The sequence below is a fragment of the Camellia sinensis genome, chromosome 7, assembly GCF_055761805.1.
Source record: "Camellia sinensis isolate YWXY chromosome 7, ASM5576180v1, whole genome shotgun sequence".
NCBI lineage: Eukaryota > Viridiplantae > Streptophyta > Magnoliopsida > Ericales > Theaceae > Camellia > Camellia sinensis.
The window spans coordinates 129422651-129566829 of record NC_138967.1 but is presented as its reverse complement, the minus strand read 5'-3'; the positions used below and the strand labels follow the sequence as shown (position 1 = coordinate 129566829).

Genomic DNA, 144179 nt, shown 5'->3' with positions numbered 1-144179 from the left:
TCTACACTGAAATCATAACCAAACACATGAAACAAAACTTAATTAATTTTTAATTTTAATTTTATTTTAATTTTAATTTTAATTTTATTTTAAATATTTAAATAATGTAAATAATCTAAAAAATTTACGTTGGCAAAAATTTAAAATAAATATTCAAAAAATTTAAATCAAAAAAATTTAAATAATTTAAATATTCAAAAAATAATTTTAACAAAAAAATTTAAATAATTTAAAATGTTAATATTTTCAATTTGAAAACAACTCTACACTCAAATCGTAACCAAACGCATAAAACAAAACTTAATTAATTTTTAATTTTAATTTTAATTTTATTTTAAATATTTAAATAATATAAATAATCTAAAAAAATTTCCTTGGCAAAAATTTAAAATAAATATTCAAAAAATTTAAATAATTTAAATATTCAAAAAATTTAAATAATTTAAAATGTTAATATTTTCAATTTGAAAATAACTCTACACTCAAATCGTAACCAAACACATAAAATAAAACTCAATTAATAAATTATTTTTAAAATTCATAACCAAACACATAACTCGAAACTCCATACTACTTTCACAACTCTACACTCAAATCATAACCAAATACATAACAAAAAAATTAAAATATTTAAAAATATTTTTATAAATAGAGTTTGAATTTATTTTTAGAAAATATTTTAACAAAAAACAAGAAAATGTTTTTTAATTTTTTTTTCAACTTTCTTTGTTTTTTCCTGAGAAAAGGATTTTTTTGGGAAAAAGTTTTTTTTTTTACTTTTCATGTGCTGAGGCGTTGCCCATAATTCATGTGGAGTAATTTCGTAAATTTACGTTGCCCTTGATAGTTGCCCAGCACCAAAACAACTTTTTGTCCTTGGCTAATTAGCCTGTTTTGTCCTCACTTGGCTAAAATAACCCAACATTTCCTTCCCAAATGGTGCCAAAAATTTGTTTCATCAGACAATTATAAACATAGGAACAAATCACATTTTATTTATAAAATAGATATTTTGAATTTAATTACATTTACCATTCATTTTATAAAATAAAATTCGATTTATTTTTATATTTATAATTTTCTGATGAAGTTAAATTTTTCATGGATGACCTTTGTTGCGGGACTTACAAAATAGACAGTTCGTATAGCGATCCCGGTTTTCCCTTTCGTGTTTAACTATAATCCGGATTCGAGTTCGTAAGGGTGCGGTTGTCTTATCCTCTTTCTGTCCCTTACTCTTTGTGTTCGAGTTTTGGGTTGTGTTGGGCAAGTTGGGAATAAGTTGGTTGTGTTTTAAAACATAAAATCTTTGCCCAGTTTTTGGTCTCTTCGCTCGAGCAGCGCTTTTGACGCTCGAGCGGGCCTTTGTTGTTGCTTATCCGCTCGAGCGGGGGTGTTGGCGCTCGAGCGGGGAAATCACCCATCCAGTATTTCGTCTGCAGCAGTAGACGCTCAAGCGGAGGATTGGCCGCTCGAGCGGGAGTTTGTGTCTGACGCTCGAGCGGGGAGTTTGACGCTCGAGCGAGAACCTTGTCTGTAAAAGTTCTGGGAGCATGCATCTGCCGCTCGAGCCGGGAATTGGACGCTCGAGCGGGGATCTGTGAGTGACGCTCGAGCAGGGAGTTTGGCGCTCAAGCGGGGAGACTTTTATATAAAGCCGAGATCCGACTTTTTTGTTCACTTTTCAACATCCTTTCTCTCTCCTACTTTTCCAAAAAGCTATTTTGAGAGTTCCTCTCACTAAAACCCTAACTTCTCTCTTAGGATTGATCTAGTAGGAGTTGTTTTCTCACCTTGGGCCTTTACAAAAGTTGTGTTGATCGTCGAGGGCTATCTTTTAATCTAAAAATTTCAAGATTTGGAGCATTTTCGTTTTCTTCATCTCCTTCGTTGGGTCTCATCATTCGAGGTAGGGATATCCTACTCATCTTTACGAGCTTTGTCTTTAAATTTTAGTATTTTGAGATGTTGGAGTTGGTTTAGTAATTTGTGAAAGTTTGGGGGCTTTTGTGTAAATTTACAAGAGTTGGGGTTTTAACTATATCAAACCTAGATGCATGTTTGGCATGGAAAATGTGAAATTAATGTTAAGACATTAATGAAAATGGAACCTAAGGGTTGTAATGTAAATTATGGAAAATGCCCTAATTACATTGGTTAATTAATTTGCATAATTAATTATGAGAAATGAGGAATTGATTTGGGAAGTCATGGGATAAAAGGGTGTAGTTGGGTTATTTATCACTCACCGAGTTGGAATGTTGATTGTATATCCATTGTTGCATTTATTTTCTGTATAGAAATAACTGCTTTGGGCTATCGGTGGAGGGTAGTCTTGATTGTTGTAGACAATGCATGATGATTAGGCAAACTAAACCTAATCGATTGAATGTGTCATAGAGTATGACGGTGGATTGAATACATTAATTTTATGTATTGATTGATTATGTATACTACCGATGTGTATATATATATATATATGTTGTTTTTGTGCAAACGGTTTATTGGAATAAAGGGGTTGGACCTCTAAACCAAACGGTTTATTGGAAGAAAGGGGTTGGACCTCTAAACCAAACGGTTTATTGGAAGAAAGGGGCTGGACCTCTAAACCGAAAATTGATATAGCTCATATGCTTATCTTTTGAAGTGTTGATATAGCTCACATGCTTATCTTTTGAAGTGTTGATATAGCTCATATGCTTATCTTTTGAAGTATTGATATAGCTCATATGCTTATCTTTTGAAGTGTTGATATAGCTCATATGCTTATTTTTTGGAGTATTGATATAGCTCATATGCTTATCCTTTGAAGTGTGGATGCAGCTTGTGTATTTATCTGTTGAAGTATTGATATAGCTAGTAATGGAAAAATGTTAAAGATGAGTTATTGTCTCATATAAGTTGTTTGGCTGGGTTCTGAACTATGGTATGAATTGAGAATTTGATAAGAAACGAAAAGTGAAATGTAACTTGGACATGATTGTCATGAACTGTAACACGGTATAAGTGGGAATATAAGTGTGGACCATCCGTTGAATGCTATTATTTTAGTCGTTGTTTATAATTGGTTTAGTGTATTTCTACTGGGCTGTGGCTCACCCTATATGGGAACATCATTTCAGGTACAGGTAGCATGCCACCTCCAAGGACGTAGCTTGGGAGGCTAGAGGCGGACAGAATTTTTTTGTTGTCTATTTTCTTGATGTAATACATGTAATTCAGGCCAAGGGCTTAATATGTATTTGAGTTAGCACTCTATTTTCTTGTAACCAAGTGTTGACTTGGAAAGCTGTAAGCCCGTTGGGCATTTGCCTTGTTAATAACATGTAATACTGTTGTAAGAACTATTTTGATGAATAGAAGAATGTTGGTCTTTTGTATATCAATACATTTCAATATAGATGGGTTTGTTGTATTTTTTTTGAGGGCATTACAACTTGGTATCAGAGCGTAGCGGGTTCGAATACTTTGGGTACGTGGGAAGTGATTAGTATCACAATGGGTTTGTCTCGCTTGTTAGAGACTTAGATGTAATGTTATGTGCTTATGTGATAACATGCTTATGTGACTATGTGGGTATGGAATGTAGTTTCTTGGATGTTGATTGGATCCTTGGGTTTCTGGCAGTCCTGTTGGAAAGGCACCTGATCAATGCTGTTTCTAACCGGAACTCTAGTGACGCCTCGGGACTATCATTATCCGGAAATGAAATTCGTAAGTGCTTAAGTGTTTATGTGCTTGCGTGGAATAAAATACAGCTGTCCATCGTGTTAGGACGCTAGCGAAATAGTTTCGACACCTTTGTTGTTGTACTAATACCTTTGTTACTTCCACTAGAATGCCTAGACGAGGAAGTTGTGATTTCCCTCCTTCCGCTCGGGAAGAGTTGCGGAAACAGTTTGTGGAGTTACGCCAAGGTACTACTCCCTTGATGCAGTTTGAGACATGGTTTGCTAATCTGTCAAGGTTTGCCCCAGAATTGGTGGAGACGGAGGAATTGCGTTGTTCAGAGTTTGAGGGTAGGCTGCGCGATAGCATCCGGGAAAGGGTTGCTAGGTCTTGGCATAGGAGCTATAGTGCGCTTATCGGGGCTGCGACCCATGTGGAGGCAGCAGTGCTGGCTATGAGCCACAATAGGGGAGAGGCCATGGTTGGGAATGTTGGTTGGAGTAGAGAGGAGGCCATCTCGGTAACTCCTACGACTTATAGGTACTCTAGGCCCGGTAAGAGGTGGAGGCGAAAGTGTGTTCAGTCCCAGGCTGTGTCCTTTTCTTCGTATGGGGTTTCGGACTCTTCTGTTGGGGGGTCCAGAGAGGTTCAGGTTTCAGGCCAGCCTCAGAGAAGGGGAACGGCTAGCTGTTTCAGATGTGGTCAACTAGGCCACAAGGCTTCGGTGTGTTCCCAGAAAAAGAGAGCAGGGTTGGCAGTTCTACCAGTGGTTGTACCATCAGAATCATCTAATCAGCCGAGTTTTGGACCGATTGAATGTTCAGTGGGGAAACAGTTGTTGGGGCCTTCATCAGCTCAGACTTTGAACCAGCCTCGTGCTTGGGAGTCGTTTACTTGTTGGGTATGTAATCAGCCAGGTCATATCAGACGTTTCTGTACTCAGCCAGGAGCTTCTTTGGAAGTCTCGCAACCTAGTTGAGTCCAGCCTTATTTGACTGGACAGGGGCAATACCATTTTGGGGGATAAACAGGCCAGACTTCGAGGGCCTCAGGAGAGACGGGTTCCCAAGTCCCACTTGGGGAAGTCCGCAGTTATTCCAGGTGTGGCCAGTTGGGGCACAACAGCAGTTCTTGTCCGTGACTTGTAAGCTCGTAGGTTATCTTATGTTTGGGGGATGATCAACTTTGGCGGTCCAGTGAGGGACAGTAGTGGTGGTAATACCGAGGGGATGGTTTTGTTTTGACTAATCCATTTTGTAATCGGTGAATTATCGTTTTGTAATCATTGGGTTCTGTTGTGTAACCAATGTGTTTTGGGATTGTTGAAACATCTAAACTATTTGCTTATCTATATATATATGCTTTGTTTGTTAACTTCCTTGGATCGGGTGGATTGGAGCATGTAGTAGCTCTAAAGTTTTATTGATGCAATAAGTTGTTGTAAGACCATAAATTTTTTTTTTTTTTTGGTAATAATGCATTTATATGCATGTGATTTGGTTTGGGAGAGAATTGAGGGACACGTATCCTAATTAGGACTATTGTGGGGCTATTTTGGGGCTTGAATAGTTGTACTCGCCGGATATGCGGAACTTCATGTGTGTAACACATTTGACCTTTTGTTTATGGTAGAGATTTTGGTCTCTTGTCGGGAGAACTCCTCGAGAGGATGTGAAGTGTGCGAGTAATACTAGGTGTAGTATGTATTTAACATGGTGCTTTACGAGGGCATAGTGCATAATCTTATTAGGAATAGACTTGTACCTTCGTGGTAAGTATCGTTGCCGAATTGGCATATGTACTGGTTGGTTGTTTTGATTGAGGGAGTGTTAGCCCCTACATGGGGGTATTGTTGTTGGCATCGGGGAGTGATGTGTTGTAAGCAGTTGGTGCTATATCTCGGGTAGTAGTATGTGGGTGTTTCCTAAGTTTTTGGGCTCCTTTATTATGATCAAATGTGATAGGTTTGACCTTAATACTAGTTAGGTCGGGAGATGCTATCGTAAGGGTTGATTGGGTGTACAGCCCGTAGTTAGGGTGTGACCCGTGGATAGAGTCACAGTGGTATGGTGGTTGCGGATAGAGGTGTGGGTTAATAGTGAGGAAGGTGAGGGCCTTTACTCTGCTGGATAGTTAGGGTGGTGAGTCTTTGAGAGCCTGGTCGGCATCATGCTTTGGTGTCGGGGTTTGGTGCAAGACAGTTGTTCAATTGTAGTAATGGCGGATGGTTGGGCACGTAGACCTAGTGTCTTGGTTGTACTCTCAGAATGAGTGACAAATAGAATGAGGAATAAAGTATGAACCCTATAGGTCAATGTTGGATGAAGATACTATGATTAATTGTGTTCGGTACGAAAGGTTGATGGGTAATGTTAAATGTTGTGTTGTAGCAAACCCTGTCAGTTAACTCAGTACGAGGGAAGGGGTAAGCAAATTCTGTTACTTCGAATTCAGTTGAGGTAGTAGGTGAAATCTCTAAGTGAAGAAGTTTTGCGTAGTACGATGCGTATTAATGTGTGGTTCGTATGTTGTTAGTAGATGATGTGTAGGAGGGGATTGATCTTAGGGAATCCCTGGCGGATACCTTGGTAAGGCTATAATATAGTTACTGATGGAAGTGTGGTTTAAAGTGTGAAGTTTGGTAAAGCTAGGTCACTTTGGCATGAGTGCCCGTCGTTCAGTTTGGATAGTGGTAAAACGAGTAAGGGAGTGAAAGTGTGTGGAGTAAGTGTGGCACACTGTTAGAGTCGTTTCGACTTATTCAGTCCTGTCTGTGCGGTGGAAGTCGTGGGGGTGTATAAAGTTATCCTTCATGTTGCTGCGTTGTTGGGAACTTCAAACGTTTAGGAGTCCCTAGTGTGATAGAACTATTTTTGGGAATTGCGTCATTACTGTGAGTATAGGTTGGTCAAAGTGGTCCTTCGTATTTGGGTTATTATGATTGAGGTTGACCATGTTGGTCTTCAGTCAAGGAAGTAGGCAGGCTTGCTAGATAGCCATGGCGGGGGATGGTGATTCCCTTAGACGCAGTGTTGATACGGTTCAATTTTTAGGAGATCCGGTGAGATTCCAAAAATTGTGGTTTGTGTAGGGAACTCCGTGTTTGGGGTTAGTGGTTTGAGTGGCACATCAGGGTGTGGATTACTGAGTGTAGGGTTTATTGAGTTGATTAGTCAGCTTGTCGGTATCGGGTTTTGGGTTGGCATTGGTCACCTTGAGTTTAGTCTCGTTTGTTGTAGACTTTGTATGTTGATTAGGGAAAACTGAAACTAATCGAACATGTTTTGTCGTTGAATTTGACGGTTGGAATAATACATCTAATACGTGTATTGATTGATCATTGTGAATGATTGGCTTTTTATACATTATGTATGTATGATGTTTGATTTGTTATTGATACAGCACTAAAACGTGTATCATTTGTGTATTCAAGGGGGTATTGTTGAGATGAGATGTGCTCTCATTTGGTTGTTGGCCAGGTCCTGAGCCGTATTTATAATTTTTTTTGTAAAGGGAGGCGGAATGAAATTGCAAAACCATGAATCTCTTATACCTTATGTGCTGTTAGTACTGTTGTTATTTCTATTAACTATCATTATAGAAATGTTATATTCTGTGTCGGTTGTGGCATCACTGTGTGAGTGATGATTGTGGATAGTGCTGTTGTGGAAAGAAATGGAAAACAAAATTTTTCCAATGATTGGGCCATCTAATGGCATTGTTGAAAAGTCGATCTAATTCAAGGACTTTAAAGAATTCCAGATTAATCTTCTTGGCAAATAAACTGTGGATGACTCTGCGTTTTGAGTAACACTGTATTTGTGAAAAATGTTTACAAAGCTTTTGAGTTTTCGTATGGAAAATGCAAGATTTATTCCAGAACGTTAACGTTGAAAATTTAAACACCTTTGAGAAATGCCTCTTGAACAAGAAAATGTTTTCATATTATCTACTCTAAAGATTTTCTTTGGTCGTGTTGTTGAGTAGTGACTTAGCTTGAAGCACTAGTCGGTTATTGGTGAATTGTTTCGGGGGAGGTTCGGTTTGTTGAGGCTTGCGCACCTAAGGTGGTATTGTTTAGAATGTGTTCCCTTGGTTAGTCTCTTCCTTGGTAGAGTGAGTCGGAGGTTTGTTTTGAAAGTAATTCCTTTCCTTGGGGCTCGGCTGTTGAATGCTCTGTGATCATCTGGCCTAATGTTTTGCCGTATCCTTAATTTCGGGGACGAAATTCTTTAAGGGGGGGAGGTTATAGCGATCCCGGTTTTCCCTTTCGTGTTTAACTATAATCCGGATTCGAGTTCGTAAGGGTGCGGTTGTCTTATCCTCTTTCTATCCCTTACTCTTTGTGTTCGAGTTTTGGGTTGTGTTGGGCAAGTTGGGAATAAGTTGGTTGTGTTTTAAAACGTAAAATCTTTGCCCAGTTTTTGGTCTCTTCGCTCGAGCAGCGCTTTTGACGCTCGAGCGGGCCTTTGTTGTTGCTTATCCGCTCGAGCGGGGGTGTTGGCACTTGAGCGGGGAAATCACCCATCCAGTATTTCGTCTGCAGCGGTAGACGCTCGAGCGGAGGATTGGCCGCTCGAACGGGAGTTTGTGTCTGACGCTCGAGCGGGGAGTTTGACGCTCGAGCGAGAACCTTGTCTGTAAAAGTTCTGGGAGCATGCATCTGCCGCTCGAGCCGGGAATTGGACGCTCGAGCGGGGATCTGTGAGTGACGCTCGAGCAGGGAGTTTGGCGCTCGAGCGGAGAGACTTTTATATAAAGCCGAGATCCGACTTTTTTGTTCACTTTTCAACATCCTTTCTCTCTCCTACTTTTCCAAAAAGCTATTTTGAGAGTTCCTCTCACTAAAACCCTAACTTCTCTCTTAGGATTGATCTAGTAGGAGTTGTTTTCTCACCTTGGGCCTTTACAAAAGTTGTGTTGATCGTCGAGGGCTATCTTTTAATCTGAAAATTTCAGGATTTGGAGCATTTTCGTTTTCTTCATCTCCTTCGTTGGGTCTCATCATTCGAGGTAGGGATATCCTACTCATCTTTATGAGCTTTGTCTTTAAATTTTAGTATTTTGAGATGTTGGAGTTGGTTTAGTAATTTGTGAAAGTTTGGGGGCTTTTGTGTAAATTTACAAGAGTTGGGGTTTTAACTATATCAAACCTAGATGCATGTTTGGCATGGAAAATGTGAAATTAATGTTAAGACATTAATGAAAATGGAACCTAAGGGTTGTAATGTAAATTATGGAAAATGTCCTAATTACATTGGTTAATTAATTTGCATAATTAATTATGAGAAATGAGGAATTGATTTGGGAAGTCATGGGATAAAAGGGTGTAGTTGGGTTATTTATCACTCACCGAGTTGGAATGTTGATTGTATATCCATTGTTGCATTTATTTTCTGTATAGAAATAACTGCTTTGGGCTATCGGTGGAGGGTAGTCTTGATTGTTGTAGACAATGCATGATGATTAGGCAAACTAAACCTAATCGATTGAATGTGTCATAGAGTATGACAGTGGATTGAATACATTAATTTTATGTATTGATTGATTATGTATACTACCGATGTGTATATATATATGTTGTTTTTGTGCAAACGGTTTATTGGAAGAAAGGGGTTGAACCTCTAAACCAAACGGTTTATTGGAAGAAAGGGGCTGGACCTCTAAACCAAACGGTTTATTGGAAGAAAGGGGATGGACCTCTAAACCGGAAATTGATATAGCTCATATGCTTATCTTTTGAAGTGTTGATATAGCTCATATGCTTATCTTTTGAAGTATTGATATAGCTCATATGCTTATCTTTTGAAGTGTTGATATAGCTCATATGCTTATCTTTTGAAGTATTGATATAGCTCATATGCTTATCTTTTGAAGTGTTGATATAGCTCATATGCTTATTTTTTGGAGTATTGATATAGCTCATATGCTTATCCTTTGAAGTGTGGATGCAGCTTGTGTATTTATCTGTTGAAGTATTGATATAGCTAGTAATGGAAAAATGTTAAAGATGAGTTATTGTCTCATATAAGTTGTTTGGCTGGGTTCTGAACTATGGTATGAATTGAGAATTTGATAAGAAACGGAAAGTGAAATGTAACTTGGACATGATTGTCATGAACTGTAACACGGTATAAGTGGGAATATAAGTGTGGACCATCCGTTGAATGCTATTATTTTAGTCATTGTTTATAATTGGTTTAGTGTATTTCTACTGGGCTATGGCTCACCCTATATGGGAACATCATTTCAGGTACAGGTAGGATGCCACCTCCAATGACGTAGCTTGGGAGGCTAGAGGCGGACAGACTTTTTTTGTTGTCTATTTTCTTGATGTAATACATGTAATTCAGGCCAAGGGCTTAATATGTATTTGAGTTAGCACTCTATTTTCCTGTAACCAAGTGTTGACTTGGAAAGCTGTAAGCCCGTAGGGCATTTGCCTTGTTAATAACATGTAATACCGTTGTAAGAACTATTTTGATGAATAGAAGAATGTTGGTCTTTTGTATATCAATACATTTCAATATAGATGGGTTTGTTGTATTTTTTTTGAGGGCGTTACAGTTCGGATCATCAGTACGGGTCCGAATTAAAAACCATATAAGGAGTATGGAGAGGTATAGAGAGATGAGATATGGAGAGGTATAGAGAGATGAGATATGGAGAGGAGTTAATCCCTATCCTCTTACATTCTACACATCAATTAATCATTTTTTTTCTCACATCACATTCATCTATTCAACTACAAAAAAATTACAAATCATCTCAAATTATAAAACTACAAAACTCCAACTATAAAATAATTTTCAAAATATATAACTAAATAAATTTTCAAATTTTGAATTTTTTTTTTAAGAAAATTATCTTTGAAAATTAATTCTAAAACTTAACCATACGTAGCGCTATGTAGCATTTGATTTGATTTTAGAATCATGAGTTTGATTAAAAAATTTCAAAATACATACCCAAACAAAGTTTTCAAAATTCAATTAAAAAATTCTTTTCAAAACGCATACCTAAACTGTTTCCAAAACTCTATTTTTTTTTTAAAATTCAAAAAAATTATTTTTTATTTTTTTATTTAAAATTATTTTTATTTTTTTATATTTATTTTTGAAGAAAAATATATATTTTTTCTTTTTTCAAAAAAATATTTTGTTATTTTTGTAAGTATTGACCAAATAATTTGTTGTGATTTAGAAATATAGGTGCGATCCAAAAATTTTAAAAAAAAATTAAAAAAAATAAATATTTAGAAAAATAGAAAAATTTAAAACAATATTTAAAATATTACATATTTAAAATAGAAAAATGAAAAAAATATTAAAAATAAAAATTATATATTTAAAATGAAATTTTTTTAAATATTTAAAAAAAAACACAGCGCCCAAATTAAAAATAGTAAATAAATATTTATAATAAAACATATTTATCCTAAAAAAATACAATTAAGAACTTTTTAAAAATATTTTATAAAAATAAACTCAAAACAAATTCAAAATACAAGTTGAAACTCAGAACTCTTTTCAAATTTTTTTTCAAAATTCATAACCAACAAATTTTCTTTTTCAGAACTCATTTCAAATTTTCTTTTCAAATCTTTTAAAAGACAACTCTATACTCAAAAAAACTAAATCAAATCGAGCCATTTGAGTTTTGAACTCTCAAAAATTATTTTCACAGTTACGGGTTTATTTTTTAATATTTTTGATTATTATTTTTTTTTTACATTTGATCATTGCTATTTCTATGTAGTGTAGTGGTTTCTTCTAACTCAGCAAAAAATAACTTTTAATTTTGCTTACGTCATAATTCTGATCCCACAAGATTATCCCAATTGCGTGAAACACGTGGAGGCCTACCATGCCTTTTGGGCTTACGCCTCACTTTGCATGTTATAATTTTAGTCTAAAATTAAAAATTTATTAAAAAAGCAAAAAGTTTATAATTTATATTAAAAAATTTTAAAAAAAATTTCTCACTATTTTTTAGATATTTTTTCGTAAAAAATTAAAAAGTCATTTTAAATATACTAATTTTTTTACCTCATATTTTAGCAAAAAAGTCAAAAAATTACTGAAATAATCTATTCCCAAACGAAGCCTTAGTCTAGGACTAAAAATATTTTAATCAAAAAATTGAAATTTTATTATAAATAATCATATCGTTTTTTTCTATAATTTTTATAAAAAATTAAAAAAATATTAAAATAATTTGTTTTAAACGAAGCCTTAGTTCGCTCAATAATTGAGGACTTTCCAATAATTGAAGACTTTGGGGATTATTTGGCATACATATTTTTTTATTTTTTTTAATCATATCACATTTCTATTTTTTTATACATCTTTTCATAAAAGTCAAAAATATACTTATTTAAATTATTCCAAATATCCTCTTAATTTTCAAAATTAAAAATTGAAATCTTATTTTTAAAAATTGAGGACTTTAATTTTTTAAATTAAAAATTGAAAACTTTAAAAATTGAGGACTTTTGACTAATTAAGGACTTTTTAAAAGTTTAAACTTTTAATTCATATTTTTTAATTTTTGATAATTTTTTATATTTAAAGAGAAAATCGATGATAAATTCAATCTAAGGAATGTATAAGTAAGGCACTAGTATATGACCGTGACTAAAGGTATGATGCAATTAATGATGAGATCAAAATATAATTAAATATTAAATTATTTTGTTAAAATGTAATTTATCAAATTTATTGTTAAAAATTTGAAATCAAAATATAATTACAAGTCCTATTAGTGTCGACTTTTAAATAAATTTTGTAAAATTATCCGAACATAAATACACATTGTTTATGTATCGTGGATTTTGTCACAGAGGTAAAGTGAATAACAAAATTCTGTTGAAAAAAACAAAAAAAAACTCTTCTTTTTAATTTTTAAATAAATCACAATCTCCCGTCTTTCTTTCTCACTTGCTTTTTTTAAAAAGATTCCGTAGTGGTAAAATAAACATAAATCACTTTTATCACTTTTTTTTTAAAACAAAACTCAATTTAAATTCAATTTAAATTTTAAGTTCAAATTTGTTCAAAAAATAAAAAAAAAAACAACGACAAGAACATTTTCGAGAAAAAGTGGATTTAAAAAAAAAACATTTAAACCAACTTTTTTTTAATGATGCTACATTTGTTAATAAACAACATTTTTTTATATATTTTTTTAAATTTTGAGTTCAATATTGTCAATCAAAAAATATATATATTTTCCACAAATATTTTTTAACATAACCACATTCACAATTCCATTCTCCCCAACATAAAACATTGGACACCGTCTATCAGACTATTTGATAGTATTTTTTAAAAAAAAATTCTTTTCTCTTGTTTTTTTTTTTTTGTTTTCAGAAAATATTTTTTCAGTAAGATAGATGAACTTAAAAAATTATCTAATATCGTGTGATATTATGTGAGTGTTTGGAAAGTAGTTATTTTAAAGATTTTTAACTATTTTAGTATATTATTTTAATTTTTACGTTTGAAAAAATGAGATAGATTTTTGTTTGAGTGAATGTATTAAAAAATATGTTGACTGTGATTTTTTTTTTTTAAACCATTGATTTAGGAGCTTTTTGACTTTTTTTATTTTTTATTTTTTATTTGAGGCTTTTTTTTTTTAAATCATTTATTTGTGAAGTATATGTATATATATAAAATAAAAGTATATATATTAAATAAAATATTTTTTTTATGTGACGTTGTGCCGACAGAACCCAGATGGGCTTTCCATCAATTTTCCAATTGACTCATTTTGTCTAGTTTCATCATTATTTTCCGTCTTTTCTGTCACTATCTCCTGCACCCCCCCCCCCCCCCCCCCCCCTCTAACTTCCAGAGAGTCTCCCAATCCCTTAACATTTTTGAAAAATATTTGCTTGGTTTTTAGTTTTTCAAAACAATTTACAGAAAATTTTATTTTTTTATTTTTCGTATTTTTTTGTTTTGATTGATTTTTTTTTATATTTTAAGTAATTTTTTTACTTTTTAGACACACCTAACATAAATATACTTAAAAAAATAAAAAAAAAATCTTGTAAAAATTCACTAAATACCAAAAATACAAAAAAATACAAGAATTCAGTACATTTTTTATATTTTTATGTATTTATTAATTTTTTAAAATATTTTTTCACAAATTTTTTACTTTTTAGATACATCTAAGTAAGGTGCATCTAAAAAAGTAAAAAAAAATGTTTAAAATTTTAAAAATATTCACTAAAAACAAAAAATCACAAAAACCAAAAAAGTCAATTTTCAAAAAATTTAATCCAGACAACTTAAACCAAACACAGTGATTATGAGTTGTTTGGAATTATTATTTTTTCACTTTTTACGAAAAAAAAAATGTGGAATATAGATTAAGTTTGAAGTGATGTGATAAATAGATAATCTGATTTAAATGAGATAATGTGACTTAAATATAATAGTGACTTCTTGACTTTTTTAGATTATGCAAAACTAGGCCTAAGTCTCAAATTTTTTATTAAATAAATAATTAAATGTTAGATTCTATACTTAATATTTTTTTATTAAAAATTTGATAACCTTAATAGTACTCAATATTTTTTAATACAATAAATTTGTGAATTTTTTATTTTATTTATGAAATTAGAAAATAAAATCCAGTCTCTACATTTTTTTAGTTTTCTTTTAATCTAATTTCTTCTCTCTTTATTGCTGTGTTAGCTAGAAAATTTGAGAATTTTTTATTTTTAAAAAAGATAAATGAAATATAAATAAAATATATATATTTTTTATTTATTTTTACATTTTTTTACTAAGGGTTGGTTTGGGAAGTGGGTTAGTTTTTTGACTTTTTTGGCTATTTTAACCTGGGTTAAAAAGCTTAGTTTGGGAAGGATTCTTTGGGTTTTTAACTTTTTTTTTAAAGAAAAATGTAATGATTATGGATTGGATGTAATATTTTATTTTTTGTGGCTCAAATAACTTATTTTATCTTTTGTGATTAAAATAGCAAAAAAAACCCCATATTCTTCTCCTCAAATGGTAACTAATCCTCTAACAAATCACCGCGTAAAACTTATCACAAATTACAATAAAACATAAATACATAAAATAAATGCATCACAAAAATCAAAAGTTGAGAAATCAAAGAACGGTTTTGCTTCATACACCCAGTGGGGGTCGCGCCCCCAGTGACGTGGCGCGCCCCCACTGGTCGAAAATCAAAAAAAAAAAAAAAAAAAACTGTTTTTTCTGGACCAACCCCCAGCTGACACCTCACTGGGTGTCACTCCCAACTGGGGGTAAAATGCATTTTCCCTTACACATGAGGGAGGGAGGGAGAGAGAGAGAGAGAGAGAGAGAGAGAGAGAGAGAGAGAGAGAGAGAGAGAGAGAGATTGGAGAGATGAGAGAGAATGAGAGGTGAAAGATGAAGAGAGAATGAGTGGTAGACAAAGACACTAAAGTCAAGTTTAGCATATACAAAATAATTTATCTTTTTATTTTTTTTATCACATTATTTCTTTATTTTTCTTCACATTTTTTTATGAAAAGATAAAAAGTATATTTATTTAGATCATTCCAAATAATCTCTAAAGAGAGGCGGATAAAGAAAAAAAAAAAAAAAGGTAAGAACCGTGATCAGACCATTTCTTTGATGGAAAATGCATTTGACCCCAGCTGGGGGTGACACCCAGTGAGGTGTCAGCTGGGGGTTGGTCCGGAAAAAACAGTTCTTCTTTTTATTTTTATTTTTTGATTTTCGACCAGTGAAGACGCGCCACGTCATTGGGGGCCGCGACCCACTAGGTGTATGAAGCAAAACCGCATGTGTAAGGGGTGTGCATTGCACCCGAAAAATTTTCCGCTTAATCTGCATATACGCAACAAAACAGTCCAAAGTACTGTCTTGTATTGTCACAACCCCAAATGCGCAAGACCAGTTGACAGGTCAAACCTGAAGTACTATAATAATTATATGTATAATTTTCATATTTACATCACGAATAATATTAAAAATTATAAAATACATTATGAAAATTTTTTAGTCTGTATAATATTTTATTGCATGTATAATTCAAAAATAAAAAATCTTTCATGATAATTTTCATAATAGTTTTTTTATAATCTCTAAGATTACTCTTACATCACCAACAGTGTTTAAAACCTTTCATTCAATCATCCTATATTAATTGATTCATTGAATTACAAAATACGGTAGATTACATTCACACCCCATGAGATTTATGTTTATTACAATTCTCTCTTCACCTTTTGGAAATTACACTCACTCCCTGAAATTTAAAGTTTTATTATAGATTGCTCCCTCAGTTAGTTAGTCAACTAACAGATTTTGCTAATGTCAGCAATTTAATTTTTTTAAAATATCAATTTTGCTCTCACTGGGTAAATTACATTGACACCCTTCACATTTTAGAAATTATAATCCTCTCCCCAAGGTTTAAAGTAGTTATACTAATTGCCTCTCGGTTAGTATTAGTTGAAAAAAAAAATAATTGAAAAAAAATTTTTGTTATTCAAAATTTTAAATTTCTGTTTAAAAACCAACATAAACTTATTTTCTGAATTTACGTTTTTTCCTCAAATTTGCAAACTGAGGTAACCATTTATAAACTAAAAAAATTATCAAATAATTTTTTATGACAGTTTTTAAAATTTTTGTAAATATAAATTGAAATCTGAAAACGAAATGGTTATCAAACATGCCTCAGATAGTAAAAATGTAGTAAAATTAACAAATAATTAAATAAGTTGTCAACGTAAGAAATGACTTATCAAAAGATTCTTAGGCTATGACCCTGTTTGGTAGGACTTATTTTCAGCTTATTTCAGCTTTTAGCTTTAATTTAAGCTATTTTGATGTGTTTGGTTCAGCTTAACAATACAACTTATAGCTTTTTGTAAGTAAAAAATCAACTTATTCTTTGAGTGGGGGAGGAGAAACTTAATTTATAAGTAAAAAATCAGCTTATGTTCACAGCTATAAGCTATAAGCTGTTCGGCTATAAGTTATAATCACTTTCCCACAGCTCTACCAAACGGGACCTTTGATTTTTAGAATTTTTTTTTAATTTAAAATTAATTTGGTTAAATATATTTCTTCATATTTATTTTTATAAAATTAGTTTTTTTCTTTTTAAATGTCGGCAGGGATCCGCATTAAATTGAAATTTCAGGGGGTGTCAATGTAATTTACCCTTTAAAGTATATGTAAAGGTTAATGGTAAATATGTCATTTTAACTTAAAAGTTAACACCGTCAAATAATTACACTGACAAAAGGGGTCAGTGTAATTTCTCAAATGTTAGGGAAAACTGTAATAACATAAATCTCAGGGGGTGTCAGTGTAATTTACCCTACAAAATATTATCATGTCACTACGTTAGTTCTGTTGCACCTGTAAGAATTTATTCTTAGTTAGATTGTCATGGATTATATTTTGTTTAGTTTGTGAAAAACGGGTTGAAAGTGATTCAGACAGTTTGACTGGTATGAGTCCAAAATTATTATTATGATTCATAAAGTTTTGGGCCATGAGTTTATTATTTTATATGTAGATATGTGATATGGAGGTATGAGGCTCGTTTTAAGTTATTTGGGTTCTTTAATGAGAGGTCCAAGTAATTGTTTTGTTTAGGCTCAGCCCCCTCTCCCATCCTTATTAGGGTTTACATATATTTATATATATGTAGATCAAAGGGTTGTTAGCTCTATTGAAAAAGACAACATAAAGATTAGGAGAATGAGGGGAAGAGCTGGTGTTAAGGTTTTCCAATTGTGAATATCATATTCTTTCAAAGAAACAAAACTCAAGACAATAACGGAATCACACGGTATGTATCTAAGTTTATATTTTAGTAATTAATTATATTCATAGAGTTTTGATTTCTAGTATATAGATCCTATAATCTTACATGTGGATTATTTCAATAAAATTAATCTTACATGTGGATTATTTCAGCAAGTTTATACTAGAATCAAAATCATGATAGATTATTTCAATAAAATTATTATATATAATGATAAGGAATAAATTAATATTTCTTTTACTGAATGATGCTTTTGTATCTCAAAATTGTGCTTTAATAATTTCAAGCAAACTTTTTCAATGTAACGAGTACATAATGTTTGAATATTGATAGTTTTCCGATTGTGTTTTATAAAATAAAAAATAATAATAATTTGGATCTCGTAGTTTTATGAAAATTATAAAATATGGACGTGTGTATATTGAATCTGTATTGATATATATATATATTTCAAATCTCACCTAATCAAATATTTGCAAAAGATATGAAGCATCTTTGTTTTTATGACTTTTACATAGGCAGTGGCTTTGGTCCAGTCCAAGATTGGACTGGCTGTTGGGCACGTAGAGGTCCACCACGGATCCCGTTTTGATAATCCGAACCGTTTCAATGTGTAAAACTCGTCGAGTACTATATGCCTGCAAAAAATCACATTGATCGGATATCGATAGCTATGTGATCAAAGCAGTTTTTTTTATCAACCGTTAATTTTTTCATCGTCCATTTTTTTTATACAAAATTGATTTGATCACATAGGTATTGATATCCGATCAACGTGTTTTTGTACAGGCGTATAGTACTCGACGAGTTCTACATATTGAACGGTTCGGATTATCAAAACGGGCCCAAAAAATGAGGGTCCAGTCTTGATCTCAACTTGAGACAAGCTGGACCCTTTTACATAAACATTAAGATTGTTTAAGAGTTCTATATCATGTATATCACTTTGGTATAATTTTGTAAATTCGTATGCGAGATATTATTCTTGAGTAACTGTTTAGTGGTTATTCGTAATATGATATTATATATGATTTGATGGGCACTTGAATATGTTGAAAATTTAATGAAAATCATATGACCTAACTGTTGTGTCTCTCACTTTACATGTTAAAATTAATTTGTCTAATTTAAAAAATTATGGGTTTGATTTCTTTAAAAAAAATGTTATTGTTTTTATTTTTATAATTAAAAGTATAGTTTGCATGATGGGTTACATATTGTATTATTATTAATAAATAAATAAAGTTTTAAAGGCGGATAAATATTTATTTTTTGTAGTCCTAGTTGGAGAATTTTTTTTTATTAATGTGGGTGGTACTGTCAAAGTGGTTAACTCATTGAGATTTAAAGTGATTTTTCAATAAAGATTCTGGAAGCTTTTCTAATATTATATCACTCAATTACCTACTCAAAGGGGGTTAATTGTGTGTGTTAATTTTAGAGGTAGTGTGAGTCATTAGGAAGGGAAACTTTATTGATTTTAAAAGAATTTATCTACCCAAAGAAGATAATTTTTTTTATAAATCATTCTTTCTAGTTGACTTGTTTATAAGTGTTAGAATGTGTCTAATATATTTAGCCCAAAGCTATTTATATGATGATACATTTTGAAACATCTGACAATATTGTTAAAGTTTTATTTGCAGCCTATTGTTGTGAGATTGTAATTATTGTCCATGTATAATTAATTAAGATTATATTGAAGTTTAAAGATGTTGATTGTGTCCTATATATTTAGCCCAAAGGTGTCCATATAGTGATACATTCTGGTACATCTGGGAATATTGCTAAAGTTTATTCGCAGCATAATTTTGTGGGATTGTAAAAATTACCTATGTATCATTGAAAGTTTAAGATATTAAAGTACTTTCTATATATTCAGTCTAAAAGTGATACATTTCAAAATTTGAGAACATTAATTGTGGTGATGAGATTATTGTTGTCTATATATAATTGATTGATATTATATTGAATTTAAGGCAACGAAAGGAGATATTTTTATGATAATCACATTTACTCCATTAAAGTTTTGATTGTGAATCCGTAAATGGATATTGACTTAGTTTTAAATTGAACTAATTTAGATATTGATATATTCAAGAATGCGTCTTCTTAACCATTTATATTAACACCTCAATATAGTGTGAAAGATTGAAATTATATTCAATGTTAACTATTTAAGAAAGTAGAGTTTTAGAATATCCACTAGGTGATTCTTATAAGAAAATCTAAATTATACTCTACAATGCTCTATATAATACCTTTGACTTTTACAAAACGTTATCCTCTCTTCAGTGTTTTATGTTTTTTTTTTTTTTAGAATATTCTGCAAATCTCTTTATGTATTATTAACTCAAGTAAGAAATTTTTTTTAGAATTTTTGTGAGTTATGACGCTTTTTCCACCTTTGGAATCTCCTTATTTGTTTCTTAAACTACTTAAAAAAATGCTTGTGTTAATCAAAATTTTGTTTTCTGGTCAAGTTATTTAAGTTGTAGTCTAGTACTGATCTTATTTAAATAATGTTATTTTTATATTGTCCATGAGATAAAATTTTTAATGTCAAAACAAAATAAGCATGGTTATTATTTTTAATTTTGGTAATGAATAAAATAAAAATAATAATAATTGAAATAGATTTTCATTTATCATAAAGTGAGTGTGAGAAATTATTTTATTAATTTCATAAATGAGTATTGATGTTATGCATTTGTTTGATCTCATTTATGTTGAAAAACACACTGATAAGGATTTTAAAATTATTAATTGAAGAGGGATATTATAGTAAACATGATAATTTTGGTTAATGTACGTAACCTCTTATTAATTTTTTTATAAAATTATGGAATCAATTTAAATATATCATGTTTGTAACTTTGAAAGAAAGTTGAATACTTGAGTGTCGTAATTGAACTCTAATAAAATGATGAGGTGTATGTTAACATGTTTAAATTATACAAGTTTTGTGATAAAATATTTTTAATTGCTATATATAGTTGTATATATTTTACATATGGTATTAAGTTAAAAATGTTTTTAAAATACTTTTGAATTGTGAACTAGTAGAAAATTTAGTTAAACTAACTATTGAGTTTGGAATTGTACAGAAGTAGAAATTTTGTGGTGCTTTTGAAATTAAAATGAGACTTATTTGCTATTTGTTGTTACTTTGTAAGTTGTCAATAGTTCTATTATCTTAGTTCTAACATAAGAATCTTTTAAGCTTAAAATATGAAATTTTTAGATTGGTGAACAATTTAAAACTCAAATATATAAATCTTTTTGTTTACTTGTGCCTATTGTAATAAACTGGTCCATTCATTCTCACATGAGAAAGTGAGAGTGCAAGTAGAACCTGAAGTGTCTATTTAGTCTATTGATATAAGTTAAACATGTATAACACATGTAACCTCCTAGACATTCTCATACAGTTAAAAGATCCTTGTGATTATATTATTTTTCTAAACGGGCAATATCAAGAGATTGAATAGATGATTGTTACGTATGATGAAAATATTGACGATTTGTAATATGGTAAATGAATTGGTACAAATTATTAATTAGATGTGAGATCGTGTTATATTTTTTAAAAAGTTTGAAATCTAATAAGTATTTTTAAAGATAAATAAATGAATACAAAGTTATTGCAAGAGGCTGTGATTTGAAAAAGGTATTGTCCTTACCAATGTCATAAAGATAGATTTATAATGATTATAGTGAGATTGTGACATTTTTATCTATTACTTCGCCAAAGAAAATAAATTTGATTTGTTAGTTAAACATTTTTATCTATGGTCTCAAACAAATTTCTGAGCAATGGTATTTAAAGGTTCACCAAAGACTATTACTTGGCTTCATGTATAATGCTGTTAATTTATACATATATCTCAAGGTCAGTGGGAGCAATTTATTTTTCTTGATTCTTTATACCAATGGAATTTTACTTACTAGTAATAATTTCAAATTAACACTTGATGTGAATATATTGTTGTTAATAAATTTTGATATAAAATATTTTGGTAAAGTATTTTAGGTGTTTGGCATTAAGATACCTAAAAATAGTTTAGAAGATTATTTGTCTCATCTTAAAGAGCATACCTAGATCACATTCTTACTAAATTTAATATGCAGAATTGAAAGCTTTACATTGCTTTTCTTAGTGATCAAGACTAATTAAGTAACATTCGGTATTCATAAAATGATTTTGAGAAAGAGTACATGAGAAATGTCTCGTATGCTACTGTTGTAAGAGTTTAATGAATATATGAAGTTTGAATTAAACTTGGTGCATATACAATTAGTTTATTTGACAATTATTATTTTAATTTAAGCCTTGATCATTGGGTTGGAACATATAAAGTGTTATGATAGTTATAGAGAATTAAAGATTATACGATTGTCTATAAAAGAATTAATCATGTTAATATTATTGGTTGTACTATGTCACTTTGGTAGTTGCTCAAATGATATAGTATCTATTATTGGTTATATTTTTATGTTTGCATGAGGTGTTGTTTCATGAAAAAGTTTCATAAAATCTCTTATAATTTTTCACTATGCAACATGTTTTAGAGCTCGACTTGAGTTATGTAATTAAAGAATTTTATTTCAGAGCTTGGAATTGTTAATTTTATTTACAAACCTATAAAGATGTATTATGATATATGATTTTAATTTTTCTCTATGAAGAATAATAAAAGCTCTGATAAATATATAAATTTAAAGTACTTCAGAATTAGAAAGTTGTTAAAGATGATATTCTTTATGAGCGCATTTTACAAAATACATACTAGTTGATCCTCTAAATAAAGGGCGTAGGCCAAATTTTAATTTGCCAAATATATTAGGCATACAAATACTTTACAGTTTTTTATGTGCTTGGATAAAGAAATTTTTTATCCATGAATAGCCTTGATTTAGAGGTATAAAGGCTTCTTTTGGAAGTGTAAAATAGAATAAAATTCCTTACAGGGTCTTGTCAAGACCATACAGAGGACTGAATGTGGAATTAACATGTATAATTTTTGGATCAATTATGTTGAAATTCCACACTACACTTTACCACATATAGGAATCCATGTTGGTGAGATATTAGTATTTGTAATTGTGGAAGGTGTTATGTTATTCAATAGCTTAATCACCGCTACAGTTAGATATTAATATTTCTTATTGAATGGAATTCTGTGTTGAGATGTTTCTATTATGAATCATGTTTATGTGGCTACTAAAGTTGTTTAACCCGAGAGTCATTTTATTAAATAAACTATTTTCTTAAAGTAGTAGTCAATGTTGCCTAAGTGGGATAATGTAAGAATTTATTCTTAATTAGGCTACCATTGACTATATTTTGTTTGGTTTGTGAAAAATGGGTTGAAAGTGATTCAGACAAATTGACTGGTACGAGCCTAAAATTATTATTGTGATCCATAAAGTTTTGGGCGATGGTCCATCTTGGTGTGTTTATTATTTTATATGTAAATATGTGATATAGAGGTGTAAGGCCTGTTTTAAGTTATTTGGGTTCCTTAATAGGAGGTCCCAGTAATTGTTTTGTTTAGGCCTAGTCCCCTCTCCTATCCTTATTAGGATTTACATATATCTATATATATGTAGATCAAAGGGTTGTCAGCTCCATTGAAAAAGAAAACATAAAGATGAGGAGCAGGAGGGGAAGAGCTGGTGCTAGTGGCGGAACCAGGAAATCAAGTTAGAGTGGGCATTATTAATTATAATTTTTTATTTAAAAAAGAAATTATGATCAACATTAAGATAATAATAATTTTATGAGCTAAATTTAAGCATAAAAAATTACAAATTCATTATTACTAGGAACAAATTAAAATTCTATAATAGTGTAGAATAGCTCATTGCGGGATGGTGATTAAGTTTGTAATTTTAGCACAAAAAATTATGGATCAAAATTCCTAATTTTAGAAAGTAAAAACACATCCTTTATAGTACAAATTATCATAAAATCTATTTAATTTTTATTTGTCAAAAAAATATTAAAGAGATGACATTACTTATAAATGATGTGTTTTGAATAAAAATTATTAAACAGTCTTACAATACCATATAACATTGCCTACGTGATACTCAAAGCATGGGAAATTACAAATCACACTAAGCAGTCTGTCAACTGCCTGAAAATAATGAGTTCATTATATCCAATCTATAAGATTTTTCGTTATACTATTAGTTTAAACTATTATATAAATAACACCATATAGTGCTTTTAAAGTATCAAATAACTACTTGTTGTGAACAATACAATAAATCCTTAGCCAAAAAATATGTTAAGAAAAAAAAAATACATTTTGCATATGACAACAACACACACACACACACAAATCAAAATTGAGGGGGGCCACGTGTCCCTAGGCCTGCCTTCCCTCCGCCACTGGCTGGTGCTAAGGTTTTTCAATTGTGAATACCATATTATTTCAAGGAAGTAAAACTTAAGACAATAACGGAATCAAACGGGTATGTATCTAAGTTTATATTTTAGTAGTTAATTATATTCATAGAGTTTTGATTTCTAGTATATAGATCCTATAATCTTACAGCACCATTATCCAAAAACATTACTCACTCCGTTCCAAAATAATGGTCCATTTTGGGGAATTTAATTTTTTTTGATAGTACAATTATTGCACTTTAAAGAAATTAATTTTTGAAAATTACCCTTTGATAGTACATTTTTTTGGAAATATCAATATCATAATTGTACTTTTTATGTTGTTAATGACTTTAAAAGAAGGGCAAAATAGGAAATTTATATTAATTTTGTACTTGATTTTTGAAAAGTGACTAATATTTAGGGACAATAAAAAATGAAATAAGGGACTAATATTTTGAGACGGAAGGAGTAACATTCATCTATTTTTACATCTAGCTTCATAATAAAAATATATATATATTTACAATCAACATTCTTTACAAATACAAAAGATAAAATTAAATTTTAAAGTGATTCTATACAAAACCTCAACTATAAAACGCTCACTTTGATCTTCCAAAAAATTTAAACTTCCAAATTAAGGCAAGCCACCAATAGCTTAGGAATCTAAAAAAAAAAAAATAATTTAAAAATCGGCAGTGCTAGAGGCCTTGAATTTGGCTCGAATTCTTTGTTGTTGTCGTTGTTTTTTTTTTGGGCTGTGTTAATTAGTTTCTTTTTTTTTTTTCTTTTTTTGTGGTTTTTTTTTAAGGGTGGTTATGTGTTGTGCCAAAAAATTAGACATCTTGCACCAACTCATCGTACAAAATTATATGAAATTAACAAAATTTAATCAACAGTTTAACTGATCAGTCAATTTTATCACTCAACAAGTCCAACCTAATTGACTGATCAGTTAGGTTGTTGGTTAAAATTTGCTAATTCAATATAATTTTGTACAATGAGTTGGTGCGGGATGTTTAATTTTTTGGCACATCCCTACACATAACCACCTTTAAAAAGAAAAAAAAAAAAAAAAAAAAAACCAAATCAACACAGCCTAACAAACAGAAGAAGAAGAAGAAGAAAAAAAAAAAAAAAAACTCAACCTATATGGTTTGATAAGGTGAGTGAGTTGGATTGGACTGGTTGTCCAACCCAACTCACTCACCTTATCAAACCATACAGGCTGAGTTAGTACGTGATGTCTAGTTTTTTAGCACACTTCTACACATAACCACTTTTGCAAAAAGAAAAGAAAAGAAAAGAGAAGGAAAAAAAAAATTGGAATTCGAGGCAAATTCGAGGCCATAAGCATTATTGTTTAAAAATATTAAGCTAGAGCCCAATAAGTATACCAATTTCATGGGGTTATAAAACTTGTTCCTTTGTCAATAATAAGGATAATATGGCATCGTTTGCCAATTATACATTTTAGTTAAAATGTCAAAAAGTTATTATAAGTTGTCACATCACTCTCTTTACTTTTCTGCATATTTTTTCATAAGAAGCAAAAAAGTTACTAAAATAGCATGTTCCTAAATGAAGCCTTGATTGAACTGAAATTAATACATAGTGAAAAATTTCATAAACCATTATCAAGATTTTTCAAAAAATATAATAATGAGAAAAAATACGTTTGAACAAGAAAATCAAAGCAAAAATATTAAATTTTCAACACACTACATAGCCTTAGGGTCACTTACCTCGCGACTTAGATGGTGACAATACCATTATCCAAAATATATCTATAAGAACATAACTCATCTTATCAAAGTATTTCAATTCTTATTTTAATATTTCGGTCTCCATGACTCTTTATGTATAACGACCCTTATGATTCTTAAAACATTTCGATTCCAGGACCACAAAACATTTTGACCTTAGTGGCCCCATAGTATGATCAACGAAAAGAAGTATTTTCGTATAATGTTTCATTGTCGTTCCATCATCATCATAATCATAAAATTTGAAAAACTCAACTTAAATAAATTTTCATAGAAAAATTGATGCTTCATTATACAAATGAAATATTTTATTTAAACCCGATTTTGACCTCATTAAATTTATAGATTTTTCCATACATACTAATATCATGATCACACATGTAATTTAATTCATTCTCAAACTTTGTATTTCAAATAGAGGTAATGTTTTCCATGGTAAGATATATTCACCTTCAAAATAGCAAAAAAATATCATTCCCAAGAGATGCAGAGACGCCTTCTTCCAATCCTAACAATTAGTAAATAAGATCTAAAATGAGGGAAATACTTTCAATGAAAATTATAACATCCATCAAATTAATATTTTTTATACATGCAAAAACATCCATAAAAACTACGAGCATGTTTGTTACGATGGAATGAAATGAAATAGGAATGAAATAAGAGTGAGAATGAATTACAAGGTTAAATGGAATGGAATGTCTATTCTCATTCCATTGTTTGGTTGCCAACATGGAATGATATAGAAATATGGTAATAATTCTCATTCTTATATTTGGTTATGCCTATTATCTCATGGAATGGAATAAGTTTTTATTATTTATTTATTTTAACAAGCTAGTAACAAATAAATTAAAAATTTGTATAAATCATGATAATGTTGATAGTTGTGGAAGCGATGGTGTGAGTCGCAATAGTGGTGGTGGTGGTGGTGGTGGTGGCAGCGACATGAATGGTGGTGATAGCAATGATAGTATAATGGTGGTAGTAGGTTGTTGTGGTCTTAGTGGTGGTGGTATTATGGCTGCGATGGTGGTGTCAGTAGCGGTGGCCTATGATAGTAGAGTGGTGGTTCTCTGATGGCGATGGTGGTGGTGTGATGTTTATGAAGGTGGTAGTAGTAGTGGTAAGGTAGTTGTCACGACCCAAACCCGCCTCTATGGGTTTAGCATTGTAACCGGCCAGTAATCCGTGATTACCAAAGGCCTGCTTAACAGTAAAACAGTAATACAGAGTACAGGGGCATGGCGGAAGCTAAATCAGTAAATAAATAATGTCCAATGAGCTGTGACAGTCTGTATGCAAAAAGACTTTTCATTCATATGCACATTCATAACGAAACAGTCTATACATATGTACAATCATTCAGAACAGGGACCTAATCCCTATTATAACAGTACAGTAAAGTGCTACAGTTTATACAGTATTACAAAACAGACACAGAGACAGATGGGGGGGAAAATTAAAACACCCCAAAGCCATAGCTTGAACGAACTCGGAACCTCGCAGTGAGGCACATAGGTTGGCTTGAAGAAACAGTGCTAGCCTGACGCCCCTAGCTGCGGTCCGATGCCTGAACACCTATATATATATATATATAAGAGCAGTGAGCTAAAGCCCAGTGAATAACACAATGCGTAAAGAGGTTAAGAATGAATGTCCTTTCAGTATTGAAACAGTCAATTGATTCAGTATATCAGTCATAGCAGTCATATGTGGTACATCCATTATCAGAACAGTACAGTAAACAGTAGGTTTTGAAAGACCGAGCAGTTAATGATGGCCATCATAACAGTAAACAGAAGTTCCAAGATAGGAACTGACAGAGATCTCTGTAACAGTAGTAGTAACAGTAACAGTAGTTGCTATGGATGACACAATACAGTTCAGAATAGAGGACATACATTCATTCAGTTAACAGTATCAATTCAGAAACAGTACAGTTTAACCATTCAGAAGATATTCATATTTGAACATATCTTTACACAGTTGTTACTCACAGAGTTTTGGGCTACAGTTAAGCTAGAGCGCGTCTCCGGATGCCAACCTTACACAGTTACAAAGTGAACACACACTAAGCTATACAGTTGGGAAAATAGTAACTTAATCCCTAATTTGCCTCGGTGTGGTTCTACATCACTATCCTCATTAAGATGCTTTATACTAGGCCTAAGAATGTCTAGGATGAAATGAGAATGCAAAGATGCACTTTAAAAGCATTTTCAGAATTTTCAGAAAACAGGGGTCACGCTCGAGCGTAGGTTACTTCGCTCGAGCGGACATGCAGACAAAGGTTTCTGCTCGAGCGTATAATTATCTGCTCGAGCGTACTGTAAAACAGTCAAAAGTGTTGGATATGTGAAAATCATGCTCGATTGGGCGTTCGACACCCGCTCAAGCGTAAGACACAAGGTCCCACTCGAGCGTCAATTCTTCCGCTCGAGCGGACTTCAAAACAGCGCAAAGTGCTGGGAGCACGAATTTCACGCTCGAGCGCCAGTCACCCTGCTCGAGCGTGAGTTCAAAATCTGGAATTCCTAGATTTGAACCTTAAGCTCAAATTCAACTTCAAATGAATCAAATTCAATTCTTTTGGGCCCATTTCCTGGAAAACACTTGTAAATACATAGTATGACATGATTTAAAGCTCAATTTGTAAAATCAAGACCCAAAGGTGAGAGAATTAAATCCAATTTCAAACAACATTTCACGAACAATATGAACATGGAACATGCATGAATTTAAACAACTTTCAAGCTTCAAATAATTGCTCTAATGAGCCAATTGTTTTAAAAACAAGATGAATTCATGGTCCATTGTAAAAATATGAACATACATGAGTAATTCCATGAACAAACACCTCAAAACTCATGAATGGCAACATGCATGCATAGAATGAGCTTCAATTTAACATTATAAGCCATATCTTGGCTCTAATCTTCAACAACCCTCTAAATCATGCTAGAGTAACTCAAATTAAACACAAGAAGGTAAAAGCTCTACCTTATGTCCTCAATTTCAAGTTGAGAAGCTCAAACTTGCTATCAATCTCCAATTCATCCACAATTCAAGCCAATCTCCTAGTTGATTCCATAATTCTCCTATTTCTTTCACTCTAGCCGGTTCTTACTTCTCAAAATGGCTGATGAAAATGTTTTGGTCAAGTGTGTATGAAGCTCAAAGTGTTTAGTTAGTGGGCCACTAGGCATGGCAAAGTGTTAATTAGTCCAACCCATGCAATTTAGCTTATTTAATCTAATTTAACCATACCAAATCAATTTTCAATAAATTTTACCATAAAATCACATAAATTCTAATGATCATAAAACATCAATCGATTTCAGATTCGGCCGCTGATAAGGCCTTCAATTCGCAATTTAAAACATAAAACATGGACAGATAAGTTTAATAGTCAACAGATAGATATGCATTTAAACTAGCGCATTCAATCAGTCAGTTCAGTACTTCAATCAATTCAATTACTAATCATGTTCAGTCTCAGTTTAGCAGTAATCAGTAGCGTTATCAGTGATCAGTGGTAAGGGTTATTACAGTAGTGGTTGTGGCGGCTGATGCAGTAGTAGTAATAATGGAAGCGGTGGTCGTATGGTGGTGTGGTGGTTGAGGTGGTGACGGTGGGGACAGTGGTAATGGTGTTGTAATCGTAATAGGGTAACAGTGATAGTGGCAGTGGTAGGAGCTAAATAATAATATATTTTTTTAGTGTCAATAACAAAAAAATAATAATTAGTGTGTTTAGTTTCATTTTTTCTGAATTTAGTTTTACGAAAACCCAGTTTTTTATTTTTTCGTGTTTTTTTGTTTTTAGTGAATATTTTTAAAATTTTAAGTAATTTTTTTTACTTTTTTAGATGCACCTTACTTAGATGTATATAAAACAGTAAAATATTTGTGAACAAATATTTTAAAAAATTAATAAATACACAAAAATATGAAAATGTATTGAATTTTCGTATTTTTTGGTATTTAGTGTATTTTTTAAAGATTTTTTTTCACAAATATTATATTTTTTAAGTGTATTTGTGTTAGGTGTGTCTAAAAATTTTTAAAAAATGCTTAAAATATTAAAAAAATTCATTGAAAACATTAAAATACGAAAAATAAAAAAGTAGAAGTTTTTGAAAACTGGAATCAAACAAGCTGATTATAATTTTTTTTTTAATTAATTTCATGACGGAATGGAATGGTCATTTCTTAAGTTGAAAGAATGAATAGGCATTTTCACATTTCATTGGAATAGTCATTCTAATGGAATAACTATTCTCACTTAGATAAGGCTTACTGACATCCCTTAAATAAGTTTATCTTTTTATTTTTTTTTGGGTCACATCAATCAACATATTCTCTCTACTTTTCTACCCATCTTTTTATAAAAATTCAAAAAGTACACTTATTTAAAACATTCCAAACAATTGCAAAGTTGTAATGGGCATTCCATTGCACCCCATTCCATCTAGGAATGGCAACGGGCCGGGGCGGGGTCAGGGATCACACTCCCCGTCCTCAATCCCCGATGGTAGAAATTTCCCCGTCCCCGATCCCCAATGGGGAGCCTATCACCGCCCCCGCTCCGGCCCCTTAACGGGGGTCGGGTTTCCCCGACCCTGAAAATTCCCTGGCCAAAATTAAAAAAAAAAAAAAACAACAACAACAATAACAACAACATCATCTATATTTAATAACAAATCAAATATGTAAAACAGATTAAAAAAACAGATCAAGTTTAATGATCAGATCAACAACAACAACATCTATTTTTTCAATCTGTCGAACCAATAATCATATCAGATCAGTTCAAGAAACAACATCTATTTTTTTTTTTTTCATCATCATCATCATCAACAACAATCAACTTAAAAACAAAAAAAAAAAAAGATCTGAAATTGTTATGTCCTTGCATACACGGATCAGATCAGAGAGAGAGAGATGAGGTAGGAATGTGGGGATGGTGGATCTGGATCTGGATCTGGATCTGGATCTTGCACACACGGAACAGATCATATTAGATTAGATCTCACGGCCGGTGGTGGTGGTGGTGGTGGATCTGGATCTTGCGGTTGAGCTCCGGCGGCTGAGCGTGTTCGAAGTAGAGATGAGGTCGCAGAAGAGAAGAGGATGTTGCGGCTACGGAGGGGAGTGGTGGTCGAATACGAGAGTGGTGGTCGGCGACGGTGAGAACAAAGATAAAGGGCATAAAGAGAGAGAGAGAGAGAGAGCTTACTAAGAGAGACTTGAGTGTGATGGTTCATTTATATATATATATATATATATATGGGGTATTATAGTAATTTCACTTCGGGAACGGGGACAAACGGGGACGGACCGGGGCTGGGACACTTACCCCCGACCCCGGCCCGAAACTGATTGGGGATTAATTTTTGAATACCATCTCCCCCTGTTGGGATATTTTTTGGGAAAAAACTGCTCAAATTGGGGTCGAGGGGTCGGGTTCTATCGGACCGGGTTTAAATTGTCATCCCTAATTCCATCGTACCAAATGTGCTCTAAGGATTTGTTAGGCATTAACTAAATAAGTGCACTTATTTAGGTCACATCACTTCCATATTTTTCTGGACATTTTTTCATAAAAATTCAAACAGTATACTTATTTAGATTATTCCAAATAACTCTTAAGACCTCATTTGACAACACAATTTTTTAACTTAAAAATTAAAAAATTACTGAAAAAATTAAAAAGTCTACTATTTTATCCTATAATCCTGTCTATAAAAATCAAATCCCGTGATGTCTACAATAGGTTAGGTAAAATGACCTTTGTACCCCCCTCAATTATGTCAAAAATCTACAATTGATGGATTGATTTAAGTAGAGTTCAGCTGCCGCACTTCAGTAGACTTGTTACATCAAACAAGATGAATAAAGAGAGGGAAAGACTTCATTTAACCAAGGCAACGCAACAGCAATAGAGAAACTCCTTATTTATTTATTTTTATTTTTATTTTTTTTATGTCAAAAGTAATAGAGAGGAATACAAAAATAATAATTGAAGTGAACAAATTACTTTTTTTTTTGGGGACTCTTTTGGTTTTTGAATTGAAAATTTGAGTGTAGAGTTATATTTTAAAAAATAAATTTTCAAATGATTTTTCAGGAGAAAACTTGTTTGGTTATAGGTTTTCTCAAGAGTTTTAAAAAAAGTTTTGAATTATATTTTCCAATAATTTTTTTTAAATATTTACAAATTTTCTCAATTTTATTCAAGAGTTGGGTACATATTTTTTTGGCCAATACAAAAATCATAACAAATTTTGGCAAAAATATGAATTTTTTTTTTGAGTAAAATTAAATAAAACGATTTTTCTTCATAAATAGTAGACCAAAAAAATATTTCCTGCAAAAAACAAGATTCCACAAAAGTAGAAAAAATATAATTTGAAAGAACAAAATTAAAAATAGAGAGTTTTTTTTACTTATTATTTTTTTTTGTTGAGAAAATAGAGTATTGCAGAGAGTTTGGTTATGAGTTTTAAAAAGAGTTTTGGAATGGAGTTTTGAAATGTTTATTTTGAATGAAATTTTGAAAAAAAAAAATAGTTATAAATTAAAAAAAAATAAAAAAAAATTATTACATTCCAAAAATTACAACCTGAATAAAATTGTAACACATAACTGATGAGAATTTTTTGAAAATAAAAAAATGGTAAAGTCCAATCTTTATGATTTCTCAACAACCCCATTTTACGAAGACCCACTTGATGCATCCCATTTCACTGTCTACCGCGTCCATCCATTCACCTCCAATCGATTGACCTTCAATTTACCTATTTTTTGATTTTATAAATTGTTTTATTTCACGTTTTTATAAAATAAAAATAATTAAAAGATTATTCCCAATCATACTAGCCTTTTTTTTATTTTATATTTTAATTAAAAATTCAAAAACTATTAAAAAAATGAGACCTAAATACAAGTATGAAACTCCATAACTAAAACTAAATCACCATAAATCTAGAAATCACCATTTCAAACTCTAAAAATATAAAACATTAAATTAAACCTTTTAGAGAGATGTTCTTACCAATTAAAGGGGTACTAGCCTGGAATAAAGTAATATATTATTTATTAAAAATACAATAATTATACTTAATTTTTTTATATTTTGTCTCTCGTAAATAAAATTTTACATATAAGTTTAAGAGTTTTGTTTCAAATGTTTCTTTACTATAACATATAATATAGATATATTAAAATTGTTGTATTGACAATTAATAATTAAAATTATGCTTTGTTATAAAAAAAAATGACATAATTCTAATATTTCAATATTTTAGAATAAAAATATATGAATTTTAAAAAATTGTCATATTAATTTTTGAAAGAAAAATAATTAAATACATTTTAAAAACTTAAATGAGCAAGAAAGAATCATCGTAACATGTAAAACCGCTAAAATCACAGTTAAACCAACAAATCATTCAAACAAAAAATGATTTAGCTTAGCCTCTGTTTGGGAAGGTGGATTTTTAGTCTATTTTAGTCACAAAAAAATAAAATAGGTTTTTTAGCCTAATAAGACAAAACATCACATCCAACACATAATCATTACATTCTTTCTCTCACAAAAAGTCAAAAAAGTCAAAAAGTCATTCTCAAATGAGGCTTTTTAGCCCCAGGCGAAAATAATCAAAAAGTTAAAAAACCAAACCACTTCCCAAACCAACCCTTAATCAGTTAAGTCAAAAGACCAACCAGCTTACACAAAAATTAATTAATTAAAACTTTTAAATTTTATTTTATTAAAATTTAAATTGTTACTAAATATGAAAAGCAATCTATTAATTTAAATTTAAAATTATAATAATTTATCCCATAATTTATAAGTTTTAAATACAAATTTAAAATTATTATAATTATCTCATAATTTATATATTAAGGAGCAGTAAGAGTGACACTAAGATTATCAATATATCTATATATTTTACAAAAGAATATTCTTATGGAGAGATATTATGAGAGTTTCAAAATCTAATACAAAATTATTTTTAAAATAAAAAACTATACGTGGGATTGTAAAATAAAAATTAAATGGAAACTAATACAAAAGAATATTCTTATGGAGAGATATTATGAGAGTTTCAAAATCTAATACAAAATTATTTTTAAAATAAAAAACTATACATGGGATTGTAAAATAAAAATTAAATGGAAACTAACTAATTGGGATTTTCTTACTTGTTTAAAATTAAGAAAATCAAAAAAATTAGTATGAGATATTGATCATAAAACTTCTCACTAAAAATCTCTAGGAGTATAAGATTCACTTTATGTAAGTGAATTAATTCATTTTTTTCTTCTTTTCTCGATATGAGATTGTAAAATAAAAATTAAATGGAAGCTAGTCAATAGAAATTTTCTTAATTATTTAAAATTAAGAAAATTCAATAATTTATATAAACGGGAGCATAAGATTCACTTTATATAAGTGAAACAATTCACTTTTTTCCGATGTGATATTATAAAATAAAATTAAATAGAAACTAACCAACGGAAATTTTCTTAATTGTTTAAAATTAATAAAATTTATTAATAATTTTAGAATGAGGGTTTGGAATTCATAAAAATCTTCTATCTAAAAGCCCCCTTTTCCTATATAATATATAGATGAGTAAAATAACTCACTTTTTGCTTTTTTTTCCCGCAGTGGGATTGTGTAAAATAAAAATTAACAATTGTTTGAGCGAGAAGTTTATTTCAAATCAAGCAATCTCAACCGTTTAATCTTCAATTAGGTCAATCTTTAATTTATTTCGAATCAAACAACTAATATATTTTGATAAAATTGCTAAAATCGCAGTTAAACCAACGAATCAGTCAAATCAAAAAAGATTCACCCTATCGGTTAGGTCAAAGGACCAATCAACTTATACAATAATTAATCAATTAAAACTTTAAATTTTATTTTAATTTTAAAATTTAAACTGTCTTGAACTGAAACATACACAATTATAACGCCCTGAAATAATTCGACATGAACTATCCACATAACTATCACGTCAACCCACTTCCAAATAAGATATTAACCATATCCCTTTACATAATATCAAATGTTTTACAAAAATAATCTCACATGCGGTTATACGTTCATTGATAAACTAGTACATGAATCTATAGCATGTAAAATCATCAAATCAAAATGAATAAGGCCCTCAAGGGCTTACAAGTTCCAAGGCAATAGCCCGGCTATACAAAATGGTCTCTCGGACCCATACACATTAGCCCTTGGCTTTACAAAAAATTACACAAAAATATAAGAGCAAACACTCTTCACAATCACGTCCAGGCCATCAACTCGGCGGAATCACCGCATCGTTACCTGCACCAAATCCCATAGAGGTGAGCATAAAGCCCAGTAGAGAATTTTCACAAAGTATATATAGTTATGCTTTTTCCTCAACATAAAAATAAACGTAATTGCAATGCTATGACAAGGTTAAGAAATGAGGAAAATATTTATTTCAATGCACTATTTCAAAATGACCATGTTCTCAATATTATCTGGTAATCTCATCAATTTCAAACTTCCATTATTAATTCAATAGGGGCGGTAAATACGACACTGGTAATCCATAGGCTGGTGTCTGCAAGTAGACTCTGCAAGTACTACCAAATTGTCATTTTTACCGGTATTAACTGGAAGGCTCGACACCTATCTGCGCGGTTTTCTGGTCTTTCACCATGGACACTCAGGCCAACTTATCAAGGTCATCTACACCCCATATTTGGACTTACCAACGTATTTAGCCCTTTTATAATTCCACAGCTCTTTTACAATGAAACCTTTCTCAATGTAAACATTTAACACTCATGCCAAGATGTACAATAATGAATAAAGATTTAAATGAGCATATGATGCAATAGGTAATAACTCATAACAATTCCACATCTTTCCTTCTTTCAATGCCATCATCGCGAAATAAGCACATATTCACCTTATGTTATCAACACATAATCATAACTTCCCAACATACTCTTTTCTTAACATTATAGTCCTTTCAAAAATCCATATTAAATTTTCAAACATCAACTATCAAGACTTCAATTCTCATAATCCATGGAACTCATTACTTATCATCTCACAACATCACAAGTTCAAGTGTTAATAACAATACTAAAATAACATCTCATTCTCATACATCAATTACATAGCTATCTTGTTGAACATTTGATAAAACTCGCTCTTATTCATCCTCTTAATCATAAGCAAATAAAGAATTTCAAGGACATTTCCCATTTTACCAAAATCCCCAAATTTCTAGGGTTTTCATTAAAAACAAATCTCCATCATTTTTTTTTTCAAGAAAACTCCATCAAAATCATCTGTCATGTGTCAAATAGAGGAAAACTCTCAAGAAGTAGAAACTAGGTTTGAGATACAAAATCCATAGTCAAAATTCCTACATTTTGAATCAAAAATTAAAATTTAACACAAAACTTCAAGAATACTTTTAAATCAAAACCATATAGCAAAACTTGTATATATAACTCAAGAAATCCCTACCTCAAAGATAAATGAAGACGGATATGAAACCCTAGCCCCAAGGATGATCCTTCAACTTCCACTACACCAAGAAGAGCCCCCCCTCCAAGCTTGATCTTCAAGATTAGAGGATAAGGATGATGATCTAAACATAAGGGATTACAAGAATCAAAGTGTTTTTAATGTTTGGGAGATGATTTCTAGAGAGAAGGAGGAGAGAAATTAGGTTTTCGAGTGAGAAAAATAAGCCCCAAATGATATACACTTCGGCTAAAAAGGGAATTAAAAAACAGAGATCTGAATTGCCCGTCTACTGCACGTGCGGCGCCCCCTCCCCGCACGTGCGGAGCGCCCCTCTCGCACGTGCGGCCTTCATCCCCGCACGTGCGGGGCTCCTCTCCCGTACCTCTCTCTGCTCGTGCTTATTAGATAGAATGCACTCCACTAAGCTTTCCCTCTTCCTGTACGTGCGGCTTGGCCTCCCGCACGTACGGCCCTCTTTCTGCACGTGCGGCCTAGGGCCTCGCACATGCGGCCCTAGCCCAGCAACCCAGAAAATTTCTACTTCGCTTCGGGGCACTCTGGACTTGACCTTACGCTCCCCGGAAATGAAGAAACCTCAGCACCGAATAAAACAAGAACAAGGATTTAGTTCGGGAACAACTTCTGAACGTCTCGAGCTCAATGAGAGCGAGAAGGGAACGCAAATAAAAAAAAAAAAACGTAAAAGAAAGGGGAAACAAGACTCAGTCATCATAACAATACTGCAATATTAAATGGTAACATAAGATTTATATAGTGAAACAACTCATTTTTTCTCCTTTTTCTGATGTGGGATTGTAAAATAAAAGTTAACAGTTGTTTGGATTGGAGCAATCTTAATCGTTCAATTTTTAATAAGGCCAATTTTAGTTTATTTCAAATTAAACAAATCTAGGCAATATATTTGGATAAAACAGTTAAAACCGCGGTTAAATTAGTGAATTAGACAAGCTGAAAATGATACAACCTAATCGGTTAAGTCAAAAGACCAACCAATTTACAACAAAATTAATTAATTAAAATTTTTAAATTTTATTTTAAAATTTAAACCATCTTGAACCGAAGCATGCACAATACTACTATATTAAATGGAAGTATAAGATTCACTTTATATAGTAAGTGAAACAATTCACTTTTTCTTTCTTTTATCGATGTGAGATTGTAATTATTTTAATTATGCGAGTTTCAAAATCTCATACAAAATTATTTTAAAAATCAAAACCTCTATGTGAGATTGTAAAATAAAAATTAAATGGAAGCTAGCCAATGGAGATTTTCTTAATTTTAAAAATCTCATTTTGTTTATATAAATGAGAGTATAAGATTTACTTTATGTAAGTAAAACAATTCAATTTTTTTCTTCTTTTCCCGGTGTGAGATTGTAAAATAAAAGTTAAATGAAAACTAGCCAATGGGGATTTTTTAAATTGTTTAAAATTAAAAAAATTCAATAATTTATATAAATGGCAGCATAAGATTCACTTTATGTAAACGAAACAATTCACTTTTTTCTCTTTTTCCTGATGTAGGATTGTAAAATAAAAGATAAATTGAAACTAGTCAATGAGAATTTTTTTAATTGTTTAAAATTAAGAAAATTCAATAATTTTGGAATGAGGGTTTGAAACTTTTAGAAGGCTTTTTTTTTCTCAAAACCCCTTTTATAAGATTAAATCTAAATAAGTAAAGTAACTCACTTTTTATTTCTTTTCTTGATATGAGATTGTAAAATAAAAATTAACAATTTTTTGTGCAAGAAGTTTATCTCTAATAAAGCAATCTCAGTTCTTCGGTTTATTTCAAATCAAATAAATCTAACCAATATATTTTGATAAAATCGCTAAAATCACGGTTAAATTAGCAAATCATTCAAATCAAAAGCAATTTAGCTTAATCAATTAGGTCAAAAGACTAACCAGTGTATACAAAAATTAATTAATTAAAATTTTTAAATTTTATTTTATTCAAATTTAAACTGTCACTAAATATGGAAAACATTCTATTAATTTACATTTAAAATTAACACATAAATTTAAAATTATAATAATCTATCCCATGATTTATAAGTTTTATATACAAATTTAAAATTATCATAATTATCTCATAATTTTTGTATTAAGGAGCAGCAAGAGTGGCGTTTACAAAAGAATACTTTAAATGAGAGATATTATGAGAGTTTCAAAACCTCATACTAAATTATTTTTAAAATCAAAACATCTATGTGGGATTTTAAAATAAAAGTTAAATGAAATCTAGCCAATGAGAATTTTCTTAATTGTTTAAAATTAAGAAAATCAAAAAAATTTGTATGAGATATGGATCATATAGCGACCCCGGTCTTCTCCCATTTGATTATTGTATCCGGACTTAGGTTCCGTAGATTCTGTCATTGTATTGTTGTTGTTGTTGTTCCTTATTTGCTCATTTGGACCTATAGGATGTGTTGGGCAGGTTTGTTTCAGGTTGGTTGGGTTTAGAAACCAAGTGTTGCTGTCCAGAATTTTGGGTCTTCGCTCGAGCGAGGAGTTTGTCGCTCGAGCGAGCTGTTATTTTTGGTTATTCGCTTGAGCCGGGGTTTGGTAGCTCGAGCGAGAGGTTGCGTCTGATTTGGACCTGTAACTGTGCATTCTTGGCTCGAGTGAGCTTTTCTTCGCTCGAGCGAGTTAGTTCGTTCTTCGCTCGAGCAATAGTTCCTTCGCTCGAGCGTGAGTCTGGTTACAGACCTGAGGGTTTGAGTTCTTCGCTCGATCGAGTTTTCTTTCGCTCGAGCGAGCTTTTGGGTTGTTGGCTCGAGCAAGGTTTTCTTGGCTCGAGCGTATCTTTTCTGTGTCTGGTCGCTCGAGCGACCAAGTCTTCGCTCGAGCGAGCCTGTCAGGTTTAAATAGGCAGCAGCGTGTTTCAGATCTGTTTTTCATACACTTTCATATTCCAAAACCCTAGTTACGAGTTTTCTCTCCCTATACATACCTTCTCTCTTAGATTTGATCCACTTAGGGTGTGTTTCTACCATAGATCCTTCATTAAAAAGATAGAGTGAGTCGAGGGCTTCCATCTAATCTGAACATTTGGCGATTTGGAGCACTTTGGTATTTGGGTATTCATCTCTGTCTTCTCCATTTGGGTTGTTCTCTTCGAGGTAGGGATTTCCTACTCCATTTTATAGGTTTTGTTCTAAGCCTTGGTCTTTGGATATGTTGGGGATACTTTGGTAAATTTTGGGAAAAACCCTAGTTGTATTATTAAATTAATTTGTATAATTAATTCATGGAACTGGGAAAAGATGGTTAAATTCATGGAATTGGGGAATTCATTGATTAAATGGCGTAGTTGGATAATTTGAATCATTTATCTATTGAATTGTTGACAATAGTTATTTTCAGTTTAGAAATAACTGTTTTGGGCTATCGGTGGAGGATAGTCGTGATTGTTGTAGACATTGCATGTGGATTAGGAATAACTGAAACTAATCACAATTGGTTGAGTCATTAATTTTGACTATTGCATTGATACAGAAAATACGTGTATTGATTGAGCATTGCATTTGCATACATTGTTTTGTGTGGGAGGAGATAGGGGATGTACTCCACGGTTTAGGGGAAGATAGGGGATGGACCTCTAAACCGGATTTTGTTTGGGAGGAGATAGGGGATGGACTCCATTAGCATCGCTTTTATGTGTGCTTATCTATATTGAAGTGTTTTATTGATACAGCACTAAAATGTGTATCAATCTGGAAGTATGAAGTGTTTTGATTTGAGCTTGAGTCTCATATGTTTGTTGATATTCGAAGGACGTGAATATGATATATGTAATTCACTGTTGTAAGTTTGGCCAGGTTCTGAGCCATGTTGATAAAATTGGAAAGTAAAACATGTGTTAGACAATAGTGTCATGAGACTGTAAAATGAAGTAATTGATTATCTTGGTTAACCATCTGTTGAATGCTATTGCTTTATTCATTGCTTATATGTGGTTTAGTATATTTCTATTGGGCTGTGGCTCACCCTATATGGGAACATCATTTTCAGGTTCAGGTGATAAAATACCTCCAAGGACTTAGCTTGGGAGGGTTTGGCTTCTGGATTATGAAGAAGACTATCTTAGTTAATTGTCTTTATTTATTAGTACATGTAAACATTCAAGCCTAGGGCTTTTCTTGTATTGAGTTAGAACTCATATTTTTGTATCCAAGTGTTGGCTTGGAAAGATGTAAGCCTGTAGGGCATTTAATTTGATGTTATCTGTAATGTTTTCGTTTAGTAATCCTCTGATGAATGAATTAATAAATTGTTTTCTTTGAATAATGCATGTCAATGAAATGTATATGATGGGTTTATTTTGAGGGCGTTACAGATCATAAGGCTTTTCACTAAAAATCTCATTTTACTTATATAAATGGGAATATAAGATTCACTTTATGTAAGTGAAACAATTCACTTTTTCTTTATTTTTTTGATGTGGGATTGTAAACTAAAAGATAAATGGAAGCTAGCCAATAGGAATTTTCTTAATTTTTTAAAATTAATAAAATTCAATAATTTTAGAATGAATGTTTGAAACTCCTAGAAGACTTCTCCCTAAAAATCCCATTTTTCTTATATAATATATAGATTTTGAATGATCTAAATAAGTATACTTTTTGACTTTTTACAAAAATATGTACAAAAAAAAAAGGTGATGTGACTCAAATAAGTGCAATTATCTAAATAAGTGCACTTATATAGTGTATGCCAAGAGGTTAAGAAAAATTTAGAATTGAAACTTCTTTTGTGTTATTTTCGAAAAAAGAGGAGTGTGTGGTCGAAGCTTTTCTCGATGAGATAAGTTGGCCGGTGGTGGTGGAGACAGGCAGTGATTATAACTTATTTTAATTAGAGAATCAATGCTAGACTGTTTGGCGTAGCTTCTGCTTATAGCTTTTTAGGCAAAAATAACTTAAATAAGCTTAGAAAAATTGATTATTTAGAAATTGGGGAAGGAGTGCTTTCGGCTTTTACTTTCTGATTATCAACTTTTAACTTACAATAAGTTGCACCAAACAATACCATAGTGGGTTGAGGTGGTGGTGTAAGGGTGGAGCAAAGTGGGGTGTTTGGCCAACAAAAAAGTATTGAAACAAACATAATTTCTTTTACAACAATGCTAGAGGGCCACAATTTTTGTGGCCATAATGGCTCAAAACTGTCAAAACGACGTCGTTTTGACATATTTTGCACCCAAAACGACGTCGTTTTGACAATTTTGAGCCATTGTAACCACAAAAATTGTGACCCTCAAACATTTTCCTTTCTTTTAATCGCTTTACGGACAATAGCAGTCAACCTACTTGTGAAAACTAACCTGCCGTATATATATTTCCTCTTCTATTCATTATTACAATTTGCAAGATCTGCAGATGTAGGTGAGCAAAAAGCTAAGATGTAGGTGAGCTATTCTTTGCCTAAACTATTGTTGTTTGATCTCATCCTTCCGTTTAAACAAACCACTATAAACTTTTACATCAAAACTTTGATTGATTAGTTATTGTTTCATTTCTCATTCTTTATGGGTTGATCATGTTCTGTTTCAATTTGATAAATATACTATGCAAAAGCTAATAGTTTTCATTTTTTTATTGTTAAGGTTTGGTAAGGCATTAAGCTATGCAAAGCTGAAGACAATTGATTTGGAAATTCTAGTGAATCTTGCTGGTGACAAGGAAAGATATTTAAACTCTCACATGGTGCTAAAATCTTGGGATCTTAGAGGTATCTCTTTTTATTTTGCGAACTTATTTATTTAAATTATGTGCTCTTTAAGTTTCTGTGAATATTTTTGTAGATCTTCTTGGCATCAAGACAGGATTAAAGCAAAGTGTTGCCTCCTTCATGATTTTTTCGTATTTCTGCAAAATTTTCTTTTCTGTACACCCTTCATTCAAAGTTGAATATCTCTATTTTACCAGGACTTCGGATTGAGTAAGATTGATGGTGTTGGAATTTTATCCTTCATATCTAGATGGGTTATTCCTGACATCGTTTGAGAGGTAAAAATCTACCTAAGTTCCTTTTCTTTTTCAAATCAAGCTCTTTGAATCATAAATTTAGGTATGAATTTAAAAAAAGAAAAAAGGAAAAAAAAAAAGAAGGGAAATAGTGAGAACATTGTTAATAAAAATATAATTTTTTTTTTTTCATTTCTCTTTTATTTTCAAATATCTATTGAAATCTATATCCAAATACAATGTTATTTCCTTGTTTCAAATTTGCATTAATTTGACGAAAGCTATGTTAGTATATGTTACATTGACGGTATGAATATGAGCGTAGTTGTGTGTCCTGGACCGAATAATAATATATACTTAATATTTTATTAAGAAATTTATTAGGAAATCTTATTAAGTATTTGTATCTGAATTAATATATAATATATTCTTGTATTTTAAGTCTAATTATTTGGACATTTGATTCACTCAATTCTAATTCTCATATTTAAGGTATTTTTTTGAGCAATTGTATACTCACAAATATTTTTTGAATCCTTAATAATTTAGTGATGTGAACATTTATATTTGATAGTATGAATGTTCACGTCACGGTAAATTCATACTGTTAACATTAATGCGCTTTACCCTATTATTGTTAGGGATATCTTAGTAAGGATGTCACCCATACACATATTGGAATATAAAAAAATAATTTAGACTAAATATAAATAGATAAAAAAAGAATTTATGAATAAATACCTCAATTTTATTCAATATTATTTAAATTTATTTTATGCATGGACCTAAAAAACACCTCTTGGATCTCCATTACAGGTTTGAAATATGGACAAATTTCTTATTATTTTTTTGGACAGTAGCTTTAGTGGTTCTGGACCTCCTTAAACTTATCTTAAGATATACAAGTACTAGTGTATGCCTTATTAATGATGAGATTAAAATATAATTAAAAATAAAATTATTAAATTAAAATGTAATTTATTAAATTCATTGCTAAAAATTTGAGGTCAAAATATAAATACAGATCTAGTTTTGGCTTTTAAATTAATTTTGTAAAATTATTCGGATAAAAGTGCACCCAATAAAATTAAAGTAAAAACTGTAAAAAGTAATTTATTGTAAGAATATGTCTTGTGGCCTTTGTCACTAAGGTGGGTAAAAAAGTTCTGTTAAAAAAAAAAAAAAAACTCTTTTTTTATTCTTTAAACAAATCACACCACTCTCATTATCTTTCTTTTCTCTCTCATTGCCTTGTGAGAAGATTACATTTTAACAGAATTCAATTTAAATTTGTCAAACCAAAAAAAAAAAAAAAAATCCAAAAAAACTGCATTTTCCACCTAACCACTTTTTTTTTTTTTTTTGAAAATGAGTTAAACATAAAATTATTATGATTTACGGTGAGATAACATTATTATTTATGTTACAAAATTTTAGATGTTATTATAAATTTGGGTGAATTACACTAATAGTTTCTATAATTTGGGACTTGTGTCACTTTGGTCATTGATTTTTCAATTGTGACATATTTTACCATGAATTTTGAATTTCCTTCCAAGTAAGGACAATTGAAGATATCTTTGCTCAATTTTAAGGGCAAAGTCGTCAATTTGATAAAATATAAACTAATTTGACAAAAATAAATATTAAAAAAATATTTTTAAATTTTTAAAAATAATTTCTATCCACTAAAGATAAAATTATGTAAAATTGATAAAAATAAAAACAACTACCCATTACATGATCATCATCTAAACGCATGATAAAAATTAATTTGGTAAAAAAAATAATAAATGTCTAAATATCAATTTTACATAATTTTATTTTTGGTGGGTAGAAGTAATTTTTAAAAATTTGAAAATACTTTTAACATTTATTTTTGTCAAATTAATTTATATTTTATCAAATTAACAACTTAGTCCTCGAAATTGAGCAATAGTATATTCAATTGTTCTTATTTGGAACAAGATTCAAAATTCATGATTAAATATATCACAATTGAAAAGTCAGATATCAAAGTGACAGACCCAAACTATAAGACCGTTAGTGTAATTCATCTTAGTCCTCGTTCGACTTTCTTATTGGGGTTAAAAAAGCATAAAAAGGCAAAAAAATCATATAAGTTAATAAGACAAAATATTACTTTTTATTCATAATTATTGTACTTTTTCTCTCACAAAAATTAAAAAAACCCCAAAACAAAAATCAAACTAAATTAAAAAAATTTCAACACAAAAAAACTAACTATATTAACAATGTCAAACGATCTCTTATTAATTTTATTGTAGTAATGGGTGAATATTGAAAGATTAATGCGTGGGAGTACTAAAAAGAGAGCACTATAGATGGAGCACTAATGAGGTGACTCTCTCTTGATGTAATGATTGTTTGTTTGTTTTTGTTTTTGTTTTTTTTTTTTTTCACTCATTAGTATTTTTAGTGGTGTGTTTTTTAATAGTGGTGTGTTTTTTAATAGGCTCAATCTTTAAAATACAAAATAAAAAATTTTGGGAAAAACAAATCCATTTGGAATCTGCCGCCACACATTGCCTCACACATTGATCGAAGCCATGCTTGCATTCTTGTTTTGGGTTTTGTGAAGCTTCAACTACTTTCCACAAGTTGTGGGGGGCAAAAGTAGGTGGACATTGCCATCAGAAAAAAATAATTAAATAAATAAAAATGATAAGGTAATTGAGTTACATAATATATATATATATATATATATATATTTGAGTGGGAATGGCCCGGGTTATAGTAATGAAATAAAATAAAATAAAATAAAAATAATGACAGTGAGAGACATGCCAGGTGGGTTGAAGAAAAAAAAAAAAAGGGGTGAAATATTAAAAAAGTGTTGTGGATAAGGTTGAAATATTAAAAAGTGTTGTGGATTTAAAAGTGGTAGAGCATCTATTGGTGCTTGGCTCTTCAATTTGGATGGATAGAAAAAACAAATGACCTGAAAACAAATGACAGAGAGAGAGAGAATGAGGAGCATGATTAAAAAAAAAATTAATGATGGGTTTAAAAAATTAGTTTGATTAATGACCCGAGAGAGAGAGAGAGAGAGAGCGAGATGAGATGAGATGAGATGAGATGAGATGAGATGAGATGGGTTTAAAAAATTAATTGTGGAGGATGGGTTTTGATTAAAAAAAATTGAGAGTTTGGGATGATGGGTTTAATTAATCAATTGTGGAGGATGGATTGTGGGATTGGGTTGTGATTAAAAAAAAAATTGTGGGTCTTGGATGATGGGTTTAATTAATCAATTGTGAATGATGGGTTGTGATTAAAAAAAAAATTGTGGTTTGTAGAGAATGAAAATCTAAGAGAGAGTAAATGAGATGGGGAGCAATCAAGATGGGTTTAATAAAAAATAAAAAAAATTGGAAAGTGTGGTGATATATACGAAGAGATATTAGATTTTAGAGAGAGAGAGAGAGAGAGAATGGGGACGGGCCATTCTAATTTGGCTGGACAAACAGCCATTGAAAAAGAGAGACAATAAATGAGGGCGAGAGTAGATGAGAGGTGATGGTGCTAGGGTGGTTGGTGGTCGTGGCAGTCGGTGGGAGCGTCGTTAGAGGAGAGGTGGAGGACAAAGAGAGAAGAGGTAGAGGAGAAAGAGGTTTGGACTTAGATTTTTAGGTGAGAGATAGAGCAGAGAGGTTTAGCTGATGATTTAAGAGGAGAGAGAGAGTATTTGGGCAGGAGATTAACCATTGAATTTTGGATGACAATGTGAATTATTGAAACAAAATGTACTATTTCTGATATATTTTGGACATTTTTAAAAACCTTCTTCAATATGTAGATTTGAAGATTAGATTATCAAGTATTGGAAGGCCACCATAAGCTCTATGTTTAGTATTTGAATACTTCACTTTTTAAGTATTTGTGTGTGGATAATTTTTAGAAAATAAAATAAATTTATTGATAAAATGTTGTCACATAATTCTTGTATATTTATTTAAAGATGGATACATTAAAATTATGTGATTATATTTATTGAATCAATATATTTTTTTCAAGAATAATCTAAACACAAGTACCTAAAAATAAATTAACCAAACAGTACATGAGGTGGACTCACAAACCAAAAATTCCACGGTCTAATCCTATAATCGTTTACGCTGTGTTTGGTTGGGGGATTTGGGAAGGGAAATGAAAAGGGAAATGGAAATGAAAGGAAAAGGAGAAAGAATTAATAGAATTCCAAATCCCAACTATGTTTGGTTGTGTTGGTTATAAAATAGAATTGATGTCCTAAAAGGTATCCTATTTCTTTATTTATTTCTCACCCCCTTTCTTTTCTTATATATTTTTTATTATAACCAAACATAAATAGGATTACATTTCTCATTCCTTTTCCAAATCCCACCTCAAAAACTCCAACCAAACACAGCATTAGAGACATGCCAAGGGATATGTACAGAAGCATATTTTGAACATTTATTTATATCTTATATTGTAATAGTCTAACATAAAATGTTATTAATATTAGGAATTTAATTCAAATTGAATAAATTTTAAGGTTAAACTGCACTCTCTTTTTGAAAAAAATTATCTTCTTTGGTTCCAATTTTTTAAAAATTGAGTTTTTTATTTTTCATATTTTTTTTTATCTTTAATAATTTTTTTAATATTATAAAAATATATATATATATATATATATTAGTTTTTAGATACATTTAACATAAATACAATTGAAAAATATGATATTTATGAAAAAAATCTTTAAAAAATTCATTCAATACCAAAAATAAAAAATCAATATATTTTCATATTCTTGTGTATTTATTAATTTTTTAAATATTTTCTTACAAATATTTTATTTTTTTATGTTCATCTAATTGTTTAAAATATTAAAAAAAGTCATTAAAAAAATACAAAAATAAAAAACTCAATTTAAAAAAAATTAAATTTAGAAAATTAGAACCAAACAAGTTTGTTAGAATAAATTCATATTAGATCAAGTCTATATAAAAAGATTTTCAAAATTTAAGTGCCTCGGTTATCAAATTGGGAGGTAGCTTCCTTTCGGTCCATAATTTGGATTGGAAATCATTGTTCGTGACTATGGATCCTACCATGGGTCCCATTCAGAGTCGAATTATTCATTTTGTCAGGTACTTCATATACATCATCCACACAAAAAAATTAGATCGATTCGATAATTATTTTTTCGCTTTGTAATAAATAAATAAAAAGAAAAACAAATGATCTATTTTAAAAACATAATTGTTGTCCATTTTTTTGTTGACAAATACGATAAATTAAATAAGTTATAATTATCAGATCAACTTAATTATTATTTTTTAAATGATATATACGAAATACCCGAGTTAAATCCGAATTGCCCGAGTTGCCCGAATTGCCTGAATTGTAAATGAATTTTAGTTTTTTTTTTCCCAGTTACATTATTAAATTATTAAAATTTGACTCTATTTACAATTTTTTTTTTAAAAAAAAATAGAAAATCATTAATACCATCAAAACAAATAATTTATATAATGTAAGAGAGATACCACTATAGTAGTCCTTACAATTTATGAGTGAAAATAAAAGAAAAAAAATAAGATTTTATGTTATTTATATATATATATATATATAATATATTCAATATGATTTAATAATATAAATTACTTTAATATCATGTAATAGCTAATAATTTATATATATATATATATATATTTAATATTTATATATATCTCTATATGTATAATTCGGGTTTCGAGTTACTCAGGTTGCTTGACATTTTTGCCCAAGCTCGCCCAAATTTAATTCGAGCTTCTGAAGTTTTCTCCATGCTCGTACCGAATTTGAAAATATTTTGTCCAAGTCTTAAAAAAATTCGGACTAGGCTCGAATTGCTCGGATTAAGTCCACTCAAATTACACCCCTAAAATAAACCATTCGACTAATTAAACCAATACACTTGATGCACTTCACAATCACCAAGGACAATTCATCTCCTTTAAATTTTGAGAGGTGACATACTTTATACGTTTTTTTCTCACTCCTCAAACTTATCCCAAATCTTTCCATGAGCCGTCTTGCTTGTCCTTATTAATCCACCAACTTGATCAATGCTCATACACCTGATACTCTATATCCAAATTAAAAATGTTAGAAACACTAGTATTTTACTAAATTTTTTACCACTTGGTCTCTCGAGTAGATTGTACTATTTGCAAAAATACTGTATGAGTCAGATATGCACTCGAGCCAACCCTTGATCGCTCGAGCAACTGGCAAACATAGTGTAAGTTTGCTCGAGCCACTAATTGGTCACTTGAACAGTCTGTAGAGATTGTAAAAGTTTTAAAAGCTCGCAAAGTTCGCTCGATCAACCACTTTGTTGTTCAAGCGATCTGTGAAAAATCTGGATTTCAAAACTGAAAATTTGAACTCCCAAATACCATTTCAAAATTTGGAGTCATGCATGGCTTATTTAAAAGTATGAAAATGCTTTGGAAAATTCCGATACATGACCATTTATAAACCATTTGCTTAAAATCTTATCAATTTACCAAAACTTAAATTAAATCTTCATGACTGCAAAGAATTTCCAATTCTTTTCTCTTGATTTTAAAGTATGAAATTAATCACGTAGTCCATGAACTTTTCTGAAATCATGTGCAACTTAAAAACTTTCATGCATGCAAGAATTCAAAATCGAAACCCAGAATGATGAAATCAAAAATTAACTTTCATGAATATGCATGTAGCTCATTTTCCTACTCAAAACCCAATTTCTTCATCATATTGTTAAAACCTTGCAATTTCATGAATATGATTCCAAAACTCTCTTAATCTCAAGTATAGTATGGTTATTCCACATAAATTGAATATAAATTTCATACCTTAAGTTTTAAGTCATAAAGTAGAAGTGATTTCTCTCTATTTCCTCCTGTTCTTCCTTCAATTCCCAACACAATGTGGGTTTCTCTCTCTACACTCTTGAGCTTTCCAATTCACTCTCTTTCTAAACTTTTTCCAGCATAAATGAAGGACTGAAGAATGAGCTCCCCCTTTTTCTTTTCTTTTTATTTTTTATATTTTTTTTAGCAACCCTCTCTTCTTCTTGACTCACATATGTAACACGCACACCTCACTTCTTAATAATGTTCCATGTGTGTGCACACACTTGCACATCTTCTTTGAGCTCCAGCACAACAATGACATGCACATACACACTAAAAATACTTCCAGCACATCACACTTAATTGGGATTAGATTTGCACTAATTATGTATTATCTTAATTGAATCACACTTAATTAATTTTGACTAGCACGCAACTTAATTAATAAAAATTTCCAGATAACTAAATTAGTCTTATTAACCTCAATTAAGGCCCAATTAATTATATTTAGTTTTACCAACTTGAATTAGATTTTCAATCAAACTCCCAAAAGGCTCCAAATATCAAATTAAATTTATTGACATTATCAATTTTAGTTTCTTAATTCATTAAAGCTTTCAATTTCAGATCAGACTCAAAATTTCTCTTAAGAAATTATATATACAAATTAGATATCTCACAGGTAAATTCAATTCAAAATAATCACAATTTTCAATTTTCATAACTTAATTAATTTAAGGGGCTGGATTCCCTCTAATCCATGATCGGACGGAAGGATATTGTTGGACCCATGGGGGGCCTACCACAAGTCCCGTTTTTTGATAATCTGAACCGTTAATGTGTAGAAATCGTCGAGTATTATATGCTTGTAAAAAATCACATTAATTGGATATCGATAGTTATGTGATAAAATCAGTTTTGCATAAAAACAAATGGACAGTGAAAAAATAAACAGTTGACAGAAATCTGATCCGATGAGATAGCTATTGATATCTGATCAACGTGATTGTTTATAAGCATATAATACTTGACGAGTTCTACACATTGAACGGTTCAGCTTATCGAAACAGGATCCGTAATGGGTCTCCACGGGCCTAACAGTACCCTCCAGTTTGTGATTGGAGGGAAGCCTAGCCCTTAATTTAATTAACTCGAATTAGGACTCAATTAATTACATCTTAATTTTATTAAACTGAATCGAATATTTAATTAAACTCCCATATGGTTCAATAATTAAAATTAAACTGATTCAACTGACTAATTATACCTTCTTACGTCATTTAGGCCTTCAATTTCTAACTCCGAAATAAATCTTTCACAAAATCATATAAGAACCAGACTCAATAATGCTCATCAATTTCACAATTAAATCAAAATAATAGGGAATTAAAATTCAAATCTCTTTAATTAATTAAATGTAAAATATTATACGTGGTGGGATTGTCATATTATTGTCCAAGCCCGTAGCGCCCATCACAAATTACGTTTCAATAATTTAAATTGTTCATTTTATAAGGCCATTCGTGTATATTATTCATAATAAAAATTATGTCAATTCAATAGTTGTAGCCACCGATTTCGTTTCGATAATCCAAACCGTTCATAGCGTAGGATTCTTCATGTATATCATCCATAAAAACAATTAAGTCGATCTGATAATCGTAGTCGAAGATCCCATTTTTATAATCTAAACTGTTTATTTTGTAAAGTCCTTTATGGATATCATCTATATTAAAAAAAAAAAAAAAAAAAAAGAGGTTGATTCTATAATTTGACCCTATTCAATTTGCCATATTTGTCTTTCAAAAAAATTGACGAAGTGTGTTTTTTAAAACAAACTATTTATTTTTTTAGTAGCAAACACAATAAATTGGATGTGCTATAATTATTTAATCGACCAAGTTTTCTGTTATATAGATAATATGCACAAAATATTCTACAAAATGAACCGTTCATATCATTGAAATAGGATTCATGATGAGTCGCATGAACTCAAACACCACTTTTCAATCTAGATCTAAATTGAAGGGAAGTATATCCCTAATTTTATAGTAATGTCATGACTCCAAAAAAATGATCAATATTGTATACGACACTCATATGGGTGCAGGGACATGCTAATGTGAATATTGTTTAAAATATTTGATAATTGATTTGGAATCTCTAACATTTTTATAACTATATTATTTAAATCCTCAGTAATTTTGATTCATGAAATCTATTATTAGATAAATTTTTCCTTTTCATTTTTTAAAATCCCTTTAGTTCCCTGTTTGAAAGTTGCAGTCATTCAACTAAAGTTATGTCACATTACATCACAAACAATAGGATAGAATGACCATTCCTTAATTTTTCTCATGAAATAATTATTTTCCAAAAATGATAAAAGATTATTTTATTTGTAATCATTATTTTTTTAGTCTAACAAAACATAAGAATAAATAATTTGATAAAATGATTATTTAATTACACTTTATTTTAGTGAACCAAATATAATTTAGGTCTCGTTTGACAATTTTCAATTTTAGTCAAAAAATTAAAAAGTGACTATAAATTATTACATTATTTTTTTTACTTTTTTACATATTTTTTTTATAAATAAAATAATCTATTCCTAAACGAGACTTAAATAGAAGTATTTGAAGACTAGATGGTCAAGTTTTGGACTCATACGTCCATCATAATAAACTCCACATCCAGGATTCAAGTCGTTGATCCTTTAGACATTTATGTGCAAATCATATCATATTTGAAAAAAAAAATGTTACTGAATCGATAAGTGCGTAACTATATAATTCTCAGTGTATTCTCTCTTAAAGTAGATAATTAATATGATTTTGAAAATATACGTTCATTTTTTTAAAGAAAAATCTATTAAAATTATATGACTATATATGTTTATTTGATCAACATGATTTTTTCAATGATGATCCCCACATTTACCTAAAATTAAATGATTTGGATCATCCAAATAGAATTCGTAGTGGGTTTACAAATCCAAAATTAGACGAGTATAAAAGACTACAGACAAGTCAACTTTACAAGGATATGCATGTAAGTATATTTTGAACATTTATTTTATCTTATAATGTAATATTCTATCATAAAATGTTCTTAACATTTAGGAATGTTTTTCAAATTAAATAAATTTCAAGGTCAAACTGGATTTTTTTAATTACTCATTCACCTGGGAGATTAAAAATTTTCATTATTATAAAATATAATTTTTTTTTTTTATCGTGTATCTCACGTTCTTACACATTCGTGTTATTTCATAGACGAAGCTAAAATGCCATTTGTTATTTTCTCCATAGGTAGCATTTTTATTTTTATTTTTTAATATATGCGGGAGATAACCTTTCATTAACTAAATTGAAATGAAAAAAATGTAATTATATATAATTTTTTTTAAAGTATGACACATTTTGCAAATCATGTGGCTTATTTGATCAACCAAGTTAGTTGATGGTGAGATATTAAACTCTTTGAACAAATTTGATGTAACACCACGGCTAGTTAGCCAAGTGATTATATAATACCACTTTATGGTGTGAAGATCTTAATTTCCTCTGTTATTTCTTCCTCCACTTAACTCCACCAACTCCAGCTAATAACTTCTGATACATGCGCGTGCGAAAAAAAAAAAAAAAAACTAAGTTGATGGCATTCCTTATTTAAATTTCATTGTATTTCAATGGAACATAGTTTGGAACTTTCTGTTTTGTCTATTTTCTTTATGATTATACAGTTAATTGTAAATTTATAACAGGAGAAATTAAACAAAAGAGTTTATTCAAAGTTCGCGTTTGGTCATGGTGTAACATTAAGCCTTTTAATTTTTTATTTTTATGAAGTTTTGTTAACACGAAACAAATATTTAAAACACATGTTAAGAATATTTATAAAAAAAAATACGTTCTTTAATATATATGCTTTTTTTTGGCATAATAGACAATTTTTTTATACTTCTAAACATAGCAAAATCCTTTATTATATTATGCATATATTAGGAAATTGTAGTATTTTAACTTATGTGTCATCATTTTAAAACATTAAACAAATGCAAACTTCAGTGTGTATATTCTCCTAGGATAGTAGTCCTTATATTTTTATTCTTGTATTTAGTGTTTGTAATTTCAATTGATTCAATTTTAATCCTAAATTTATGAGGTTGCCTCAATTTTTTTAATTAATGCATTTCAATGCGTTTCAATTGATTTGATTTTAATTATGAATTTATGCATATATTAGGAAATTTTTGCATTTTTTAATTAAAAATATGTGTTATGATTTTAAGTGCAAAATTATAAATTTTCTCAACTTAGTGAGTTAATCTCAACAAATTCAGTGGTATTTTTTAGTCAAAAACACTAACGGTATTATCAATTGGATCAAATTAAAAGTGTAGAAACTAATAAAACCAAAAAAAATAAGGGTAGAGATTACCGGTATAATTTTTCATAATATTCGTCAAATGAATCATTCATAAACCAACTTAGTTGGTCACCATGATTTTTCTAAGGGCTTAGTCTCTAGGAGGAGCCATTTGGTGCCTTACAAAGGGTGAGAAGGCTAATTTCTATAGGTATTAATCAAACAATTAATAACTCACTTTTGCTGATAAAAACAAAATAAATAAATAAATTATACATAAGTGTGTGAGTGATTTTCTGACCACACTGCCCGCTTAGTAACTAACTGGAGAGTACCGACAGAATAGATGGCACCTGACTGACCTGCAACAGAAATATAAGAATCCCGTGGTGGTTCGTCCATCCGGGGGCACTCCGACGATCAAGTTAGTATATCTCTCAAAGATAATCAATTATTCAACTCACAAGCTTGAGTATTAAAAGCATACCTTAGACCCATGGGGGTGCCTCTCTTTTATAGTCAATACAATCCTAGTCCCAATAGGAGCCTGACCCTAATGGACTTAGGATTACTGCTAATCTGGGACTCCCAGTGGGATTAGGATAAACTCTCTAAGAGTCTTATCTTTACCCAAACTAAAGTCTTCTCCCAATCTGGGACTCTTGTCCATATCCAAGTTGAGTTCCCTCTTCATTCTAGGACTCTTGTTCCTTATCTGCTTATCTCGGATTCCGATATCTTCAGAGGCAACCTCGGCCTAGCCGAGATGACCTCGGCACAACGACCAAGACACGTGGCACCTCGGCTGACACGTCGACGTCACCTTGCCACGTGTTGGTACTCAGAAAATATATCCCCACAACTGCCCCCTAGGTTCTATTACCTCGGCATTCTGAGGTAATGGAACCTACACTGTTCGTTCATCTGTGCCCCTCTGTCCGAGATAGAACTCGCTGACCTCAAAGTTTCCTGGACCTTATGTCCACTTGTGTCAAGTATCAAGATTCATGCCTTCCAGGCTACTTGAGATCGCACCTCCTAGCTGAGGTTTATGGTTCCATCAATTCGTAAACTCCAGAAGCTTTGCGATTGCGCATGAGCTACCATGTATACGCTCCTCAATCGTTTTGTTCATGCGTTGATCCCTTACTGGCTTGTACGAGCTATCAGGTTTGCGTCATTTCTGCGTACGTCGCCTGATAGGTACGTCACCCAAGGTACAATTCAATACTCCTTTGTCGTCTTTTCGAGTTTTCAACAAAGCTTTCTCTCTTTCCCTTTGTCTTCTCATTTTGCATTCTTCCATGTGCTTCATGTGCTCAAACTTTTCTCTTTTCAAAAAATATCCCCAATCCTTAATCAATCTCTTTTCAAGTTTTCTGCAACTGCTCCGTTCACACTCTCCGGTGAGTTTCCTGATTTCCAGTCACTTATTTGACTCCGGCGATCCTTATATCGGCGTTCATTTGGTAGGTTCATAAATTCTCACTTTTTATTAAGCTCAATCTTTCATAACTCTTCTGATTTACTTTGAATCTGTTTTTTTGCCATCTGTGGTCTTCTGTTCTCGTCTGTCTTTAAGTTTTTGATTTTTTATTGCTGAAATGCCTGGAACTGTTCTCGCCATATCCGCTTTCTGTTGCTAGCATCATGTCTGGTTCATTACTTTCTTGTTCTTCACATACTTAGTGCCTGTGTACTTGGCTTTATTCTTTGAACTCTGTCATCTTCTTGACTTTGATTTTTCTCTTCTTGTTTTCTTGTTGTATTTCTAGATTCTTGCCTTCGTTTTTGTTTTCTGCATAGTCTTAGAACCACGTCCCTTCTTGAAATTGTTGCCGAGATAATGGTAGAGAAGCTCTCCTAGCTGACTGCCAATGCTTTCTTGTTTCTGAAAAATGTCTGTTGTTGGCCGATGTCAACATTCCTTGCTCTTTGATTATCATTCCTTCTTTCACTGTATTTAATGGCCATGTCGGGTAATTGACTTCTCGGATGGCCCTGGGCTCCAGAAGTCTGTCTACTTCTTGCTCTACTGCTTCGACGTGCATCAACGTCGGTCCTCTTGCTTGTTGGATCACAGGTTTGGCCGACCTGTCGACGTTCAGTTGGTGGCAAGTGACCTCGAGGTCAACGCCAGGCATTTCGTAAGGTGTCCAAGCAAATATCTCAATGTTTGCTCTAAAAAAAGCTTCCAATTCTCTTTCTTCTTCTTCGGCTAAGCCTGAGCCGAGAAGAAAGAAACATTTTTCATCCCCCTCCTGGACGAGGATTTTCTTCAGTGTCTCTTCACTCTTCTCGGCTGGCACTTTGCCGACATCATCTAGGACCTCTATGTCCTCGTTCTCAATCTCTGCCTTCTCTGGTTCTCGAATGCTACAGGTGGATTTCATTGCTGCCATGGAGCAATTCTCCGCCTACAGTTGATCCCCTCTGACTTCTTCATTCCCATGTCCTGTTGGGAACCGCAATAATTGATGCAATGTTGAAGGAACTGCCCCCATTGCATGCAACCATGATCTTCCCAAGATTTGTAAGGAGATGGAGTGTCGATGATGGTGAATTCTGTTGTGATCTTTCTGGTGCCAGTTTGCACCTCCAAGCTTACTGCTCTCAGTGGCCATGTCGGCGTTCCATTGAACCCAACCATTGGGCCATTGGGTTACTCCATATCGTCTGGATGAAGGCCGAGCTCCTTGTAACATCGGACATACATGATGTCACAAGAGCTTCCTTGGTCAATCAGGATGCGTTTCACTTGGCACTCCCCAACCTGGAGGGATACTACCAAAGCATCATTATGCGGGTGCTGGACCATCTCGAGGTCGGCTTCGGTAAAAGACACTACTGGTCCCAAGTACTCATCTGCTCGATGTCTCTTGTCCCCAACTTGGTTGACATGTTGCAGGTGCTTCACCTTCTGAGTCTCCCCCCTAATTTCGTTCTCGTTGACCCTCGAGTGAATTACATTAATTACCCGAGGTCCTCCTGCCTGAGGTTGTTGTGCTGGAGGAGGCGGAGCTGCTGGCGCTTGAGACAGTTTTGCCTGTTCTTCCCTTGTTCTGGTCTCATCGACGAGGTCCCTTCAGATGGCCTTGCCTCATCAGATCTTCTAAGTGTGCTTTTAGTACTCTGCAGACTTGAGTCATATGCCCGCCTTCAACATACACCTTTAACTGTGCAATCTCCTCGGGGTGTAACACCTCGGTTGTACCCATTAGTCAGTTTATCTCGGTTTTGACCTGATACTTGAAAATATTTATCATAATATTTCCACAAGTGTTATTTACAACTTGATACTTCACTTTTAGCAAGACTTCTGTCTTCAAATTCCTTCCAAGTCTTGGCAATATGGTAATCTCGGCAAGTATGTAGATACTTCTTTCAACATAACCTTGGTTTAACTTGTAAATTTTTGCTCAAAAAATTTCAATAAGTATTTAACCATAGTCTTCAACTTGTAAACTCTTCTCAAGTTTCAACAAGTGTTTGAGCATTTTCTCGGTTTAACCTAACTTGTAAACCTTTCTCAAGTTTTAACATCATCTCAGCTTAACTTCGGTTAAGCATTATCTCAATTTAACTTCGGTTAAACATCATCTTCGGCTTAACTTCGGTTGGGCATCATCTCGGTTTAACTTCGGTTAAACATCATCTGGGCTTAACTTCGGTTAAGTATCATCTCGGCTTAACTTCGGTTAAGCATCATCTCGGTTTAACTTCGGTTAAACATCATCTTGGCTTAACTTCGGTTGAGCATCATCTCGGTTTAACTTCGGTTAAACATCATCTGGGCTTAACTTCGGTTAAGTATTATCTCAGCTTAACTTCGGTTAAGCATCATCTCGGTTTAACTTCGGTTAAACATCATCTCGGCTTAACTTGTAAATTGCTACAAATTTCAACAAGCGTTAAGCATAACTTCGGTTTAACTTCAACTTGTAAATTGCTACAAATTTCAACAAGTGAAGATAAACAATAATCTCTGCTTAACTTCAACTTGTAAATTGTTACAAATTTCAACAAGTGAAGATAAACAATAATCTCGGCTTAACTTCAACTTGTAAATTGCTACAAATTTCAACAAGCGTTAAGCATTACTTCGGTTTAACTTCAACTTGTAAATTGCTACAAATTTCAACAAGTGAAGATAAACAATAATCTCGGCTTAACTTCAACTTGTAAATTGCTACAAATTTCAACAAGCGTTAAGCATTACTTCTTCTCTCTGCCCTCCCAGTGTGAACTTAAAATCCACTTGGGTTCTCATCATACATGTAGCTTCGACCTTGTCGCCGAGGTTGTCGGCCTTGATTTCTCTATTGATCTTACTTGGCTCCAACCTGAGTTTGATTTTCGGCCTCGCATCGGCGAGCCGTTTCTCTTTTCTTGTTCCGACGCCTTTGTTCCTAGCATGTCCTCCTCGGCCCTAGCATACTTCTCAATTCTGGCTAACTTTAGTCTGATCTTGTGTGTTTCCTTTTTATCTTCTAGGATCTGAGATCTACTCATTGTGCTCTTCTATTCTCGGACTCATTTGCCGAGATCTTGTCTTCTGGAATCTTGGATCTGCTCACTCAGGTTGAGCTCTTCTTTTCTCGGACCTACTCATCTAGGCCGAGATCATGTCTTCTGGGATCTGGGATCCGGGATTTGCTCACTCAGGTTGAGCTTTTCTATACTTGAATGTTACCTCCTTGGGAGTGCTCATGCCCCCTGTCTTTGCATCCCTTCTGGAAGGGTCTTCGTTCCTCCGCAAGTATCTATCCTTCCATACCTGGATGTCATCTTCGTTGTAGTATCCGCTTCGATCTGTTGTCTTTAGTGTGTCACCTTCCTGGCCGGCGTCTTTCACTTCGTGACTCTGGTCACGAGTTTCTGTGTTGCGGCCGTCCCCTTTAGCGTCGAGATCGATAGGTCTCCCACTCCCAGCAGGAGCGTTGTCTCTAATTTGATCCTTCTGTCTGTCATTGGCCATCTATTCTTCTTTCTTTCCCACAGACAGCGCCAAATTGTGTGAGTGATTTTCTGACCACACTGCCCACTTAGTAACCAGCTGGAGAGCACCGACAGAATAGATGGCACCTGACTGACCTGCAACAGAAATATAAGAATCCCGCGGTGGTTCGTCCACCCGAGGGCACTCCGACGATCAAGTCAGTATATCTCTCAAAGATAATCAATTATTCAACTCACAAGCTTGAGTATTAAAAGCATACCTTAGACCCATGGGGTGCCTCTCTTTTATAGTCAATACAATCCTAGTCCTAATAGGAGCCTGGCCCTAATGGACTTAGGATTACTGCTAATCTGGGACTCCCAGTGAGATTAGGATAAACTCTCTAAGAGTCTTATCTTTACCCAAACTAAAGTCTTCTCCCAATCTGGGACTCTTGTCTATATCCAGGTTGAGTTCCCTCTTCATTTTAGGACTCTTGTCCCTTATCTGCTTATCTCGGATTCCGATATCTTCAGAGGCAACCTCGGCCTAGCCGAGATGACCTCGGCACAACGACCAAGACATGTGGCACCTCGGCTGACACGTCGGCGTCACCTTGCCACGTGTTGGTACTCAGAAAATATATCCCCACAATAATATCCTAATTTTATAACCAAAAAATTGTATGAAATTGTTAAATGAATATCAAGAAATGATTGATACAAATTTAAAAGCGGGCCATAACTCCAATTTCGATATTTTTAAGTCCATCAATCCTAAATGTTGGTCTGGAAAGAACTTTTTTAACTTAATTTTTTGATTTTTTAGTTAATTTTGGAATTACTTTTTTGGTTCTTTTTTTTATGAGAAAAAAAATGAAATAATTATAATTTGAACGTGAAATTTTATTTCATTTATTTATTTAACTTTTTTTTTTTATTTTGTGTGTGTGCATTTTTTTAATCTCAACTCACTTCCAATTTGCGTGCCAAACGGCAGCTAATAAACACGCCTTCACGTTGACAAAAATATTTTTAGTTCACCAAGCGTTCATGATCCTACTAATCATCTCCTTATAACAACAAACCTTCTAGAAGCTTTTTATGTGTGTGTTTTGCAAATTTTAAGTTCTCATAACTTGAATTTTGTTATCCAGTTATGAATAACATTTATATTTTTGGATTTGCTTTTATGAAATCTTTAAAACAAGCTCCATGTTGAATATGGAAATAAAAAAATATAAAATATAAAAGGATAGATGGGCATATCTCAAGTTTATCTGTGCACTTTCAAATTAAAAATAAGGACAGATAGATCTATTTGGAGTCTATTTGTGCATATTAAGCCTATATGGGGTCATTTGTGCACATTTAAATTTAACAAAAAAAAAAAAAAAAAATCAAAAACAAATAGTTCTAACTGGAGTCTATCTATGCACTTTTAAATTAAAGAAGGGGGATAGATAGGTCTATTTGGGATTTATTTGTCCATTTTAAATGTTTCTGTATATTTTCCACATTAAATTAAAATTCGGGAAATTTTTTTTATGTATGCACTTTAAATTTAAAAAATTGGGACAGGGTCTATCGAACTTTTAAATTAAAAATGGGAATAAATAGGTCCATTTAGATATATCTATGCACTTTTAAAGTGAAAAATGTGAACAAATAGGTTTGTCTGCTAGCTATTATGCTATTTGTGCATTATATATGTCTATCTATGCATTACCTACGCTATCTGGGCACTTTGAAATATTTTTTAAATTTAAAAAATTGTAGACAAACATATATATGTTTGCTTTACAAATTAAGAAATGGAGTTTGATTTTTACATGTTGTAGAAACTTCAATAGGCCATAATTTTGTGCTCATTAGTCCCTTTTTGAGTTTTTTGTTTTTTGATTTTATGTATTTTTTTGTGAAATCTATCCCTTTGAAACGAATAGAGGTGGTTTCGCTTACTTATTTTTTTCCAATATATATATATATATATATACTTTTTGACTCTCAATTTATACTTTTTTCGCATAAACCATCTAACATTAGACCAAAAAATCATGTCATTTAGTCCATGGTGAGGAAAATTGCAATTCTATTGTATTGATGTATAGTTTTTATGATACTATACATAGTTGCATTGTCATGAATTTCCTTGGCCTTGACATGCTTCGAAATAGATCTATTCGTTATTTTTCTATAGGTCTATTTGTTGAGTTTTTTTTTTCTTTTCATTGTTAATATTGATCTTTATTTAAAGATCTTGACAAGATGAACACAAAAAAATTAATTTTATTAAAAATTGATATATGTAGCTAAAGTTATAACATTTTAAATTTTTTTTAACACTACACATAAAAAGGCAAATATGTCAAAAAATTTCTTTGCCACAAAATGTTTAGAATTGCCAACCAGAAAGTGTTGTGCATGTCACCTTCTAATTAAGAAAAACCAAAATTTGGGTCTCTGCCACAAAACAATCAATGCGCGGGACTGTTGACCAATGTTTCCTACATTTATTCATTTTTCTTGTGATTGTTTAATAACTAATGTAAGTACATTTCTCTTTTATAAAAATTTAATTTATTTTGTTTGATACACCATTTTCTAATCTCGTTTTGCTACACTTAATAGTCTAATCTATAATATTTTTGACTTCTTCCTTGCATCTTATATATGGACATGAGTACAATAGGGGATTGAGAATCTATGTAACGTTGAGCAAAAGTTATAAAATTATGGCTCGTCTTTTTTGACATCAAAGATCAAATAACTCAATTTTTTGATTAGTAAAATAAAATCTATAATAATAATAGAAAATACTCATTCGCTCAAGAAATAACAAAAACTCTCTTATTGTGATTGTTAACATAATAACTCTTAATTTTGTTGGCTTCTACTGCAACGATATTCATGTAGTGAGATTCTATTTCTGCATTATTTCAAGCTCATTTTTCTAGCTTTGTATAATAGATTCGTGAGCATTTTGGGTTTGCTCAATTCTAATGATATTGAACCATATATGTATTTTTAGGTGATATCTAGATAGTATGTGGAAATAGATTTTACGAAATGCTTCCCCATATGTTTTTGGCTCGAGATAGATTGCAAGCTTATCTCACAAAAATGCATCATCTCATTAATTTTTATTGTTGTGGACAAACAGATCTCTTGCAAGCTTATCTCAATTCATGATTTGGTGAATGTATTCTACAATTTCTTTAAATAAAGGTAACTTCTGTCTACTGTAATCTTCAATTCTTGTTCTCAAACTCAAATGCACAAGTTCTAAACTATGTTTGATCAACTAATTGGATTAAAGACAAAATTCATTTATATAGTTAGAAAGGTTCTATGTGATTTTGGATTAAAATACAATTGTTAATTTTTTCATCCACAGTAACGGAAGGTGTATTATGCACATTATTTTTTAAAATGACTTGATTCTAAAAAAATAAATTGAAATTAACACAATAAAGAGACAATTTTATCTTGATCTTCTCCAAACCTAAAATTAAATTAAGATGTAATTAAAATAAAATAAATATATAATTATGGATTGACCTAAACTATAATGAAAGAGTGATTTAAAATATAATTAAATTAACATATAAAATAAATAATTATTAAGGATTGATCTAAAATATAATTAAATTAAAATTAGATTAAGATGTTAAGAATTACAATAAATAATTAAGGATGTATGATTAATTGTGATGTAAACTATAATTAAATTAAAATTAGATAAAAATAGGAATTATAATAAATAATTAAGGATTTTACTATTAATTTTGATTTAAAATATAATTAAATTAAAACTAGAGTAAAAAATTAGGAATTATTATAAATAATTAACAATTTATGATTGATTATGATTGAATTGAATTGATTTTAGAAATTATAAATTATGTGTATGAGAGAGGAAAAAAAGAAAAAAAGAATATATATATATATATATATATATATATATATATATATATATAAGACATAAGATTTAAGATTATTACAATCATTTCATATTTATAATTAATGAAATTAACGGTTGTATCTTGGTCCAAGATTAGATGGGGCCTTTCTAACTATATTTAAACAGTAGGAGAGCTAAAATGTTCCAATCTCAAATCACGAAGAAGAAAATATAATGTTAATTTGGTAATGACCATAGAATACATAATTATGAAATATTAGCGTCAATAGACTTTCGGCCAAGAGGGTGAACAAACCAATTTTAATTTCAAATTGTTCTTTTTTATTTTTTTGGATAAATAATTCCAAATTATTCTATTTTCAATCTGCCAATTAAAAGTTTGTCTTATTTTGTTAGGATTAATAGTGAGAATCACAAAAAATCATGAATAAATTACACTTTACATCCCCATACTTTGCACTAAATTTCACTTTGATCCCTGTATATGAAATTATGACAGTTAACTCCCTGTACTTTTGGTCAAATTCCACTTTGGCCCCTACACATGAAATTGTGTCAATCAACTCCCTGCATTTGGTCAAGTGTCAATGTTCCATTCTGTTACTATATTGTTTAAGTCTTTAATAGGAATTCAGTCTTATGATAAATATGTGACTACAAAATGAGAATAAGAGAAGAAAATGTGACTACAAAATGAGAACAAACCAATACATACTTTGTCTCACGTGATAAACATGTAAGAAAATTAGGACAAAAAGTAAAGAAAACAGAACTCTTTTCAAATAAATAAAGGTAATAGAGAAATCAAAAAAAAAGGAAGAGGAATATTCTATCGTTACTATGAAAAACAGAATTTTGTGATTTCTATTTTCACAAAAAAATCTTAATTTGTCTCTTTAATTGTTCATAATTTGTGTTTTGATTTAATCGAATATAGACAAAATATGATGTAAATTTTGGGATGTGTATAAGCGGGAAATGTGCATGATTTTCCTCCTTTGCTCTTATTTTGTAGTCATATGTTTGTCGCATAACTGACCTCTATTAAAGATTTATATGGTAGAGTAACAAAAGGGAGACATTGATACTTGACCAGAAATGTAAGGATTGATTGTCACGATTTCATGTGCAGGGACCAAAAGATTTGACTAGAAGTGTAATGGCTTGATTGTCATAATTTCATACATAAGGGCCAAAGTGAATCTGGTGCAAACTGCAGGGATGCAAATTATAATTTACCTACGAATTTTTTAAAAATACAACTATTCACACATTCAATAAATTAGAAAAATATAAAATTTTAAGAAGTGTGAATATTTTTAAATGCATTCATACTAACTTTCATACTTTCTAAATAATATCTTAATAATTAAAAGTATAAATGTTCAGATTTACAACTTTCACACTTATTACAAAATTCACACTATTATAATGCAAGGAAGATGAGTCTCATGACAAAATATTTCTCAAAAGTATGAAATTTTATGAGTGAATTTTTTTTCACAATTTCAAATTCTAAAAAAGTGTATTTTTTTTTTCATTTTACATAATTTTGTATTTAATGAAGAACGATCTCGCTGAGTAGTTATAAAAAAGGGATTAAATTCATTTTACATCTTATGATTTAAATATAGTCAGAAAATTTCCAAGTGATTTTGGAGGATTAAAGTGTCGTTAATTTTTTCATTCAAATTGACGGAAGGTGTATTACACACAATATTTTAAAATGGGTTTAGTTTTTTGAAAAAATAACATGAAATTAATACAACAAAAAGATTAATATGTTAATTAAATTAAAATAAAATAAAATAAAATTAACAATTAATTTAAAATATAAAATATAACTAAATATTTTAAGTAAGAATATAAAATACGTAATAATTAGAAATTGATCTAAAATATGATTAAATTAAAGTTAGATTTAAAGTTTAGCAATTACAATAACTAATTAAATATTTAAGATTAATTGTGATTTAAAATATAATTAAATTAAAATTAGAATAAAAAGTTAAGAATTACAATAAATGATTAAGAATATATAATCAATTGTGTTTCAATTGAATTAATGTTTAAACATTATAAACTATGTATATTAAAGGGTATTATAGTAATTTTACATCTTTAGTTAACTACGTTAATGGTTACACTTTAGTTCAAAATCATATGATGAGATCTTTCTGACTATTTTTGAATTATAAGGGTAAAGTGCTTTAACCTTAAATCACAAGGGGATAAAATAAATTTTGCCTTATAAAAAATCTAAATTATATGAAAAAAAAACAGTTGTACGTTTTAAAAGTTGTAAAATTTTCAAGTTTTGAAACATTAGAAAAAGAAAAAACAAAAAAAGAAGTCTTTCATATAAGCATGTTAATCAACTAAGCCTAACCCATTTGGCTACTATGACTTTCCTAAGGGTTTAGTCCGTAGGGGAAGTCGGTTTAAATCTCCTTAAGGGAGTTGAATTAAAGAGGTAAGCACTTGACTTTATAAAGAATGTAGAGGCTAACTCTCACAGGTATTAATTTAACAATTAACGATAGACTTTCGCTGATCAAAAAATATATATAAATATAAGCATGTTGACCAAAACAAGGATAAAATTGTCATAAAAAAACGTCTAATTTGCATAAAAGGATTTCTAATATACAATTTCATACATATGTAGAATTTATTGGATCACATTTTATTTCCATAATATTTATGGCTAAACAAATTCTTGAAAAGAGGCTTTTCACTGATTTTTCCTACACTTAAATGGATTCTATTTTGTTATGATTATGAAAGTACAAATATTTGTGAATGCTTTATGTAGTATCTATAATTTCCCATCTCTCCTCAAGTGTTTCTCTCGTGTTTATCATATTTTCAGAATTTAAAAAAAGAAAAGAAAAGAAATTTTTGGTAGAGAGAGCCTCAAGGTACGTGATAATCACTGTTTGGTTCATAAATTTAGAGAGGGATTTAGAAAGGGAATAAAAAAAGGTAAAATATAAATTAAAAAGAAAAAATTAAATTTTTTTTTAAAATTGAAAAATTAAATTAATTTTTTGGATAAAACTAAAAATTTTGTGTCTATAAAGAAGCATGATGATGGAACATTGACGTGCAAAAAATAAAAATAAAAATAAAAAAATTGATAATATTCTCGATTTTTTTAGATAGTTGAATCAAATCAATAAGTAGAAGGGCAAAAACGTTTAATTCCATGTTCTGTTTTTTTTTCCCCCATCAATTAGTAAAACAATTATGTGGAACATTACTATATAAAATTGATAATGTTGTTAGTTTTATAAATTGGAAAACACTGATAATATTCTCAATTTTACTAAATAGAATTTATATGTTTAAAAAATCTTGGATAAGACCTGAGTAAGCATAACATTTGTAAATAGGACATTTAAGTAATTAACTCTTTCCACTTAGTTAATGTTAATTTTTTTTTTCGTTTTTTATTTTCCTAATCAGCAAAAGAGAGAATTTTATCTTCACTTTTTATTTCTCTTCTTTGATATCTCTCTTTTTGTTTTACCTGCAGATACAGATTGAGAGAGCTTTATCCTCTAAAATTCGAATCTCAAACTAGTTTCTTCTACAATATTTGTTTCAAAAAAAAAAGAAGAGAAAAAGTGGATTGAAAATGAGTGCCCTGCAAGGTGAATTTTCAATTGTAAGGGCAATTGCAGGGAGATTAGTTGAGCCAGTGATGCTCCACGTTGGTTTTGTTTCTCAGTACAAGAAGAAGCAGGAGAATCTGGAAGTTGAAATTAAAAACCTTGAAGAGCTGATAGAACATATCAAAGAAAAAGTTGATGAAGCCATTACTCGTGGTGAAGAAGTTGATGGACCTGTTTCAAACTGGCTAGCGGAGGTGGAAGAAAGAGTTCCGGAATTTAAGGATGAAAATACTGTTAACGAAAACATGCAGTGCTCTGTATTCTTATGTCCGGACTACATCTCGCGTTACAGAATGAGCAAGGAAGCCGAAAACAAGATCGCAGAAGTAAAAAAGTTCACTCAGAGTGGCAATTTTAGCACAGTTGCACTTCCTAAGCCATTTGCTCAAGAACCTCAATTCACATCGTCAAGTACAAACTATGAGAATTTTGAGTCACGAGAATTGGTTTTCAATAACATCATGGCAGCATTACAAGATTCCAATGTTAAAATGATTGGAGTACATGGAACAGGAGGAGTTGGAAAGACGACAATGGTCAAAGAGATTGGCAAACTAGTGAAAAATGGACTTTTTGATGAAGTCGTTGTGGCAGTTGTCTCTCAGAATGCAAATGTGAGCAACATTCAAGGGCAACTCGCTGATTGCTTGAATCTGGAACTAAAAGTGGAAACTGAAGTGGGAAAAGCGAGCAAATTGTGGAATAGATTGAACAATGGGAAGAAAAATCTCATTATATTGGATGATATGTGGCAAGAATTGAACTTGAAGACAATAGGGATTCCTATCACTGATGGAAACAATTGTTGCAAAGTTGTCATAACGTCTCGAATCCGAGGTGTGTTGGAAATGATGCAAGTTGATAGATATGTCCCAATGCAAGTATTATTAGAGAAAGAAGCATGGGCCTTGTTCAAGAAGAAGGTGGGAAATTCTGTTGACTCTCCTGAACTCCATGATATAGCTGATGCAGTCTGTAAAGAGTGTGGAGGCTTGCCGGTCGCTATACTTGCAGTTGGAGCCGCATTGAAATATAAGAAAAAATATGTCTGGGAAGATGTACTTGATCAATTCAAAGATTCCATGCTAAAGAATATTGCGGGAATTGACCCAAAGGTGTATGCTTCCTTAAAGTTAAGCTATGATTGGTTAGAATCTAGTGATGCAAAAGCATGCTTCTTGCTATGTTGTTTCTTTCCTGAAGATGCTAATATTTCAATTGAAGTGTTGGCGAGACATTGCATAGCGAGAAGTTTGCTTGGACAAAACATAAATACACTAAGAAGAGCATGCCGTCGAATATTTACAGTGGTCGATATCCTCAAAGATGCTTGTTTGTTATTAGAAGGTGAAGATGAAAACTTTGTCAAAATGCATGATGTCATTCGAGATGTTGCTGTTTCAATTGCGGCAGATGATGGCAAGGAAATTCTAGTAAAACATGGTGTCAAAATCTGGCCCGAGAAAGATACATGCGAATCTTCCTCAGCAATCTCATTGAGGTTCGACAACACTCTTGAGCTTCCGGATGATTTGATATGTCCACAACTCCACACCTTGACCATACTATTGAAATGGAATATCAATCATTTGCTTAATGTTCCAGATAGGTTTTTCAGTGGAATGGAGAAACTTACAATTTTAGAATTGAATAGAATCTGTATGTTGCCTCCATTATCTCTTGCAAATTTGGTTAACCTTCGGATGTTATGGTTAGATGATTGTGAGTTGGGAGACATAGCTGTACTCAAGGATCTAAATAATAACCTTGAAATACTTAGCCTTCGAGGTTCTAATATCAATGTTTTGCCATCAGAGATAGGAGAATTGACCCATCTTCGGTTGTTAGATCTGGGAAATTGTTACAATCTCACACAGATTCCACAAGGTGTCATATCCAATTTGTCTTGCCTGGAAGAATTGTACATTTTAGATGATTTTAAGCAATGGGAGGCCACAAGAGACAACAAGGAAAGAAGCAAAGTGAATCTTGATGAGTTGGGGAAATTGACGCAATTAACCACTTTAGAGATTCACATACCAAATGTCATGCTATTGCCCAAGGACTTCTACTTTGAAAACTTGATCAGATTTAAAATCTCAATGGGTAAGGACTATGTTTTTCATGGAAAGCCGCGTAGATCTGCGGGTGTTTCCTTAAAAATAGAAGGTTTACAAGTGGGGTCTTTGGTGGAACGCTTTGGACTAAATCCATTAGGATTCTTCAATAATTTAATTGTATTAACAATTCAAGATTGTAAGGTGAAATATCTTTTCTCCCTATCTTGTGCAAGAGGAATTCCACAACTCCGAAAACTACAAATAATAGATTGCAAGATGATGGAAGCAATAGTTGGAATTGAAAAAGAAAAAGATGAAGATGAACTCTCAAGTCAGGCAATTAATTTCAGTCAGTTGAAATATTTGCGTCTAGAGAATCTACCCAAGCTCATAAGCTTCTACCCCAAAGTGGAGAAGATGTCAACATCTGAAGGAAATTCTTCTACCCAGGCACAATCTTTGTTTAATGAAAAGGTATGCTTTATCAATACCCTTTTTATATGCTTTAGTCCATTATAAAATGCTGATAATAAAAAAATAATAAAAAAAGGAATACAATGAAACAGTGCTAGGGTCTTTTCAATAAAAATCAAAATTGTTAGTCCTTAAAAAAATCACCAAATTGTTTGCCACACAGTTCCACGCACGAAATCATTATAACAAATTAAGATTTTAAAAATAAAAAATTATGAATAAAATTATATTTTAAGAACAAAATATTTAAGTTGTTAAAAGTGTCATTATTATTAGGGATAATCAATGATTTTTCACAAGTAAATCAATTAATGAGAATAAAAATTAATGTGAAAAAATTAAATTAAAAGTAACACAAGAATTTTACGTGGTTCCCTCAATATGAGGTACGTCCACGTGATCGAAATCCGATTCCACTATTAACCAAATAAGTTTCTAAATGATTACAAACGAGATACGAATGGTCTCACAAACCACCCTTAAGTGAATTCCAAATAATCATAAATAAACAAGAGGAAAGATCTCACCAAATAGATGAACAAAAGTCTTCAAAACCATAGTTGAAGAAGACCCACAGCTTCACCAAAAAACCCAATTATGCACACTAACAGGGCTTCGGAAAAACCAAAAAACAAAGCAAAGAACCAGCCGAATTAATTCCACTTTTCACTCACCCAAATAATTGATTCCACCGAATTGAAGTGTGTGTAACAGATGCTCTCTATATTACGGAAAAACAAAGTCATATATATATATATATATATATATATCTGTGTGTGTGTGGGGTTAAACCTTGGGATTTTTTTTTTTTTATCAAACTCTAACTATTGTCAAATTGATTATCAAATATCTATCAGGATTCTAAAAAGTCAGATATAATAACTAAAATATATTATACATGTACGGGAAAGAAATAAACCTTCTTATATTATCCTGTTGATTAAGATTGCGCTCCTTCGTACGTCGTCGCTTTACTCCCTGAAAGCACAAACGTGAGCTAGCCGGCGGGTGTGTGCCGGATACCTCTCCGATGCTTAGATCAGTAAAATAGACAGATAGACAAAAAGCTTTGTGTATTCGAGAATCAAAGTTGTGTTACCTCTCCATAGATGATGTTTGTGAACTTTTGTAGGTTCCGCGTGGCATAATCCTAATAGGACTTTTACTCCTCCATGTAGAGTCCTCCTAGGAGTTACATTCCTGAAAAATAATACTTATCCTTTAACACCCCCCTCACTGCATAAACCAAGTGAGATGGTTTTACCATGGTCAGACTTCAATATGACCGAGGTAAGCATGGCTATGCTAAGCCGCAGACTATACTGAGATAACTTTAGCTTAGCTCCTCCATTCACTGCTCTTTACCTCGGCTCTCCCAATGCTAACCATGGTATGTCTTGACCGGGATAACCAATACTCCGATCCCGACCGGGATAACTTTGTGTGTGACGATCGAACTTACCGTAAGCTCTTTGGGACCGGAGTAACTTCAAGCCTCTCACGGACCGGAGTAACTTTATGACCTTTTTACTCAGCCCTTTGTACTGTTGGCTCATAACAGCCCATTGCCCAGCTCGGCCCAATTTTTATATAAATTACCCTCTCAGTTGCCCCTTAATTCCATCTGCACAGCATGATAGGGATTACCTGTTACCAGCCGAGGTAAAAAGTTTCAGCCTTCCAACCGAGCTACAAAACTTTAGCCGTACACCCGAGCTAAACTCTTGAGCCTTTCCAGCCGAGCTAAAATTCTTTAACCTTTCCAGCCAAACTAAATTTACACCGGGCTCTACCTGTCCGGTCATAACGTCTCTTCATTCACAGCAACTGAATCGCTTTTCATTCTAAGGACATATGGCACACTCTGATTGGCCCAATGCAACTGTCACGCCGTCTTCGTACTCCGTGTTTTTTGAACAATCCCGCTCTTTTTTGTCCTTTCTCCTACACAAAACAAACCCTAGCATTTTGAATCATTCTCACACTATTCATCTCCTTCTCTCTCTTTCGTCTCTGAGCCTCTTTTGTTCTTCAATCTGGAAACTGCGAAGCTCTTGCCTCCTATTGCCATTTCCATCTTCCAGTGCCGCTTGACCTGGTAAGTTACTCAAATCTCTCTTGTTTTTGTTGTTTTTGCACTTGCTTTCTACAATCCATAGCATAGTGTTCGTGTTTTTGCAAAATACATTTTTTCCATTTTGTGCTATGCCTTGCACTTTCTGGAAAAAACCTTGTAAGAACCACTTTGTATTCATGAAACAACCTGTAGAACGCTGTATTTGATCCAAAATCACGATGTAACCGGAGTAAAAAGTTGTTTGTAGTTGATGTCAATCCAACCAGACTACCAACCGGACTAGCACTTCATGTTAAACTAGTGGTTTCACTAAGTCAAACGACCTTTTGCTTTATTTAACTTAGCCGAGCTATGGATTCGTACTAGGTCTGTAACAGTATACCTAAAAGCCTCAAACTCGACCGAGCTACAACTTGGGGCTAAACCAACCCTTTTTAGCTCAGACCGAGCTGAGAATGCTGCGCCTAGAGGCTCAACCGGGCTAACAAATCCTTCGTTCACACCGAACTAACAGACCCCTTGCTGACACCGAGCTAACAGACCCCTTGCTCAAACCGAGCTAAGTCACGAAGCAAATCATATAGCCGAGCTAGGACTTCATTTATCTTGCCTGCATTTCTTTTAGCACGGTCCAATCGATTTGTGTTTAACACCTTTGTTTTTCACTTTGTAGACTTAGGTTGCCCAGGCACTCCTTTGAGCGCTCAACCGAGCTACTCAGCACCTTTCTTCGACCGAGCTAAAACTCAGATTTAATTTATTCATAACTTAAACCATAAATGGGAAAGTATAGGTTTTTAGTAGACACACCTGGTGGCTTGGCCGAATTCCGAAGGGAGTATAACATTCCTGATGATGTCCATCTCACCTTAGCCAAACAAAATATCACACCATGGGGAAACCAAGGTTTTGTACCTTTGACCCTCCTGTCCATTATAGAAACCAGACTAAGATTCCCTGTACAACCTTTACTTTGTGAATTCCTTAGGCAAACTAGGATATGCCCCACCCAACTTTCCACAAATTCATACCGCATAATAAATGGTATAGCCGAGCTAAACCGCCGAGCTAGCATTAACCTTGGCTTAGCCGAACTCTTCCATCAATATTCCATAGGATCAAAAGAAGATGGCTAGGTCTATTATCTAAGAATACGCCGCCGCCGAGAGAAAATAATAAAGGACACACCGGATAAAGACTTGAACGATGATAATTTTTTCTGGGTATCTGAGAATTTTGAAGACCACCAAGCCCAAATCCCAGGCCGTAGTATGAACTGGAAGAAAGGAACCCCCGGTATAATTACCTCGATTTCTTTGCATGCCTTCATTTATTTCGGATTCCTGTTCCTGAACCGAACTGACAGTTGTCTTCTTTATGCAGATTCAGCCCACCTCAAGTCACTGTACAGCTACCCCAATCAAAACACACTTCGTGCCGCACTACGATATCCCGAAAGAAGTTGGGCCAAGCTGCTGAATTTTGAACCGACATATAGATACAGTAGCCGATGAAAAGCCAAGTAACAGACTTCTTGCTGGAGGCATCTCCTAAACCTGATCCAACCTTGCCACAAATTAACCTGGTCTGTACTACTGCTGAACAAGAGACGGCCAAGAGGAACAGAGTAAGGGCCCTGCTAACTGAAACACACCAAGCCGAGGTACTACCACCCAACCAGACTCAGGAAACCGTGGTGGCCCTTCCATCTCAACAACCCTCCTCATCTCGCCCAAGCAAACGTACCCGGGCTACCGTAACCGAGCAACGACTTATTGATGAAGATGAAATCGTGGTTCCTCAAACCACTGTCTCAAGCCCTCCACCAAGTCCACAGCCGGAGCGTTCTGACCGGGCTAGTTCTTCCAAGTGGGTTCCAAAGCTCACTTTCCAGAACCGAGCCATTGAGGACACTGATTTGGTGGTTTCTAAAGAGGACCACTTAATGGCATTCAACCTGTCCAAGAGTGTCTGCCTTCCAGCCGATATGGCGTATCATGACAACCTCACCGAGCTACGTGCCATTCGTTCGGCTACATAATCCATGGTTTTGGTAAGTTCTGTTTCCTACTCCCAAATTTCAACATCTTTCAGTTCGGTTTATCTGAAGACTGTACCACTCCTTTTGCAAGCCCTGCAAAAGAATCATGTCGCACACAAGCGTGTGTTGGAACTTCGTAGGACCACTAAGGAGGCCATGGCAGAGGCTAGAGAAAAAACGATCGAGCTAAAAGAGTCCAAGCGGCAGATGACCGAGCTAGAAGCCGAAGTAACCAGGCTAACCGGCCTAGTTAATTCAGTCGAAGCAGAAAAATAAAAGGCTGCGGCTGTGTTGAAAGACAAGTACCTGAGCTAGCTGGCAAAGCTCGAGAAGAAGAAGGATACCGAGATCACCAAGCTAAAGGAGAGTGTGACTGATGCCGAACTCCGGGCTTCAAAGAGGGAGAGGCAACTTATACTCAATAATGCGAAGCTGCCAAAGATCTGTTCTTCAAGTGCGGATGGAGGGTGGCGGTGACACAACTCGGTCATGGTCCAGAGACCGAGGTCTTCAATCCTCATGCATATTTTATACCGGGCTCCATGGCGGAGTATGCTACTGTCCTTCAGCAGAAATTTCTTAAGGAAGGTGATGATGAAGACTCTGCTTCTGAGGACAACTCTCAGCCCGGTCGTCGATCTATCTCTCCAATTCCAATGGTTTCCAACCCCCCAGCACCCGTTTCAACTATTGTGGTGCCTCCAACCGAGCCAAACCAAGGGGAGCTTGTTTTAACTGAGCCCAACCAAGAGGTTCTTGCCACAACCGATCTTCCTGCTGAGACCGGACTCAGAGTTGAGTTGGATGCTAATCTGGATGATCTCTTTGCTTGATTATGCATTTCTCTTTTGGTGGGGCAAAACTTTGTAACCGGGCTGAGTCCCAACTATTGGACCTCTATTTGTTTTGCTTTTGAATGAATGAAAGGGCTAAGTCCCTAACTATTGCACCTCTGTTTGTTTTGCTTTTGAATGAATGAAAAACCTTTCATCTTTCTGTTTGGTCTGTGCCATACCTGCATCCATTTTGTATACAGACTTGCATTTTCCTACCGGGATAACTATCTCGGTCCTAAACTTGAAATATTATTATAGCTGCCAACCACTCTTTAGCCGAGATGCCTACCTCGGCTGAAGAGTACTAAGAGTTGGTTTAGCCCGGCCAACCACTCTTTAGCCGAGATCCTTACCTCGGCTGAAGAGTACTAAGAGTTGGTTTAATCCAGCCAACCACTCTTTAGCCGATATCCTTACTTCGGCTGAAGAGTACTAAGAGTTGGTTTAATCCAGCCAACCACTCTTTAGCCGATATCCTTACTTCGGCTGAAGAGTACTAAGAGTTGGTTTTATCCAGCCAACCACTCTTTAGCCGATATCCTGACTTCGGCTGAAGAGTACTAAGAGTTGGTTTAATCCAGCCAACCTCTAAATTGGTTATTCTAGCCAACTTAGAATAAAGTTTTTGGTTATTCCGACCAAACGTCCTGCAGCCTGGATCCTTATCCTGGGCTTAGGAGGGGTGTTGGTTTTTCCAGCTAACCTCTAGATTAGTTTTTCCAGCCAACCTAGAGTAAAGTGTTTGGTTATTCCGACCAAACGTCCTGCAGCCTGGATCCTTATCCTGGGCTTAGCAAGGGTGTTGGTTTAATCCAGCCAACCACCAAGTTGGTTTTTCCAGCCAACCTGAGTAAAGTGTTTGGTTATTCCGACCAAACGTCCTGCAGCCTGGATCCTTATCCTAGGCTTAGGAAGGTTCACAGTTGGTTATTCCGGCCAACTATGTTTTTAATGCCGCTAACTCACTAAAACAGTCTTTTACAGAAGAAAACAACTATACTGAAAAGAAATTACTTGTTTTATTGAGAAAGGGAAAAATTACACATACTTAAAAAAAAAAGTTAAAAATAAAATAACTTGAGATTGACAGTATTCCATGGTCTGGGAATTGCTTTGCCGTCCTCATCTTCTAAGTAGTATACCCCCTTGCCAGCTAATCCGATCACTTTGTAAGGCCCTTCCCAATTAGGCCCTAACTTGCCATCTCCCGGTATCAAGGTGTTTCCCATCACTTTGCTTAGTACCCAATCTCCAATCTTGAATTGCCTTAGATGCACTGTTTTGTTGTATTTCTTGGATAACTCTTGTTGGTATGAGGCGATGTGAATCAGTGCTCTTTCTCTTCTTTCTTCTGCAAGATCGAGCTCCAATGTTATGGCTTCTTCGTTTAAGTCTGGATCAAAATTCTCGCTTCTAATTGTGGGGAGGCCAACTTCTAGTGGAATTACTGCTTCCATGCCATAAGCTAAGGAGAATGGTGTTTCTCCTGTTGATCGCCGAGGTGTGGTGCGCTAAGCCCATAAAACATGAGGAAGTTCCTCAGCCCATTTGCCTTTTGCTTTTTCTAACCTTTTCTTTAGTCCGTCCAAGACGACCTTGTTTGATGCTTCTGCTTGGCTGTTGGCTTGGGGATATGCTGGTGTAGAATTGTAGAACTCTATCTTGTACTCTTCACAAAAGCCTCTAAAGATTCTGCGTCGAACTGAGTGCCATTGTCAGATATTGGAGCCTTTGGTATGCCAAACCGAGTGATGATGTTTTGCCAGACGAACTGTCATGACCCAAACCCGCCCCTATGGGTTTAGTACCGTAACCGGCCAGTAATCCAAGATTACCGAAGGCCTACTTAACAGTAAGACAATAATACAGAGTACAGGGGCATGGCGGAAGCCAAAACAGTAAATAAACAATGTCCAATGAGCCGTGAGTCTGTATGCAAAAAGACTTCCCATACATAAATACATGAACAATACAAACAGTACGTATAACATGTACAATCATTTAGGACAAGGACTTAATCCCTGTTAAACAGTGTAGTACAAAAACTTTCAGTCTGTACAGTTATTACAAGCAGTTACAGGGACAGAGACAGAGACAGACGGGGGAAATTAAAACACCCCTAAACCATAGCTTGGCAGGCTCGGAACCTCGCAGTGGGGCACAATGGTTGGCTCGACAAAAAAGGGAGTCTAACCCACGCTCCTAGCTCCGGTCTGGTGCTTGAACACCTATATATATATATAAACAGTAAGCCAAAGCCCAGTGAATAACACCATGCGTAAAGAGGTTAAGAATGAATGTCCTTACAGTAGTGAAAACAGTTTATTAATTCAGTATATCAGTCATTCAGTCATATGCGGTACATCCATTAGCATAACAGTATAGTAAACAGTAGGTCTTAAAAGACCGAACAGTACATGATGGCCATCAATCAGTAAACAGTAGTGGTTCCAACAAGGGAACCGACAGAGATCTTTGTAACAGTAACAGTTAGTAACAGTAGTTGCTAAGGATGCCACAATACAGTTCAGAATATAGGACATACATTCATTCGATTAACAGTAGCAGTTCAGAAAGCAGTACAATTTTATTGTTGAGAAGATAATCATTTTGAACACATCTTTACACAATTGTTACTCAGAGTTCTGGGCTACAGTAAAGCTAGAGCGCGTCCCCAGTCGCCAACCCTACACAGTTTACAGATTGAACACACACTAAGCTACATAGTTTAGGAAAGATAATAACTTAATCCTTAATTTGTCTCGGTGTGTTCTACACCTATATCCTCATTAAGATGTCTTAAACTAGGCCTAAGAATGCCTAGGATGGGATAAGGATGCAAAGATGCACTTTTAAAAGCATTTTCAGAAGTTTCAGAAAACAGGGATCTCGCTCGAGCGTGGCTTTCTTCACTCGAGCGGGCTTGTCAAAACAGGAGGGTCGCTTGAGCGTAGGTTCTCTCGCTCGAGCGGTCTGTAAAAATGCAAAAGTACTGGATGGTGAAAATCTCTGCTCGATGCTCGCTCGAGCGTAAGGCACAGTACTCGCTCGAGCGTAGGTTCTCTCGCTTGAGCGTGCGTCTGCGTGTACCAAGAATCTGAGAGCTTGCAATTTACGCTCGAGTCACCATTTCTCCGTTCGAGCGTATCTCGGAGTAAACGATGGTCGCTCTAGCGTGTAATCCTTCGCTCGAGCGAAGAAGCCAAATTCTGGAATTTCCAGATTTGCCTCCCAAGCTCAAACCAAGCATTCTACAGCTCAAAACCTAACCTCTTGGGCCCAATTTTTGGAAAACATATCCAAACTAAATACAAAGCAAGTTCCAAAGCTCGATTTGAAAAACCAAAGCCCAAGGGTGAGTCAATTAAATCCAATTTCAAACTAATTTTCATGAACATGCTACAACCAAGACATGCATGAAATTCAAATCATTTCAAAGCCTCAATTTGATGCTCTAATGAGCCAATATTTTCAAAGTCAAGATGAGAACATGGTTTATGATTGAAACATGGACATGCATGTGGCAAATTTATGAAGACCAAGCTCTAAACTGCAAGAGTATACCATGCATGCAACAATTAAGCTTTAATTCAACACTTTTGAACCAATTCATGACTTGACCCTTCAATTAGAAATGAACCATGCAAGAATCAACTTAAACGCAATAATGAGGGGTCGAATTTCCTTACCTAGGTCTTCAATTACAAGAGTAGAAGTTCAATTAGGCAAATCCCTTACAAATTCTTCAAGTCTCCAAGCTAGACTCTCACTTGAACTCAATTCCCTCACTCTCACTCTCTTGGTCGGTTGTGTCAAGAAATGGGAGAAGAAATGTTTTGTTTATATGTATACAAGCCTCCAAGTATGTTGCCTAAGTGATCCACTAGGGATGGCAAAGTTATAATTAAGCCAACTAGTGCAATTCAATTTATTTTAATCCAATTTAATCATACCAAATCACCTTTTAATTAAATATGCTATAAAATCACATAAATTCCAATGATCTCAAAACATCAATCACTTTCTGGTTCGGCCGCCGATAAAGTCTTCAATTTACAGTGTAAACACAAAAATATGAACAGATAGTCAACCCGTCAAACAGATAGAAATGTATTTAAACAGATACAGTCAATCAATCAGTTCCAGATTTCAGTAGGTCAGTTCAGTATTCCAATCAGTTCCATTACTTATCATAATCAGTCTCAGTTTAGCAGTAATCGGTAGTTAATCGGTAAACAGTGACGAGGGTTGTTACACGAACTTTTTTACATCTTTTTCCTTGATTGATGAAAAGGCTTCTGCTTCCACCTACTTTGTGAAGTAGTCCGTTGCTGCAAAAAAGAACTTCCTGTTGCCGGGTGTTGTTGGAAGTGGTCTTACTATGTCCAAGCCCCACATTGCGAAAGGCCACGGGCTAGTCAATGGTAGGAGTTCTCTGGCTGGCTGATGTATTTGGTGTGCGAACTTCTGGCATTTCTCGCACTTTTTCACATATTTCTATGAGTCTGCTTGCATGTATGGCCACCAGTATCCTTGCGAAATGGCTCTGTAAGCTAACGATCTTCCTCCTTGGTGGCTTCCGCACACGCCTTCGTGTATCTCAAACAAGAATGTTTCCACTTTGCTGAAGTGGACACATTTTAGATAAAGTCCCGAGAAAGACTTTTTGTACAATGCCACACAGGGGGAGAGCTAAAATCGCTGCGACTTTGCTCTAATTTTATTGGCTTCTTTCTTTTCTTCTGGTAAGACGCCATCTTTTAAGAACAGTATGATTGGATCTATCCATGAGGGGCCTAGTTCGACGCAACATACCTCTTCTGCTTCGGGATCTTCAATGCTTGGTCTTGGTAAGTAGTCAATTAGTAACGGATGAGGGATGGATGTATCTGCCATTGAAGCAAAGCCTGCTAGTTCATCTGCTCTGCTGTTTTCCTCCCTGCCAATCTGTTCTATCCTCACTACTTCAAATTTCTTGATCTCTTTTTTGACTAAGTCTTGGTACTTAGCCATCCTGTCATCCTTTGCTTCGTAGTCGCCAGAAATTTGGTTTACCACCAGTTGTGGGTCGCTGTAGACCATTAGCTCGGTGGCCTTCATGTAAAATGCTGATTTGAGGCCTACAAGAAGCGCCTCATACTCTGCTTCGTTGTTCGATGCTGGAAAGCCAAGGTTGACTGCTTATTCCACAACTAGGCCGTCTGGAGAGATGAGGACTATGCCAAGTCCTGCACCATGTCGGTTGGATGCTCCATCCACGAAGAGCTTCCACATCTCTCAAACGAACAACTTCCAGCATGTGGAGGGATCAGATGACGTCGTGGAGTCAAGAATGTTGCTGGTGTTTTCTTCAAGGTTCACGCTTGCTGTCTGCCCCTTGTTATCTGATTGTATCAAGTCTTTATTTGTCGGTGAGTCTTGACTTGGTGTAGCATGGTTTACTTCTTCCTTGCTTTCTTTACTCTGGTCTGCCTTGGGCTCTGAGTGAGTATCCTGCACTAGGGGTTGCGCTATTTCGGCGTCAACTTCCCTCTCTAGTCCGGTGGTGTCAGTCAGGTCGACTGGGCAGATATGATAACTTCCTGGGATAAATTTTGCGACGAAGTCTGCCAAAGCTTGGGCCTTTACTGCGGTTCTGGGTTGGAACTTGATGTCGAATTGTCCCAACTCTACTGCCCACTTCAAGATTCGCCCAGAAAAGTTCGCCCTCTCAAACAAAGCTTTTAATGGGAAAGCTGTGAGGACGACTATGGTGTGAGCGTGAAAGTAGTGCGGCAACTTCCTTGAGGCCATCATCAAGGCCAATGCCAGTTTTTCCAGTGGTAAGTACCTTGTTTCGGCGCCCAGCAATGTCTTGCTGACATAAAAGATGGGCAGATGTTAGATTCCTTCCGCACGGACCAACACTGCGCTAATTGCGTGCTGAGAGACTGCCAGGTACAGGAAGAGTTCTTCTCTAGGTATTAGGGTGACAAGCAATGGTGGAGAAGACATGTATTCTTTCAAGCCTTCCAGAGCGCGGTCGCATTCTTCGTCCCACTCGAACTTGGCTTTCAATGCTTGAAAAAATGGTCGTAGTCTGTCTAACGACCGGCTAGTGAATCGGTTGAGTGCAGCTGCCATGCCGGTGAGATGTTGCACTTCTTTTACTGAGTTAGGCCTCTCCAGATCCAGAATAACTTTGATCTGGGAGGGGTCTGCCTCTATACCCCGGTTGGTCACCAAGAAGCCCAGGAATTTGCCAGATCCTACACCGAACGCGCACTTGGATGCATTAAGGCGTAATTTGTGCCTCTTCAGAATATGGAACATTTCACCTAGATCCCTTAGATGGTCGTTCTCATCCTTACTCTTGACCACCATGTCGTCGATGTAGGCCTCCATTGTTCTGCCTAACAACGACTCAAACATCTTGGTGACCATTCTCTGGAATGTTGCCCCTGCGTTCTTTAGGCCAAAGGGCATGACCTTGTAGCAGTATAGTCCCCTTGGAGTTGTAAAGGACGTCACCTCCTGATCTGGTTCGTGCATGGCAATCTGATGGTAGCCTCTATATGCATCAAGAAAGCTAAGTCGGTTGTGCCCCGTCGTTAGGTTTACCAGTTGATCTATCCATGGTAGGGGAAAGCTGTCCTTTGGGCATGCTTTGTTGACTGTCTTATAGTCGACGCAGACACGCCATTTGCAATTCTTTTTTGGCACCACGACTGTGTTGAAAATCCATCTGGGGTAGTGTACCTCTCTGATTGCTCCTGCCTCCAGTAGGTTTCCCACTTCTTCCGCCACTATCTCGGCGTGGTGGAGTGCCGATCTACGTATGCGCTGAATTATCGGTCTGGCGGATGGGTGGACGTTGAGTTGGTGACAGATGAAGTTTGGATCAATGCTTGGCATGTCGTAGGGTGTCCAGGCGAACACTTCGATGTTAGAGGTCAAGAATTCCAAGACCTCTAATCTCTCAGTGCTGGACAACGACGAACCGAGCAAAAAGAACTTATCCGGGTTCTTTTCATCTATTCTTACCTCTACCAAGTCTTCCACCGCTTTTTGATTAGCTACTTTGCCGACATCTGCGAACAGTTCATTGCTCTCAGGTTCTTCCACCGAATGAACATATCCTTTAGCAGCGCGGCTGCCATTTACCGTAACAAAACATTGTTTGGACATGATCTGGTCTCCATAGACTTTTTCAATTATCCCGGCTTCATTGGGGAATCGCATTACTTGATGATAGGATGATGCTACCGCTCACATGGCATGCAGTCATGTTCTGCCCAAGATGATGTTGTAAGTGGAGGGGACTTTCAACACCCAAAATTCCACTTGTTTCGTTACACTTCCTGCCCTGACTGGAAGGATAATCTTGCCGACTCGCCACTCTGGCATTGAGTTGAATCCAATTAGGGGGGATACGGCAGGTGCCAAGTCCTTGTCTTCTAGCTTCAGTTGTTTGAAGGTGTCGTAGTACATGATCTCACACGAGCTTCCCTAGTCGATCAAAATCCGCTTGATGTCGTAACCCTTGACGCGGAGAGTGACGACTAGCGCGTCGTTGTGAGGGCAGTATATCCTGGCCATGTCTCTGTCTGAAAAAGAGATGACATTGGCAGCCTCCGTTCTTCCCTTCTTGATGGTAGGTTGAGCGCTTAGTACCTCCCTTAAGTGCTCAGCCTTCTTGATCGACCCTCTGAGCTCGCATACACGCTCAGGTTCGAATACTCCATGTATCACATTGATTACGCCTTGAGGTGGGGCGTCAATTGGCATCCCATTAGGGTTATTGTGGTCCTGGGCGGCTGGTTGCATCCCTCCTTTAATATATTTATCCAGGTGACTGGCTGCCACCAACTCCTCCAGATGATGTCTCAATGACGTGCAATTTTCAGTGCGGTGCCCCTTTTCTTTGTGGAAGGTGCACCGCGATCTTTCATCATAGTCTTTTTGTGCTTCTCCCAGCTTAGCTGCCCATCTGACGAAAGGCTCATCGCGTATTTCACTTAGAATCCGATAGATCGGTTTCTTGAATACCGTGGTTATGGCAGTGCGGACTCTCAACCATCTTTTATCCTGGTCCTCCCCGTTGTCTCGCCTGCTTCGTCCGTTTCTGCTCAGTCGGTCTACCGCGTTGACCTTTGCTGAGGCCTTTTTCTCTGGTACTGCCTTCGTGCCAGATTTTGTTTTAGTATGGGCGCCATCCTCTTCCACCCTGATGTGCTGATGCACTCTTTCCGTCAAGGCCTCCATGGTGAGGGGCGGTGTCATGGTGATTGAGTCCCTTAGTCTGTTCCCGACTGGAAGGCCTCTTTTGTACTGTGCTATGGCGAGATTGGTGGGGCAGTCCCCAATTTGGTTGAATGTCTCCCAGTAGCGACTATTGTAGGATCTTAGTGTCTCCTTTTTGCCTATGTCGATGGAGAGTAGCTGGTCAATCTCCACCGGGGTTTTGGTGTTCATCCTGAACCTTGTTACGAACGCCTCCGCCAATTGCGCCCAGGAGGCTATGCTGCCTTCTGGAATTTTTTCGAACCAAGTCAAGCCTAAGTCGCCAAGGCTTGATGGGAAGAGGATGCACATCAAAGCCTCGTTTCGTTGATATACCGCCATAACCTGGCAGAAGTGGCTTAGGTGCATGTAGGGGTCCGTCTTCCCCTCGTACGTGGTGAATTTGGGCTGAAGGAAGCCTAAAGGTAGGGGTGCGTTTTCAATTGCCGGAACGAACAACGAGGTCTGCAACCTCGCTAATGCTTTGTTCGTTGGTTCGTAGGTAGGGCGCGGTAATGGAATTCCAACCTCGACGCTTCCATGTGTCCGAGGAGCCAACCGTTGAAGGGCAGAAACTCTGCGAGGGTCGCGCGCCCTGGTGTCCTCCTTCTATCGTGCCCTTTCTTCTAGCACGGTTCGCAAGTCAGACGATCTAGGCATCTCCGTCTGCCTGGATGATGTTTGGTGCGTGCGTGAGGGCCGATAGGTGCTCCCCTCAGTATATGACCTTTCAATCCTCGTTCTCTCAGACCTGGAGCAACGACTTCTGGAGGTTCTGGATTGAGTATCGCCTATCCTGAGGCTTCTACTCTCTGCTTGTGACGGTGTGACATGCCTACCACGGTCTTCTGAGTGGCGAGGGGGCGTCTTGCTTTTGTGCTCCTCTCCTATCGCCACTCATTTTCCCTTCATCTGGCACTTCATAGACTCCATGTCCGCCACTATCCTTCGTATCAACCCATCCTGCTCCTTTACGCGATCCTCCAGAACTTGAGAATCAATCCTCCGCCTTTGTCTCTCAGGACTTTGTGAACGAGAGTGACGGGGGCTATTATTCCGCCTCGCCTTGGCATCCCTCCTGGGGTTCTGTCGTTGGGGCTCCAAGTCCGCCATGAGAGGGATAGGAGGCAAGCCTTCGCGCCTTCCACCTCCTTCTGGGGTTTGTCCATCAATGGTGGACTGCGGCAAATCTTCGTTGTGCGCTATTACTTTTTATTAGCAAGGAAAACTTAATCAAGAGGTTTTGTTCGTTCTGTTTTTTCCCACAGACGGCGCCAATTGTACGAGAAAGAAATAAACCTTCTCATATTATCTTGTTGATTAAGATTGCGCTCCTCCGTACGTCGTCGCTTTACTCCCTGAAAGCATAAATGTGAGCTAGCCGGCGGGTGTGTGCCGGATACCTCTCCGATGCCTAGGTCAGTAAAATAGACAGATAGACAAAAAGCTCTGTGTATTCGGGAATCAAAGTTGTATTACCTCTCCATAGACGATGTTTGTGAGCTTTTGTAGGTTCCGCGTGGCACAATCCTAGTAGGACTTTTACTCCTCCATGTAGAGTCCTCCTAGGAGTTACATTCCTAAAAGATAATACTTATCCTTCAACACCCCCCTCACTGCATAAACCAAGTGAGATTGTTTTACCATGGTCAGACTTCAATATGACCGAGGTAAGTATGGCTATGCTAAGCCGCAGACTAGACCGAGATAACTTTAGCTCGGCTCCTCCATTCACTGCTCTTTACCTCGGCTCTCCCAATGCTAACCATGGTATGTCTTGACCGGGATAACCAATACTTCGGTCCCGACCGGGATAACTTTGTGTGTGACGATCGAACTTACCGTAAGCTCTTTGGGACCGGAGTAACTTCAAGCCTCTCGCGGACCGAAGTAACTTTATGACCTTTTTACTTAGCCCTTCGTACTGTTGGCCCATAACGGCCTATTGCCCAACTCGGCCCAATTTTCATATAAATTACCCTCTCAATACCCAAACCAAATTAAAATACTTTTAACAAACCAATTGGGTCTCATACTCCACTAAGAAGATATATCCCAACAATTCTCTCCCTATCGACTTAGGTGGAGACGTCAACCATACCCGCCAAAGTTCGACATTTCAAATGTTTGTCCCTCGACAAAGTCTTAGTCAACATATCCAAAATATTATCATCCATGTGAACTTTTTCGAGTTGCAACAATTTCGAATCTAACACATCATGAATCCAATGGTATCTCCCATCAATGTGTTTCGATCTCAAATGAAAAGTAGAATTTTTTCCTCAAATGAATAACACTTTGGCTATCACAATAAAGAACATACTTTTCTTGCTTCAAACTCAACTCTTGCAAAAATTTCTTCAATTATAACTCTTCTTTGCAAGCTTCCGTAATGGCAATAAATTCAGCTTCGGTAGTTAGAAGAGCAACACATTTTTGTAATTTAGATTGCCATGCCACAGCTCCCCCTGCAAAAGTCATCAAATACCTCGAAGTAGATTTTCTAGAATCAATATCACCGGTCATGTTAGAATCTGTGAACCCATCAAGCATCGGCTTACTATCCCCAAAACACAAACACACCTTCGAAGTCCCTCGAAGATACCTTAGAATCCATTTAACCATTGCCCAATGTTCTTTACCCGTATTAGAAAGAAAACGGCTCACCATACCAACGGACTGAGCAATATCCGGCCTTGTACAAACCCGTGGTGTACATCAAAGAAACAACTGCTGAAGCATAAGCAATTTTCAGCATCTCTTCCTTGTCTTTCTCACTTGTAGGACATTAATTCGAACTAAGTTTGAAGTGACCCGCAAGTGGACAACCAACCGGCTTTGCTTTATACATGTTGAACCTCTCAAGAACTTTCTCAATGTAGCTTTCTTGAGACAACCAAATCAACCCCTTTTTGCGATTACAAACAATTTTCATACTAAGTATTTGCTTTGCCGGTCCCAAATCTTTCATAGCAAAAGACTTACTCAACTCTAACTTCAACTTGTTAATCATGGTAGAATCTTGACCCACAATTAACATGTTATCAACATAAAGCAAAAGAATAATGAATTTACCATCCGAAATTTTTTTCACAAACACACAATGGTCCGAAGTGATTTTAGAAAAACCATTATTCATCATGAAAGAGTCAAATTTTTTGTACCATTGTCGTGGGGCTTGCTTGAGGCCATACAAATTTTTCTTCAATTTGTAAACAAATTTCTCTTTCCCTTTTTTCACAAAACTTTCTGGTTGCTCCATGTAAATTTCTTCTTCAAGATCACCATGAAGAAATGCGGTCTTCACATCACCTTGTTCAACTTCAAGGTTCATACTTGCAGCCATGCCAAGTACAACCTGAATAGAAGACATCTTCACAATCGACGAGAAAATCTCATCAAAGTCAATACCTTTCTTTTGCCCAAAGCCTTTCACAACAAGACGTGCCCTGTACCTCAGATTCTTGCCATCGTTCTTCAATTTGAAAATCCACTTATTTTTTAGAATTTTTCTCTCCTTAGGCAACTTCACTGAATCATAAATGTGATTTTCAAGCAAGGAATTCAATTCCTCTTCTATGGCCTTTTTCCAATCATCTTTCTTTGCATGCTCAATTGTTTCTTGGTAGCTCTCAGGCTCCCCTTGATCGGATATCAATACAAATTCATTGGGAGGATACTTTCTTAAAGGTTGCTGGTCCCTTGTAGATTTCCTCAACTCAAGTTGTGGTGGCGGCTCTTGAGTAAGATCCTCTTCCTCAATTTCTGGCTCAACTTTATTAGGATTAGCATCATCCTCTGCATCTTCAATGGGTGGCTGCACATCTCTCCCATTTTCATTATCAACTGAAGATGAAGGAGATGGATCCATGTCAATGAGATCACTAGTTTTTGGCTTCGGTTGATCACTTTTGCCAAAATCTTCAATTGTTTGGCCTTCAAGAAACACAACATCACGGCTTCGAATGACTTTCTTGTCGACCAGATCTCACAATGTATACTCGAATTCATCACGCCCATAGCCAAGAAAAATACATTGTCTTGACTTACTATTAAGCTTGGACCTCTCATCCTTTGGAATGTGAATAAAAGCTCGACAACCAAACACTTTCAAGTGCTCATAAGACACATCTTTGCTGGTCTAAACTCTTTCTGGAACATTACCATTCAAAGGATAGGAATGAGACAAATTGATCACGTCAACCGCTGTTCTCATTGCCTCACCCCCAAAGGATCTTGGCAATTTAGCTTGTGAAAGCAAACACCTTGTTCTTTTTACAATGGTGCGGTTCATTCTCTCAGCAACGCCATTTTGTTGAGGAGTCTTCTTAATTATCTTTTGGGGCCAAATACCTTAGCTACGACAATACTCATCAAATGGCCCAATGTATTCACCACCATTGTCTGATCGGATGCACTTCAATTTCTGTCATGTTTCTCTTTCAACCATAGCCTGAAAATACTTAAATACTTCCAGAACTTGATTTTTAGTTTTTAGTATAAAAGCCCAAACTTTCCTTGAATAATCATCAATGAAAGTAACAAAATAAAGTGCACCATTATGTGTTCTAACTTTCAAAGGACCACAAACATTTGAATGAATCAACTCCAAAACATTTTATTTTCTAGAAGCAATATTTTTATGAAAAGAAACTCTATGTTGTTTACCTGCCAAACAATAAACACAAGTTTTAAGATGTGTACCTTTCAAACCGGGTAGGAGGTCTTTCTTGAACAAAACTTGTAGCCCATTTTCACTCATATGGCCAAGTTGCTTGTGCCACAATTCGGTAGAAGCATCATCTTCAAGTACATTGACAACACCTTTACAAATTTTCCATTGCATCGAATAAGTGTATGAGTCTTCTTGCACTTAGCCACCACCAAAGAACCCTTTGTGAACTTCCACATTCTATCGCCAAATTTGTTGTTGAAGCCTTCATCATGTAGCTTCCCGGTAGAGATCAAATTGAGGCGAATGTCAGGAGTATGCCTCACATCTTTAAGCAACAACAACATCACCCATGCTAATAATCTTGGACAAACCTTTATTACCCATTCGAACAGAGCCATAATCTCTTTTGGCGTAGGTAGTGAAGAAATCGACTCGAGAAGTCACATGAAAAGAAGCACCAGAATCAATCACCAAATTGCTCTTTTGGCCCACAAAATTGATACAATTATCTTCACAAATGACCATGAGATCACCATTGGTAGTGTTGTGTCTTCTTGCTTCTTATTCATACTTTTGTCACGCCTTTTCTCCTTGTTCTTGAGCTTTCGACATTCTCGCTTCATGTGCCCTTTCTCATGGCAATAATAGCACTTAATGTCTTTCTTTGAAAAAGAATCATCTTTTGATTTATCACGGCTTTGATCACGACCATGAGGAGTCTTACTCCTCCCCCTTGTTTTGCTTCAGCCTCTCACAACAAATGCTTCCGAATGAGAGGAAGTCGCTGATTTTCTTCTAGTTTCTTCATTCAATAAGCTACTAGTGACTTGGCCCATTGTGACAACTCCATCAGGTGCCAAATTACTAACTGTTGCAACCAAAGTCTCCCAACTTTCGGGCAAAGAACTAAGTAGCATCAAAGCCTGCAACTCATTATCAAAAATAATTTTCATAGAAACAAGTTGGTTAACAATACTCGTTATTTCATTCGGATGTTCCGGAATAGGGCTATCTCTTTATATTTTAAATTAACCAACTTATGAAACAGAAAAGCTTTATTTGTGGTTGATTTCCAATCATAAAGGCCTTCTAATTTTTTTCATAACTCATGTTCTGAAGTTTCAGTAGCAACATGATGAAACACACTATCATCAATCCATTGACGGATAACACCAACGGCTTTTCGATTAAGCCTCTTCCATTCATCATCTTGCATACCCTCGGGTTTGCCACTGTAAACCTCAATAGGCCCATACAAATCTTTACAAAATAATAGGTCCTCCACTTTAGTTTTCTAAGTTACCCAATTGCTTCCATTGAAGCTAGACATGCAACCCATATTCCCCCCATTGATTTACACAAATAAATAAACCCAAATAAACCGTAAGCTCTCATACCAGTTGTTAGGGAAAATCAATGATTTCTCACAAGTAAATCAATCAATGGGAATAAAAACTAATGCGAAAAAATTAAATCAAAAGCAACACAAGAATTTTACGTGGTTCTCTCAATGTGAGGTACGTCCACGGGATCGAAATCCGATTCCACTATTAACCAAAGAAGTTTCCAAACGATTATAAATGAGACACGAATGATCTCACAAACCACCCTTAGGTGAATTCTAAATAATCATAAATAAACAAGAGGAAAGACCTCACTAAATAGATGAACAAAAATCTTCAAAACCAGAGTTAAAGAAGATTCAAAATAACGAACCAAATCAGCTTCACCAAAACACCCAATTATGCACACTAACAGGGCTTCGGAAAAACCAAAAAACGAAGCAAAGAACCAGCCGAATTAATTTTACTTTTCACTCACCCAAATAATTGATTCCACCGAATTGAAGTGTGTGTAGCAGCCGTTCTCTATATTACGGAAAAACAAAGCCATATATATATATATATATATGGGGTTGAATCTTGGGGTTTTTTTATTTATCAAACTCTAGCTGTTATCAAATTGACTATCAAATACCTATTAAGACTCTAAAAAGTCAGATATAATATATAAAATATATTATATCCACAACCAAACCAAATTAAAATAATTTTAATAAACCAATTGAGTCTCATACTCCACTACGAAGATATATCCCAATAATTATTATATGTTTAGTGATGAAATTAAATATTTAGCGATGAATTACTATCATTTTTTTTACCAAAATTTGTTTGAAAAAGTGAACATCTTTTGCGCCAAATTGTTTTCTCTTAAAGTGTATTTATTAACCACATTTTTAAAATTTTGATGCTATAAGTCTGTTTTTTGACTTTTTGAAAAGATTTTTTAATGACAATCCTTGCGATAACAAAAATCAGTCCCTAAATGTTTCTCCCTTCATTTCGGGGACAAAAATTTGAATTCTACAATTCTTTCTCCCTTCTCTCTATAAATGAAGAGAAATATAAATTACTTCTATTATTTCATTTCTACATCACATTTAATTAATCATTTTTTTTGTCACCAAGTATTCCAAATGAAGTTTTAGGGATTGGTTTACTTTTAGATTTTCTACTAAACAAAACTAAAGTGCACCTAGCCCCCTACCTATAATCTATATGAAGTAAAATTTAGATTAAGCCCCAAAGCATTAATCTAAATTTTTTATTTTAAACGTTAAAAACACGCATTGCTAGTTCAAATTTATGTTGACAGGTACATTAACCTAGCAAAAAACTTGTGCCAACATGCTTGCGTATTATTATTTTTTTTTTTTGTAAATGGATTGAAGATTAATTATAAATATGAAAAATATTACATTAATTTGGACAATTAAAGTTTAACAGTAGACAAAGCCATATTGTATCAAGGGAAAATGCCAACTAAGTTGTGATACATGAACTAGCTTGAAAATTTTCGAAGTTCTATGCCAACTAAGTTGTGATACATGAACTAGCCATATTGTAGACAAAGCCTTATTTGCGACGGGTTTATTACCGTCGTTAATACTATTATGTGCGACAGAAAAGTGTGCCATCTCTAAAAATATTATTTGCGACGGTGAAAGTACCGTCGCTAAAGGCCTTTTGTTCATATTGCCAATATCATTGGCGACGGCTATGCTACCGTCGCAAAAACCTGTTTCTAACAAAAAATGCAGTTTTAAAATTATTAAAAATATGCAAATTACCTGTATTAAATAAAAATAACTAAAAAAATCGATAACTATATAATAATATAAAAATTCCTGTATATAAATAAAATTTCATCCTTAATTAAAGTACTCTTCCATTCATAACAACACATCATCAAAATTATCCAACCACATAATTTTGCAAAATACATACATAATGTTGTTCACAAATCTAAATAATGTAAATCAAAAATAAAAGTTTTCTTCATAAACAAAAGTCCGTCGCAATCTTCACACAGCTGCATTCCACAAGAAGCAAACTGCTACTCAGGAAATATCTGAAAATAAAAAATAAAAATAATTAGTGACAATATAATTATGTATTAATATTTTAATTAAAAAAAACATAAAAAATTATTTATTATATAATTACAAAGATAGTTAAGTAAATAATTTTGGCTAGATAGAAATCCGACCCTAACTCCCAAACCAGAAACCCGATTCGAGTCTCATCTTCTCCCACAACTCTCTCGTGCCTAGGCGATCATGTGTGCTAAGTTTCGTGCTAAACCGACCCCTTTTGGTGATTTTGGAGCGTCAACACCTCGAATTTAAGTTTCTTAAGGAACTAATTTGCCTAAACCGAAATATGGCTCTAACTCCCAAACCGGGAAACCGATTGGAGTCCCGTCTTCTCCCACAAGTCTCTCGTGCCTACGCGGTCGTGTGTGCCAAATTTCGTGCTAATCCGACCCCATTTGGTAATTTTGGGGTGCCAACACCTCGAATTTAAGTTTCTTAAAGAACTAGTTTGCCTAAACCGAAATATGGCTCTAACTCCCAAACCGGGAAACCGATTGGAGTCCCGTCTTCTCTCACAAGTCTCTCGTGCCTAGGCGGTCGTGTGTGCCAAGTTTCGTGCCAATCCGACCCCATTTGGTGATTTTGGGGTGTCAACACCTCGAATTTAAGTTTCTTAAGAAACTAGTTTGCCTAAACCGAAATATGGCTCTAATTCCCAAACCGGGAACCCGATCCGAGTCCCGTCTTCTCCCACAAGTCTCTCGTGGCTAGGCGGTCGTGTGTGCTAAGTTTCGTGCCAATCCGACCCCATTTGGTGATTTTGGGGTGTCAACACCTCGAATTTAAGTTTCTTAAGGAACTAGTTTGCCTAAACCGAAATATGGCTCTAATTCCCAAACCGGGAACCCGATTCGAGTCCCGTCTTCTCCCACAAGTCTCTCGTGCCTAGGCGGTCGTGTGTGCCAAGTTTCGTGCCAATCCGACCCCATTTGGTGATTTTGGGGTGTCAACACCTCGAATTTAAGTTTCTTAAGGAACTAGTTTGCCTAAACCGAAATATGACTGTAACTCCCAAACTGGGAAACCGATTGGAGTCCTGTCTTCTCCCACAAGTCTCTCGTGCCTAGGCGGTCGTGTGTGCCAAGTTCCGTGCCAATCCAACCCCGTTTGGTGATTTTGGAACGTTAACACTTCGAATTCAAGTTTCTTAAGGAATTAGTTTGCCTAGAGTGAAATCCGTCTCTAATTCCTAATCCGGGAACCCGATTGGAGTCCCGTCTTCACCCACAAGTCTCTCGTGCCTAGGTGGTCGTGTGTGCCAACTTTCGTGCCAATCCGACCCCATTTGGTGATTTTGGAGCGTCAACACCTCGAATTTAAGTTTCTTAAGGAACTAATTTGCCTAAACCGAAATATGGCTCTAACTCCCAAACCGGGAAACCAATTGGAGTCCCGTCCTCTCCCACAAGTCTCTCGTGCCTAGGCGGTCGTGTGTGCCAAGTTTCGTGCCAATCCGACCCCATTTGGTGATTTTGGAGCGTCAACACCTCGAATTTAAGTTTCTTAAGGAACTAATTTGCCTAAACCGAAATATGGCTCTAACTCCCAAACCGGGAAACCAATTGGAGTCCCGTCCTCTCCCACAAGTCTCTCGTGCCTAGGCGGTCGTGTGTGCCAAGTTTCATGCCAATCCGACCCCATTTGGTAATTTTGGGGTGTCAACACCTCGAATTTAAGTTTCTTAAAGAACTAGTTTGCCTAAACTGAAATATGGCTCTAACTCCCAAACCGGGAACCCGATTTGAGTCCCGTCTTCTCCCACAAGTCTCTCGTGCCTAGGCGGTCGTGTGTGCCAAGTTTCGTGCCAATCCGACCCCATTTGGTGATTTTGGGGTGTCAACACCTCGAATTTAAGTTTCTTAAAGAACTAGTTTGCCTAAACCGAAATATGGCTCTAACTCCCAAACCGGGAACCCGATTCGAGTCCCGTCTTCTCCCACAAGTCTCTCGTGCCTAGGCGGTCGTGTGTGCCAAGTTTCGTGCCAATCCGACCTCATTTGGTGATTTTGGGGTGTCAACACCTCGAATTTAAGTTTCTTAAAGAACTAGTTTGCCTAAACCGAAATATGGCTCTAACTCCCAAACCGGGAACCCGATTCGAGTCCCGTCTTCTCCCACAAGTCTCTCGTGCCTAGGCGGTCGTTTGTGCCAAGTTTCGTGCCAATCCGACCCCATTTGGTGATTTTGGGGTGTTAACACCTCGAATTTAAGTTTCTTAAAGAACTAGTTTGCCTAAACCGAAATATGGCTCTAACTCCCAAACCGGGAACCCGATTCGAGTCCCGTCTTCTCCCACAAGTCTCTCGTGCCTAGGTGGTCGTGTGTGCCAAGTTTCGTGCCAATCCGACCCCATTTGGTGATTTTGGGGTGTCAACACCTCGAATTTAAGTTTCTTAAAGAACTAGTTTGCCTAAACCGAAATATGGCTCTAACTCCCAAACCGGGAACCCGATTCGAGTCTCGTCTTCTCCCACAAGTCTCTTGTGCCTAGGCGGTCGTGTGTGCCAAGTTCCGTGCTAAATCGACCCTTTTGGTGATTTTGGGATGTTAACACCTCGAATTCTAGTTTCTTAAAGAACTAGTTTGCCTAGAGTGAAATTCGTCTCTAACTCCCAAACCGGAAACCCGATTGGAGTTCCGTCTTCTCCCTCAAGTCTCTCGTGCCTAGGCGGTCGTGTGTGCCAAGTTCCGTGCTAAACCGACCCCTTTTGGTGATTTTGGGACGTTAACACTTCGAATTCATTTTAGCTTAGAATGTAAAGTTACATTTTATACCTGATCTTCTGGTGGTGGTGTATATGGATTCTCGTCTTCTGCAGATTCCCTAAATGCCCGGTGGCCACTCGATGCATCAGGGGCCTATGATAGTCAACGCGTAATGTGTTAATCTTTTATACATAATGTTGTGTGACAATTTAACTATCAAACAATTTAATTTATATCGAACCTGTCTGTTAGGATCCACACTTGCCCCCTGTGACACAAACGCCATCATCTCAGCTCTCAGCTGCTGTAAATGTGTAGAGAACTCTGCTCTCATCTCCTCCCTCAGCTTCTCCCTCAACTCACCCCTTAGCTCCGCACGAACCTGCTGGGTGATCTGAACAATAGTCGATGGCTGGGGTGCTGACTGTGATGGCCCTGCACCATCTTTATACACTGCTCTCCGAGGCACAGTTCTCCCATATGTGCGACAATATCCATGATTGTCATGACCTATCAACTCATGGAAAATGGCATTCCTAGCCTCCAAAGTCCGACAATCCTCAGGTAGCATAGAGAGTTGGCCATTAAACTCATCCTGTATTGAATAAGAGATACAAGTATATGTCAAATTAAGATAGTTAACACAAAAAAAAATAAAAATAAACTTTACATACAATCAAAGGTCTTTGGAAACTACCAAGGTCAGGATAACCTCTGGGTCATCTGCTCTACGTGTCATAAGCCAAACATTCATCTTATCTGTAGACTCCCCCTTATTGGTCATCTACATTTTTTTAGAAATATGAAAATTAGAATCCAAATAATTTCTAAATATACAATGTTTATTTATATACAAAAATAAAACAGTAAAATATAAACCTCATGCCGTATCTGAGCGAAAGTAGTTCGCCCTGTGGTATGAGCTATGCCATGAGCTCGCCGATTTTTAGCGTTCCTAGTTGCAATTTTCTATAATAGGTTCAACAAATGTAAGTATATAAATATGATTTGTATGTTTACATATCATACATATAACTTATTTGTATACCTCAGCATCGGAAGTACGCCAATACTCCACAAGTTCTTCCCACTGGCTTGGCACAATGTGCAAAGGAACATCATCCTTCAGATTAGGATCTTCACTTCTAGGCTTGAAATACTTACACTTAATCTTATTCTTGTGATCCTTCCATATGCTGTTACAGTTTTTCATGCAAATTGGCTTGTACTCCTCTGGACATATATTCAAATTGTCCTATAAAACACAATTTCAAGGTTTAAATAATAATAACACAATTTTGGAATTTAAATTTTTGGACAAAAATATACTTTTACCTTCACATCCTTCCAGATAGCATCAAGAATATCATCAGGCACAGTGTTCCAGTCAAGAAAAGTAAGAGGAACAATGTTACCATTTCGCACAATAATGCCAAGTTGAGTAGTTAACTTAGACACATTATCCCCTATTGGACAGTAATTTTCATCAAATTGTATGTCCAATTTGGCACCGGTACCCCACTCCCTAATACCCTTGGCACATCCTCTACCACGCCTACTCGAGGTTGATGAAGAACTAACATGACCTGTGAGATACAATAAGAATAAACAATATGCAATGATAATAAACAAATGCAAATTTAAATAATGTCAATACAAATCAATTTCTTATACCTGAGTGAGGCTGTGAAGAAGTCGAAGGATCTGAAAAATACAATGAAAATAAACAAGTTATATGTAATGAGAACAAATAAATATATATTTAAATAATTTTCATACAAATCAAAGCAAATTTATATACCTGCGGATGGCTTATAAGCCGATGACTCTAGTCGGGATGATAGCTGCTGCGGTGCCACTGATGGTGGACGCACCGATGGTAAGCCTAGAGGCTGAGTAGCTGATAGCTGGTGTGGTGCCATTGATGGGGGTCGATGCGGTGGCACTAATGGCCCCTCTGATGGTGCTCGCTGTGATAGCTGAGTAGATGATAGCTGCTGTGGTGCCACTAATGGTGGTCGATGCGGTGGCACTAATGGTGCTCGCTGTGATGCCTCCTCTAATGGTGGCACTAATGGCCCTTCTGATGGTGGTCGATGTGATGCCTCCTCTGATGGTGGTGCCGCTGATGTCCTCTTATGTACCACGTCGGACATCATGCGCCGGGGATGATCAGGTTTCCTCTTCCTTCCCATAATAATCTGCAAGCAATATAACATTAATTAGAAACATAGATAATGGTTTGTCATCAACTATAATATGACATTAATTGAACTAATACAATTACAAAGACAAAGTAAATTAAGAAACTGATGATTAACTACAACCTTGGCCTTAACTGAATTACTGATGTTGATTAAATATCAACCTATTTGAACATCAACTGTTTCCCCTTCTGCGGCTTCCCTCACCCAACCAACTTCTTCATCACGAAGCATTATATTTTCTTCCAATTGTTGGCTCATATATGGCTCAATTTGTGGATCAGTCGAACTCATATCAAATAAACCTCTTTGAGACATCTTCACCACCACTTGCCAGTCTGGTTGTAACGGGTCTGCAACATACCAAACTTGCTCTGCTTGGGATGCCAAGATGAAAGGTTCTTTACTAATTCTATCATCTCGATACAACAAATGATTGAAGTTAACTAACGTGAAATTGAAGACATCTTGTATCTTCCCGTGAATGTTGTCAATCCAATCACACTTAAACAACACATGCTTCTTCTCATTGGAATATCGAATCTCAACAATAGCTGTCAATTGTCCATAATAGTACACAGACCCCACACGAGGATTCTTGTCTTTCCGACTAGCATAACTTATAGTATCTGCCTTCAAAGCCACACCACAATTTTGTGTGGCTCGACGGTCATCCATGGCCTTTACTCGATATCAAAACCCATTCATTATATACCCGTTGAACCTCCTTGCCAGGTTATGAGGACCATTTGCCAATACAGTAATCTCTTCAGAAAATGTGACATCACTAGTCCTTCGCAAAGTTTGAACCTATTTTAAATAATAAAAATTGTAAAATTTAAAATATAGTTCGACTTAGGTAAATAGAATCTGTAGATTTAAATACATACATGTTCCTTGAACCAAATGTGAAAAGTTTCAAAATGTTCACGCCGAAGCTGATGATCGTCAACACGAGGCATTTTGACCTTAAGTTCTTCAAGGTGTTTGCTGTGTAAATTGAATTTTTATATAAAAACAAAATTTGGTTCAAAATTCAATGGAATATAATAAAATATTGAGTGATTGACATAACTTACTTTATGAATGGTTGAACCGCGGCTGTATTGAATAAGACATACCGATGAGTTTGTACCCAAGAAGTGTTATCAAGATAAAAGCTTGTTATTTCACCAACAGCACGACCTAGATTATCATCACCACTGTAGTTTCTCGTGGGTCGATTAGATTTAGTTTCCACATCATTGAGATATTGTGCACAAAAATTCATGCATTCTTCCATAAGATATCCTTTAGCAATTGAACCTTCTGGACGAGCTCTATTACGCACATATTGCTTCAAAGTAAGAAGATACCTCTCAAATGGATACATCCATCGAAATTGAATCGCTCCACCCAATAATGCTTCGTCAACTAGATGTATAGGCAAGTGCTCCATTATATCAAAAAAAGCAGGAGGAAATATTTTCTCTAGATGACAAAGTGTTACGGCGATACGATCTTGAATATATTGCAAATCTGTCGCACGATTGACTTTGGAACACAATTGTCTAAAGAAATTGCTCAATTCAATCAAAGGTTCAATTACATTCTTCGGTAACGATCTTCGAATGGCCAATGGAATTAGTTGTTGCATCAGAATATGACTATCGTGGCTCTTAAGACCCCCAATACTTCTATCATGTAAGCGTACACGACGCGATATATTGGATGAATACCCGTCGGGAACTCTAACTTCCTTCAATACTTCCAAGAACAAATCTTTCTCATCCTTGGTCATCGTGAATTGTGCCGGTGGTAAATAAGCTTTATTCGACCCTCTTAATTGCAAATGTAGGGGTTTTCTAATATTCATTTCTTGTAAATCACGCCGAGCATTAACACCATCCTTCGATTTTCCTGCAACCCCTAATATTGTCCACAACACATTATCACAAACATTCTTCTCTATATGCATCACATCAAGGTTGTGTCTAATTAGATTGTGCTCCCAATATGGCAGTTCATAGAAGATACTCTTTTTCTTCCAGCTATGGGTGCGATGTCCAACTTTCTCTTTCTCTACTTGTCTCCTATGCCTCTCCTTAAGGTCATCCCTCTTGTATTGGGTTAAAATACCCTCAGATTCTAATTGTAGCAGCATCTCAGTTCCAGACAACAATTTGGGTTTGAATCTGACTTCTCGACTACCATCAAATGATACTTTATCCTTTCGGAATTTATGGCCATTAGGTAAAAATCTGCGATGACCCAAGTATGATTGTTTCCTACTATGCTTCAACCAACACGATGTAGTTTCTCTATTGCAACAAGGACATGCATATTCGCCTTTAGTACTCCATCCTGACAAGTTTGCATATGCAGGAAAATCACTAATTGTCCACAGTAAAGCTGTATGCATTTGAAACATTTGATTTGTTGATGCATCAAATGTGGAGACACCGTCATTCCATAGTTCTTTCAACTCCTCAATCAATGGTTGCATATACACATCAATCTTGTCACCAGGTCCTTTCGGGCCGTCAATAAACACAGATAAAATTAGAAATGGTTGTTTCATGCACATCTATGGCGGCAAGTTGTATGGAATGAGTACAACAGGCCAAGTGCTATGAACTATGTTCATCGTCCTGAATGGGTTAAAACCATCAGATGCTAAGCCAAGTCTTACACTTCGGTAATCATTACTAAAGTCAATATTACGACGATCAAAATCTTTCCATGCAAGGGAGTCTGCAGGATGCCTAAAGACACCGTCATTAGTTCGTTCCTCTGCATGCCATCTCATTAACTTAGCTGTCTTGGATGACATAAACAACCTCTGCAACCTTGGCTTTAAAGGAAAATACCTCATTTGTTTTGCAGCTATTTGTTTGCCACCGTTGTGAGGACCATTTGAACCACCATTACCATTTGATTTCCATCTTGAACTGTTGCATATGACACATTTATCAAGATTTGCGTCCTCGTTTCAAAACAACATGCAACTGTTGGGACATGCATCCCATGTCTCATATGTGAAGCCCAAATCTGTTGTGACTTTTTGAGCTTTATAATATGAGTCCGGGAGTTTCACACCTAACGGGAACGGCTCATTCAATAACTCAAGCAACATGTCAACAGACTTGTCTGTCCACTGATTAAGCACCTTCAAATGTAGAAGCCGAACAATGAATGACAAAGCAGTGAACTTCTGACAACCCGGATACAATTCACTTTGTGCATCTTGAAGAAGTTTGAAATAGTTTGCAGTCTCTGCATTTGGACCGAGCTGGGGTTCAGATGCATGGGGATCAGTGCTCTGTGCTTCATTACCGTCAACACTTGTACCGACATGTGGATTTCCCACAGCCCCTTGTATCATTCCAACTACATCGTCGCCAATGTCTAAATTAGCCACTGCTTCATTCGCTCGATTAGCATGCAGAGATACGTAAGATTCCCCATGATTAATCCAATGTTTGTACTTTTTAAAAAAACCATTCAAAATCAGATGGTTCCGTACACCCTCTCACACAAGATGGTATCGATTCTCACATTTTCTACACGGACAACTAATCATCGAACCTTCAAGCCTATTGGTGTAGGCAAACACAAGGAATTGATCAATCCCATTAATGTATTCCCTCGACATCCTATTTGGCAAATCAATCCAACTCTTATCCATCATCGTACTTCCCTTATATGTGTTTCCCACTATTAATTTGCTTCAGGCAAACTTACTGGGAGATATACATCTCACATACAAAACAAATATGCCCTAGAAAAAAATATAATTACAACAAATGTAAGTCATAATGAGATGTAAGGGTAAAAATATAATTACAAGACATAATATCACATATTAATTATCCTAAGGGAAGAGGGGATTGGTAGCTAAACAATTAATAGCTTTAACTTAGGCACCAACCAAGAATAACCGTCCAAACAAACGCACAGATATAACCGTAAATTCAGAAAATTGATTCAATTTTCTAAAACCAAATAACTCAATTTTTTTGAAAAATTGATTCAATACAGAAAATTGATTCAATTTCTAAAACCAAATAAGGTGATGGGAAATGGAGTTTAGTATTTCATAATTTGCATACCACGCTAAATGGGAAATGGAGTTTAGTATTTCATGCCAAGTATATACTGAAAATAGGTCAAATTCATGAATTTGAAAAACAAATGTTTTAGAACCTTACATTCTCAAAAACATTCTATTAACTTTTTCAGCAGTTGTAGATATAAATAGCATGTAATGCTAAAGGATCCTTTTCTTTGCACTAACATGGCACGTACCTTTTCTTAAGGATCTAACAAAATAGTTCAATGTAGGCTCATAAAACCTAAAATGTGATGATTCTGGATCCTAGAAATATTTTTTCCTTCCACCTTTTCAAATGAATGAGTGACAGGAATCATTTGGAATGATAATATCTGTTTTTTCCCCCCCTTATTCTTTAAAGTTCTTTTTGCATGAAAATTGATGGAAGAATCACCTTTGAATGACTTTTGGCTTCTTTTGGAAACAGAAACTGGCTCTTTCACTGTTTGGTTCCTCAGAAAATGAAAGAAAAAAAAAAAATTAAAAATGCAGTTTTTGAGCCTTATGGGTCCGATGTTGATATAAAGAAAATAAATTCAAAACTTTTCATTCAAGTAGCGAACCTGTATACTAGCTTGGTCTAGTTGAGAGGAGGCTGTTATTAAAATTCTACAAAATTTGAATTACACAAACGAAAACAATTAAAAAAAAAAAAAGGGTCAAATTATGCAGCGGTTAACTTGTGTAATTTTTTTCTTTTATAATTTTATATGATTTTATCTGTTAAATTTTTATTTTGTAAATAAGTACTCTTAAAATACTTAGAGTTTAAAATTATTGTAAATCCTTAATTTTGAAATCTAACCTTTTTGTTTTTTACATTGTAAATACTTTTTTTTTTTTTAGTTTTATTGTATAATTTTTCACATTATTTGATAAATTCGTTAAAGAAATTGTACAAAAATCAATAACAAAGTATCGATTCATTCACCTCCTCCGCCAAACCCCCTAAATTCAAATTCCCACTACCATTACTATACTATACATACACAGATATACACACATATATATAGATTTAGATGTATCGATTGCTTACCTACGTACAGAGTGTTCTTCACATTATTTGACAGTATGACGATTTAGCTGAGCTAGAGTGGCTATCGAATTTCGTTGAAGAATCATTTTCGACCGAGGACAAAAACACAACACAACGAGCACATAACCATCTAAAACAGACATTTATGTAAAGGAATCATTTTCGAAAGGGAGAAGACGAACCTAGAATGGCCGTTCACAGTCGCTCACAGCCGCTCGTCACTCGTCGTTCACCGTCGCGGCTGCTCGTCACTCCGGCGAAGGCTGTCGTTCAATGATTTTGATTTGAGGATTTTGGGGATCAGTCGATTGGGACTTGGGGGATTTTAGGGATTTCGGTTTCAGGGATTTTGATTTGAGGAATTTGGGGATTTTAGGGACTTCAACCGCGAATGGGATAGAAATAGCGGGATAAACCAAATATTCATTTATTTGCGACGGTATATTTTAACCGTCGCAAATGATCATGATTAACGAATGAAACGACGTCGTTTTATCCTTCGTTTTTGGCGATGGGCTTCTGCCGTCACAAATGGTCCACCATTTGCGACGGTAACTTCTTACCGTCGCTAAAGAACACGTTTGCGACGGTATACCGTGCGTCGCCAATGTTTTTGGAATTTTCTTTTTACAATCTTTAGCGACGGAATCATCCTCATCGCAAAAGGCCAATTTTTTATCGACGGCAAACACACCCCGTCGCAAAAAACTTCTTTGGCGACAGCAAACCCACCCCGTCGCAAAAAACCATTTTTTGCGACGGCAGTCACCCCGTCGCAAAAACCTCTGTGTTATTTGCCTGATTTTCTTGTAGTGATTTTCTTCTTTAGTTATGACATTATTTTAGTTATAACTCATGAAATCTTTGATTATGCCTCATATAGTGTTTGATTATAATATATTTTTTTAAAAAAATAAAACTCAAAAAATATGAAATTATATAATTTTTTTCTTTAGTTATAAAATGCATATTTTGAAGTTGCGTATTACAGCATTTCTCTTTTAAGTCTGAACAACTTTTCACCATCTAAAACAAAAAAGTCTGAACAACTTTCTTCAACACACCACATTTTCCTACTAAAAGTGAAGGAATATATAATTGTACGTTTCAACTGAATTTAGGCCGTGTAATTGATGAAATGAAGAATTTAATAATTTTGTTAAATTGTGTTATGGTGCGGGAGAAATGTTTATGGCATGACAATATCGTTTTTATTCTTTTTTTGGGATAAAATTTTATTATTATATTTAAAAAAAATCTTTAATGATCTACTTTTAAAATGTAAGTGCATTTTACGGTCATTTTAAATTTATCATACTCTATCAATTGACAAACCAATTTTTCCTAATACAAGAATATTTTTCCTAATGTACTTACTAAAACAAATATAAAAATTTAAATATTTTATTGCAATTTTTTTTGCCACATCGCCTAAAAAATAGAGAGAGAGATAGAAGATGAATGGAAGAGAGGAAGAGAGAAAAAAAAAGATAAGATTGTTATATCACTTGACAAACTATGGTAGGATGAATTATAATTACGAATTTGGTTGATAATGTAATTATACTTGATCAAAAGTATACTTTTTTATAATTTTAGAAAATTCATTGGTTTTAATTTTACCAAATTGAATTATTATATATCTATTTGTTATATAGTACTTAGGACAAAACATTAATGGCAACAAAAAATAAAATAAAATAAAAATTGTATAACCCATGTGATGTTTGGGATGTTATCTTTTTTATTAAAATGTAAAAAAACTAAAGAGTGCTAAAATATGTTTGACATGTGTATTTTTTTTTTTTAAAAAAAAGTTAATTACCAAAAAAAATAAAAAATAAAAAAATCCCAAGGTTTCACGTGTTCACTTTGAACACCAGTGTTTTAATTTCGACAAATTAAATCATGAAGTTCCATCTGTGTTTCAATTTGCCCCATTTGTCCATCTCTGGCGGTGTAAGGTAATGGATGGGATTTAAAGTGAAAAATGTTGGAGTTTAAAGTGAATAACATATGAAATGTTGAGGTTTATCTTGTAATTAACCCTTTTTTGTTTTTAGTGATTTTAATTTTAAAAAAATGGTTAATTACACACACGCATTTTTCACTTTATACCCTAATGTTTTTCACTTTAAACCCCGTCCGTTACCTTTCATGGACGGAGGGGACAAATTGAAACACTAATGGAATTCTAGAGTTTAATTTGTCAAAATTGAAACATTAGGATTTTAAGTGAAAAATGTGTGAAACCTTGGGATTTTTCTTGTAATTAATCCCTAAAAAAAAAAGTTCGAAAATCTTTGTACCATATTTTAAAGACCAAACAATTCTTGTGAGTAAGTGCATAGATATTTACACATTTGGAAGGGTAAATGGAAAATTTAAGTAACAGACCAAAATATTTGCATTTTCCCATACAATTAAAAAATTCATTCATAAATACATTAACTTTGTGGGTGTTTGGGAAGTGGATTTTTTTGTAGGTTTTTTTAGTTGTAGGATATTATTGGAGAATTTTTTTTTGTGTTTGGGAAGATAGTTAGGTTTTTTTGTGGTTAGATGTGATGTCTGTGAGATAAAAAATAAAATGATTATGGGATTTGATATGATGTTTTGTTTAGATTGATTTTTTTTAGTTTTTTAACCAATTTGTCTTTTAGTGAAAAAAAAAAAAACCAAAAACCAAACTTCTCAAACAGCGCCTTTGTTTATCTCTTAAAAATCAAAAAAGTCACTTAAAAAATTAATTGGAAGCACCCTTTTTGTTAAAAAGTTAAAACTTACTTAATATTATTTATTTTTTTCTTTTCTTCAATTGTTTTTAATTAATTTTAAAATAAATTTATCAATAATTCTTTATTCCTGTGCATAGAATGGACAATATGCTAGTATTTGAATATGGAAAAATAACTACTATAATTTCTTTCAAAACCTCAAAAATATTGAGCAACCCCTATGTAGAGGAGGTCACAGGTCAACTCCCACAGTCTCACCATTATGAAAATGTTATTTGCCCTGCCCAAGGCATCCTACGAAACTTTTTCGAAGTTCAATCCCAACCATTGATCCAAATTAAAAATTACATTAATTAATGGATTATGCATGTTGGCTTGAGTTGTTACTAGCAATTAATCAATAACAACTTAAAGCTCAATCAATTCTACATTTTTTTTGCACGCACAATCAATTCTACTTTAGTGCTATATTTCGTAGGGGCCAATCGTACTATATCAATGTAAAAAACACAAAAATTAAATACATAATAGAATATAGATATCTCACAAGGGGTGTGGTTCCAATGATGGATCTAAGGGGATGCAGAGGGAGACAATGGTACTCCCAAAAATTAAAAAAATATCATATATTATGTTAGAAAATTTAAAATAAGTAAATAATAAGCATTTATACCTCTAAATAAATTTTCACACTCCCATATTGATAGCCCTATATTCGTTCTTGAATATAAGAGGTCCACATGATGTGAGACATACTTTTTATGAGACATATGTATGTCATTTTTTGTTTAATCCTCGACATACTTAGGCTGATTCATTGCGACTATGGCTTTCTATATTGATCAATAAAAATTCTACAAAAGTCCCATAACAGTACAAATTATTGCCTTAAATGAGTGGAAAAGCGAAAACAATAAAACCTTACTGGCAAAGGCACGAGATGATTTTTTTTTCTTGAGTAATATTAGGGATTATGAAAAAAATATTATAAAATATTTTATGAATATTTTTCATTATTTGATTAGTTTGTGGTGTTTTATTGCATGGGTAATCTAAGGATGAAAAATTTTCATGAAACATTTCATGATATTTTTTTTATGATCCCTAACAATACTATTTTTTTTCTTCTTTTCCATAGGCCAAATACTTACACTTATCATATGATTTTCTCTATTTAAAATTATATAAATACAATCCTTGATATTTGCTTAAAATATAATTGCACCCTATGGTTCTAAAAATTACAAACACCCCATTGTTAGAAATTTTTTGTTTAACAAAATAATAGAAAAAATAAAATTTCTAACTACTCATTTATATAACAATAAAATTACTTGAATTGTTAATAAAAATATATTGATGACATTATTAAAAAATATTAATTGACTTGATAATTTATTAATAAAATGAGTCATTTGCAAGATGTAATTTCTAAAATCACATAGGGCAATTTGTATTTCAAATAAACTTCAAAGGGTGTGTTTTATAAGGGATTTGGCTTGTATGTAGTTAAAAGTTCAATTGGGCCACACAGTTACAATTTCTTACTGGTAAGAGTTTATGAAATGCCTTGGCCCATTATTTTAACTCTTGATTTAGTTAAATCTTTTCATATACTCTTATCAGTAAGAGATTTTAATTGTCTGGTCCAATTGAAATTTCAACTGAAGAGAAATTCCTTTTTATAGGATCATAGAACATAGATTATCAAAGTCAAATGGAAAAACTGACCATGAAATGTGAAACTAATGGGAAAGGGATTTGAAAAAGATAAAAAGGGGTAGGGGTGGGGGTGCGGTTACTTGAAGGAAATTGTGTTTAAATTATAACTGCTCAGTATTTTAGATGGATATGAAAATGTGTAACTATGAATCAATTTACTTGCCTATTGCTTATCATCTATCTGCACATGGCCCCGATTACAAAAGCTAATTAATACATTCATTGTATAGCAGTTCCTAACCCCACTTGGGGGAGGGTACTATTTTTTAAGAGTCACTTACCAAAATGTGTTTTGAACAAACTTTGCAGGTTGTTTTCCCAGTCTTGGAGAATTTGAAAATTACTAAAGTGCCTAACATAATAGAGATATGGGACAAGCAATTACTCAGAGTCCCAGAAAATGAATCAAAATCCTTCTGCCAACTGAAAGAGATGGAGGTTAATAATTGTGAGAAAATGGTGAATGTTGTTTGGTCCAATATGCTCCCACAACTGCAGAATCTGGAAAAACTCAAGTTATATGGTTGTCCAAATATGGAAGTGATAGTCTGGGAACAAGAAAATGAGGAAGGACCCACCAATGATGATATTATTGTGTTCACTCAACTAACAACTCTCTATCTTCAAAATTTAACGAAACTTAAAAGTTTTCACAGTTGGTCTACAAGATCTGAAACACAACCTTTGTTCAACCACCAGGTATGGTTTTCTAATTGATTTTATTATAGCATATCTAATGCACTCGGCATATGATGCCTAATTTAACTAATGCACTCGGCATATGATGCCTTTTAGTTAAAATGCCTAATATAACTTACTTTTGTCAATTCCAACGAACTAGATATATGGTTAGACATTTTGTCTCAACTAAAATTCAGTAGTTGAATGTAGTTAGCCTTCAAATGCTAGGCACAATGTTCTTGACCTTTATGATTATTTCCCTTTATCTTTATTGATGATGTGGTATTTTAAAAATTAAATAGTGTTAGGATGAGTAGTTAAAATAAATAGTAGTGTTGGAGTTGAAATATAAAAAAGCAGATAGGAAAAATATATATATATATATATATGTTATTATAATTTTTGAATAGATAAATACCTAATAGTGTTGGAGATGCTCTTAACCATGACCATGGGGAAGCACACACAAAAATGAAAATGGCATTGTTATATAAGTCCAAAAATTAGACTCAATTTTCAAGCCCAATGATATGATAATCAATTAGGATATCTAAGGTAATACTCTCTCTCTCATATTTTTTTAATCATCAACCAATCATTTCACTTACATATCATTGAGTTTAGAAAATAGGCCTAAAAAGTGGGCATGTATATCATTTTTCAAATGAAAATAAAATTAGAATTCCTATCAAACTACAAAGTTAACTTTGAAACTGAATTGAATATTTAAATTCCATCCAAATAGAAAATAAAATACGAAGGTAGTAAAATGAGTAGTTATGCTACAATATTTAAGGAAATTACAATATATGTTGAAAAAATATGTATGAATTCTAAATTAAATGTAATTTTTTTCTTTATAACATATGAATCATAATATGATTATATTCACCTAAATTATGCCCAAAATTGTAATTTTTCCAACCTTGACTTGGTGAGTTTTAAAAGTTTCTACAACTCACCTACAAGATTTGAAGCACAACCCTTATTTAACCGCCAGGTTTGATTTTGCTAATTTATTTTATTAACCTTAGCCATGGGAAAACCTGGACACATAAAAAAATTAAAATTCTTATTCAATTAGAATTTTAAATTTGAAGCTTGTTAGAAAAAAAAAATGTGCAAATTTTTTTTTTTTAAAAAAGTGACTTTTTAGCTTAGTTTGAATTTATCATCAATTTACTCGATTTTTTAGTGACTTTTTATCTTTTTAGAAGAAAAAAAATGTGTAAAAAAATAAAAAAAATGTCGTCCTTTTTTTAGTGACTTGAAGGGCGGATGAGTGAGAATAACTAAAAAAGCGATTGAATATGGCCAATCTGTGGCACCATTAATGAAAGAAAAGAAAAAATAAAAAAATGTACTTGATAAAAATAATAGAATTACTTTATTGAAAACCATTACAATATATTTAATATTTTTACTATTTAATTTTAAATTCATTTGTGTGTATTTATTAAAGACCATGCATAGCACGGGTATCATGCCAGTTATTTTATACACAAATTCAATATGCTTTATTTATTTAATATGTTAGTTTATTAATTTTTTTAATATAAAATATTTAAAAAATATTATAAACAAAAAATATAAAATATTTTATAGTGTCAGGATCAAATTAAAAGAATAACTTCAGTGTTAGTCAAATGTCGAAGGTGGTCAGTTGAAACTAATAGTGTGGTCCCAAGGATGGATATAAGGGGGTGCGGAGGGCGGCGATCGTACTCTCAAAAATTAAAATTGAAAAAATATTATATATTATTTAAAAAAATAAAAGATTTTTAATAACTATCTTATAATAATAAATTACTTGAATTGTTAATTGAAATATATTTACAAGATTATTAGAAAATATAAATTGATTTGATGATTTATTATATGAATGTAAATTTGATAGGAAAAGATGTAATTTCTAAAATCACATGGGACAATTTATATTTCAAATAAATTTCAAAGGGTGTGTTTTATGAGGGATTTGGTTATCTCTAGTTAAAAGTTCAATTGGGTCAGACAGTTACGGTCTCTTATCGGTAAGAGTTTATGAAATGCCTTGGCCCATTATTTTAACTCTTGGTTTGGTTAAATTTTTTCATAAACTCTTACAAACAAGAGATTTTAACTGTATAGTCCAGTTGAAATTTCAACTGAACATAAGTCATTCGTTTTTATAAGATCACATAACATAGATTCTCAAAGTCAAATGGAAAAAGTGACGATGAAATGCGAAAATAATGTGAAAGGGATTAAAAAAAGAAAAAAGGGGGTGGGGGTGGGGGTGGGAGTGGGGTTACTAGTTGCAGGAAATTGTGTTTAAAAATTATACGGTAAACTAATAATAGGTCCTAATAGTTAAACTTAATTTCCATCAAATCCTATTAAAAATAAGTTTTGGTAAAATTGTCGCTAAAAATAATTTGTTTGTGACAATTTTTTTATATATGTCACTAAAAATTGACAATTAATGACTTTTTTTTGTCATGATTTTTATAAATTATCGTTAAAACTTACAATTAGTCACTTTTTTTATGACAAATTTTTCCCATAGGACATATTAGACAATAAGTCTACTTATTAGAACTTACACGTAAGTACCCCTAAATTATAACTGCTCAATATTTTAGATGGATATAAAAATGTGTAAATATGAATCAATTTACTTGCCTATTGCTTATCATCGATCTACACATGGCCCCGATTACAAAAGTTAATTGATACATTCGTTGTATAGCTGTTGCTAACCCCACTTGGGGGAGGGTACCATTTTTTAGGAGTCACTTACCAAATTGTGTTTTGAACAAACTTTGCAGGTTGCTTTCCCAGTCTTGGAGAATTTGAAAATTACTAAAGTGCCCAACATAACAGAGATATGGGACAAGCAATTACTCAGAGTCCTAGAAAATGAATCAAAATCCTTTTGCCAACTGAAAGAGATGGAGGTTAACAATTGTGAGAAAATGGTGAATGTTGTTTGGTTGAATATGCTCCCACAAGTGCAGAATTTGGAAAAACTCAATGTATATGGTTGTCCAAATATGGAAGTGATAGTCTGGGAACAAGAAAATGAAAAAGGACACACCAATGATGATATCATTGTGTTCACTCGACTAACAACTCTCTGTCTTCAAAATTTAACGAAACTTAAAAGTTTTTACAGTTGGCCTACAAAATCTGAAGCACAACCCTTGTTCAACCACCAGGTACGGTTTTCTAATTGATTATATTAGAGCATATCTCTAATGCACTCAACATATGATGCCTTTTTGTTAGAATGCCTAATATAACTTACTTTTGTCAATTCCAACGAACTAGGTATATAGTTAGGCATTTTGTCTCAACTAAAATTCAATAGTTAAATGTAGTTAGCCTTCAAATGCTAAGCATAATGTTCTTGACCTTTATGATTATTTCCCTTTATCTTTATTGATGATGTGTCATTTTTTAAATTAAATAGTGTTAGGATGAGTAGTTAAAAAAAATAGTAGTGTTGGAGTAGAAATATAAAAAAGTAGATAGGAAAAATAAATATACATTTTATTATAATTTTTGAATAGATAAATGCCTAATAGTGTTGGAGATGCTCTTAACCATGACCATGGGAAAACACACACAAAAATGAAAAGGGCATTGTTATATAAGTCCAAAAATTAAATCCAATTTTCAAGTTTAATGATGTGACAATCAATTAGGGTATCTAAGGTAACACTCTCTCTCATATTTTTTCAATCATCAACCAATCAGAAAGTTTGGAAAATGGGTCTAAAAGTGATATTGTATATCATTTTTCAAATGAAAATAAAATTAGAATTCCTATCCAAATGCATAGTTGACTTTGAAACTGAATTGAATATTCAAATTCCATCCAAATAGAAAATAAAATAAGAAGGTAGTAAAATGAGTAGACATGCTACAATATTTAAGGAAATTACAATATATGTTGAAAAAATATGTATGAATTCTAAATTAGATGTAATTTTTTTCTTTATTACATATGAATCTTAATATGATTGTATTTACCTAAATTATGCCCAAAATTGTAATTTTACCAACCTTGACTTGGTGAGTGTTAAAAGTTTCTACAACTAACCTACAAGATTTGAAGCACAACCCTTATTCGAACCGCAGGTTTGATTTTCTTAATTTATTTTATTAACCTTAGCCATGGTAAAACGTGGACACAAAAAAAAAAAATTAAAATTCTTATTCAATTATAATTTTAAATTTGAAGCTTATTAGAAGGAAAAAAAATGTGTTAAAAAGTAATAAAAAAAATGTTACCTTTCAACTTTAGTTTGGATTTATCATCAATTTACTTATTTTTTTAGTGACTTTTTAGCTTTTTAGAAGAAAAAAAACGTGTAAAAAAGTAAAAAAAAAAATGTTGACTCTTTTTTAGTGCCTCTTTGACTTTTTAGTTAAATATATCATTTTCCAAATAAAGACTAAATATACTGATTTTAGTAGTAAGAATAAGATTTGTAATCAAATATAATATTTTTACAAAGGGATATCGACTAAGTTAGGATAATAAAGGTAAATGTAACGCCCCCCAAAATTTACAATACCTCAACTCCAAACACTAGTATGATATGGTATGAATAAAATAAGAAGCTTCCATTATCAGAGTTAGTATCCAAAAGGCGACACATGCGATATACATTCATAAATCGTTCATCTTGAATCTACAGCATGTGTTACAAGAAGTAATAAGGAATTAAGCTAAATAAATATTCTTATGCCCTAAAGACTTACATCTTTCCAAAACCGTGCTTGGTTACAACAAAATGAGTCATAAGCTCCAAATAAATAAAGCTATAGGCTTATAAAAGTAATTACAAAATAATCAGAAGTGAGCCTTCAGCTCTACAACCCTCCCAAGCTAAGTCCTTAGCGGAGGCATATCACCAGCACGTGAAAATGTTTTCCCAAGTAGGGTGAGCCAAAACTCAGTAGAAACAATCTAGCACAATATATGTGTGCCGCCCCCAAAATATGGTATAAATCAACCCAAGAGATTCACAAGCATAATATGAAATGTATTACTTTCATTCATTAGAGTTTATATTACAAAAGCGATTATATGCATTACACTTTCATAAATATTCATTCTGAAATTACAACATGTAACACTAATTAATAACAACAAAATAAATGTCTTATGGGCTTACATCTTTCCAAGAGATATCTTGGTTACAACAAAAGTGAGAGTCATAAGCTCTTTACAATTAAAGCCCTCGGCTTAAGAAGAAAACATATAAACATATAGGTAACAAAAGTAGAGCCTTCAGCCCTATTCTTTCAAGCTATGCCCTTGGAGGTGGCATGTCACTAGTACCTGTAAATGATTTCTCAAGTAGGGTGAGCCAATGCCCAGTAGAGATATGCTAAAACAATATATGAAAATTAACAAAGATATCAGCATTAGATAAATGTTTAATACTTGCAAACCAACTTACACCTTTTCCATGACAAATCAATATTGACATCTATATCTTAGTCCGTTCCTATTCATTTATCCAAATCAATTCATTGATATAATTCATTGTTATCTAAACAATTCAAAACAAGACTACAACTCATTCATTAACACTTCAATAACAACCATTACTCAAACACTTCCATTTTCTTGCCATTTTATATCACATCCGAGGGACCCAGCACCCATATATATATATATATATATATAAATAAGATTTCAGGACTTTCACCTTGGACACTCCGGCCAACTTAATTTTAAATGGAGTCCATCCCCTATCTCCTTCCAAACAATGATACATATACAATGTATGTAAAAACGTGTCATATACAATGACTACCAAAGTTCACACATTTAACAATTTAATCAAACCGTCATATTCAATGACATAGTTCATATGACTAGTTTCAATTTGCCAAGGCCTCATGCAATTTTTACAACAATCATAGCTATCCTTCATCGATAGCCCAAAACAGATATTTCTAAACAGATAAATAAATCTGTCAAACAGATAATTTGCCAAATTTTCCATAGGTGAGTGATTTATCAAATCTAACTACACCATTCATTTATACATCCTTCCAATTTCATATTTCTCGTATCAATTTCATTATTTATACAAATAATTTATTTAACTCACATTAGGGCAAATCTCCTCTTTTTTCAAATATCAATCCCAAGGCTCAATCTCACCATTTATTCTCATATAACATCATAATCAAGACCTCACATACATATATGGGGCCAAATATAGAAAACCCCTCTTTCCAAAATTCAAATCCAAACCCTAACTTCACCCAAATCTTCCCAAATTCCATAATTTATACAAAATGACAAACACCTAGGGTAAAACTCATATTAAAGAGTAGAATATTCCTATCTCAAATGTAGAAGCTCAAAGGAAGAATGGAAGAAGCCTCAAAGATGTCCAAACTCGATTTTGCTTGGATGAAATGGAAGCCCACAAGATGCTCTATCTTTTTAACAAAGGGACTAGGGTTGAGAGACTCCTAAATCAAGGTGTATTTATAGAGAGAGAGAGAGAGAGAGAGAGAGAGAGAGAAGGAGTTGGGCTAGGGTTTTGAGTGGAAAGAGATGCAAAAAGTGATACAAAACCCTCTGTTGCGAACTGATATACGTAATCCTTGCTCGAGCGAAGGAGTTGTCGCTCGAGCGACCAAACACAATAAGTGACCTCGCTCGAGTGCAGAATACAAGGCTTCAGGTCTACCACAGACGCACACGCACGCTTGAGCTCAAGAATCCTCGCTCGAGCGAATGAACAAATACACAAAGCTCGTTTGAGCAGAAGAAACCTCGCTCAAGCGAAGAACTTCACCTTCCTTAGAAAACCTGCGTCTAGAAGGAAACCTGAGAACTCCTAATTCTCGCTCAAGCACAAGAAACCTCGCTCGAGCAAAGGAGCAAATTACAAAAAGCGCGCTCGAGCACAAGAAGCCTCGCTCGGGCGAAGAGGCAAAAATCTTAGCAACAACAATCTAACCTAACTAAGAACCAACCTGTTCCAAATTCGCCCAACAAGTTCTAAAATTCAAATACAAAGAGTCAAAGGGGAATAACAAGACATGGATACAATATTCAACCACGGAACCCGAGTTCGGAACACCATGAAGGTCGGGGCAAAACTGGGATCGCTATATTATGAATCTTAACAAAGATATAAGTATGATATGCACATACAATGTCCATGGTAAAACTATTCATATTTATACATGATCATATTATGCCAAATTTGATGTCTCAATCCATTTCATCGTAATTCATTTCATGACAATTCATTTTCCACAATCCATGCGTCTAGTCTAATGTTATCTAGACAACCCAATTGAGACTACAACTCAGTGGTTTTCTAACCAATGCAACCATTACACAAATACTTCAATTTGTCATTTTACGAAAATTTCGTTCGAGGGAATCAGCACCCATGTATATACACGCAATTTTTGGGAGTTTCATCCTAGACACATAGGCCAACTTAATTCAATGGAGTCCATCCCCTTTCTTCTCCCAAACATGGAGTACATCCCCTTTCTCCTCCCAAATATCATACATATATAATGTATTAAAACACAGTCATGTTCAATGACAACAAATAAAAATTAGTTTCAATTCACCTAATCTTCATGCAATTTATACAACAATCATAGCTATCATCCACCTATAGCCCAAAATAGATATTTCTAAACAGATATACAATCTCCAAAACAGATAAACTATCCACGTTTCCATAGATGAAAGATAGCAAGTGTCTAACTCCACCATTTACATAAACATCTATCTAGTTTCATATTTCCACTACTAATCTCATTATTTACACAAAATAATCATTTGAAACAATTTAGGGGTAAAGCCCCATTTTCTCCCAAATCCAATCTATGTGTCAAAATCAACAAATTTAACACAGCACATCCTTATATCTACATCCATAACCATTTTCAATACCTTCATTTGAAAACCCCTCTTTTGAATTTTAAACCAAAACCCTAGGTTTGTCTAAAATCCTCCAAATCCCAACATTGTTTATACAACAACAAATAACTAAGTTAAAAATCATAGGAGAGTGTAGAAAGTCTCTACCTCAAGCTTAGAAGACCAAGGAAGAAGTGGAGGAACCTCAAAGACGCCGAAACCAAGATCTATTTGGATTAAAATGTAGCCCTTGAGATGCTCTACCTTTTTCCCAAAGACACTAGGGTAGAGAAACCAATGGATCTAGGTGAAAATGTAGAGAGAATGTGAGTTTTAGAGAGAGAAGCTCAAGATCTAGGGTTTTGAAATGTTTTAGAGAGAGAAAGAGATGAAAAAGTGATGTAAAAAGTGGTTGTTACGAACTAATATACGTACAGTTTGCTCGAGCGTGAGAAGTATGCTCGAGCGTCAGACACAATAAGTCGCTCTGCTCGAACGCAAGAAGTGACGCTTGAGTGCAGAATGCACACTCTCAGTAGTTTTGTAGACAACAAACCAACGCTCGAGCATAAGAAGGGCCGCTCGAGCGCAGAAAGAACCCCTCGAGCATAGAATACACTCTCCCAGTAGTTTTGCAAACCAACAAAAGTTCTGAGAGTTTACAAAGTGCGCTCGAGTGTAGGAGCAAAATCTGGGCAACAAAAGTTTGAAAATCAAGCAACCAACTTGTTCCAAACACGCTTGATACAACCCAATAGCCAAACTCAAGTAAAAATAAGGAGGAAAAGACATGAACAACAATATGAAACCATAAAACTCGAGTCCGGGATACAACAAGGGTCAGGTCAAAACCGGAATCGCTATAGTACAGGTAGCTTATTGAGTTAAAGTTTGATCGGATAGGAGAAGTTAAAGGGCGGATGGGTGAGAATAACTAAAAAAGGGATTGAATATGGCCAATCTGTAACACCATTAATGAAAGAAAAAGAAAATAAAAATAAAAATGTAGACTTGATAAAAATAATAGAATTACTTTATTCAAAACCATTATAATATATTTAATATTATTAATATTTAATTTTAAATTAATTTTTGTGTATTTATTAAAGATCGTGCATAGCACGAGTATCATGCTAGTTGTTTTATACACAAATTCAATATGCTTTATTTATTTAATATATTAGTTTATTATTTGTTTTAATATAAAATATTTACAAAATATTATAAACTAAAAATTAAAAATATTTTATAGTGTCAGGATCAAATTAAAAGAATGACTTTAGTGCTAGTCAAATGGTTGAAGGTGGTCAGTTGAAACTAACAGTGTTGGAAAATGAAGAGGTTAAGGGTACGAGTCTTATTTCAAAGGTGTTTTGAAGATACAATGTGGTACTTCAGGACACGGGGTCCCTGCTGTGTTGCAGTCCCTGTTGTGCCTGCCGTGATTTCAAACGGCAGCGTTTAATCATTTTTTTTTTCCCTCTAAAACGGGCACAGTTTCATTTTTGTTTTTTTCAATTTTATTTTATTTATTTTTCATCTTCTCACTGTGTGTTTTGACATGATAAATTACATTTTACCTTAAATCCTAAAATAAAAAAATTACATTTTAAAAATTAAATCCTAAACCTTAAACCCTAAAATAAAAAAAAAATTTAAAAATTAAACATTAAACATAAACCCTAAACCCTAAACCCTCAAATAAAAAAAAATAAATTTTAAGAATTAAACCCTAAACCTTAAACCTTAAACCTTAAACCATAAACCATAAACACTAAAATAAAAAAAAAAAAAAATTAATAATTAAACCCTAAACTTCAAACCCTAAAATAAAAAAATAAATTAAATAAATTTTAAGAATTAAACTCTAAACTCTAAAATAAAATAAAAAATTTAAGAATTAAACCCTAAACCCTCAACCTTAAAATAAAAAAATATATAAATTTTAAGAATTAAATCCTAAATCCTAAAATAAAATAAAGAAAAGTGTAATTTATGACACCAAAAAACATAATGAGAACATTAAAAAAAAAAAAAGAAGTAAAACTGTGCCGTTTTAGGCACAGCGGGGAACACCTGCTCCCGGTACTTCACTTGTCTTTTCTATTTCATTCTCTAATTTGATTTATAATTTATAATTTAATTTATTGGATTTTACAAAATGAATAATGAGATAATTGGTAAATTGACAAATGTGTTTTAATAAATCATCCAACGAACTCTGATATAAGTAAACTAAAGTTACAAATTGCATGTGATGAAATGTATTTATATTTTGTCATAAATATAATTATGACAAACATGTCTATTTTTCTTTAATTATGACTTTTTTTTTTATTTTCTTTTAAACAAAGTTTTTATTATTTTTAAAATTTTAAATTAATTTTGATTATTTATTTAAATTCATGTATAGCATGAATATTATGCTAGTTAATATTTAACACACATTTTCAATTATGTTTTAATTAGCGTAAAACCCATGATATGCACTTAAACAATGATTCAAAATTTTATTTTGAAATTACTTAAAAATAATATTGAATATAAAATTTTATAAAAATAAAATATGATTTTTTTAGCTGTATGAAATTAGACAATTTCTCAGTTTGTGAAACTATCCAGTAAAACTAAGAAATTTTAAAGTTTTTTGGTCAGTTTTAAAATTGAGAATATAATAATAATAATAATTTTTTTTTTTTTTTTTTTTTTTTTTTTTTTTTTTTTTTAAGACTGTGAACATTGCAATTTTTTAAGTTTTACAATTGAGATTTTTTTTAGTTTTGTACGGAAATGTTCCATCGTCATGCTTCGTTATAGATAGATTTTTTTTAATTTTTTCAATTTTGCATAAGGATAATTCTGAATATTAAAAATTAGTAAGAAATTTCATTGCGTCGTTGTTGTACGTATATATGCATACATATAGGATTGTGTTACTCTCCATTACAAATCTAACAATTGTGAAATAACCAAATGAAAAATGCTATGAATCCCAAATAATTTATCAAATATTTTACCAAATCTCTCACATAGGTATAAGACTCACGCAAATCCACATGTGTGTAAGTCTCACACCCATGTGAGAGGTTTGGTAAAATATTTGGTAGATTATTTGGGATCCCAGCATTACTCTAACCAAATTAATGATTGTATTAATTTTTTCTTAATTATATATATATCGATAGGCGCAATTCAAAGTAAAAACTAAAAAATAAATAAATTATTACATCCCGTATGCCATTCAAATGTTTTTTTTGAATATTCATTGCATAAGGTTTGTGGTTGAAGAATGTTGACTTATGTAGATCATTGTTTTCACGAAGGAAATGCCTGGTACAGGTTGTTTTCCCAGCCTTGGAGGAATTGCTTATTTCTAGGGTGCCTAACATAACTGAAATTTGGGGCAAGCAATTTCCCTCCGAACTGAAAGTCGCGAAGGTCAACTGTTTTGAGAAACTGATGGATGTTGTTCAATCCAATATGCTCCCAAGGCTACAGAATCTGAGAAAACTCTCGAAGAATGCAAAAGAGAAAGAAATGGCTCAAGAAAAGAAAAATGATGATGTCATCGTATTCCCTCGGCTAAGGATCGTGAGACTTGACAATTTACAGAACCTTGAAACTTTTTGGAGGACTAGAAGATCTGAAGCACAAACCTTGTTCAACCATCAGGTACTAATCTCCTGACGCTTTGAATAAAATAAAAAATAAAGCACGTGAGAAAAATTAATATTAGAATTCCAATCTAATTTAGTTTTTTGAGTTTGAATTTGAACTATATATATATATATATATATATGAATTGAAACCAAATCCAAATAAAGGAAAATGAGTTTAATTGGGCCAGAGTTACAATTGATGTAGAGAGGAGATTGAGACTCCACACCAACGCTGTGTTTGGTTGGGGGATTTGTGGAGGGATTTGGAAAAGGAAAAGGAAAAGTTAGGTGAAATGTAAATAAAATATACTTACATTTCACCTAGTTTCACACACCTTTTCCCTTTCCCTTTCTCTTTCCAAATCCCTTCCCAAATCCCCCAACCAAACACAGCACAAGAGTTCCGGTCTGATAAAAAAAAATCTTTATTACTTGAGCGACGCATGGTGTATGCCTTCTTTTCTTCTATTACTATATACATATATATATATATATATATATGAATTACATAATATTATTTTCAACATTGTAATTTTTTAGCATTGACTTGGACTCTATTATAAGTTTACAATGGAAATATTACTTTTTGGTTTCGGCCGATATAACAACATTAAATGTAGACACCAATGTGCTCCTTCATCAGTTGTAAATTACCGGCGTTTTGAATTTTGTTTGTTTATAACACTATTTGCCTGCCCTATTCAAAGATGTTGTAAATATACGTGTATATAAAACGTTTAAAATATTTTGTTTGTTAAACTTAATGACTAAAATATCTCTTTTTCTTTGGTTTTATTTTACGAAAATAAAAGATGTTTTCGATTGAAAATAAATCAAAAAAAATAAGATTTAAATTAACAAAATTAAAATCTTAAGATTTATTTTGTCAAAAATATCAAACCCTAGAGTTTGATTTTGTAATTTTCCCTAGAAAAATTGTGTAGAATTATTATACAAAAAGGAGAATTACATTAATGGTTCATCTAGTTTGAGACTTGTGTCACTTTAGTCCCCGATCTTTCAATTATGATACATTTGATTCTAAATTTTGAATCTTATTTTAAATAAGGACAATTGAAGACACTGTTGCTCCATTTCAAGATCAAAGTCGTCAATTTGATAAAATATAAGCTAATTTGACAAAAATAAATGCCAAAAAATTATTTTTGAATTTTTTGAAATTATTTCTACCCACCAAAGATAAAATTATATAAAAATGATAATTTTTTACATTTTTATTTTTTTTACCAAATTAATTTTTAGTTCGTGTTTGGATAATAATTATGTAATGGGTGGTTGTTTTTGTTATTTTTTAGATGGTTATTATGTAATAGATGATTGTATTTGCTGTAAATATATATTTTTGTATGATTATCATGTAATAGATGATTATTAGGTTTTTAATATGTAGTCGATATGTTTAATATATTAAATATTTTTAGTTTTGAATTTTTTGATTTAATGGATTGGTTTAATAATGATATCAAAATTGTTGTCATGTTTGACTTTTGAAAAAATAGAAACTAATATAATGAAAATAAATATCAAAAAAAATTATTTTGAAAAATTATTTCTACCCTCCCAAAAGACAAAATTATATAAAAATGATGCGTGTTTAATTTGTTTTCACCAATTTAATTTTTAATTTCTTAGAATTTTTTTTTCTAAAAATAGATTGTGAAAACCAAACCAAACGGAATTTTATAACCAAAAAAATATTTTTTTAAAAAAATGCCATTACATTTGAAACAACACACAAGTTAACTAACACCAAATAAATTGTATGATAACTTTATCCTTGAAATAGACCGTTCGCAAAGGAAACATCTTTGATTGTCCTTATTTGGAGTAAGATTCAAAATTCAGGATCAAATGTATCACAATAAAAAGTCATGGACCAAAGTAACATAAGTCCCAAACTAGAGAGACCGTTTGTGTAATCTGCCATATACAAAATCATATGACTTGCTATAATAATTAATTTACAAGTATGTCGCTGCCGGTAAGGAAATTTGTATAAAACTGCAGCTGATTTAACATTTTTCTTTTTCATTATTATTTCATCATTTGATTTTGCGAGTTAGCATGGAGAAGTTGATCACCATTCTTCTCTGGAGTTGACACCCTTAAGTCAGTGGTTCTTCAGAGGAGTTGATAACCAATGACACTAGAATGACTAGGTCCCAACTCTTTAAGAAATATTCAGTGTGTTTGGTTTGAATTTTCTGAATTAAGTTTTTTGAAAATTGAGTTTTTTGGTTTTTGTGTTTTTATGTTTTTAGTGAATATTTTTAAAATTTTAAACATTTTTTTTTACTTTTTTAGATGCACCTTACTTAGATGTATCTAAAAAGTAAAAAATTTGTGAAAAAATATTTGAAAAAATTAATAAATACATAGAAATACAAAAAATGAACTGAATTCTTGTTTTTTTTTTTAATATATATTTTTGGTATTTAGTGAATTTTTAAAAGATTTTTTTTACAATTTTTTACTTTTTAGGTGTATTTATGTTAAGTGTGTCTAAAAAGTAAAAAAATTGCTTAAAATACTAAAAAAAATTCAGTAAAAACAAAAAAAAAATACGGAAAATAAGAAAGTAGAATTTTCTGAAAAGTGTTTTTGGAAAAATGGAACCAAGCAAGCTGATTATTTTTCAATCATCTAAGAAGGGTCTTTTTTCGATTCAATTGCATAGGACTATTTTGAGTTTCAATATGGTCTCTGGCTACTTTGTTATTCACCGTGGCAAGTGTACAGCCGTACTGGAATTGCATAGAAAGAAGGCAATGCCTCCCTGGCTTCATTCTGTGTAGTTTGTGTGTTTGTATGTTTAATGTTGTAACATATAATTCAAATGAAGAGTGTTCGTCAGATTTTTAGATTGCATCTTACTTGAATATTTTGTGATTCCTACTTTTATTGTGTTGCAGTAAATGTTATTGGATAATGTTGACCTGGGAATAAATGTTTCAGGAGTGTCATTTAACAATTATGTAATGAACATTGCAGATTGCATGCCCCGAATTGAGGGTATTGTCCATTGGTTGGTTGCCAAACATAACAGATGTGTGGGACAAGAAATTACTCCCAACAGGGTCCTTTTGTCAACTAAGAGAGGTGAGGATCGAGGGATGTGACAAATTGGTGAATGTGATTCTATCCAATATGCTCCCACGATTAAAGAATTTAACAGAACTCTCTGTACAATACTGTCCAATGGTGGAAGAGATATTATCGGAGAAAGGGGAAGAAAAAGCACATGCAGAAGCCAAAGAAAATATCATCTTGTTTCCTCAACTAAAGACTCTAGAACTTGGATCTCTGGAGAATCTCAAAAGTTTCTGTACCTCTAGACTAGCAGCACAACACTTCTTCAAACACCCGGTACGAATGTCCTTACCCTCTTTAGTTGACCTTGGCAATTGGAAAACACATAATAATATATGTGCACATAAACATATGCATTTATACAAATAAAAGTATGATTACTGTTTTCATTCAGATCCCTATATCCGACCCCACACCATATCCATCTTGCTCTTGCTCATAGATATGCATCCTTTAAAGATTTAGCAAACAAGTGGATTCAGCTATATTGTTTTAGGAATGTAAACTGCAATTACACAACTGAAGCGACCAATTTTTCTCCTCTGCAGTTTATAATTTTTAGTGTTTTTGGGAGGAATTCAGCCAGTACGTACATTTACAAAAATTAGTGTTAAATCACAAAGTTTACATGCTAGATTGATGTAGAATGTGAGGTAGTATAAAGCAGTTGTAGTCAATGGTATGGACTATGGAAAGAGTGGGTTAAATGACCCTCTTTGGTGAGAGAGTATTTGGGGTTCTTTTTTCAGATTGTTGTGGTAGAATTTGCAGTATGATGAAATTTTGATCACAATTCTCATTAAAGAAATATCTGAATTACAGAGTATATTTATACAAGAGATATGTAACTGAAAGATATGTAACTGAAAGTCTAACTACTCCTAATGACGTCTAACTACTTTCCAGTGGTTACGGAAACAGTTGAGCATCCATGGAGAGCTGTGATTGCATCTGATGCTGATGCATGAGAAGATGGTGCTGATGCACTTGCACTAGTGGGCTCCTCATCCTTAACAGCCCCCTTCAAGCTGATGGGAGCAGAGCAGACCAGAAGCTTGGACTGAAGCAACTGAAACCGAGAGGCTGACAGAGGCTTAGTGAAGATATCAGCAATCTGCTCGGCAGAGGGAATGTACTTGAGAACAAGAAGATTGCCAGCAACCTTTTCACGGATAAAATGACAGTCCACCTCAATATGTTTTGAGCGTGTATGAAATACGGGATTAGAAGCAAGGGCAATGGCGGATAAGTTGTCACACCAAAGAATAGGAGAACAGGGATGAGGAATGGAAAGATCATGGAGAAGCATTTGTAACCAGCTCAATTCGGCCGTAGCCTGAGCAAGGGATCGATATTCAGCCTCTGTACTGGATCGAGAGACAGTTGGTTGTTTCTTTGCAGACCAAGAGATAATATTGGAACCAAGATAGACACAATAACCGGAAGTAGATTTGCGATCTAAGAGATCCCCAGCCCAGTTAGAATCAGAGAACGCTTGTAAGGTGAATAAACTAGGCCGAAAAATCAATCCATGAGAAAGAGAGCCCTTAACAAACCGAAGAATTCGTTTGACCAAAGCAAAGTGACCATTAGTAGGAGCATGCATGTATTGACAAGCTTGATTAACAGCTAAGGAAAGATCGGGACGAGTAAGTGTAAGATATTGCAATGCTCCAACTAAGCTGCGATATAACTGCGGTTGAGCAAATGGAAGAGCAACAGTAGAGTGAAGAGGAGATTTCATGGAGCTAGGTGTTGAACAAGGTTTACAAGAAGTCATGCCAGCTTTAACAAGAATATCAGAGGCATACTTCTGCTGAGATAAGAAATAAGAATCCCCAAGAGATTGAATGGAAATGCCCAAGAAATAGGAAATATCACCCAACTCTTTCATAGCAAAAGTGGAATGCATATGATGAATAAGAGTTTGAAGATGAGAAGGGTTACTACCAGTAAGAAGAATGTCATCAACATATACAAGAAGAATAGTAATCGAAGTAGAAGTTTTATGGATGAACAAGGAGTTATCACAGTGGCTATTAAGAAATCCCTGAGAAAGAAGAAACTTGGAAAAAGTAGAATACCAAGCACGGGGAGCTTGCTTCAATCCATAGATAGCCTTGTGTAATTTGCATACAAGGTGAGGAGAAGAAGGACTAACAAAGCCTGGGGGTTGTGTCATATAAACTTCTTCCTCCAAGTGACCATGTAAGAAGGCATTGCTAATGTCGAGCTGCTTTAAGGGCCAGTGATGATGCAAAGCAAGGCAGAGCAAAATGTGAATTGTGGGATGCTTTGCAACAGGACTAAAGGTTTCATTATAATCGAGACCTTCTTGTTGCAAGAAACCTTTAGCCACCAAACGTGCCTTGTATCGAGCAATGGAACCATCACTGTTGCGCTTAATACGGAACACCCATTTACAACCAATATCTTGTTTAGAAGCTGGAAGAGGAACCAGAGACCAGGTGCCTTGAGCCATTAAAGCTTTGTACTCATCAAGCATAGCTGCATGCCAATGTGGAGAGGCAAGAGCTTGTTGATAAGTAGAAGGTTCAATATCAACAAAGGATGAAGATGAATATGTCATAAGACCATGAACCTTGGAACGGGTGACCATAGGGTGAATGTTTGTAGTAGAGGAAAGAGGAGGTAATGCAACAAAAATAGATTGAACAGGAATAGGCTGAGCTGATGCAGGAGGAGGTTGGACAGAGGCAGCTGGAACTGATGCAATAGGCTGTTGAAGTGGTGCTGATTCAATAGGCTGCTGAAGTGGTGCAAACGATGGCTGAAGTGGGGCAGCAGCAGGAATCTGCGGAGGCAAAGTGGCAGAAGTTGATAAAATAGATGGATGGTGTGCTGAGACAGCAGGGGCAGCAGACACAGATGCAAAAGTCTGGGCTGGAGGCATAGGATGTTGAAACTGTGGTGCAACAAAAGACTGCTGAAGTGGGGCAGCAGCCGTGAGCTGTTGAGACAAACCAGATGCAGAAGCTGGGAAAACAGAGTTAGGCAACGGAGAAGGAGGCCAAAAGAAAGATTGAAGAGTGGATAAAGAAGATGCTGCAGAAATTGAAGAAATAGCAGAAAAGGGAAAAATAGTTTCATCAAAACTCACATGTCGAGAGATATGAACTTTACCTGTGACCATGTCCAAACACCTGTAACCTTTATAGGAGGAGTGATAACCAAGAAAAACACAGAGAGTAGATCTAGGTTGCAACTTATGGGTGGTATAAGGTTTCAACCAAGGGAAACATTGACACCCAAATACTCTGAGAAAAGAGTAATCAGGTAAGTCATGAAAAAGAAGTTCATAAGGTGACTTATGCAAAAGAGTGTCACTAGGGAGTCTATTAATGAGATGAGTAACAGTAGAGACGGCATCAAACCAAAACTTGAGGGGAACACTAGAATGATGAAGCAAAGCAATAGTGGTCTCAATAATATGTCGATGTTTGCGTTCCGAGACCCCATTATGAGGGGAAGTGTAAGGACAGGATATTTGATGAACAATTCCTTGTGCTTTCAGAAAGTGAGTCATAGAAGAATTAACAAATTCAGTACCGCCATCAGTTCGAAGTACTTGCAATTTAGTGGAAAATTGAGTCTCAATATAAGCTTTAAATTCTAAAAATTTGGAAAACACTTCACTTTTATAACAAAGAGGATAAAGCCAAGTAAACTTACTATAGTCATCAATGAAAAGTACATAGAATTTGTAACAAGAGGAAGAAGAATGAAATGGCCCCCATACATCACTATGTATAAGAGATAGGGGCTTATTTACAGTAGAATTAGAAAGTTTGAAAGGCAGTCGATGACTTTTAGCTATGTTGCAATGATTACAAGAAAACACAGTAGACTTAGGGTGCGTATTAGCAACAGACAAGTGTTTTTTTAAAACTACAAATTTTTGTTGAGAGGGATGACCCAATCTGTGATGCCAAGTAACTTCAGAGACAGGACTAGTAGTAGTAGAAAAAACAGCATGAGAGGATGATGTAGGAAGAGGATGCACAGCAGTAGGAGATGGTGATGACAAATGTGGAAAGTGATATAAGCCATGAGTATTATGGCCCTGGTGCAGGATGGCTTTCGAGTGTTTGTCCTGAATCACAAAGGAAGAGTCATCAAATGTCACAGTGCAATTATTATCCTTGGTAAGTTGATGCACAGAAAGAAGATTGGAAGAGATAGGAGCATGCAAAAGCTTTTTAAGCTTAAAGGAATAATGAGGAGTAGGAAGTAGGCCTGTACCTGTATGATGAATAGGAATGGACTTACCACTACCTACAGTAATCTGATCAGGGCCATGATAATCCTGATACATGTGAAGATTAGAGAGATCATTAGTAATATGATCAGAAGCTGCAGAATCAAGGTACCAGGGAGAAGAATCAGCTGAAACAGTAGATGGAGTGGAAGTCACAAAGGCTTGAGGAGAAGGATAGCCAGATGAAGGAGATGCTGAAGCAGATGATGAAGCAAAATTAGAGGAAAATGATGGATGAAAGGTAGGATCCAGTCAATGCCAACAGTCAATGGCAGTGTGGTTGTTTTTCCCACAGATTTGACAAGTTAAGTTGTAGGAGGAATATTGACCTCGGCCACCACGAGAAGTAGATCGAGTACTACCAGCACGAAGACCACCTCTAAAACCACTTCTGGAACCGCGAAGAGACGAGCGTCCTCCTCTAGAAGCAGAACTAAATGAACCACGTTGTGCATGTGCAGTATAGGCAACTGAAGGTTCATGAGACTGCAACTTTCTCTGTTTAGCTGTAATGTGAATTGATTCAGAATTTAAGAGAGAGGTTAACTCTGCCATAGAAATAGGCTCAATACGTGCTCGAATGGTGGTTTTGAGAGCATCAAATTCATTTGGTAAGCCATTGAGAGTGAGAAGTACCAGATCTTCTTCATCAACCGGTGAAGAAGCCAAAGTTAATTGATCAGAAAGATCTTTGATCTGAGTCAAATACTCATGCATGGTCAATGAATCTTTTGTCAGATGATTCAAACGATTCTTCAATTCATGAATATGAGATCTAGATAACACTGTGAATCTTTGACAGAGAGCATTCCAAACCTCAAAGCTATGGTGCAAATGAAGAACAGAGGAAAAAATCGGAGGTGTAAGTGTAGCTGTTATACAGCTTAGGAGATGAGCATCTGTTTTGTTCCACTGTGCTCGAGCTGGATTGAACACTTCAACACCATTGGAATCTTTGATCTGCAATGGTGGACAAGGAACTAAACCAGTTGCAAAATCAAACAACTCAGTTGCTCGCAGAACATTTTGAAACTGACTGCGCCAGATTAAAAAATTTGTAGAATCAAGTTTCACTGTAATGAGTGAATTGAGATTAGACATCAACAGACTGAGATTAGATGATAAAGAAGAAGAAGAAGATGAATCAGAAGCAACCATGGATGGCCCAGAGTTGTGCTCGTGAGAGCTTTAGACTTGCTCTGATACCATGATGAAATTTTGATCACAATTCTCATTAAAGAAATATCTGAATTACAGAGTATATTTATACAAGAGATATGTAACTGAAAGATATGTAACTGAAAGTCTAACTACTCCTAATGACGTCTAACTACTTTCCAGTGGTTACGGAAACAGTTGAGCATCCATGGAGAGCTGTGATTGCATCTGATGCTGATGCATGAGAAGATGGTGCTGATGCACTTGCACTAGTGGGCTCCTCATCCTTAACATGTAGGTGATATGATGATTTGAGTGGATCTTTTTTTTTTTTTTTTTTGTGCATAATTGATGTTTTTGTTTATGGTTTCCCAATCTTTGAGCTTGTAAAACTAGGCATTAACTGATATATTATATTTGATAATCTGAACCGGTAATTACCCATCACAAACCCCTCTGTCCTTGTATCTGTTTGATCTATGAATAAGAGCAAAATGAAAGCAACACAAAGCACCCAAAAAAAAAAATAAAAATGGTGGTCTTGCAGATAAGCAGATGAAATGGTGGTCTAAACTCATAATATAAAAGTACTGTAGAACCAATCGTTATGTCAATTATTTATTATTCTTATTATTTTCAGTATTGAAGTATCTGAAATATATTTTTTGTAAGAAAATGAAAATTTCTAAATGAAATTCACTGAGGTAAAAAAAAAAAAAAAAAAAAAAAAAACAAAAAACAAAAAAACAAAAAAACAAATAATTGTAACTAGAGCTTCTCTTTTTTCCTTTCATAATGAGATTCACATATGGCATTTTGACGTTACTTCTTGTTAATGATGTAAGAAAAATAGAAAAAATCGACCAAACCGGTTGAACCAAACCAAACCGGCTATATTTGGTCAATTTTTTAATATGAATCGGTCTGTGTAGTTTTTAAAATTAATTTTATGCACCAAATTAAACCGAAACTAACTGAAAGTTTCACAAATTAAGCATAATATATATTAAATATATAATGAAATTGGTTGAGTACAAAGTTTAGTTGATTCACTTAATTGTTTATTTTTTTCTTAAATATTTCAAGTTTGACAATAGATATTGGCAATGTGATAAGTTATTAGTTTGCCAATCATATGTGCTTGAGTAAAGTTTTGCTACTACTATACCTATATAGTTATATTAGATGTTTATGTCATTTTCAATTTTTTGTTTTACTCTATGTGATAGACTCTTGATTTAGTCTTTTGTGATGATGATTTTAAACTTTGGTTTTACTTTGGTGTCAAGACTTTGGTTTTCAGAATATATTTTATTTCTAATTCTACTTCAATAAAAGCTTAAATACTTACTATTTATTAATTCTTTTGTTTGTATTTTTGTGAATGGTTGGATTGGATATTGAAGTAATATATAAATGGCTAATTCAATATTTTTATATAAATTATTTACTATACTACAAATTTGAGAAGTAATTTAAATTTGAAAGGTCGTAAACCGAAAATTGCACCGAGCCGAACCATTTGAATTGGTGCTGTTTGGAGTGGTTTAGGAAAAAATTCGGTCTGTATCGGTTCTTAATATAATAGAATCAACATTATCATTTTGGTGTAAATTTCATCTAAACACCGATCGTTCCGAACCGATTATACTCCTACTTCTTGTGAAAAAAATAAAAGAAAATGGGCAGTAGACTATTAAAACAACCTTGGTAAAAGGATAAATTATAGGGGTTATTACATCCCAGTAATGTCAAAAAAAAAAAAAATTATACAAATTCATGAAAAGATTTACAAATTTAATTACGATTACTATTTATAAAGTTTCTTATTGATTTTTAATTATTTTTTTAACATTCCCCTAATGTGATATTTCTTCTAAATTATATTAACACCTCTCGAAGTTTAAATTTAAGATAGATCTCCCCTCTACCTTGCATAAAGTACGCTACAATCCCTGTAAGTGTCTAATTTGTGACTTGAGTCAACATAAAATCTACAATTACCTTATTAGCCTCACACTCTAAAATAAAATTACCTAATTATCCCAATCTAATAGCATAATCTTCTTTCCCAACCCACTCTCTCATCCTTATCCTTCACGGAAAATTATTAGATACTCTTGGAGTATCACGTGTTCATACTCCTTTATTAATCATTATTCATCATGTCCTCTCATGTTCCTTAATCACAGAATACAAAATCATAATACCCCACTTCTCCACCAATCAAAATACAATGGAGCACCACATGATCGTGCTCTGAGAGTACCCAATAATCACCCATCCTTTATACCATTCACCATAACCAACCGAAACCTATCCCATTTGTGTCACTGCTACCAAATCCATTACCACCCCACCCCACCCCACCCCACCATCCATGTTTGTCACTACCACAACCATTGACCAGATCCCCACCACAACACCAATGTCTATCTCCACCACATCCACCAATGTCCACCCAAATCATGCCAACATTATCAGACGTGCTATGTTCTTTGGGAATGAAAATGCCTACCAGTGTCCAAGGACATCAAGAGTATTACGGACCAAACTTGGTAAACTCATTTTGTGTAGTTGAAGGGTTAAGACCGTTGTCCAGGTTTGTGATTTGCTATATACTACGTACAACCCTCTCAGGGACTTGTTTAAGAATAAAAAAGAGGAATCTCATGTAAATACCATGGAATAAGATTGCAAGAGAGAGACACCTTGATGAAGATTTTATATGAATATGCGATGATTGTGAGAAGATGGTGAAGAAGAGATGAGAAAGAAATTGATTGTGGAAATATGTATTGCTATGCTCGATTTTAAAGGCAGAAGGCTGTAACGTGGGGTTTTTAGGTGTAAACATGGCATTTTCAAAATAATAATTGATGACATAAGCAAAATATGTTAGTTGACTCAACGGTCATTAACAAAGTAGGACTTTTCTAATGTGACTATAAATCTCTAGGAGGAGATGCAATTTGTAGAACCACAAGGGTACTAATGTATTAGAGAAAAACCTTAGGGGGTGTCAATGCAATTTATTCTTGCTAACATTTGGCATTTTGACATTGTAGCAATGTCAAAATTTGGCTTTGACTATCCATTTTAGCATTTTAGCAATAGAGATGCTCATAGTTATGGGGAAATTCTATTTCCACACATCATATTGTCTTTGTACACATTCTTTCTTACTCCACATACTTAGTAATTTGATTATTAGATATTTATTTCAGTCCACACACCCCACATTCCAAATATACCCATTTAATTAAAAAAATGTATGCACACTCTCATATTAGAGGAAATTCTATTTACACATACCTACTTACCTCATTTGCACATCATTTCTTAGTGCACACATTTATTAATTTGGTTATTGATTATTCTTTTACACTTGATGTTTCAATTATACCCTAACTCATATCATTATACGCACACCACCTAAACCTTCCTTCCACACCTTTACCCATTTCGGTTGAAAGCCCTCTTTCCACATACATGATGTTTCAAAATGACCCATTGACAATTCTATGAAAAAACAATGAATACCATTGACAATTCCATTAGAGGCAACGAGTTGTTCACAAATAAACCCTAGATACATCGGGTATGGCCCGAATACTGGGACAACCCACCTGTCACTCCCACCAGTGTATCTATTATCACATGCAATCCAGGTCTGATATGGTCTGATATGTAGGAGCAGTATTCTACAACTTTCCAGAAGCAATTAAGAATTCCTCTAAACCCAATCAATCAACAGTCCCTTCATGATAGAGAGAAAGAGTGAAACTTTATGTGTTGCTCTTCTATTTCAAAGTTGTCCACAATTCAATCTGTCAGTGCTTTTTTAATTGAAACAACACTGTATTTGCATTACGCATTCCATGAATGGTTATACAAAATTTCTTCGAAGTTCAAAAAAATGGAGAGAAAATTATAATTATTTCTTAGTGCATACATTTATTTCGAATTTTTTTTTAGGGTTTACTTTTTTTACTCAAAAGATGTGTATTGAGATTTTTTTTTTTTTTTAAAAAAAAGATGTGTATAGAGAAAATTTGAATTATGGTCATTTTATTTTAGGATATAATTGTAATTATTTTAATGTTTCATCAAGTGTGTACACTGAGGTAAATAGATGTATGGAAATACAATTTTCCATAGTTATGGGACCATCAGTTAAAAAGAAACCATCAAGGTGCCTTTTATTTGCAAAGTGGCCTCTGTCGTGTCATTCTTGTCTAGACGAATTCTAGAACAGTTTTTAGGCAACACAGTATTTAGTTAGTGTTGCCTATCATTTGCACATCCACACCAACTGGTTAATTCATGATGTAGCGGTTGTTGGAGAAATACTGACTTCACCTGAGGAGTGAATCGATTTGGAACAAACACTAATGAAATGTGCTGTGATTCGTGAACTACTTTGCAGGCTGCTTTCGCTGCCTTGGAGGAATTGCACATTTGCAACTTGCCTAACATAACAGAGATTTGGGGGAAGCAATTACTTCCAGTTCCAAAAACAGACGCACAATCCTTCGAAAAATTGGCTGTCGTGAATGCCACTTGGTGTGACAAACTGGTGAATGTAATTCCCTCGAGTATGTTTCCAACGTTAAAAAATCTAAAATCAATTTATGTAAAAGGTTGTCCAGAGATGGAAGTGATAGTCTTGAAGAAAGCATATGCAATGGGCAATGGCGATATCATTTGTTTTCCTAAACTAAGTTCTCTGTCAATTGACAAATTGTATAACCTCAAAAGTTTTTGCAGCAGCTCTACAAGTTCGGAAGCACAACCATTGTTTAATGATCAGGTACAGATGTCCTAACTCTTTCAATTAACCATGGCCATCAGAAAGCACAAGAAAAAGGATTTCTATTCCAATGAAAATATTTGTTTTGAGTTTAAATCTGTACTTGATACAAGTCCTAATATTATACGTAAGTGGATTGTACCACACTGTGGGGTCATCATGGGTCCTACTCTGGTATTTATAGTCTTGGCAACTCAATATTTTAATTTAAAAGTCAAAAAATCACACACAAAAAAAAAAAAAAAAAAAAACTAAAAATGCAACATCGTATACTAAAAATTTAAAGATTTTCTTTTCTCTTTACTTTTTCTACATATTCTCCCAAAAAGTAAAAAATTCATTCCAAGCATTCTAATTTTTTTGCCTCATATTTTAGCTAAAAAATAAAAAAAGTCACTAAAATAACTATTTCCAAACGAAAAATTAGAGATTTTATCTACTGATTATAGCTACAAAATTTTAATATATTTTTTTTAAAAAAATGAATAATAATATGTTTTTAAAAATAAACCTTTTAATTTTTTTGAAGACATAATAAAATCATGTGATTAGGATCAACGAAACAATCTAAATTTTTTTCTGTGAATGAGTTGCACACATGGGGCCAAAATGAAATTACACTTGCCAAATTTTGAACGGAAAAACATCATGTGCAAAACCAGAGAGATTAAGGTAAAATTCAAACAAACTATAGGTACCAGTGTAATAAATAAATTATATTGCACTGGTGGTCCTATATTTTGTTTGAATTTTAATTTGATTCTCTAATTTTATACGTGATTTTTTTTCGGTTTATAATGGAGGAATTACATTACAACAAAATTGTAATCTCTCATAGCTTGACCTTTTTCTTTTCCCTTTTAAATTAATGTTGTTCAATAGTGATATCTGGGAGTTTGTAAATATTGGTTTAACAATAATGTACTAAAACTCGCAGGTTGTATTCCCTGATTTGGAGGATTTGTTCATAAACAGAGTACGAAACATAACAAAAATATGGGATAAATTGCACTCAAGAGAGTCGTTTTGTTTTTTGAAGCGTATGATGATCGAGGATTGTGAAAAACTGGTGAATGTTGTTCCGTCTTATTTGCTTCCACAGTTACGAAATCTGGAAGTACTCAATGTTTATAGTTGTCTAAAGATGTTAGCGATTGTCTCAGAGGAAGAGGGAAAAGAAAAAGATGTTGATGAAAATACCATCTTGTTCCCTGAACTAACTACATTGAATCTTAAAAGTTTGGACAACCTCAAAACTTTCTACTCACAACCCTTCCTCAACCACCAGGTATGAACTGAATGTCCTCTAACTCTTTTTTATAGTTGTGCTATGTTTTTTGATAGACCAATCCTATTATTCCACCCAATCACTCATACAATACCAATTACAGATTACTGGAAAATTATTAAACAATCCCAAATTATCTCATACTTATCAACTAAAGTCTCAACAAAATGTCATTTGTCAAAACTTCGAGTGGACTTTTTCCTCACCGTTTCCAATTTTACGCTTAGCAAAGCTCATACATTTTTTTTATTCTTCCTATAATAGAAAATAATTCTGTCCACAATCATACTAAAAAATATTGCCTATAATCTTATTTGTTATCCTATTTTCACACTTCAATGAATCTCATGTCATTTATTAATGTGGGTACTAGTGTGGAGAAAATTATTAGGTATCCCGGAGTACCACGCGTCCATATTCATTCATCAATCATCATTCACCATTTCCTGTCTTATTCTTCAATCACCCAACACAAAATTAATTATAATACTCCACATTCTCCATCAATCATAATATCATGGAACACAACGTGACCATACTCCCGGAATACTCAATAATCACCCCTGTTGTCTTATGTCTAGAGTAAGAAAATAGAATTAAAAAAATATTATGTATACTCTTTTTCTTGTATTAAATGGATAGTACATCCCACACATGCCGTCCCTTGATCCATTGGTGATGAAGTGGAATTTTGGCTCGCCTAATATCACAAAACATGAATCACCATCGTCATTGAGGTTCAATTCCAATCAGTAAATTATCCTGCTTCATTAAGTTACTAAACAATATGACAAAATAAATTTTGACAGGTTGCACTCCCAAAGTTGAACAATCTCTGTCTCGATCAATATTTACAGCAACGACTTTTGAAAGGAAAGGTAACCGTGAAAAATTATGAATTCTAATTTGTAGAATTTCTTCCTCAACCAGATTTATGGTGAATTACTTTTTTTCGTTTGACATTTTTTTTTTAAATCTTGGAATAATATGAAACTGAACTTCTTATATTATTTTATTTCCTTGTACATCATTTTCCTTTTATTTAGGAATGTGCAATTATGAATGAAAATGATGATAAGGAAATCGAGCAGGACAAACAACGACTTCTAAAAGGAAAGGTAATCATGCAATGTTATGAATTCTAATTCGCATAATTTCTTCCTCAGCCATATTTATTATTTATGGTGGTTTTTTTTTTTTTTTCATTTGACATTTTTTTTTTTTTTAATCTTGGAATAATATGAAACTAATCTTATATATTTTTACTTCCTTGTATGCCACTTTCCTTTTATTTAGGAATGTGAAATTATGAATGAAAATGATGATAAGGAAACTGAGCAAGACAAACGACGACGTTTGAAAGGAAAGGTAACCATGAAATGTTACGAATTTTAATTTGTATAATTTCTTCCGCATCCAGATTCATGGTGAATTTCTTTATTTTATGTGACAAATTTTTTTTTTTTTGAAATGTTACGAATTTTAATTTGTATAATTTCTTCCGCATCCAGATTCATGGTGAATTACTTTATTTTATGTGACAATTTAAAAAAATAAAATAAAATCTTGGAATAATATGAAACTAACTTGCTATATATTTTTGTTTTCTTGTATGCGGCTTTCATTTTATTTAGGAATTCCGCAATTATGAATGAAAATGATGATGATAAAGAAACTGAGAAGGGCAAACAAACATTTCTCCAACCTTTGACTACGTCTATGACTGATGGTTAAATGGCATGCGGCAAACAGTAAAGTAAGTTGATCATCCTTCACTATTATTACGAGGCATGTTACTGACTAAGAAACAAAGCACAAAATAAATAAATAAATAAAATCAAGAAAAAAAATGTGTAGCTTAGATTCATTTTAAGTGTAGGATTTACAATACAAATGTTAGATCATAACTGCATTTTTTTTGTTTTTTGTTTGTGTGAATATATTTGTGTGTTTGATTTCTTTGACGGTAGCATTAGTCTTATTATTATTGATGGAGTTGGTTTCCATCCAATCCACTTTTTGGACGGGAGGGTACAATTTGGTATATTGTGGGCTCATTTTCAGTCTACATTAGTAATTCGAACTATTCAACTTTTAGTGTCTTTAGATTAAATTATTCATGAAAAAAAATTAGGTTGATTTGATATTGATAGTCACATGCATCAATTGAATTTGTCTCTAAAAAAATGGATTACAAGTGTAATTTTGCAAAAAATAGACCATCCATATTTTTCAGACAAATATGATCCAAACATGTTTGTACTAATTTCTAATCAATCTAATTTTTTTTTGAAAAAAAAAATTCACTAAAAATGAAAATAAGCTAACAAAAAGCCAAAAAAAATCCAAACACCCACAACATCGTAAAGTTGTAAAATTATGAAGAATGTGTTAACATAATGGGCATTGGCGTAGCTACATTGTAATCAATGGGCTCAGTTGAACCGACTTAAATGTTAGACATAATTGATGTTAATTCAATATTTTAATTAACACTTTGTAATTTCATGAGATAAATTTAAAAAATTAAGTGATATTTTAAAATTTCATTAAAATGACACTACTAAATTATATTATTTTAAGAGAATGCCAACTTTTAACATAAAAAAGTATTGAATTTTTTTTCTCTCTAAAATATGATTCATATTCAAAACATAGATCAAAATCAAAAACAAAATGAGATATTTCTAGCTTTTTACATTTTTATTTTTTTTTTATAATAAGTTAATACTTGTGTAATGTATTTTGATTTTTAATTGATTCCACTAACAATAAATACTGGCTCCGCCACTGATAATGTGGGTCACACTTTTAATAAAACTAGCGGCCGCGCACACGCGATGCGTGTGCAATTTAAATAAATAGGAATAAAAGAAAATAAAAATGAAATTAATATTATAATGTGTACTTAAATAAATAGGAATAAAAGAAAATAATAATGAAATTAATATTATAATGTGTACTTAGCTTAAGTGGTATGAGTCCTCATACTTAAACCCATAGTCATGGGTTCAAACCTTACCCATCTCTTTGTTTAACTTTTTTCAAAAAAATAAAAAACACTGCCACATGAGTAAAGCTTCAGGACACCATAAGAAGTGTTCACTTTATAATAGTATAGATTAACAAAGAGACCAACAAATGAATATACTTTTAGTGAGTCACACTTTATGTTTTCTTAAATGATTAAAATTAAAGACATTTTTTTTCTCCGATTATGAATCTCCATGCATCCTGCACGTATTTGATGAGAGGAAAATTCATATTTTGTTGTACATTTACACCATCAACAGTTTGCATTGAAGTTATGGGCAAGCACAAATTTGCTGGGGAGTGTAGAACGCTAGACTACCTCGTGCAAAAATTTGCTAGTTTCTCTATTTGGCCAATAAGAAAGGTGAATGTTTTCTAATATTTGTCATTTGTATATATTTTTAACCACAATCGTTTGGTTTTATAGCTTCCATTGTGAGCTTGATTTCACATTCCATTGTTTATGAACAGCTTCTTGAGTGTGCATTAAACTTGAAAAACTATTTAGCTACCTACAACTGTAATGATATCTATGTGATTGTGTGTTAATTTAGTATACGATTTGTGAGAGGATTTGTGTATATGATTTTGAATGCTTGGTATGCTAATTATTAAGAGATATACATTTTGGTTGTATTTGAATTATGAATTTTGTAAAAGAAAACAAAAAAATGGCAATGAAATATAGGTAGAATGGAACTATATTTCATTTACATTTTACTCATATTTTCTCTTTCACTTTTCAAATTTCGATTCAAATTCATAATCTAAACACAATCTTGGAATGCATTGCATGGGAAATATTATGAGAGCTATTTATGTCCCATTTGCGTTTTGATTGTATCTGTCTAATTTTGTTTTTACGATCATAACAGGATTGGTTAAGAAAATTCGATTCGATTAATTAGTACTTCCATGTACATAGATCATTCATGAAAAAAGTTAAATTGATCGAATAATTATAATTACATGATTTCATAAATTTGTCTTTACAAAAATTGTACAATAATTATGATTTTAATATAAAGTTTGTTGTACATTTTCTTAAAAGAAATATGTTGAAATCTTGTGATTACAATTTCAAATCAATATAATTTTTTATATCTTTTTATTTTTTTATAAAGGAAAATGCTAAAAATAGCCCTTAGGGCTATTGTTAATGTTGCAAAATGTATAAAATGTATATTTATGGGTTTGGTTTCTCTGAAGTTATCATCTCGACTTGAGAGAGCATTTGAGCTTGGTAGGTCTATTTTGGAACCGATTTCAATGATCCAAATCGTTCATTTTAAGACTCATTGAGTAGAATATTTGTGTCAAAAATCAAGACGATCGGACGTCAATAGTTATATGTTTGAACTATATTTGTTTTAAAAAAAATGATTGACAAATATAATTTTAAAAATAGCAACCATTTTTTGTAATACAAATTTGGTTAAAACATATAGATACTGATATCCGATCATCTTAATTTTTGACATGAATATTTTACTCAACGAATTTTAAAAATTGAATGGTTCTGATCATCTAATCGGTCAAAAAATAGGCCTACCAAGCCCGAACACTCTCTAGAATATGAATCTATAACATGTGAATTACTAAGATAAAAGTTAATTAGATACAAATATTATACCCTAAGGATTACAAATTCCAAGGTTTAATTCGGTTACAATAAAAGTGGGTTTTTCTACCCAACACACATATAGCTCATGGCTTGTGTAACACTGCCCGAGGGTTACCCACGCACTGTTAAATAGTTTAGAGTCTCGGTTTTCTTTGCTTGGTTACAACAAAATGAGTCAGAAGCTCAATACACATAAAGGCCTAGGCTTGAAAAGAAAGTAAATACAAAATGAACAAAATTGAGCTTTAGCTCCATAGTCCTCCCAAGCTAAGTCCTTGGCGGAGGTATATCACCAGCATTTGAAAATGATTTTTCCCAAATAGGGTGAGCCAAAGCCCAATAGAAACAATCTAATACAATATATGAATCTTAACAAAGATATAAATATGATGTGTATATACAATGTCGGTAACAAAATCATTTACCACTCTTCTGCAAACCATGCCATGCCAAGTTTTATATCACAACTCATTTTATCTCAGTTCATGAGTTACTTACATTTATTACAAACAACCAAACTAAGGGTACAACTCAAAGGTTCTCAATTCAATATAGTCATCATACAAACACTTCCATTTGCTATTTTACGAAAATTTCGTCAGCAGGAATCAACACCCATATATACAAAATGTTTTCGGAACTTTCACCCTAGACGCACAGGCCAACTTAATTCAATGGAGTCCATCCCCCCTCTTCTCCCAAACATGGAGTACATCCATTTTCTCCTCCCAAACACCATACATATACAATGTATTAAAACACAATCATATCCAATGACAACCAATAAGAGATTAGTTTCAATTCATCTCATCCTCATACAATTTCTACAACAATCATTGTTATCCTCCGCCGATAACTCAAAACAGATATTTCTAAATAGATATACAATTTCTAAAACAGACAAATTATCCAAATTTCCATAGGTGAGAGGTAATACATCTCCAACTCCACTATCCAATTTCATGTTTTCCATACCAATTTCATTATTTATGCAAAATAATTATTTAAGAAGTTTTATGGCAAACCCCTATTTTCCTCCAAAATTCCTCCCAAGTACCAAAATCACTAAAATTCTCATAACACACCCTATCTCTATTCCCGTAATCATCATTTTTTCATTTACATTACAAAACCCCTCATTTGATTTTACTTCCCAAACCCTAGGTTTGCTCAACATCATTCCAAGTTTCAATATTTCTTACACAACAACAAATAACTAAATTAAAACTCATAGAAGAGTGTAGGAAGTCCCTACCTCAAGCTTAGAAGAACAATGCAACAATGGACGAACTTCAAAGACGCTGAAACCAAATCTTGTTCAAACCAAAACGGAGCTCTAGAGATGCTCTACCTTTTTAACAAAGTTCTAGAGTGAGAAGCTCAAGATCTAGGGTTTTGAAATGTTTTAGAGAGAGAAGGAGATGAAAAAGTGATGTAAAAAGTGGTTGTTACGAACTGATATACACATAGTCCGCTTGAGCGCAAGGGTTAACGCTCGAGCGTTAGACACAATAAGTTATTCCGCTTGAGTGCAAGAAGTGACACTCGAGCTCCAAGACATAATGAAAAAGCGTACACCGCTCGAGCTCAAGAAATGACACTCAAGCGCAGAATATACACTTCCAGTAATTTTGCAGAGAACAGACCATCGCTCGAGCGCAAGAATGGCCGCTCGAGCGCATGACCGCTCAAGCGTAGGAAACACTGCTCGAGCGTAGAATACATCCTCCCAGTAGTTTTGCAAACTTGCAAAAGTACTGAGAGTTCACAAAGCCTACCTCGAGCGCAAAAAGTGTCGCTCGAGCGAAGGAGTAAAATCTTGGGCAACAAAAGTTTGAAAACTAAGCAACCAACATGTTCGACACAACCCAATATCCAAACTCAAGTAAGAATAAGGGAAAAAGACATGAACACATTTAGAAACCATAAAACCTGAGTCTAGAATATCAAATGGGTCGGGTCAAAACCGAAATCTCTATAACAACTTTAGAATATTACAAATCCGAATAAAGGAGGAGAGGAATAAAAATAATTACAACAAATTATATCCTCAAAACTCTCTCTAATTAACAAAAAAAAAAAAGTATAAACAGGAGCTTCAGGGGGCCTTGGAGACCATCGGAGGTTGTTTTACTCGACACTAGAAAACTGCTCTGTTCTGTCTAGAAGATGGTGGCCAGCTGAGCAAAAGAGGAGCTGGCTGGCCAAAAAGTTGGTCAGTCGACCAATTAATTGGCCGGCAGGCCAATAAGGCTAGGCAAAGTGCTCTATTTTGTTCAAACACCAGAAAAATAAATGGGAAATATGAAAGTGGCTTAACTAACCACTTCCAGTTAGCTTACAACAGGTTTTATAATTTGAAATTGAAGCAAGAAAAGCAATATAAAAAGGAAAATGAAAGAAAATGCAAGAAAGTAAATGAAAATGAAAAATGTGCAAAATTTACCTTTCGAGGAAAGGATTTGATTTCCAAACTTCCTTTTAATTACTCTCAAGCTTAGGAAGTGTGTTCTCAATTCTCAATTTGAAATTCTGAAATTCTAGTTGGAATGGTGTTTTAGGGCAATTTATTAGTGTGTGTGTGTGTGTTGGGGGGGGGGGGGGAGGGGGAGATGTTATACAACTATGTTTTTCTGTCAATTTGAACAACACTCACTCTCTTTTGAATCAAGGCTCTTGAATATGGTTGTCCCAGAATTTATGTGATGATTTTGATGCATGGAATATGAAATATTAGTGTATGTTTGAAGAGATGGTTTTGGTTCAAAGCTTCAAGTTCTCTCTTTCTCTCTCTATATCTCTCTATTCAATTCTCTTTTTTTTTTTTTCCCATTCTAATCTCTCTATATCTCTATAAGCAATCAGAGAGGATTGCTAAGTCAAGGAGGAGGGAAACAAGGTAGGAGAGAAGGGTGATGAAGTGACATAGGTTAAGACTTTCGATGCCACCTTTTGGGTAAGAGAGAAAGGCTCTTTTGACAATAGAGACCAAAGGAAGATAATGGAGGGTGAGGAGGTGTGTATCCCGTGCATGACTGTATCATTAAAGATCTAGAATAACATGTTCCACACACTTCTAGTAAAAATTCTGCCGAAACTACTTTGTTTCTGGGAAAACTAGCCGGCCAGCTAAGTTCTTGGTTGGCTGGCCAACAAGTTAGCCGGCCGACCAAAACAATGGCCAAGGCCTAACTAATTTGCACAAAATAGGATTTTTCGACAAAATTAACACCCTTTCCTCATATTTTCACACTGTTCTTTACTCAAATTCCGGAGAAAATATTTCATTTTGAAGTCTAAAAGTGAGCCTCGAAACATTACAAAAATATTCGAAATGAAACGCAGAAAGAAAGTTTTTGAAAGAGAGTTTTGAGCGGGTCTTGAACACTTGGCCAAAACAGGCTTAGGGTTGGAAATGAAAGAAAATTTTCATCTTTCTTATTGAGAACATTGGGAGAAACACATTCCTGTTTTCCTCATCGAGTCATCGAAAGAAAGCGCTCAAGTCTTAGGACTGGTCAAAAATGGGGTGTCTACAGCTTGCAAAAAGTTAAACAAAGAATAACTGTGCCTTATGCTCCAAAAACATCCTCCATGCTTTCATCTTGGTGAAGACACACTATCAGCACCTAAAAAGTTGTTTTCACACAGGGATGAGTATAAAGCCTAGCATAAATAATTTAAATAAAGTGTATGAAGTTTAACATTATCACGAGGTCCAATGCACATGAAATGTCGTGCCAAAATTTAAATTTTCTCATTTTGAAATTTTCATGCCATGCACTTGTTTCAAGAATCGAAATCCACCAATTAATCATTTGATAAAATAAGGTTGGTAAATATGACACTGGTAACCCTAGGCTGGTGTCTGCAAGTAGGCTCTCAAAGAACTACCAAAATCACTTTACAAGCTCCTAACTAGATGGAACTTGGTACCTACTTTGCGTGTGTTTCGGACTTTCACCGTGGACCTCAAGCTAACTTAATTTACAATCAACTACACCCTCTAACCAAACTTACCAAGGTATTTACCCCATTAACTCAACACATTTCCAATAAATCAATTTCGAAAGCCAATTACTCAAATTTAATGCAGAAATTAAATCATGAGATTATGTAATGATCAATGTTATGCATGGAATTGTAAATATTTCAATCTACCTAATTTTCATTTGAGTTCTACAACAATTAATACAACACTTCACCTATTACCAAAGCAATTATCTCCAGTCAAAATATAAATTCCAAAAGACAATAAATAGTGCATAATCTCATATTTTCAATAAATTAAAAATAGGAGTAACAATCAAATGTTTCAACCTCCTCTTTCCCAACTCAACCAAGATTCATAATATTTCCAAAATTTTTAGGATTTCTCAACAACTAATCATTTATCCAAACTCAACTCAATCTAGCATTTTGACAAAATTAAGGGAATCCTCATTTAAAGATGGTTTTTCTCAAAGATCATAGAATTTCACAACAACTATTCTCAAACATTAAAATCCTTGAAACTTTTTGAGGAATTTCCCCTTTTGATGCATTAAATACAAATTTAAATAAAACCTTAATCTCCAAAATAGCTCAAATTACCAAAATAACAAATAATAGAGGTAAAACACATATACAATATTTAGAAAAATCCCTACCTCAAGCTCTATAGGAGAGTAAAGGGAGAACAATTCGAAAAGCTGGCGTCATCGAAAAACAATTTCCACATGTCAAAATGACCCCCTCAAGATGCTCATCAAAATGACCTCAAGAACTAGGGTTTAAAAATCAATGAATTTTGGTGGATGGAGGAATTTATGTAGGTTGGTGAGAGTTTTCTAGAGAGGAATTAGAGAAAAGAGAAAAAAAATGAAGTGTAGAGAGAGAGAGAGAGATAAGTGAAAAGTGAGGGAAAGACGAGAGGTGCATCAAATTTCAACAAAAAAGGGTTCAAAATTCGAGGCTGTCCAGATTTGGCAGCACGTGCGGTTTACTGCAAGTTGAAAATCTAGTTTGCCCACCTCTACTGCACGTGTGGACCAACTCCTCACATGTGCAGGCCCCAATCTGCATGTGCGACCCAAACCCTTTGCACTCGTAGAACCAACTCAGAAATCCCAATTGTTGCACTAATCCTCTCGTGCAAGCCTCTCCTAGCCACACAGGAAACTTGATAGTCCAAAAATCATTCTAAGGCATTTTCCACACTGGTTCGACCCTTATGCTTGAAACTCAAAAAATTTAACTCAAAAAGCTTAAGAACGTTAAAAATAAAAGGGTTTACAACACCGATGCATCACACAATACTCCACAACTCCGGGATTAGAATAGATAGTTCAAAAATTGAGGATTCAAGGATTCAAGTTGGGTCCAAAACCCAAACCGTCACATTTATCTTAAAAAATCCTAATATGAGGGACCTTAAACTAAAAAAAAAAAATAATTTAAAAACGAAAAAAAAAAAATTTAGTACATTTTCAAATTTGTGTATATTTTTTGAATTTGTTTGTTTAATAGATTTTTACAAATATTTTATTTTTTAGATGTAACTAAGTTAAGTGTATTTAAAAAAAATTCATCAAAACTGAAAAACATAAAAAATAAAAAACTCAACTTTTAAAAAATCGACAAAAACCAGACAATGCAACCTCTTAATCGTCACATCTAACTATTCTTCTTCCTATTCGCACATTACATGGTTGATTAAAACCCTCCATCGTTGACAGAGGAAACTATTGTTCAAATTGTGAAATTAAATAAATAGATTTATGAAGAAAACAAATTATATACCAAGAACATATGCTGATAATTACAATTAAATTTCAACAGAAATACACAAAAAACAATAAAAGGTAAAGAGACAAAATCGAAGCCTGCACGGAAGCAGTTTCCTTAAAACAGATTTCGCCGCCTCACGGGTCGAGTGCTTGAGGAAACCTGGCGTCTGTCTCCCAGGATACGACGGTCAAAACCAGCTACGGCAGAAGCACTATCTGTCTAGCTTAGCGAACAAAACAATGGCAGCACTCTCTCACAATAGGAACTATCAAGCAAACTGACTTGTAAAATGGAAGCAAAAATTTCTATATTGAAACTTGACAGGAGGGTCTCAATTTATACATGTATAGGGGAGAGAGGAAAAGCCTCCAGCCTTTAAGGCTAGTCATTAAAACACCAAGCATCCATAGCCCCTTTCCACAAAATGAAAAGTATGGATGCCCAAAGGATTCACAGCCTTTAGCCAAGAAAAAAGATTTAAATACTCTTTAAAATCCTATTCATGAATATAACATCATGAAGCAATTTCTTGGCAATTTCTTATTCAAAACCCAATGGTTTTTGGCTCACTTGGACCCAACACAAAAAATGGTTAGGACCCACTTTAATATTTAATTAAAGTCACCACACTTTAATATTAAATTAAAGTCCCCAAAAATCATATTTTCCAACAATCCCCCACATGAATAAAAATTGACTGAATGACTCAACAAACGGACATCGTTCAACAATAAAGGCTCTGAGAGAGAGTACAACGGACTAACCCCGACCTCAGAGAAGGTAACTTTTGGCTTTGAACCTCTCCCAGTGAAAACCTATCGAGTTTACTGGCAGATCAGTGAATAAGACATCTTGAACTGCTCTACCGTTTATGTAAACTGAGACAATAGATCTCACACGGGAATTACTCCTACCACCATTATGTTCTCACTGGTGTGCCCTGTGTGGCCCTGGACACTAGCCTGGTTCAGCGAGTGGTTTCAAAGAATCTTGGCCTGCCCAATTCTTCTAGAAGCGGCCCCACTTCAAACTCACATAGGTGACTCTACTAAAGTATCCTGCAATACTTAGCTCAACAGCTTAACACATAAGAGTCATTAAAAGCTCAGCTTATCCTCTACACTTGCAGGTATCACTAATAGAAGGAATGGCTGGAGGTTTAACCTCCTCAGTGACATACCACCATTACACGCAATTAGGTTGTCCCATTGAACCTAGATTTTGGGATCTCCAGTCAACTAGGTTGGGTTTCCATTCCGGTAACTTCCAAAGGCCTTAACCCCATTCCTTTTGACGACGTTTCGACTAACACTCGACTTAGCCCTTTGGTTAGCGGATCCACAATGTTGTCCTTAGACTTTACATAGTCTAAAGAGACAACTCCATTCGAGAGTAGTTGTCGTATGGAATTATGTCTACGACAGATATGTCTAGACTTTCCATTATACATATTACTCTGTGCCCTACCAATTGCAGATTGACAATCACAATGAATACAAATAGCTGGCACAGGTTTAGACCAACGTGGAATATCTTCAATGAAATGGCGAAGCCATTCTGCTTCTTCCGTTGCTTTATCCAAAGCAATAAACTCTGATTCCATCGTTGATCTAGATATACACATTTGCTTGGAAGATTTCCAAGACACGGCTGCCCCCACCAAGAGTGAACACATATCCACTAGTGTACTTTGAGTCCTTTATATCTGATATCCAATTCGCGTCACTATATCCTTCAAGCACCGCTGGATATCGAGTATAATGCAGCCCATAATCCCAAGTGTAGCGTAAATACCTTAACACCCGCACAATGCCCTTCCAATGAGAAACATCAGGATTACTTGTGTATCTACTAAGCCTGCTAACCGAGTAAGCAATATCTGGCCTAGTACAACTCATCAGATATATTAAACTTCCAATTACCCGAGAATATTCTAACTGAGAGACACTCTCTTTATTATTCTTGGTAAAGTGTAGACTTAAGTCTACAGGTGTCGATGACACACTCGTATCTGATCCACTAAACTTCTCAAGTATCTTATCAACATAATGAGACTGAGAAAGTACAATTCCGCCAGAGATTCTGGTAATCTTAATTCCCAGAATAACATCTGCAATGCCCATATCCTTCATGTCAAATTTAGAGTTTAACAACTTCTTGGTAGTTTTGATCATTTCATCGTTACTACCTATAATGAGCATATCATCAACATATAAACACAAAATGACATAACCTCTGTCAGTGTCTTTGACATAAATACACTTGTCACATTCGTTGATTCGAAACCCATTTGACAACATTACATTGTCAAACTTCTCATGCCATTGTTTAGGTGCTTGCTTCAAACCATACAAAGATTTGACAAGTTTACAGACTTTTTTGCTTTGTCCTGGAGCTGAAAACCCTTCAGGTTGCTCCATGTAGATTTCTTCATTCAAATCCCCATTTAAGAAAGCTGTCTTTACATCCATCTGGTGTATCTCAAGATTGCGCAAAGCTGCTATCGCAATCACTA

At 33.8% G+C, this 144179-nt stretch overlaps 2 protein-coding genes and 1 long non-coding RNA gene across 5 annotated transcripts; 2 read left to right on the top strand and 1 right to left on the bottom strand.

Moving 5' to 3' along the window:
* Nucleotides 1-41544: 41544 nt before the first annotated feature.
* Nucleotides 41545-108277, top strand: LOC114296445 (disease resistance protein At4g27190-like). 2 transcript variants are annotated; one of them, XM_082879377.1, is made up of 7 exons: nt 41545-41638; nt 41837-41961; nt 42159-42239; nt 61545-61609; nt 65845-68517; nt 104656-105045; nt 107835-108277. In XM_082879377.1, the coding sequence occupies exons 5-7, from the start codon at nt 65947-65949 to the stop codon at nt 108240-108242; spliced, it is 3369 nt and encodes a 1122-aa protein (XP_082735503.1). In that variant the 5' UTR covers nt 41545-41638; nt 41837-41961; nt 42159-42239; nt 61545-61609; nt 65845-65946; the 3' UTR covers nt 108243-108277. The 2 variants fall into 2 exon arrangements, with proteins under 2 accessions (XP_082735503.1, XP_082735504.1); XM_082879378.1 differs by having other exon boundaries at nt 41573-41634.
* Nucleotides 95431-95920, bottom strand: LOC145794780 (uncharacterized). The gene is made up of 3 exons (XR_014334730.1): nt 95837-95920; nt 95648-95747; nt 95431-95567 (listed from the first exon to the last, which is right to left on the bottom strand). It is a non-coding gene; the product is annotated as an uncharacterized LOC145794780 (long non-coding RNA).
* Nucleotides 108278-116274: 7997 nt separating the features above from the next.
* Nucleotides 116275-134924, top strand: LOC145789212 (uncharacterized). 2 transcript variants are annotated; one of them, XM_082879379.1, is made up of 9 exons: nt 116275-116602; nt 119602-119976; nt 129567-129950; nt 130888-131238; nt 132048-132116; nt 132285-132356; nt 132535-132606; nt 132873-132994; nt 134532-134850. In XM_082879379.1, the coding sequence occupies exons 1-8, from the start codon at nt 116390-116392 to the stop codon at nt 132891-132893; spliced, it is 1557 nt and encodes a 518-aa protein (XP_082735505.1). In that variant the 5' UTR covers nt 116275-116389; the 3' UTR covers nt 132894-132994; nt 134532-134850. The 2 variants fall into 2 exon arrangements, with proteins under 2 accessions (XP_082735505.1, XP_082735506.1); XM_082879380.1 differs by lacking the exon at nt 132048-132116 and having other exon boundaries at nt 134532-134924.
* Nucleotides 134925-144179: the final 9255 nt, after the last annotated feature.

Excerpts from the sequence above, each read along its gene's own strand:
- LOC145789212 (XM_082879379.1), top strand. The coding sequence starts at position 116,390 with ATGGATGTTGTTCAATCCAATATGCTCCCAAGGCTACAGAATCTGAGA. Across the intron at positions 119,977-129,566 it reads AACACTTCTTCAAACACCCG|GCTGCTTTCGCTGCCTTGGA; the intron begins GTACGAATGTCC and ends ACTACTTTGCAG. Across the intron at positions 132,117-132,284 it reads AACGACTTTTGAAAGGAAAG|GAATGTGCAATTATGAATGA; the intron begins GTAACCGTGAAA and ends CCTTTTATTTAG.
- LOC114296445 (XM_082879377.1), top strand. The coding sequence starts at position 65,947 with ATGAGTGCCCTGCAAGGTGAATTTTCAATTGTAAGGGCAATTGCAGGG. Across the intron at positions 68,518-104,655 it reads AATCTTTGTTTAATGAAAAG|GTTGTTTTCCCAGTCTTGGA; the intron begins GTATGCTTTATC and ends CAAACTTTGCAG. Across the intron at positions 105,046-107,834 it reads AACCTTTGTTCAACCACCAG|GTTGCTTTCCCAGTCTTGGA; the intron begins GTATGGTTTTCT and ends CAAACTTTGCAG.